The sequence below is a fragment of the Carcharhinus amblyrhynchos genome, chromosome 27, assembly GCF_965287045.1.
Source record: "Carcharhinus amblyrhynchos chromosome 27, sCarAmb.v2.hapA, whole genome shotgun sequence".
Lineage (NCBI taxonomy): Eukaryota > Metazoa > Chordata > Chondrichthyes > Carcharhiniformes > Carcharhinidae > Carcharhinus > Carcharhinus amblyrhynchos.
The window spans coordinates 16,278,238-16,422,416 of NC_137350.1; the positions used below are offsets into that span (position 1 = coordinate 16,278,238).

General features: G+C 41.5%; 3 protein-coding genes across 3 annotated transcripts; all 3 read right to left on the reverse strand.

Moving 5' to 3' along the window:
* Positions 1-576: 576 nt before the first annotated feature.
* Positions 577-18,218, reverse strand: LOC145359043 (transmembrane and ubiquitin-like domain-containing protein 2). Its single transcript, XM_080213399.1, has 4 exons — positions 18,089-18,218; positions 12,746-13,366; positions 3,283-3,580; positions 577-1,315 (listed from the first exon to the last, which is right to left on the reverse strand). Exons 2-4 carry the CDS (start codon positions 13,342-13,344, stop codon positions 1,205-1,207), a joined length of 1,008 nt encoding a protein of 335 aa, XP_080069525.1. The 5' UTR covers positions 13,345-13,366; positions 18,089-18,218; the 3' UTR covers positions 577-1,204.
* Positions 18,219-19,686: 1,468 nt separating this feature from the next.
* Positions 19,687-35,544, reverse strand: asb16 (ankyrin repeat and SOCS box containing 16). Its single transcript, XM_080213695.1, has 6 exons — positions 35,153-35,544; positions 29,991-30,258; positions 26,856-27,348; positions 24,833-24,946; positions 23,225-23,461; positions 19,687-22,577 (listed from the first exon to the last, which is right to left on the reverse strand). Exons 1-5 carry the CDS (start codon positions 35,451-35,453, stop codon positions 23,276-23,278), a joined length of 1,362 nt encoding a protein of 453 aa, XP_080069821.1. The 5' UTR covers positions 35,454-35,544; the 3' UTR covers positions 19,687-22,577; positions 23,225-23,275.
* A 25,092-nt stretch (positions 35,545-60,636) lies between these two features.
* On the reverse strand, positions 60,637-118,972 carry hrob (homologous recombination factor with OB-fold). Its single transcript, XM_080213366.1, has 10 exons — positions 118,820-118,972; positions 96,216-96,266; positions 91,343-92,629; positions 88,928-89,011; positions 81,401-81,541; positions 74,318-74,426; positions 70,838-70,923; positions 68,819-68,941; positions 65,844-66,060; positions 60,637-60,778 (listed from the first exon to the last, which is right to left on the reverse strand). Exons 1-10 carry the CDS (start codon positions 118,970-118,972, stop codon positions 60,723-60,725), a joined length of 2,307 nt encoding a protein of 768 aa, XP_080069492.1. The 3' UTR covers positions 60,637-60,722.
* Positions 118,973-144,179: the final 25,207 nt, after the last annotated feature.

Here is a 144,179-nt window from a genome sequence, read left to right on the forward strand (position 1 = left end):
GTGCAAAGTTGATAAGAACCTGTATCAAATAAGGAGAGTTGTTCATTACCATGGGAGCAATACTATAATGTATCATATTAACATTATCCAACTAATAAATTCAGAAAAACTTCTTTCCTTGGAATTGTTAGACTGGAACTCTCCTACCACTGTAGTTAAGGGAAATTAGATGAACAAATTACAGAGGATGAATAGAGTTGGGTCAGGCTTGTTCAACTTTTTTTTTGCAGGAGCTACATTTATATTCTCACTTGAGGGACAGCCAATGAGCAGATTTCATAAAAAGGTTTGTCACAATCAAAATGAATTCCAAGAAAACTGAGCAAAAAAATAAGCGTAACATTATTTGTTGCTCTTCTGTTTAAACTAAGCCACCCACTGACCTAGCCAAACTCCCATCACCCACCAAGTAGAAAGAATGGCTCGAAATTGTAACATCAAATCACAAAAGGATGTACAAAAGTTGGATATTTTTAAAGGAAACTGTATTCATGAATTGTTCAGAAAAGAAACAATAGAAGAAATATGATCCAGCTGTTTAATTGCAAAAAAAGCAAACTGATGTAATGTTTTAAAATATAAAAGTTGTAGAAATGAGTAAAACATCCAAAACTTCAAAAAAAGTCTTATATACCAGCAGGGTCAAAGATAAGAATTCCCTCCTCAGTCTTACTGAAATTAGCAGTGTCAATGAGCTCCTGTAAAATGTTGATAAATACAGCCATAAATGAACTAATATTTAATGGAACATTACATAATGGAACTGCAAGTTAAATATTGTAGGCATTATTCGCGTTTAGAAGAGAGGTGATGTTATTGAAATATACAAGCGGGTTCTTGGAAGGAGAATGACCACAGTTTAAGATGGAGACTGTTTTTCTCTTAATGGCTGTTTGTGTGGAATGCTCCAGAAGCAGTTTAGGCCGGGTCATTAAATACATTCAAAACCGAGTTGGAAAAATTTTTCGTTGATAAATGGTGCAGACAGCAAAGTGGAGTTGAGCCCATAATCAGATCAGCCATGAGCTTATAGAATAGTGCAGCAGGCTTGATAGGCCAAATATTCAACTTATGTTCTCATACGTGTACCATCACTGACAAAACACAGGCGTACTTCTACTCAGTCAGTACCAGTTTCCATATCATATATGTAAATAAATAAATGAACCACCGTAACTCAGAACTAGTATATGTTTAATTACATTCAATGAGCTGTTATTGCGAAACAAAGGGAGAACATCTCAGAAATGTTACAGATTTTAACCCCAATATCCCAATGCCCTCTTTCAGCACAACACAGGTCTGTTCTACAGATCTGAAAAATAAACAGCAATGTTTTAAAATCACAAAGGCACAAACTATTTTTAAAAAGTTATAAAAGCAGCAGAGATATTAACAATCCCTTTGGGCACCAACTACATGGAGTCTCTCTTTATGTAGCCAATGTGCTCCCTTGTGCCCTGGTCACAACCTTCCCTTCCTCCTTGGGTTCACTAAACTCCCACCCACTCTTTCTAGGCACCAGCTAGCACCAAGATCTCCTGACCTGATAGGGCACATTCCCCTTCCTTCAGGTGCTGTTTCCCCCTTCACCTCAGGGCATACCATGGTATTTTTCCTTTTCCAAGTGCTCATTAACATTACTTTTTCCACCTGTGCTTTGGGACTATACCAATTATTTTTCTTTTGAAAGTAACTTCAAATTAAGCAGTTTTCTCTTCAGAAAGTTGTTTGAAAATAGTGAGGTCAGTGAAGTACTGACCTAAACACATCATTTGAGCCAATCTTTGCTGCAACTCCTATGGAATTTTAGATTCGGTGAAAGGGGCTACTAACCTCATACAACCCATCTTTCAGACAACACGTTTAGGTGAAAAACACTTTTATAACACTGAACTTTGGGTTTAAAATAGGCGATAGACATTCCAGCGGAATCTCTGCTGCTTTGTATTCTCCTTAAAGTAATATGCCACATTTCTCAGTTCGTAACCAGTTTTGTAAAACTCTGATTATGAAACAACTTCTTCCATCTTCTACTGGTCCACTTTTTAAATATTTGCTGCCTTTTCTGGTTGTAGAACTTCCCTTCTCTATAAAGCTGTCTAATTTGTACACTGGCTAGCTTTGCTGTCCTCTCTCTCTCAAACTCTGCTCTTTAACTGCAAGTAGTACTATGTAATCTTAGGATAACATGATACGATATCAGGAAAGCCATTGTGGAACAAACCAGAGATTGGACACGTCTTAATAGTTATGTAAATACAATGGTTGCTGCACTGTAACATAATCAAGCAATTATAAAAAAAATCATGTAAATATTACATAGCCTGACATTCAAAAAATCAGGGGGTAAAACTCGTAGAATTGATCATCTGTTGAGCTCCTTTGCTAACGGCTGTGAATAAAGGCATTGAGCAGTTATGGACAGTGAAGGATATATCTTTTAATAAAGTCTCCATCTCCCCAGGTTTCAGAGACCACTGTAACATCATAAAATAATACCTTCTTTGTCCACCGAACAAGGCTTTGTCTCTTGGTTCAATGACGGCTAGCTTTTATATATCATGCTTTAAAGTAATACGGAAACACTTGTCTCCTAAAATCAATCTTTAGGGCTTACAAACTGACTACTGTAAAGATAGTGGAGCTCAGAGAAATGCATGCCTTACGCATGGCAAATTTCCATTTCCATTCACTGGCACTACAGAAAATCCAATCTCACACACCTTCAATGCCACAAGGGTGAGGATGTTTCTGATAGTCAAGGGCAATGATCAGTGAGTTTAGAACTTGAATTTTTATATAGGCCATTAAATCTTCATCGAAAACAAAACCTGAACTTCTATCTTCATGATTCCTTAAAGTCTTTTGGGGTGGCGGGGAAGGTGATTTGTTTTGCATTCATCAGGATTTGACTGTGTGAAACATTAACTGGCTCAATGTAATCTTACCCTTTTATAAATCAACAGGAAAAGTCCCCATTCCAGACTCTGCTTAATTGAAAATGATCATTTTCCTAGCTAGGCTTTTAAAAATTTTATATCATTAAATGCTAGTAAGTTGCCAACAGCATGGTACTCAAAAATAAGTGCCAAGCTGGATCCCCATTTTATGTTTTAAATACACTGGTTCCACATCACATCTTATTTCAACATTGACCAGTAACACCACATTCAGTTGGGGTGGATAAGCAATGATCAAGATGAATGAGAAAACATCACTGTGCCTTTATCGACCATAAATGCCGAACACAAGAAAACTAAAGAAAACGGTAACACCAACCAGGGAAACAGTGGCTGGTGCAGTGAAGAATTGGCGGTAATTAATGCGATAGTACCAGACTACAGCAAGCATAATGACAAAAACTGGGATCATCAGATTGCCAACGTTAAGGGCAGCTTGGTTCTGTTCCACCACGGAGGAAACAGCAGGACCAGGGGAGGATGAAGTCTGCGAAATGTGACAGTGGATGACACAGTTATCTGTGATGTTGAGGGAGCCAAGGGTGCGGGACTGGTCCTGCAGAAGCTGGCCCTGGTAAATGAACTTCATTTGCTGCTCTTGCCCTGGGAAGTATTTGCTGAGAAAAGGGAAAAAGGGGACACAGAAACAAGGAGAGAAAATGGGAAGATGCAAGTCAGAAAATTAGAACAATTTTCATAAACTCTAAATAGAGAAATAATGCTGAGGTCAGACAATATATTAACATTAACAGCAACAAAAAGAAAGTCTACACCTGACTATACACAATACTTCCTGGTTCCATAATTCTGTTTTGTCAATTTTTCTCCTCTTCACCTGAAGTTTCTGACTGCTTGCTAAGGTATGGTTCCACAGATATCAGATACTCTTTTGCACTTTGTCAAAATGCCCAGTATTTGTGTTAAGAACACGTATAGTAAGCAACACATCTGGCACTTGTAGCAGGGTTTGCAATATGGCAACCAGTGGGAAACACTCCTTAGCTCAGTACAGAAGACAACCGCAGATTGGGGTGGCACAGTAGTTAGCACTGCTGCCTCTCAGCACCAGGGGGTCAGGTTCAATTCCTGGCTTGGATCACTGTCTGTGTGGAGTCTGCATGTTCTCCCCATTTCTAAGTGGGTTTCCTCCGGTTTCCTCCCACAGTTCGAAAGATGTGCTGGTTAGGTACGTTAGCCATGCTAAATTCTCCCTCAGGGTACCCAAACAGGCGCCGGAGGGTGGTGGCTAACGGATTTTCACATAACTTCCTTGCAGTAAGCCTACTAACTTGTGACTAATAAAATGAACTTTATCCCAGTTGTGATCAATTAGCTCAGCGTAACTGAAGATCAATTTTGGTACCTTCCTAGTCTCTATGGTTTAGTTACCAGATGTGACAGCAGACTTAGAACTGATATAACTCTTGCTCCTAAATGAACAGCTGAGGAGCAGGTTTCAGATATACTGTATCATTAGACCCCACAACTCAGAATGAGCTATCTTCATTTATGATTTATTAAAATTTCAGGTATTGAAAAAACTGCGCAGAGTAGGTTGAGGAGAATTTAAACTGGAAAGTTTTGTAGCCATATGTTTTAACTTCACATTTTCTGTTGTACGGCCACTTTTCACCTTCACTGAACCTCAAGTCCCATACTAGCTGGTCCGGATGAAGTTATAATCATTGTCTGTCCTTCACTCCACGTGCATTCATTCATTCAGGAATCTGAAAGCGTAGCAATCTATTTCCAGAATACTTGAAATAATATGTCATAGCTTTCAATATTTCAGTTAAAAACTCCTGTATTTCTTAAAATGTCCAACAAGTTGATATGCTGGCTTGGCCCATGTTATCCATTTGGACAGATCACTCACTTGTTTATGGTGATTACTAGGTCAAAAAGTTCACAACTTTTTTTCAGTGTTCTGATGTTGCTAATAATGAAAATTGTTAGCAAAATGACAAGTGTTGTTTGGATTAAACACGTTAAGCTAGAAATTACTAACAATAATGTTACTGCACTTTTGTCTGTCCTTGTAAAGATAACATTAACCTACTGTAATGTACATACACTAATGGATGAAGAGTTTCATCAATAACAAGTGATTGAATGGAACACCATTAATTGCCTTTAGGCTTTTCAATTGATAAAAATACAACATATAGTTTTACAAAATTCCAAAGTGAAGCCACTGGCCCAAATGCTAACAATGAGTAATTACTTCAAACAAACAATAGTTATGATGTTGCCCCCTCCCTCTTTCTCCGTAGGTTCTTCCATTGATCAGTACATGATTTACGGCTAACCTTCACTGTTACCTATCCATCACTACAAATGTGAAATTTTTTTCTCAGATGATTGTCTGTGGAATTCTCTTCTCCAGAGAGCACTGGACACTGGGTCACCGGATATATTCAGGGCCAAGTTAGCCAGAGTTTTGATCGACAAGCAAGTCAAGGGTTACGGGGTGGGGGCAGGAGGGGACAGGAAAGTGGAATTGAGGTCACAATCAGATCAACTGTAATCATATCAAATGGTGGAGTAGGCTCAAGGGCCCAAATGGCTTACTCCTGCTCTTAATTATTGTGTTCTTGTGTGTTAGGGCAGCATAGTGGCACAGTGGCTGGCACTGCTGCCTCACAGCTCCAGGGATCTGGGTTCAATTCCCGGCTTGCATCACTGTCTGTGTGGAGATTGCATGTTCTCCCCATGTCTTCCTCCAGATGCTCCAGTTGCCTCCCACAGCCCAAAAATGTGCAGGTTAAGTTGACTGACCATGCTAAATTGCCCCATGGAGTCCTGGGATGCACAGGCTAGAGGGATTAGCGAGATAAATATATGGGGTTATGGGGATAGAGCCCTGTTGGGATTGTTGTCGATACAGACTCAATGAACTGAATGGCCTCCTTCTGAACTGTAGGATTTCTATGGTTTCTATATAAATGTACTGTAATCAAGAATATGATTGATTAAAAACAAGGAGGGCAGAGAGACCACTGACTCCGGGTCACAGAGTTTAATTAAGAGAATTACATATTATATGGGTTCCTAACCTAGTAAGCAACAATAATGTAGAATACAATAACCATCACTTTGTCAGTCTCTTTCAGAATAGGGACATACACACCCCATAACATACCAAGATCTGCATGTACTAGCAGAAAGGGCCATTCCATCTAAATCCAAATTGAAACCCTTCTAACAATACACATATTACATTCTTTGCTCCGTGATCTGATTAGAGACATTTGAAATGTAGAGATCTTAGATTAGCAAATGGCACCTTGATTAGTTGGCAGTTATCTTGACTTAAAAAGTTTATTTTAAAGTTTTTTTTTTAGTGTCACAAATTGGCTTACATTAACACTGCAATGAAGTTACTGTGAAAATCCCCTAGTTGCCACACTCTGTGCCTGTTCGGGTACACAGAGAGAAATTAGCATGGCCAATGCACCCAATCAGCACACCTTTCGGACTGTGGGAGGAAATCCATGCAGACACAGGGAGAATGTGCAGACTCTACACAGACAGTGACCCGAGGCCAGAATTAAACCTGGGTCCCTGGCACTATGAGGCAACTGCGCCACATTGCTGCCCAAAGAGGGATTTCTACCGTTACTCAAGGATGTGAATGCATAGTCCAAACCAATACTTCAGAGCAATAGAGTCCCTACAATGCAGAAGAGACCATTCAGTCCATTGAGTCTGCACCAACTCTGACAGAGTATTTTACCTTCGCCCTCTCCCCGTAATCCACACATTTCCCACAGTTATTCCATTTAACCTACACACCTTGGGACCCTATGGGGCAATTTAGCATGGCCAAACCATCTAACCTACAAGTCTTTGGACTGCGAGAAGAAACCGAAGCATCCGGAGAAAATCTACGCAGGCTGGGGGAGAATGTGCAAACTCCACGTGGACAGTCACCCAAGGCCAAAATTGAACCAAGTCTTTGGAGCTGTGAGGCACCAGTGCTAACCAATGTGTTTCCCATAATGAGAGAGCACTGCATTGCTGGACATGCAATCTCTGGATGAGATGCTAAAAGCTCCCTCTGCTTTACTGGTGGTTCAAGTGGAAACTAACACCATTAAAACCAAATCAACTGGTCATTTATTGTATTGCTGTTTGAGAGGCAAATATTCATATATTTTACACATAATGACTCTGTGATTCACCTCCATAGCAATATATTGTACATATAGCAACTTCAGATGATTGAGAGATGTGATAAGCTGCATTATAAAAGTCAATTCTTGCTTTGTAAAGTTCCTGTATGCCTTGGACCTCAGCCTGTTCATATAATGTTTGAATTCCACACCATGCAAAGGTTTTTACTCCAGCTGCCCTATAATCAACACAAGTGCTGCTAGATAAGCTGAATACTGATATTGGTCTGAGAGTTAAGGTGCCAAGAAAAGAAGTTTCAAACTGGTGAATGATAACAAGGGCACTGGGCAAGGCTTAGGCTCAGGAACTTGCATGTAACATTAAAAATCTTTCAGACCAGCAATCTGTAAGTTGTATTTTGCAAACAGCTGCAGTCCTTGGTGTAAGGAAGACACCATGCTTTGAAATAAATTGAGGTCGAAGAATTTCTGGAGTTGTTCAAAAAAGACAAGATCTTGAATTAGTATCTTTAATTAGGATCGGTGCAGCAGGTGGTCAGGAAAGCGAATGGGATGCTGGCCGTCATAGCGAGGGGGATTGAATATAAAAGTAGGGAGGTCTTGCTGCAGCTGTATAGGGCGTTGGTGAGGCCGCAGCTTGAGTACTGTGTGCAGTTTTGGGCGCCGCACCTGCGCAAAGATATTTTGGCCTTGGAGGGAGTGCAGAGGAGGTTTACTAGGCTGATACCGGAGTTGAGGGGGTTGAACTATCAGGAGAGGCTGAATAAACTAGGCTTGTACTCGTTGGAGTTTAGAAGAATGAGGGGAGATCTCATTGAGACATATAAGATGATGAATGGGATGGATAGGATAGAGGTGGAGAGACTCTTCCCGCTCAAAAAAGACAGTAGGACTAGGGGGCACAGCCTCAAGATAAAGGGGGGGGGGGGCGGTTTAGAACGGAGTTGAGGAGGAACTTCTTCACTCAAAGGGTGGTGAATCTCTGGAATTCTCTGCCCGTTGAAGTGGTGGAGGCTGCCTCGCTAAATATTTTTAAGACGCGGGTTGATGGGTTTTTGATAAGAGAGGGGATTAAGGGTTATGGGGAGAGGGCGGGAATATGGAACTGTGCCACGACAGATCAGCCATGATCTTACTGAATGGCGGGGCAGGCTCGAAGGGCTAGATGGCCTACTCCTGCTCCTATTTCTTATGTTCTTATGGATCCAAAAGGAATCGTTTTTAGTTGGCAAAACACAGAGCAAAGTTTTGTAATTTTCACCCTTGCAGGCTTCTCAATAAAGTGATCCAAACAAGCCAATGATGTAATAAGAATGGGTGTGTGTTGCAGCTGTACCTGGGCTGCAACAATATAACTGCCTTTCATAAACATTAGGGTAGATTTACATCTCACTGGGACAGCTGGTAACTACTGTCTGGGGAATGAAACCTTTAAGCATGCCACAATTAAACAAGCACGTGAAAAGGAAGTATTTTCGCAGTCCAGTGCAGTCAGTGAATCCCCTGAGCTAACTATCTGAATCCATTCAGGATCTATCCTTAGAAAGAACGAAAAGACTTGCATTTATGTCTCACCACTCATGCCCTCAGCTAACACATTATTTTTGAAGGCTATCAATGCAACCAATTAGCACACTGATACATTTTCAGATATTAATGGGTACAGGACCCCATTTACTTGCAAAGCTCACAAACACTGTAACTTTATTACCCCCCCACCCCCATCAAATCTCTTACCCATTTCTATTGAAGCACATATTCAGGTCAGCTACTAGGATGCTTCCAGGTTCAAACACAAGTACCGAATACACATGTAAAAATCCAGCGCGTTTAAAATTTGACCCAAAAATTCTGACCTAATAAAAGTTCCTTTTTAAATAAATACCTCACGTAAAAGTTGACCTTATCCTTTCTGTAATCAAAGTCCAAAAATTTTAGAATGAGAGTACAATCTCTACAATCACATCAAAAACCTCAATTAATTAAAAAAGTTAAATTTTCCTCCAGTTTGCTATTAAGGCAGGAAGAATGTAGATCTATTTGGACTTTTTTGTGGGGAGAGGAATTGGTAGATCCGAGAATCAGCTTGTTAAAGCACAGGAGGCGGCTTCTGGGCCCATCATGTCTACATCTGAATGAGCAGTTGACTAACTGCCATTTTCCCACCATGTCCCTGTAACTGTGCACATTCTTCCTTTTCAGATAATAGTCTAATTCCCTTTTGAATGCTTCAATTGAAACTGCCTCCATCACAGTCTCAGGCAGTGCATTCCCTGCCTTAACCAATCACTGCATGTGATGTTATTTTCTCATGTGCCTTTTGCTTCTTATGCAATTACTTTAACACTATGCTCTTTTGTTCTCAATTCCTTCATGAGTGGGAATAGTATCTCCCGATCTATTCTGTCCAGATACTTCAAGATTTTTAATACCTCTATTAAATCTCCTCTTGGTTTTTTTCTCCAAGGAAAACAGTCCCACCTTCTCCAATCTATATCCCTGGAGCCATCCTCATGAATCTTTTCTGCACTCTCTCCAATACCTTTGAATATTTCCCAAGTACAGCGCCCTGAGCTGGAAGCAATACTCCAGGTTGCACTAGGGTTCTATACAAGTTCAACATAACCTTCTTGCTCTTGTACACTATGCCCGATTAATAAGGTTTATTAAAATAATAATAAACTTGGAAACAGGATTTGAGAGAATTTCCAGAGCGATCTTTAAATAAATGCCCAGGACTTGTGTCCTCAATGCTCCTGAGGAGGGCAGAGGAGGCCAAACAGGCCCTTAAAAATGCCAAGTCACTGCAAATCCCTGCACCAAGGTCTAGGTGCTGTCAGCATGACATTTTCCAGTTGCATGGCCCTTCCCTTCCCTAGCCCCAAAACAGCATGGAAACTGCAAGCCTAGTCGATGCCTCCATTTCCTCTTAACGAGTGGTGGTGGTGGTGATTAGGAAGGTTCCTTAATAGAGAGAGAGAGAGAGAGACAGGGTTCGTCCACTACCCTGAAGATCCCTTTGAGACTCATATTATCCACGTTAGGTGTGCTGGTCAGGGGTGTTTTAGTGAAAGTAAGCCCCGCATTGTCAATGTAAAAGTCAACCCTTTTAACATTTTGCCCAGAACATTGGTCTCAAAAATTCAACTTTAAACAGGCATATACCACAATTCTGATTCCCAAATGTAGGGATTAGCTCAGCTCTTTGTTCATTTGATTTATGCATTTGCAACAATGTACCTCTGCTGGGAAATGACAGGTAACAGAGATTTCCCAAGCTGGGTTTCCAGAGGTTGCCCAACAAAATCACCCGCTGGGTGGTTAGGGACAAAGAACTAGGAGGCTTGGGCTTCTTGTGCACATCCGGCTGGTGTGCTGGGACAAATGCTTATAAACAATACTTCAAGAACTCCAGATTTCAGTGCAGCGGCACTTACCTTGGCATATGCGTGTCAGATTTGCCAGAGATCGATCCTGGGCATCACATTAAGGTCTTGATGGCAGCACCTTTTGTTTATTTGTTCACAGGATGTGAGCCTCACCAGTTGAACCAGCATTATTAACCACCCCTAATATCTCTGAGAAGGTGATGGTGCTGGAGAGCCACATTCTTGAATCGTTGCAAACCACAGGGCAAGTACCGCACCCACAGTGCAGTTGGAAAGGGTGATGCAGGACTTTTAACCCAGCCATGCTGAAGTAGTGGCGATATAATTCTAAGTCAAGATGATATGTGGCTTGGATGTAAATTTGCAGGTGGTAGAAGTCAGATTTGAAAAGGTGCTGTTGAAGGAGCCTTGGTGAGTTGCTGCAGTGCATCTTGTAGATGGTGAACATTGCTGCCACTGTGCATTGCTGTTGGACAAAGTGAATGTTTAAGTTGTGGATTGGGTACCAATCAAGTGGGTTGCTTCTATCTTTTTCAGTTCTGTAGAAGGGTCACATGGGCTCAAAACGTTAACCCTGTTCCTCTCTCCACAGATGCTGCCAGGCTTGTCAAGTTTGTCCACCATTTTCTGTTTTTGCTTTACAAATGGGTTGCTTTGCCTGGATGGTGTCAAAATTCTTGAGTGTTGATGGAACTGCATTCATCCAGACAAATGGACAGCATTCCATCACACTTCTGACTTGTGGCTGGTAGATGTTGGACAGGATTTAGGGGGCAAGGAGGCAGATTCCCAGCCCTGATCTGTTCTTTTAGCCACAGTAGTTATATGGCTGGTCCAGTAATGCCTCTAATCAATGGTCCCGTTTTCCCCGTCACCCCACAAGGATGTTGATGATGGGGCATTCGGCAATGATAATACCCTTGAACGTAAAGATGGCAAGTTAGATTGTCTCTTGTCGCAGATGGTCATTGGTGAGCACTTGAGTGGCATAAATGCTACCTAGCACTCATCAGCCTAAGCTTGAATGTTACTCACGGAAACAGACGGCTTCAGTATCTGAGGAACTGTGAATTGTAATGAACATTATGCATTCAACAGCAAACATCATCACTCTGTCACTGTGACCGTATGAAGGAAGGAAAGTCATTGATTAAGCAGTTGATGATTGGGCCTAGGACACTACCCTGAAGAATTCCTGCTGTAATGCCCTATGGCTGAGATGGCTGACTTCCAACAACCACATCAACTTCCTTTCAGTGAGCTATACAACTCCAACCAGACAAAACTGTCCCCCTGCTGATTTTCATTGACCTAATTTACTATTTGTTTAATAAAAACATTAACCTGGTCAAAGTCATCTTCAAAGTCTTAATACGTTTACAAGACAATTCCAAATCCTCTGCTCATGATAACTTGAGTGAGCAGGTCACTGGAGTTGGCTCTAAAAAGGAACTGACAACCCAACAAATCCAGCTGCTTGAATTCCTTGTCTGAGGAAATAGAGTTCTTGCCTTGAGGAATTTGAGCATGAATCTGACAGATTACAACTGTCACCTGCAGGTGAAGTGCATAAGAGTTATACCTGTTTGAACGCATCTAGAGAATGTGACTGCTAAAGGCAGCTGATGGACTATGTTCCCCAAACACCTCGGGGCATTTTCCACAAGACCGGAAGGGCAGATTTTATTAAAGATAAAATGATTGGCTTTTCTGGAGGGGGGACATAAATCCTTGGAAGAACTCTGAAAACTTATCTATCTTATTAGTGGCTCACAAGAGAATGCAGAGCTCTCCAACAGATAATTTAGAGTCACCAAGTTCGTGTACTGACTTTGAGATCTCATCAGTGTCTCAGCAGGAATGCTTTGTCTGGCTTTAAAAACAAGTGTGGTGAAATGTAGTCATTCGTCAAAAGATTCCTCTGGCAGGTCATACCTGCTCAGCTTGTAGCCAGCAGAGACCAAACAAACTCCTGGGTCTGTGTCAACCCAGGTATTGTTTGGACATTTACATTCTTTCAGCTGTTATGACAGTCAACAGATTATTTCATAAAAGCTAGTAATGTTTTGCACATAAGGTTTGTTTCTTTTCAAATATCAGAAATTAAAGTTTTGAAAATATATTTTTACAACTGATATTTTATTAGCATCTTAAAAATAATTTTAATTTGCCATTCCAAAGAGTCTGACAGCAAAACACTCTGCGATAAAAGGTGAGGTTAAATCTTCTGAATAATCTTAACTTACAAATATCTTACCTCTTCAGAAACCCAATGGTATCATCTGGTTTCACTCGTGCAACCTCTTCAGTGTCATTTAAAAACTTCAGCCGTACTTTAATTTGCCCTTCGCCCTCTTCACCACTATCCACTGTGTGAGGGTGAATGTTACAGTTCTCAGGCAGTGTCCGGTCCAGTCCCTCTCTGGTGCTAATCGCACTGGTTGATGCTCTCTTGCGTAAACCCTGTATGTTCAAAAGGGGATCAAGGCTTGAATCGGTTAAATTGGAAGCTCCTTCAGTTGGCACCTGCTCACTTGTGGGTCCATTATTTCCAGGTGATGCTCCTGTCCCAGAATCCCCTTCTTCCTCTGGTTTCTGCTCAACAGGTGCAGTGGCTGACTGTGCTTCATCTGCTTCAGGTGTTGCTGCATTCGCTACATACCTCTCTACACTGCTTAGACTCACTAATGATGAGTTCCCGGTTGTAACAATGGTTCCAAATATTTGATCACTACGATCAGCAACATGTGTGGAGAGCCAGGCGAGAACAAGTGCCAGTACCAGGAGAATGATTCCACACAGAACTGTAACTTCATCACCAACTCCTTCAATAAATGACATGGCGGTGGTGTCCATTTATAGAAAATTCTCAAAAGTACTAAGAGAAAATAAAAACATTGTTAGAACAGATTCTGACAGATTACTGACAATGTTTTGCCATCCTCAACACAAGCAAACATCTTTAATATTCAAATAAGTGTTGCTGTTCAACTTACTGAATTAGGTGAAATTATGCATTAAAAATTCTGAGCCTGCACGAATTTTTCACCAATATAAGCAAAATAGCAAAGTGGAAATTAAAAAATGTTAGACCATTAAATAATTGGACTTCAAAAGAAAATTCAGAAAAGTTTGTGACAATGTGTGAAAGCCCAGTTAAAACATGAGCAGAATAAGATCCCTGCACTGTCACACATTAATTTGCCCCAGCCAGTTCTCCCAATTCAAAGGGCACATTCGGACAAAATTACTCAAAAATCAGAGAGAAAAGCTAAAGAAACTAATTATTACACTGTCTCATTTGCTGCTTCTTTAAAACGGGTCATGAGGGGAGGATTCAATGCTTGCAAAATACTTCACTTTTCAATTACATAGCTGTTGCGACATGTTGAAAAAAACCTAAACAAAGAAAAATGATATCAAAAGGCAAGAGGTCAAGGTCACACTCGATGCGGCAGACTAGCAATAATGCAATAACAAACTTAATTAAAAGACTTTAACAGCCAAACACCTGAGGCAAGACTAAGCAAATCAGCAGTGGTATGGAATGATGTTACAAATAAGGTGCAAGATATCACGTGGCTGGTGATCTTGATAAGGACTAAGCCAGGGAGAACCATTTACCCTAACTAATAATGGTAGAGATAATTGGGGCCGGATGAATTTGCACTGTAAAAGATCTTAGGAATGACTTCCAGCCACAGTTCAATTAATATCTGCAGTCATGCAGATATTAATGCAGAGTGATAAAAAAAACAAGAGAAAAATGGATGAACGGGTACAATGAGGAGAAAGACAAGTGACTTTGCTTTCTTTTTCCAGGAAATTTTGGACAATAACATTGCGAACAGCATAGGCAATTGTCCCATTCCTTAAAAAATTAGATAAAATGCTATCGATATTGTACTGCAACTTGCAATAGGCTTAACTCATTACAGTGTAATTTCAAATTGATGGATTACAATGAAGATACAGGATTTTTGGGAGTGGAGATCATCTCCTCAACTTAATTTCAGTTACCCAACAGTGGGTACACTGGCATGAAGCATTTTCAGAGTGGAAACAAATGTCAAACAATCTCCTTCAGGATTTCCTTATTTTATTGTGCCACTGCAGCCACCTTGCGCAATCTGAAATATAACCACACACACCCAACTATCAACTGTCTCAATTTTGAGACTTTCAGGTGACGCAGTCTCAATGGTTTTCTTTGAGGGAGTGAACTCCAGATTTCCAGAACTGTTTGTGAAGATGTGCTCACTGACATGCTTTCTGACATCACCCCTGAACTGCTTAGCTCTAATTTTAAAGTTCTGCCAGCTTATTCTGGACTCTGTCACCAGTGAAAATACGCCTTTTCTATTTATCCTACCAAATTCTTTAATCATCCTGAACACTTCAATCAGAATACCCCAAAATCTTTTATATTTTCAAGGGAATACAAGTCCAGTTTATGTAACATATTACAATTTTACACTTTTAGGCAAAATATTGCAGATGCTGAAATCTGAAACCAAAACAGAAAATGCTGGTGAAACTCAGCAGGTCTGACAGCATCTGTGGAGAGAGAATAGAGTAAGAAGTCTCACAATTCTTGGTTAAAGAGCAACAAGTTTACTTGAAAAAAGCCACAAGCTTTTGGAACGCTGTTCCTTCATCAGGTGAGTGGAAATGAAGGAACAGCACTCCGAAAGCCTGTGGCGTTTACTATCAAATAAACCTGTTGGACTTCAACCTGGTCTTGAGAGACTTCTTACTGTGTTTACCCCAGTCCAATGCCAGCATCTCTACATCGAGAGAAATTAGAGCCAACGTTTTGAGTCTGGATGACCCTTTACCAGGGCCCTGACAAGGGGTCATCCAGACTCAAAATGTTGTCTCTATTCTCTCTCAACAGTTGCTATCAGACCTGCAGAGCTTCTCCAGCATTTTCTTTTCTATTAACACTTTTAGGCCCTGTATTATTCTGGTGAATCAGCTATGTATCCTCTCCAAAGCCAATTCAATATTACTGTATGAAGTATCCCAGATAGACTCAAACCAGAGCACTGTATAGCTGCAGCACAACTTCCATCCCTTTCTACTCCAGTCCTCTTCAGACAACAGTCAACATTCTACATTCTAGTAACCTCAGTAGGTACAGTAGAAAGAGCTTTCTTTAACTCCTAATTCATGCTATGCTGGACTTGGAAATGTTCAATGTTGATACTGTCTGCAAAACTGGCAGAATATATTCTACTGCCAACATCAATATTTCTTACCTCATTACTGTTCAATCTGTGGCTCTAAGACAGCATCTTCTACCAACACCCCGAGATGGTAATCCAAGTCCTCGAAGCCTATACCTATTTATTAATCTCCATGCTTTTAAAGCCTTCATGTCTAAGTATAAAAAGCTTACCGGTTTCTTCAACTTAGACTGGGACCAATTGCCTTCGTCTCTTCCCCCTCCCCATAACAGCTTGCTCCAAGCCTTAACAAAGCACACACAGCCAATTTTTCTTGGCCCAATGCTTCCGTACTCTTGCTGCAATCTTACCTCGCCCATCTTTAAGAGGCCTGTCTTCATCATGTTCTTAACAAACACCTTTTGTCCTTCTGTCCTCTTTAGTTACTGTCTTTTTTTTAAAGGCACCTCTTCCCTCTCTAAAGACTTTGAATTTGTTATTACAACCCATTTCTTTATGTGCTCCTCCCACCATTCTCTTCTCCAATCTGTTAAATTCAGTTTCTGCCCTGACATTAGCGTTCCCTGCTAAAAACCACCAATGACATTCTTCGTAAATTTGTTCACAGTGAGTTAGTTATCCTTAGTCACATTTAAACTTTCATCCTGACAGGTGAAGCTAATTTAGTCTAAGAATTACTGTTGGTATTAACACATTTGTTTGACATTGTTTGAATATTATTTTAATGAAGCAATACCATTTTTAAAATAAAACAGTTACGGGCCTCTGTTAAAATACTGGGCAGAAAGCAGCCATACAAATGCGTCAACTGTTTATTAACTGATATCACCAATAATCAACATTCCATCTATCTCCCACCCCAAAGTGGGCCACAGAACATACTGGTCCTTAAATCAGAAGACTCTTTAGCAGGGCACTGCTGTGGTCCACATTCATAAAGTGAAGATAACAGTACCATTCCTAATTCTCTCTATTAATAATAAAAGCAGCAGCATTTCTATCACTGAAATTGGAAATCAGCTGTTTAAAACACTTGCACTTTATTTCTATTTCAACAAGACTTTAAAATCTTCATAGTAACAATGATAATCTGAAGAAATATAATAACTTGCCTTTTCTTAATATAATTTCTTGAGTCAAAACAATTAAAACAATACATATTTAAGTCCTTGCCTCACAGTGACACAAACGAAGGAAAGGCTCCAAGGTGTATGCTTTCTTTGAAACAAATAAATCCATGCAGCATCGCTGAAGCATCAACCAGTAAGTCATCTTTTGCATTAATATTTCCTTTAGAGCTCTGAGGTTTATCATGAGTTATATGGGAGCAAGGATAATTGCATTCCCTTCTTGAGTTAATAAGAGATAGATGAATGTGGAAAATACATGATGAGGAGCTGAGGGATGCAATTCATTTCCTAGATGTGGACTCAACCAAAAGCCATGACTGAGAATAAATTATGCTCAGTACAAGTGGGATGTGGATGACATTCCATAGTTCAATACTTATTCTGTTAGCTAAGTAATTAAAATACAAATTCAATACTGGTTTTACACAGTAGCTGAACTAATAAAAGGTTTGCTGACTGACTTTTATTCTAACCTGGTCATAAATGTATATTGTCATAGAAACTAGAAAGTACACCATAAAAGTCAGACCATTTAAAATAACCTTTGCATGAACAGGCAGGAGATAACTTGAAACACAGCAAAGGGATTTTGATACCTGGCGGATCAAGTGCCAGGTACAACACAGTGGTTGTAGCCAATCTACCCGATTCAGATTTTATGGGTTCTTTGCAGTAGGGAATAAACTTTTCCACATTTCTGAGTGGACTGATTTCAACAGTCCAGAATTTTATGACCACCTCCATTAGATATTGCAATACCTTATAACTAAACTTGAACGATCTCAGTTGATTTCTGTAACAATTTTAGAATTCTTGCTGCACACTATTTCCACAGCATTTTTCCACAATTATTTATTTCAGTTTAATGATTCTGTGATTTTGCACCACTCGAATTTAAGACGTTGGGTTGCGGGTGGGTTTCATGCCCACAGTGGCCTCCAGAATGACCGTGGCTTTGCCCACAAGAGTATTCCCCTGGGCAAGCTGCAAATCCCACTACCGATGGCTCTGTCAAATCAAACACGGCTGCCTTCCTTCCGCTATCTGAAGGGCTGGGCCGGGAGCGGCTTCTCCAGTTCTCAACTTCACCCAAAGGGGATGCGATGCTGGCTGAGGACTAGACGGGCTACCCCCGTATTGGCAGAGGAAGGCTCGGCCTCAGTACTGCCCAGCCCTGGCTGAAGCTGTCACACTGGCCCGGCCCAGTTGCTCGAGTAACTGCACCCATAGAATACACCTCTCTCTCTCTCTCTCTCGCCCGCCGCGTCCTCGCCACCTCACCTGTCCCCTAACACCATTTTACCGGGCCGCTGGGAGTCGAATCCCTGCGAAATGTCGGCTCAGCAGATTCCTCCCAACATCCACCGCCACCATCAACACACACATACACACAAAGCGACGTCACCGCAACCTGCGCTCCTCTCGCTCAGCCGTGCGCCGTGACGTCACCGAAACCCGGTGACTTGCGTCATGACGTCACTGCACCCGGCGCTCCCCGCCTCGCCGTGCGCCGTGATGTCACCGCAACCTGCCCTCCTCTCGCTCAGCCGTGCGCCGTGATGTCACCGCATCCTGCGCTCCTCTCGCCCGGCCATCCGCCGCGACGTCACCGAAACCTGCGCTCTTCTGGTCTCGCCGTGTGCCACCGCCAGTTGCGTTTCTGTCCTCCCGCTGTACGTCACCACATCCTGCGCTCCTGACGCCTCGCCGCGCGCTCTAACGGCAGCAGGTTGCGTCGTGACGTCACCGAACTCTGCCGGGACGTGACCGCAACTTGCTGTCGATGCCAGGGAAAGCCTGCAGCCCACAGTGGTGCTGGGGCTCTTGGCAATAAGACCGACTTAAAAATCAAACAGAGACCTTTAGTGAATTCCAACAAGTTTGCTTTCAGGTTGCAACTGACTGTGATTCATGAGGCCCATGTATTTTACCATATAGAGGAGGTTTCTGTACCTACATTGTTCATGTATTTAATTAACCCAAACTACTCAGCTCTCTGCCTTAGCATATTTCTGTAGGATTCTTGTTATTCTGAGTTGAAGTTAAGTTTATTTATTAGTGGCATAAGTAGGCTTCCATTAACACTGCAATGAAGTTATTGTGAAATTCCCCTAGTCGCCACACTCCGGCGCCTCTTCAGGTACACAGAGGGAGAATTTAGCACGGCCAAATCCTGGTTAGGTTGAGTCACATGCCTTTCAGACTGAGAGGGGAAACTGGAGCACCTGGAGGAATCCCAGGCAGATATGGAGAGAAAGTGCAGACTCCACACGGTGACCCAATACAAACACAATGTTTGAAATACACAATTCAGCCAATATCTGTAAAGAGACATAGAATCCCTACAGTGCAGCAGGGAGCCATTTGGCTAATAGAGTCTGCACTAACCACTATCTCGCCCAGGCCTTATTCCCATGACCCCACGTTTACCCTATTAATCCCCCTGTCAATTTAGCATGGCTAATCAACAGAACCCGCACATCTTTGGATGTGGAGGAAACTAGAGCACCCGGAGGACACCTACACAGACACACAAGACAGTGATCTAAGGCTGGAATTGAACCAAGGCCAGAATTGAACCCAGGTCTTGGCCTGTGAGGCAGCAGTGCTAACCACTGTGCCACCCCATTATTCATTTATTAAACAGGTTAACCTGCTTAATAAGACTTCCTAACTTCTGTTTATACTTAGGAGTATTAAATTCGTGATTCTCTATTTTACTTGGTTCAACTTAAGTCAATGTTATCTATTTTTCTATGTCTTTATTCTAACTCTCCATGTCACTTTGTGTCTACTATTCTGTATTTTATAGTATTTAACTATCATCACACAATTCAATATGTCACAGCTCCTTTATTAAAAAAGGTTACAAATAACAGAAGTCCATAAATTGATTTACATATCAATGTTACAGCTCTAAAAAGGATATTAAAACTGAGACAATAGCGTGTATTTTCCTTTTATAGATATTGGCTGAATTGTTTATTTGAAGCAGTGTTTTTATTCCATATTATGCTCAAGGTCTGAAACACAGTCCAATATTACATTGCTGGGTAGTAGAGTTTCCTGGAATATTTAATTATGACAGTGTTGATTGTATGCTTTATATGAATCTCTAATTTTGTGTCATTTAGAGTAATTTTTTGATCTTTATGCTTCTCCATACAGAAAATAAATTCCACAAAATTACACAGTAGCATTGATCACATTCTATTTTATTGAAAATATTGTTGACCTTGCTGTTCAGTTATTAACCATTTATTGACATACTTAACATGGATAACAATTCCCCATAGAAAAAATGAATCTGGGAGCAAGATAGAGTCTAAAATATGAAGGCATCAGGAGATTAGAAAAACATTTGTAGAACTATACTGCAAGGTTTCTTGAACAATAAAGCCAAAGTTTCTAAATCTAGCAATGGGAAGAGCTAATCACATTAAAACTTCAAGGCAAGTGTTAGGATAGACTCTCTGCAGAAGTAAAACACATGAACCAAACTGGATGGCTGGCTGCACATTGGAAAACAGAATTATAGAATCCCTAACCTGCAGGAGGCCATTTGGCCCATCGAGTCTGCACCGCAACAAACCCCCCTTGGTCTTTTCCCCATAACCCCACGTATTTACCTTGCTATTCCCCCAACACTAAGTGGCAATTTACCATCATCAATCAACCTAACCTGCACATTTTAGGACTGTGGGAGGAAACCCATGCAGACAGTCACCCAAGGCTAGAATTGAGCCCTGGTCCCTGTCGCTGTGAGGCAGCAGTGCTATCAATTGTGTCAACCTGCCATCAACAGTTCTGAAAGCCAGTAGTTCTGAAAAGGCTCATGCTCTCCCAGAAAAGCAAACAAAAACAACCATCAGCCTAATTTATTCTTGTAGCTAAAGATGTTGTGCCTTTTGAGTTGGTACTCCTCATTTAAGTCATACCCATGCTATGGGAAGGTCCAATAAGATTTCCATTCTCCTGTACCTGAGTTGTTAGAACTTTAAAAAAAAATGAAATGGCAAAAGGAAATCTTAAACAATAAACAACAAAAATCACTGACCAAAGGAAATCTTCCATAAAGTCTTTAAAGTTTATTAGTATCACACTGCAGTGAAGTTACTGTGAAAATCCCCCAGTCGATACACTCTGGTGCCTATTTGGGGACACAGAGAAATAAGCATGGCCAATGCCCCTAACCAGCACATCGTTTGGACTGTGAGAGGAAACCGGAGCACCCGAAGGAAACTCACGCAGACGCGGGGAGAACATGCAGACTCTACACACACACAATGACCTTAGCCAGGAATCAAACCCAGGTCCCTGGCATTGTGAGGCAACAGTGCTAACCACTGTGCCATCATGCCATCCATATTGAATCAAACAAGCTATACATAAAAACAGAAAATAGTGGCAATATGCAGTTGATCTGGCAGCATCCACAGAGCGAAAAAGAGGGCTAACATTTCAGGTCCACAAACTTTCTTCAGAACAGCAGACTAGCCTCAGGAAACACTGAAGCAGGCCATATCCTGTCTTATGCCAATTTTAATTGGGCCAACGGCAATTTGGAAGTAGATCCTCACCATAATGTGTGAAATTCAGCGTGTGTAACGAGTGTAAGGTCGTGTGGGCCATCCCTTCTGCTGTAAATTATCTTTATTCTTATAAGTTGTGAATTGAGCATGCAAAGGTTGGGGACTGAATGTTGAAACCCTCACCCAATCGCTGTGAAGTTTCTAATCATGGTTAAGACGTCCAATTTGTCATAAATTCTATTTCTGCTAGAAATACAAAAAATTATTCAAACAAGGTAAATTGTATACGATTACAACCTATACAGCTCAATACCTATTTTCAAATGTTTTTTTTTGTTTTCTGGCCTAATATCACATCGATGCCAGTAGGGAATGGCAACAATGGTTTTGTTACTGGACTAATGATCTGGAGACAGAAGGTCAAATCCCGACATGAAAGCTTGGGAATTTAAATCCAATTAAATAAATCTGGAATAATAAAGCTAACGATGACCAGGAAACTACAAGATTGTTGTTAAAAAAAAGCATTCAGTTCATTCATGTCCAATGGGAAAGGAAATCTGGCATCCTTATCAGTCTGGCCTGCATGTGACTTCAGACCCATAGCAATGTGGTTAGTAGCACTGCTCTGCAAAATGGCCGAGAAAGCCACTTGTTGCATCAAACAGCACTAGAAAAGTCTAGTCAGCCAGGTGCATGGAAACATAGCATCTGACTCCAAGTCATAAATCATCCCGGCTTAGTGATATATTCACTGTCACAGGCTGAAACATCATGGAACTCCCTCACTAACAGCACTGTAGGTGCACTTATAGCAGCGGTTGAAGGGTCACACCAGTACCTTCTCAAAGGCATTTAGAGAGGGGCAATATATGCTGGCCTTGCCAATGACACCCACATCACATGAATGACTAAAAAATGTAAGTGAGGTAGCAGATGATGACTGGCACACATGATATGGAAACACAGCAAGGGAAATGGCCAATGCCTTCAGCAGAGGAGAAATGTTAGCTGGCTACTTATTTTTAAAACTATAAATAGGAAGCAGCTGTCACTCTTACATGGCATGCCAAGGGAAAGAGGGTAGGTATTACGGGCTCTTGCCAGACAGTTGACTAATGTGTTTTTTCCCATGTTGGTTAAATGGTCAAATAAATAGGCCAAATAAATTCACAAATTGTGAAATGTAATGCAAAGTAAATCACTGCAACTCATTTTGTTGCTGCATTTAACCTAGAGTACTCGCAGGTGGAGGAGGTGGTCAAGAAGGCGTATGGTGTACTGGCCTTCATTAATCGAGGGATTGAGTTTAGGAGTCGGGAGGTAATGCTGCAACTTTATAAGACCCTTGTCAGGCCTCATTTAGAGTATTGTGCGCAGTTCTGGTCGCCTCACTATAGGAAAGATGTAGAAGCTATTGAGAGGGTACAGAGGAGATTTACAAGGATGTTGCCTGGACTGGGAGGCATGCCTTATGAAGTTACGTTGAGGGAGCTGGGACTCTTTTCCCTGGAGAGACGAAGGTTGAGAGGCGACCTGATAGAAGTTTACAAAATGTTGAGAGGAATAGATAGGGTGGACTCTCAGAGGCTATTTCCCCAGGTTGAAATGGTTGCTACGAGAGGACACAGATTTAAGGTGCGGGGAGGGAGGTTCAGAAGTGATGTTAGGGGTAAGTTTTTCACTCAGAGGGTGGTGAGTGAATGGAATCGGCTGCTGTCAGTGGTGGTGGAGGCGAACTCGCTGGGGTCTTTTAAAAGACTTCTGGATGAGTATATGGGGTTTAATGAGATTGAGGGTTATAGATAGGTTGGTAGGTGTTGATGTGATCGGCACAACTCGTGGGCCGAAGGGCCTGTTTGTGCTGTAGTGTTCTATGTTCTATGTACTCTATCAATAAAGATTAAGAAAATGTAACTAAGGCTTCGAAGCTCTTTCACTTGATGTAGCCTTCAAATTTCAACAGTAAAAACTCCGTAAAACTATTTGGAAGTTGTAGCTGTGGTATGACTGAATGGCATCTAGTTCCAAAATAGTTCCTTAAGGTACAGCGTGCAAGATGCTGAAGTGAACGAGGTTTGTTGGTCAAACGTATAATGGAGTCAAAGAAAATTTGATGTTCCTGTAAAAAATCAAAAAAGATCTCATATAAAGCTGATCCTGTGAACATAGAGAGTATCACAAAGCAATTAGTTAGGAAATATTAGAAACATTACAGAATCGTAAAATTTACAGGACAGTGGGAGACCATTTGGTCCATTGTTCTATATTGTGCTAGTTGTTACGGTCTGGCTGCCCAAATCCCAAACAGAAACTTGAAACAAACAGCCATAATTCACAAATTGGTTTGCAATTTCTGAATTATGAGGAGGTATCTGAAACTAACTCTCAGACCACTTTTGATGATTTTAAATATTAAATATTTATTAAAATAAGGAGAAAAAATATGGAACAGTTAAAGACACATGAACAACCTTACATAGATAACAGTATATTGACAAACATTTACTGAAAGATATTGGCTTAAATAAACTCAGAGCTAAAACCCCCTCTTGATGGCAACATGCCTCAGAATTTTAATCTCCAAAAACATTACAGTAATACTACCACACAATGCCCTGCTATGCTAGGGGAAAACTGACATGGACTGCGCCTCTCTGAGGGTGGCAGCATATTGCCATTCGCAGGTCTGGTTTCTCTGTCTCATTCAAGATCACTCAGTCTCAGTCAATAACCTTCAATCCCATTTTAAATTTTTTTTCCCTTTAATCTTCCACTCTGTAATTCTTTAGAAGTTACTCTTTCCAGAATTGATCAACCTATTTTCAATTACTTTGCTGCTATTGTGATGATACTGTGCCTTTAAGAAATATATTTGGGTCATGTTTCTTGTGCAGGATCTGCTTTAGCACATTGTCTTATTATCAGTGCTGTTTTGTCTGCATCCAACCTCTTGTTACTGCAACAGCATAATTGATCTTAATTGCTACAATATCTATTTTAATCTGGACTAATGCAGTATTGTTATTTTAGGGTTTTCCCCACAGTGGGGCTCAATTAGGTTGATTGACAGTAAAATCACAGATGATTACATTGAGCTAGGCTTACACAGAGAAATCAAGCTCAGTTTGCTGCTTGGGATCTTTCGAAGGCAGTCACTTTCCTTTTTACTCTCTGAATTTTGCGACTGGATTGCAATAGTTACTGTCACACAAACTTTTTACCCTTAATTAATTGTGCAATCTGTTTTTAATATTCAATTTATGTTCTGCTGTCTTTAGATTTAAAGTTTGCATATGTTGTAGTAACAGGAAACTGAATTGGTATAAGAAGTGCTAGTCTTCCAGTTAGTCTTTTACAAGTTTATCATTCATATTATTAGTTATATTTAGTGATTGATTCTAAATTAAAAATAAGTTTCTTTAGCCACACTCCAGTATAATTGTAGTATATATAGGAATTGTTAAATAATGTCTTATTTGACTGTACGTACCTGCCATACATCCAAGGGAACTGCTTCAATCCAAGAATCACACAGTGGAATGCTCTCATAGGTATTTAACAGAGCCTCCATTGTCCAGGGAGACATTGCACATTGTTTAAGTATCTGAAAGATAAACAAACTCTGCATCATTACACTTGTCCTGATCTGTCGAGCATTCACAACAAGATTTGTTGGTTAGCATGTAGACATCAGATTCAATGGAATAAGACAATTGCTGGAGTTGCGAGTATTATGACATTAGGGCAAACTGTATATTTATGTGGTCAATGAGCTCTTCAGTTTCATTTTGTATACTATGATGACTTGATTCAAAAGATAAAAATCTCCTGACAGTTAAGTAAAGAGCTGAGCCATTCAAACCTAAGAGCCACTGGGATCTGCACACAACCAGGGAGCTAGCAGGAGTGTAACAATTAATCTGTCAGTGTCCTGGGTAGAGGGGGAAACATATCAGCCTGAGTTCTACCATACACTAGGAATGTACATATACAACCCAGGTGAGGACTGGACTGGATTACAAAATATGTTATTATGCAGATACAGAAAGTGATTTGGAAGACAAATGGAATGTTGTTTATTGCAAGGGGAATGGAATACCAAAGTAGGGAAGTTTTGCTACAGTTGTCCAAGGCATTGGTGAGACCATGGGTGGAATCTTTCAGTCGTGCATGCCCCAAGATTAGAAAATCGCATGCGAGGTCGAGTGACCTTTAGGTGATCCACTGAATTTTCTGTCCCACCCGCTATGATTCCCGTGGCGGGCAGGACTGGAAAACTTTCCTCCATGTCTAGAGTACTGCGAACAGATTTTGTCTCCTTATTTAAGAAAGTACGTCATTTGTCTTGAAAGTCGTGCAGAGACGTTTTAAGTTTATGTGGAGTTTGCACATTCTCCCAGTGTCTGCGTGGGTTTCCTCTGGGTGCTCAGGTTTCCTCCCACAGTGCAAAGATGTACGGGTTTTGGCCATGCTGAACTGACCCTTAGTATCATGGGGGCTAGCTAGGGTAAATGCATGGGATTATGGGGATAGCGCCTGGGTGGGATTGTGGTCAGTGCAGATTCAATGGGCCAAATGGCCTCCTTCTGCACCGCAGGATTCTATGATGAGGTCCAGTCCAGTGATTCATGGATGAAGAGGTTGTCTTATGAAAAGGAGTTAGCAGGTCGGACCTGTATGCATTGCAGTTCCGAAGAATAAGAGGTGATTCTATTGAAACGTACAAGATCCTGAGGGGACAACAAAATCGATGCTGAAGGAATTTTTCCCCTAGTAGGACAGACAAGAACTAGCAGCTCAATTTTAAAGTAAGTATTCTCCCATTTAAGTCAGAGATGAGAAGAAATGTTTTTGAGGGTCATTACTTTTGTGGAATTCTGTTCCCCAGGGAGCACTGGAGGCAATGTCATTGAATATTTTTAAAGCTGATTTAGATAGCTTCTTGATTGACAATGGGTATGGGGTGGCAGGAGAGGTGGGGAAGAGAAACAGTAGAGGCCAGACTCAGATTAGCCACGGTTTTATCAAATGGCAGAGCAGGCTCAAGGGGCAAAATAGCCTTCCAGTTTATATGTTCATCTGCACTTGTGACTTGGTTGGGAGCTCTTATGTAATTTAACATTCTGTTAGCACTAATGAGGTTTAGACATGGGATAAGAGGAATGTGAGATGATGCAGAAGTGCAATTAGTAACAAGAGCTAGCAAGGATCCTTTGGGAAAACAGGGGACGGGAAAAAATATCTTAAAAGGAAAAACTGCATTTTAATACATGACTAACAATCACATTATTACTTCAGCACTAGTCAGACTCCATGGGGCTAATTATAAAACTTAACTTACAAGACACAAAACCTACGGGATTGGGAATAATGCCAGTCTTGTTGGTTTGATGAGGATAAGTTAAAATCCATACCACACCCCACAGGCTTGTTTCTCAGCCAAACAGTTAGTTTAACAGCTCCCTGACTCATGTCAGTGTTCACATCACATATTCATTGAAAAGAATGAATACCTTAGGATCAACTGGAGCTGCTCCATGGTTCAGTAGAGCTATGACAATTTGCTCCGGATGATGTTCCAAATGATCTTCAACAGCCTGTAAAATGCAGTCCATCGGGGTGTAGCCAGCACAGTTCTTGGCATTTACAGAGGCACCATGCAGCAGCAACAGATCCACAATTCCAGGGTGCCCATTCCCACAGGCATTGTGGAGTGGCGTGTGATTCTTTTTCCCGGCAGTTTTCACATCAGCTCCACTATCGACCAGCATTTTACAGACTCTGTAATATTTGCCGAAATCCTCAGGTTTCTCCGCATACGAGCAGGCAGCATTGAGTGCAGTTTCTCCTTCTCGGTTCTTCTTGTGACTATAGGCGCAATAGCTCAGGTAAAGCTCCACATGCTCATCTAAACCATGTTTTGCTGCAATGTGAAGTGGAGTATTCTCCCTGTCTTTGGTCTGCAAATTAACTCTGGCACCATGTTCCAACAGGAGCTTAGCACACCTGCAACAAATGAGAATTTGATGATCCTCTATCATCTCCCTAATTTCTGCCTTGTTCTCGTACTGATACTAATATTACATATTGATGTTTATGTAAATAACATGAGGACAGTTTAAAAAATCTCCTGGCCATGTTACTTTTGGTATCTGCAGTATTTTTGTACTCATTCACAAAATGCAAGAATCACATTTATTGCCAACTTCAACTCCCCCTTTATACAACTGGATGGCTTGGTAGGCCATGTCAAAGGGCAGTTAAGAGTGAGCCTCTTTTTATCTAAAGTCAAAGACCAGGTAGGAACAGAGGCTTCCTTTTCTAAAGGGCATCAGTGAACTAGTTAGAATTAATCTCATGATCACCATTACTAATACTAATAGTGATTTAATCAACTGAGTTAAAATTCCTCTGCTGCGGTGATGGGATTTGAACTCGTGTCTCTGGATCATTAGTTCAGGCCTCTACATTACTAGCCCTGTTATAATGCCACTATGTTACCACACCCATGCGAATTGTACGCATGTGCCATTTCATAGTGTGAAAATTTGGTGTTCTTATCTGAGGAAGGATATCCTTGCTATAAGGGGAGTACAGCAAAGGTTTATCAGGCTAATTCCTGGAATGGCAGGTCTGTCACGTAAGGAGAGACTAAATCTGTTAGGATTATATTCACTGGAGTTTAAAGAGTGAAAGGGGATCCTATTGAAACTTATAAAACTCTAACAGAGTTATTCAGGGTAGATTCAGAAAGCATGTTCCCAAAGGTGGGGAGTCCAGAACTAGGGGTCATATTTTGAAGATCGGGGTAAACCTTTTAGAACAGAGGTGAGGAGAAATTTCTTCATGCAGGGAATGATGCATGTTGGAATTCATACCCACAGAAAAGTTGCCTGATTTCAAGAAGAAATTAGATACAGCTTTTGGGGCTAAAGGGATCAAGGGATATGGGGTAGGTGAGGGGGTTTGGGGACGGGAATCGGGATATTGAATTCAATGATCAGCCATGATCAAAATGAATGGTGGAGCAGACTTGAAAGTTCGAACGGTCTACTCCTGCTTCTAGTTTCTATGTGTCTATTCTACAACTATCAACTTAAATAATGTCCAATCTAAAATCAAAATGTTTGACAAAGACAACTTAACTGAAAATATAAGTTTAGACGTTACCAAAGCTTCAGATGGGGCACATTATAGTTCATTAAGTCAGGATTATACTTGACTTGTAATAGTCAAGATTATTGATTAGAATAATCAATTATATTATTGATATAATAATATCGTATCATTATATGATAGATAAAATAGATGCAGTGATTAGGGACTGACAGACATAATATGGAGCATTACAGGACTAGATCATTTCATCTGTGGCAATAGTATCACTCATTGATCGCACTTGGTTTCTGATTTATTTTGCATATGTTCTTATCTCCATGAACCAGTCATGGTGAGAGATGAAAGATGGGCAGTTAAGGGATGCTTGTGTCAACTTTACTCAGTGGTATCCTTGCTTCTGTGGTGCAGGTCTTGAACACACGCTCTAGGTTAGCACTTCAGTGAAGCACTGAAGGAGCACTTCATTGCCATAAGTGCCACATATTGAACAGAGTCAGGCTATTCTAATTACATAAAGATTCGTCTAGCAAACTTTAATGAAAGGAAATTCCCCTAGTGACACAACAAACATTTTTGCCTCAATCACTAGAATAAACTGATTGATTATTCATCACAGCAGAGAATCCCTACAGTGCAGGAGGCAGCCATTCAGCCCATCAAATCTGCATCGACCACAGTCCCTTCCAGACCCTATTCCCGTAACTCCACATTTTAACCCTGCTAATCCCTTGACCCTAGGGTCAATTTAACATGGCCAATCAACCTAACCTCCACATCTTTGGGCTGTGGGAGGAAATTGGAGGACCAGAGGCAACCCACACAGACACAGGGAGAATGTGCAAACTCCACACAAACAGTGACCCAAGACCAGAACTGAACCTGGGTTTCCGGCACTGTGAGGTAGCAGCGCTAACCACCGTGCCACCATACCACCCATTCGCAAGACCTTGAGCGATGATAACTGGCTCCATATTTGGCCACTTGACAACAATGACTTTACTTCAAAAATAATTCATTAGCTGTGAACCACCTTGAGACATCTTGACAACATGAGGTAATCTTACAAGAATGAATTGTTGTTCGTGCTACTTGTCTGACTTTAAACAAAATAATGTTCAGTAGCAGCCCAGATGACTTGCATCCCCTTCCTTAACTTTCTAAGGAATCACGTCATCCCATTTTGTCCTGTACACAAGCTGCTTTGGTTGAGCTTGGGAAACTGTGTGTGAGGAAGCATTGAGAAATGCACAAGTAACTGCTCAATGGGGCATCTTTATTTATTTGTTTTACTCATAAAAACTTGGACCTACGTTTATATTGTCAAAGCACCAATAAGAACATAGTAATTAAAGGGTTAATATAATCTCCATTGCTTGCTTTCTCAACATTGGGATATATTTGTGTACAAACATAATACACTGTGCATTTCCCCAGTGTCTTGAGTCCTAAATCCAAGCACTCAGGAAAAGAATTCACTGTGCTAGGGATCAGCTGCAACATAACCATGTATAACCAAGAAATAAACTTACTGGAGGGTCTGGGGACTGGTGCACAGGTGCAAAGGAGAATACCCTTCTTCAGAGATTGCATTGGGATTAGCACCAATACGAAGCAGAAGCTGGACACATCCAACGTGTCCATTGGCGCAGGCAGCATGCAAGGCAGTTGCTCCTCCAGGGGCAACATTTACATCAGCACCATGTCCCAGCAGGTGTTCCACACAAGCTGTGTGCCCTCGCTCTGCAGTAATATGGAGTGCAGACGTCTGCTTCGGTTTGGAGATTAGTGACCAAAGACCTGCAATATAAAAATAGATCATACATCCATTAACGTGCATTGCGCAGCATTTCTTATGCAGCCTCAGACAATCACATAACACTTCAATTCTATTTAATTGCCCACAATAAAACACAAACTCCTGTACGCGTTTGACTAAAAAGCCTGCTGAATGTACCGATCAAATTTAAGCCGATGCCAATCAGTAAAACTTCACCTTGAAAAGGCACTCTAGTGATATGTGGTTTTAAAAAGTGCTATTAATGTAATTACAATAACATGCAGCAAGGTCACTGCATCAGAACGTTTCAGAAACTCAAACAGCAATGTTCTCAGAAGTCCAAATATAATGGAAATCAGTTAATTTATTGACTCATTCTCTTGTCTCAGAAGGTGTCAGTCAAAAAGCCTAACTTCCTGCTCCCCATTGTTCTTTTCCATTTTAATAATAAACTCATGCTCCATCTGCACTCCGTAAGAAGAGCTTTCTGAGGAAAGTGATGTAAAATCACTTACCAGCAAACTTATCATTTGGAATATTGAGAGAAATTTTGGGCCCTGTATCCAAGGAAGGATGCGCTGGCGTTGGAGAGGAGGTTCATGAGAATGATCCCAGGAATGAAAAGCTTAATGTATGAGGAGCGTTTGAGGACTCTGGGTCTGTGCTCGATGGAGTTTAGAAGGATGAGGGAGGATCTCATTGAAGCTTACAGGATATAGAAAGGTCTGGATACAGTTGACATGAGGAAGATGTTTCCATTAGTAGGCGAGACTAGAATCCAAGGGCACAGCCTCAGAATAAAAGGACGACTCTTTAGAACCGAGACGAGAAGGAATTCCTTCAACTAGAGGGTGTGAATCTATGGAATTTGTTGCCACAGAGGACTGAGGATGTCAGGTCATTGAGTGTATTTAAGACAGAAATCAATAGGTTCCTGATTGGTATGGGAATCAAAGGTTAAGATTAGGGTTAGGGTTAATGGATTAGGAGAATGGGTGTGAAAAATTTATCAGCCATGATTGAATGTCGGAGCACACTCGATGGACCGAATAGCTAATTCTTCTCCTATATCTCATGGTCTTAAAAAAATAACCTGGGGGCAATTCTCCCATTTCGATCTGCTAATTTTTTGGCGGGTCGGGCTAGAAGATTTGCATGTGTTCCTGACGCGCACACATCTCCCAGCGATGGAAAGTCGGTACCATGCAGCAAACTGGCAGGAACAGCCGCTAAGTAATTTTAATGTCATTTAAATGTGATTATCGGGCCCAGGACTGAAGCCTCCCACCTGATAGCAGCTTCCATCTCTCCAGCACAATACAGGGTTTAGAGTAGCTCCCCAATTTCGGGGAACTAGCGGGATATCTCACTGGAGTGAAGGGGGACAATTGGGGCCTTCCAGGGGGTCGGACAATGGGGGTGGTGCTCCCTGGACATGTGCACCCTGGCAGTGCCAGTCTGTGCCCCCACTGCCCAAGGGACAAAGCACCCATGTCCAGGGGCACCTTGGCACTGTCCACCACGCATGGGGCAGTGCCAAAGGGGTGATCGGTGGGGGTGGGGGGAGGTCCCGCCACCACGTCTGCCAACAGGATTGGTTGGGACTGGAGGGAGATCAGTGATGGGGGCCGGGCTGGGGCATGATATGGTCTACCTCCCATGGGATGGGGATGCTGGGCGCTAAAGTCCTTTAGGGAAGGAAATCTGCCGTCCTTGGCTTGTCTGGCCTACATGTGACTCCAGAACCTCAGCAATGTGATTGCCTTTCAACTGACCTCGGAACAAGGGCAACTAGGGATGGCAATAAATGCTGACCAGCCAGCGACACCCATGTCCCATGTAATAAAGAAAAGTCACCTTTATTACAAAATACATCTATTAATTACAACTGTAACAGAAAGATGCTTCCTGGAGTTTTGGAAGGTGAGATGGGAGATATTGGTAATGAGAAAATAGGCCAGAAGGTTCCAGATTTGTTTCCAGCTCTGTACTGTTAGTTGATCTTTTCAAGGACAGCATCTATAATTGGCTTCAGTACCTCTGGGATAGAGGTAGGGAGAAATCAGTTAAGATTGCTCCTTTGTGTTGTTATTTTGTCCTGCAAAGTGGATCACTGGGTAAGAACAGGATCAGGCTCAGCTGTGACACACTTCATAGTTAAATAAGCTGCAACACTGAACAATGATGACTGGGGAAATACTGGAAGTTAGTAACAGCTGTGAAACTAGACCCAGAAAAAGTCAAATCCAGTAGCATTGTAGGAGAGACAAACAATGAAGTTGACTTTTTTTAAAAAACGGATGTGAGATTCACTGGTGAGGCCAGCATTTATTGTTCATCCCTACTTGCCCTCAAGGTGATGGAGAGCTGCTTCCTTGAACTGCTATAGTTCCTTTGGTGTAGGTATATCCACAGTACTGTTAGGGAGGGAGTTGCAGGATTTTGACCCAGTGAAAGAACGGCAATATATTTTCAAGTTAAGACGGTGAGCGACTTGGTGGGGAAATTCTAGTTGGTGGTGTTCCCATAAGTCTGCCACCCTTGTCCTTCTAGATGGTAATGGTTGAGGTTTGGAAGCTGCTGACCAAGGAGCTTTGGTAAGTTCCTGCAGTGTATCTTGGAGATGGTATACATTGCTGGCATTGTTTGTCAGTGGTGGAGAGAGTGAACGTTTGTCACAGTAGTACCAATGGAGTGGCCTGCTTTGTCCTGGGTGTCAAGCTTCTTGAGTTTTGCTGAAGCTGCACCCATCTAGGCAACTGGAGGGTATTCCATCTGCTGACTTGTGCCTTGCAGATGGTGGCAGGCTTTGGGGAGTCAGGAGGCAACTTACTCACTGAAGGATTCCTAGTGTCTGACCTGTTCTTATAGCTGCTGCATTTATATGGCTAATTCAGTTCAATTTCTGGTCAGTGGTAACCCCAGGATATTGATAATGGAGAATTCAATAATGTTAATGCCATTGAATTTCATGGGGCTGTGGTTAGATTTTGTCTTGTTCGAGATGGTCATTGTCTGACATTTGTTTAGCATGACTGTTACTTACGACTTGTCAGCCAAAGCTTGGATATTGTCCAGTCCTGTTGCATTTGGACATGGACTGCTTCTCAGTATCTGAGTTGCCAATGATGCTGAATATTATGCAGGTAACAGTGAATATCCTTATCATAGGACCATAAGACATAGGAGCAGAATTAGGCCACTCGGCCCATCAAGTCTTCTCCGCCTATCAATCACGGCTGATATTTTTCTCATCCCCATTCTCCTGTCTTTTCCCCATGACCCCTGATCGCCTTATTAATCAAGAACCTATCTATCTCTATCTCAAAAAACACTCAATGACCTGGCCTCCAGAGTCTTGTGTGACAAAGAGTTCCACAGATTCAACACTCTCACTTCTAATCTGAGGCACTCCTGCAATGATATCCTGGAACTCAGACAACTGACCCCCAAAGGCAGATGATTAGTTTCTCTCTTGTTGGAGAGATGGTTAGATTGATTCACGTTGAATAGATTTGTAATATAGGGAAACACAGCAGCAAAACTGCTCCCAGCAAGTTCCTGCAATGAGATCAACAACCAGATAACACATCCTTAGTGTTGTTGGTTGCTGAACACTTGTTACAGAACATTACAGCATAGAAGGAGCCATTTTAGCCCATTGAATCTGTGGCAGTTCTTTCAAAAGTGCAATCCAGTTAGTTCTATTCTCCCACTCTTCCCAGTTATCTCTTCAATTTTGTCTCTTTCAAGTATTTAACTGGTGATCCAGGTGGGAAGTCTTCCATTCCTTTTTTCAAGTAATGCCAGGGGATTGGTTACATCTAGCAGTGAGGGCAGCCAGAGCCCAAAAGGCAGAATCCCTGCTACATTACACTGACCTGTCAGTCTGGATTATTTGTTCACATCTTACCCTGTTATGCAGAGGGCCAAAGATACCAATTAATATTCAATCATCACAGACAGTCAATTCAACCTCAGTCAGTTTGGGACAACGGCTTATATATTCAAAGTAGTATAGAATCCCTCCAGCCTGGGAGGCTATTCAGCCCATTGAACCTGCACCAATAATCCCACCCAGGCCCTATCCTTGCAGCCATACATATTTACTCTGCTAATGCCCCGACATTAAGAGGCAATTTAACATGGCCAATTCACCTAACGTGCACATGTCTAGAGTGTGGGAGTAAATCAGAGCACCCGGACGAAATCCATGTGAACACAGGGAAAATGTGCAAACTCCACAGAGACATTAACCGAGGCTAGAATTGGTGCTGTGAGGCAGCAGTGCTAACAACTGTGCCACCGTGCCACCTACATTGGGATGACTAGAAAAAAAAGGTGTTATCTGACTAATCAAGAGGGGGGAAGCGAGGAAAGAGAGTGGGAAATGCAAACAAGATTCTGAAGCAACAAGCAGCAGCACTGGGCACATACATGGAGAAAAGGTGGAGGGCACACTGTCCCAATCAATGGCGGCACAGTGGCACAATGGTTAGCACTGCTACCTCATAACACCGCTACCTCATAACACCTGGGATCTGGGTTCAATTCCCAGCTTGGGTCATTGTCTGTGTGGAGTCTGCACATTCTTCCTGTGTGGGTTTCCTCCGTTTCCTTCCACGGTCCGAAGGTGTACAGGTTAGGTGCATTGACCAAGCTAGATTCCCCCTCAGTGTATCCGAACAGGCGGCGGAGTGTGGCAACTAGGGGATTTTCATTAACTTCACTGCAGTGTTAATGAAAGCCGACTTGTGACCAATAAATAAACTTTAACATACTGTAAACAAGTCCTTTATTCCACTTAACTCTGGCGTAACCATTAGCGAGAAAACATACAATATAAGCTTTGCCATAGCGACAGAAGTTACCTTACACGTTGGGAATTTTAGAATAATGGAGAAGTAGTCATACCTAGCTCTGCAGACCAGCTTAGTTCATGACTGACCGTCTCTATGACCACGTTGACCGAGTCCTTGCTGTTGAAGATGCTTCTGATCTTGTCCAAATCTCCGCTGCACAGAGCGTCCTGGACATTAGCATCGTTGGAGAGCAGCGGACGTGTCCTCGACTCCCTGAATACAGTTTGATTGACAGCGGTGGTTTGCCTGTTTCTGGGAAATCTGTACAAAGCTCTCCTTTCATCCTCCGGGTCTCTCCGTGACCTCAACGACCGGAGTGTGGAAGGGGTGAAGGTGTACGTGTCCCTGAACATGGTGGAAACGGAGTTGCTGTTTTAAAAAACCAAGGTCTTACAACTTGTCTGTTCAGCTGCTCCGTGTCCTCTGGGTGGGCTGAAGCCAATATTGAGTCATGACAACAAATGATCACAAGATCCGAAGGGCCACTGAGCTGATAAATTTGGGAGTGCGTGTAAGTGGGATGTAAACAGATATAGCAGCGTAGCTGGAAACACTGGCGTCACATCATACATTCAGCATAGTACAACATCGAATTGAGTGAGGCGAAAGTAAGTGGTCCTAAAGGAATTCCCATGAAATCCAAAACATTTACAGTGTCAGCTTGAAACATTATTTACTCCGGGTTTGAATAATTAAAAGTTTACTTGAAACTGGAAAATTATCTTTATTCGTGTAATAGCAATTCTAGTCATTTTCTGGTTTACCGAACGCTAAATGAAATGCTGGTTTCCAGCCGTGTGTGAATCAATAACAGAGACAAATACAAAAGTACCAATGAATGTCGTGTGTACATCTCCCTGCCCCTTTTCCGCGTGTTAAATGGCACCAGGGCTCGCTTATGTACTGACTTGAACATAATTTACTGTTAAGTTGTTAAATCTTCTTTCTTAATGTATTTGCGTTGTTTTGGGAAGTTTGTGGAAAGTGCAAGAAGACATTATAAAAATCCAAATTCATTCTTCGATACAATCCAACGAAAAAGAGCCCAGAAAGGAGGTTATTCGCAGCATGATGTCCACGTGACAGATAGCTGACCAGTTCTAATACACAGATGCAAACAATCTATATAAACTTTCATACATAATATATTTTATATAGATATTATATATAAAATTCTGTCCACGTGCATAACCCTGTAAAAGTCAGTTCTCTTATTTTCTACTTCTGTGAAGAATAGCTCTATTTTTATAGCAGGCAACCAGTGCTGTCCTAAGTGGCAAATAACCTTTGCCACACAAGTACCATGCAATGACATCTCCAACTAAAGAGCATCTAACCATTTCCAATTGATGTTAAATGGTATTACTGAATCTCTCACTATCAATTGGGGGTTACCATTAAACTGATCTGGATCTGCCATATAAATAATTTGGCTACAAGTGTAAGTCAGAGACTGGGAGTTCTGTGGACACTAACTCACCTTCTGACTTCCCAAGCTTTCCAACACTGCTGCAAAAGTTTGACACGACTCAGGGCAAAGCAGTCTGGTTGACTGGTACCCTATTCACCACCTTCAACATTCACTCCCTAAGCCACTGACACACACTGCATACCATCTCTAAGATGCACTGTAGCAACTCACTAACAGCACTTGCCAAATCTGCAACCTCTACCACCCAGAAGGATAAGGGCAGCAGATGCATGGGAACATCACCACCAACTTCCCATCAATTGTTGGTAGGGTGCTGGGGAGAGTTACAGAAGAGAGATCCAGGGGTACATGTTCATAGTCCCTTGAAAGTGGAATTACATATGGACAGAGTAATGAAGAAGGCATTCAGCATGCTTGGTTTCATTGATCAGAACATTGAATACAGGCGTTGGGACGACTTGTTGAAGTTGTGCAAGACACTGGTAAGGCCACATTTGGAATACTGTGTTCTGGTCATCCTATTATAGAAAGGATATCATTAAACTAGAAAGAGTGCAGAAAAGATTTACTAGGATGCTATCGGGACTTGATGGTTTGAGTTATAAAGGACAGGCTGGATAGATTGGGACTTTTTTATCTGCAGTGTAGAAGGTGATCTTTTTGTGGTCTATATAATAATGAGGGGCATCGTTCAGCTCGACAGTCAATATCTTTCCCAAAGATTCGGGAGTCTAAAACTAGAGGGCATAGGTTTAAGGTGAGAGGGAAGAGATACAAAAGTGTCCAGAAGGGCAATTTTTTCACACAAAGGGTGGTAAATGTCTGGAACAAGCCGTCAGAGGTAGTAACAGAGGCAGGTACAACTTTGTCTTTTAGAAAGCATTTTCATGGGTAAGATGGGTATACAGGAATATGGGCCAAATGCGGGCTATTGGGACTAGCTTAGGTGCTTAAAAAAAGGGCATGGACAAGTTGGGCCGAAGGGCCTGTTTCCATGCTGTAAACCTCTATGACTCTGTGACCTTTAAGTCCCCTTCGAAGCCCCACACCACGCTGACATGAAACTACATACCATTCCCTCACTATCAACAGGTCAAAACACTGGAATCCCCTCCCTGATGGCATTGTGAGAGGGTCTACACAACACAAACTGTTGCGGTTCCAGAAGCCTGATCATCATGTTCTCAAGGCAATTAGGCTTGGGCAATAAATTGCTGGCTTAATCAAAGATGCGCAACCCCACGACAGAATAATAAAACATGTTTACGCGAGTCTTGCCTTTCACTAGATAAGAAAGGCTGAAATATCTTGGGGTCAAACATTCTTTTAAAAGCCTACTATGAACAAGAGGGGGTTAATTCAAACTGCACTAATTTCTCCTTACACCACCTGTCCATAAAAAGGTTAATGGAACTAACCACTGCCGAGTTGCTCACTGTCAACATGGAGTCACCAGAAACTTCACTGGATGAGCCATATTAATGCGACAGTTGCAGCAACAGGGCAAAAACTGGATACGCTGCATTCAGTGGTAACTCACATCACCCCTCAAAGCCTCTCCACTAGCTACTTTAGGAGTATAAACTACTCACCAATTATCTGGATTGCTCCAACTGCAAAAATATTCAAAAAGTTCACCATTGCCCAGGACAGATCAGCTTCATAAGTGGTAGGAGCTGGAATAGGGCAATAATGCCCATCATGCCAGTCATTCAATATGATCATGGCTGATAACTTACTTAAATGGCTTTTTCCCCCCCACACTATCCCTATATGGGCAGTATGGTTAGCACTGCTGCCTTACAGCACCAGGCACCCGGGTTCAATTCCTGCTTGGGTCACCGTGCGGAGTCTGCATGTTCTCTCCTTGGCTGTGTGGATTTCCTCCGGGTGCTCCGGTTTCCTCCCACAGTCATAGAATCCTTATGGTGCAGAAGGAGGCCATTCAGCTTACCAAGCCTGCACCGACAACAATCCCACCCATGCCCTATCCCTGTAACCTCACGTATTTACCCTGTAATCCCCTGACACTAAGGGGCAATTTATCATGGCTAATTCACTTAACATGTACATCCCTGGAATGAGAATGTCCAAAAGATGTGCTGGTTAGGTGCATTGGCCATGCGAAATTCTCCCTCCGTGTACCTAAAAAGGCATCGGAGTGTGATGATGAGGGGATTTTCACAGCAACTTCATTGCAGTGTTAATATAAGCCTACTTGTGACACTAATAAATAAATACTATTCCTTCATGTCATTGACAAATTTCTAAATACCAATCTCTGGCTTTAAACGTTCTCAATGGCTGAGCTTCGACAGGGTTAGAGATTTCCAAAGATTCACAACCGAGTCAAAATATTTCTACTCAAGACTCTGCTAAATGATAAGATTATGAAGGGAATAGATAAGATAGGAGGAGGGAAGTTGTTTCCACTGGCAGGTAAAACTAGAACTAGGGGGCATGGCCTCAAAATAAGGGGGACCAAATTTAGGATTCAGTTGAGGAGAAACTTCTTCACACAAAGGATTGTGAATCTATGGAATTCCCTACCCAGTGAAGCAGTTGAGGCTACCTCATTGAATGTTTTTAAGGCAAGGATAAATACATTTTTGAACAGTAAAGGAATTAAAGATTATGGTGAGCAGGTGGGTAGGTAGAGTTGAGTTCATGAAAAGATCAGCCATGATCTTATTGAATGGCAGAGGCTTTATTTTGAAATTGTGTTTCTGGTTCTAGACTCCGCAACCAGGGCGAACATTTTACTTACATCTTTAAGTATTTTGTAGGTTTAATTGAGATAAGAACGTAAGAACTAGGAGCAGAAGTAGGCCAACTGGCCCCTCGAGCCTGCTCTGCCATTCAATAAGATGCCCCCGAGTTCTAGTTTCACCCGCCAGTGGAAACAACTTCCCTGCTTCTATCTTATCCATTCCCTTCATAATGTTATATGTTTTTATAAGATCTCCCCTCATTCTTCTGAATTCCAATGAGTATAGATCCAGTTTACTCAGTCTCTTCTCATAAGCCAATGCTTTCAACCGCAGAATAAACAAGTGAATCTCCTCTGCACCCCCTTCAGTGCCAGTATATCCTTTCTCAAGTAAGGAGACCAGAACGGTACGCAGTACTCTGGGTGTGGCCTCACCAGCACCTTGTACAGCTGCAACATAATCTCACTGTTTTAAATTCCATTCCTCTAGCAATGAAGGACAAAATTCCATTTGCCTTTTTAATTATCTGCTGCACTTGCAAACCAACTCCTTGTGATTCTTGCACAAGATCACCTCTCACTCTTTGAAACTCTAAAACAGAGCTTTCTAAAACACCAATTGAGGCTGACTGGTTGATCGGGAGCCAGTTTCCAGTCAACCATGCACTTTTTGTGCGCTGCACAGATTGGGCACATGCGTAGTGTGCACTCTCTCTGTAGAAAAGGCAAGAAACTTTAAACGATGATACAATAGAAACTAAATTATTTATTTACTGTTGTGCAAATCCTGATGAGGTGTGTGTTATGTATTGAAAGCAGAATGCAGTTAACAGATATTTAGAATACTTTCACCTGTTAATTGGGTTGGTCGCAGGTTAGACTTTTGCCTTGCAGCATTGAACTCAGATTTTGCCCAAGCTGATGAAATGTAACTCCCACCGACACCGGTTGACTGCAAAAGTCTTATGCAATACAAGTACGCTTTACTGCATTATTGTAAGATTTTATCCTTGGGTCTTAACCCAATTCCTAATGGGCAAGAATCTACAGTGCAGAGCTGTCCTTGTTTGTTTACACTAATGTTAAAAATAAAAGAGATCCTGGATCCTTAGAATAAAGGCCAACTGAATATTACAGAATATTAAACGTTTGCTACTTAGGGTAAAGCAGCAAGTTATATGAACAGATAACAGAAGATCTTTGGTCCCTTGAGCCTGCTCTGCCATTCAATAAGATTATAGTTGATCTGTGTGTTGAGTTCCATATTCCCCAACTACCCCCCGATAACCTTTGATTTCCTTGCCTAATAAGAATCCATCTATCTCTTCCTTAAGAAATTTAGTGACCCCTGTTGGGGAAATTCATAGTTGGCTAGAAAAATTTCAAATTATCAGAGGTTAAAATCACTAATACAATACTAGCAAAAAATGAAATGACCTCAGATCAGACTCTTTGAATAACAGGGGAACTGTCTACATGAAAACAATGTGAACACAGTGAGAGATTTAACTAAGTATGAGATTTGAACACATATTTCTGATTTATACACACCTATTTTGGTATTTTAATAGATATTACCTGTATTTTTAAAAGTAACTACACTTTAGCCAAAGGCAGTCTGCTGTGAGGGACAATGGGATGAAGCCTGAGCAGACAGAACAGATTCTTTGGAACAATGAAACTACAGAATGCGCAAGTTCTTAGCAGTGAAAATTACTAACAGTAAGGTTCTCAGAGCCCCTTTATGAATAGGGTTATTCACACTGTCAAGATATGGAAGGTCTTCTCAAATGTGAGAATGTACATCTGTCTGGTTCGGCCATTGACGTAAGCAAGAGTTGGTGGGAACATTAACTTTGACCTTTGCAGCTAGGCATCAGGTGTTGCTAGACAATAGAGGAAGAAGCATCAGCAAGAAGGAGAAGAAGCATTCGGATTCTATGGACCAACGAAATGCCACGATGTCAGAGGGTAAAATGTATTTGGGTAAAGTGTGCAATAGGTATTAACAATGATTGAGTTGAACTGAAAATGACTGGTTCATTACAAACAGAAGGTAGGAAAAGGTAAACTTGAGAAATGTATAATTGATCTGTCCGAAGCATTACAACCTCAGAGCGGTATTGGAAACTTCAAGGTCTTCTTTTCTAGAGAACCATTGGACTGCCCAATGCTCATTCTCCCATCTATCATTGGCCAAATAAAGATACGTCTTTAACCAAGACGCTGGCTTTCATGAATCTTTGTATTGACTGAAGTCTTTGGCGATACCCAGCCTCCAGAGAACCCCACAACAACATCCCTTTCCACTACCTTCCTGAGGCAGAGAGTTTCAAAATCCCTCAGAAAAAAATTATCTTCATCTCTATCCTATCAGGGAAACCTCTAATTTTAAAACAGTGCTCTCGAACTCTTTAACATCCACTTGTCAATGCCATTCAGGATTTTGTATAAGCCCAGTTTTCCAACCTATCCTCATGAGACAACTCATTCACTCCAGGTATCAATCCAGTAAAGCTCCTCTGAACGGTATTGTAATGCTTTTATATCCTTCCATAAATAAGAGACCAATACTACAGTATTCAAGATGTGGTCTCACCATTGCCCTGTACAGCTGAAACATAACATCCTTACTTTTATGTTATTCTTGTAATAAAGGATAACATTCCATCAGTCTTCATTATATGCTGCACTTGCACATTAACTTTTATGACTCATGCATGAAGAAAAGGAGATCCCTCAGCACTTTGGCATTCTGCAGTAGTTCTCCATTTAGGTAATATTCTGCTTTCTTATTCTTCTTACCAAGTGAACAACTTCACACATTATACTCCACATGCCAGATTTTTGCCCATTCACTCAACCTATCTTTATCCATCAGCAAATTCCTTATTTCTTCTTCACAACATAGTTTCCTGCCCATCTTTGTGTTGTCTGCAACTTTAGCAATCATGCTGTTGCTGCTCTCATCCATGTCTTTGATAAATTGTAAAATTTGAGGCCCCAGCACAGACCCCTGCAAGACTCCATTCATCACATCCTGCCAACCAGGCAAAAACCTATTTATGCATACTCTGTTTTCTGCTAACCAGTCAATCTTCAATCCAGGCTAATGTTACCTCAACACCATGAGATTTTACTTTTTATGATAACCTTTGAGTGGCAGCTTAATAAATGTTTCCTGGAAACCCAAGAACAGTATGCCTATTGGTTCCCCTCTATCCACAGCGCATATTACTCCCTTTTCATAAAACTATCGTAATTCTTCCCAAGTGCCTTCAGCTTGTCAAGTAAGCAGCTATAACTTCTTTACTGATCGATTCTAACATCGTCCCCATGACAGATATTAAGTTAACTGGTCTATAATTTCCTGTTTACTGCCTCCATCCCTTCTTGAATAGGTGGTGGGGGGGCAGGTTATATTTGCTACTTTCCAACAAACTTTGGAAAATTAACACCAATACATCTATTTCACTAGCCACTCTTAAGATCCTATGTCACAGGATACGTAAACCAGAGGCCTGGCTTAATGATCTGGAGGACAATAGTTTAAATTCCATTTTCCAATAGGAAAATTTAAATTTTGGAACCGGTGACCACAAAGTGCTGGATTGTTGTAAAAACCCATCTTCTTTAGGGGAGAAAAATCCATGCCCTTTAGGGGAGAAAATCTTTGCAAGAATGTTCCTGATGCATTTATCTTACTTTTATCAATAAATAGGCAGTATAAGGCCTATATTGTGCAATATGTTAGGCTCCCCTTGTGGGGAGGATGGGAAGACCACACTGGTAGGTCATGTTAGGGTGACTGTCAAAGTAGATCTCAAGTCTCTAAAGTCTGGCACTCCTGTTCTAGCAAATATAGGCACAGTTTCCCCAGTCTCTCTTCATAGGATAGTTCCACCATCCTGGGAAGAACGCGAGTGAACCCTTTGTTGCATTCCCTTTATTGTAATTATATTCTTCCAAAGATAAGATGATTAAAAATTGCATAAAGTACTCTAGATCTATCCAAGGTTCTACATAATTGATACAAGACTTCGCCACTCCTGTACTCCAATCCTTTTGCAAAAGGCTAACATACCATTAACTTTCGTAATTGCTTGTTGTACCAATATGTTAGATTTCAGTGACTTTTTAAACAAGGACACCTAGGATCCTTTGTACATTCTAATCTGTCAACATTTAGAAGCACACTGGACATCTATTTCTCCTACCAATGTGAATAATCTCACATTTTTCCACATTATTATTCCACCAGCCATGTTCTTGCCCATTTGTTAAGCCACTATGCATCCTTCTCACTTAGCTTTGCGTCATCTGCAAATTTGGAAGTTGCACCCCACTTGTCACAGCCTGCCAATGTGTGAATAACATTTATTCATAGCCTTGGTTTTCTGCTCATCACCCAACTGATACAATCCCATTTAAAGGTTACTACGAGACAATAAGGTCCCAGAACTGAATTCTGGCTCAGTAGACTGTCACTTTATTTCTTTGTTTAGAGATGTGGATGAATGAGTCACAGATCTGCCAATTAACACAATAAAGCATTTATTAAACATGAAAGGATTAACTATTATACAATACTCCTTCACCCCACCTGTATCTTCACAGATGTACACAAACGTTTAAGGATAACACAAGTTACAGAATGTATCTTATACTATAAAGTTCACAGTAAGTACACGATCCATGCAACTCAGACTAATTATGGTCAGAAACATTACACTCTGAACCCAAGTTACAAATGTCACCCAATATAACCTCAATGGATTTCTCATCAAATCCCCCCCAAGTGCTTGTCACATGAAACCCATTCATCTCTTGGTGATTAGCAGACAAGTGTTTCCAAAGTCCACTATCTAAAGAGGATGCCTTGAAATTTTCTCCCAAACAACGCTTTCACTTGGATTTCTTTACCAAGGATCCACTTCCAGGATTTCAATTTTTCCTTTTAGTATTCTTGTGTCTTGGATTGCCACATGCATTTAAGTTCCACACACTCTCACGTAACCAGCCATGCTAACAGGACACAACTGCTTTGCAGACTCTATTAAGATGTCACCAAACTTTTGATTTAGCTCTGTTGTTTCGCCTCTTACCTAGCTGACTTAAAACCTGGTCTTGAGCTGTTTCTTTAACTCAGAGCACTTTTGTTGCCTTTTACTTGGCTTTGCCTGAATAGGACCTTGTTCAACTTCTCGATCTTTATTCCTTTAACTTAACTATCTTCCTGTGACATACTTCTTGTCCCACCTCCTGGGTTTCTGGACTTTCTTGGATTCTTTTGGGATGCCTCCTTTTTGAAACTCACTGGCCCTGTCCAGCTGCTTTGAGTCCACCTTAAAACTAAATTCAAAAGTTCTGTCTCCTAGGTGGCCCCCAGTTGTTAAACAACAGCTTAGTCTTTCTTTAAACCCTTTCATGTCAACCATTTAATTATAATTCAGGTACTGTTTGAAATGAAACCAAAACCCACAAACATGCAAGCATCTTTGTTTCATATGAGCTAATTGAAGTTTCGATTCTTTCTTACACAGAAATAAACTCACTTGAAGCTAAACCTTGTCTCTAATACCCACAAATACAAATATACATCACTTAAAACTACCTCGTTTCTTAATTACATCTTTAGTCCATGCCAGTATATTGCCTCCTATACCATATGCTTTTATTTTGCCAACCAACCTCACATGGTGGACTTTGTCAAAACCTTCTGAAAATCTATATGGATTATTTTCAAAAACTCTCCTTCATTAATTCTGTCAGTAACATTCCCAAAAAACTGCAACAAGTTTGTCAAACATGATTTTCCATTCATTAATCCACATTGACTATGCCAATGAGGTCATTATTATCCATTTGTCGCACCCGATATAACAGATCCTAGCACTTTCCTCCTACTAATGTTAAGCTAACATATCTGTAATTGTCCATTTTCTCTCTCTCTTCCTTCTTAAATAGTAGAGTGACATTTGCGATCTTTCAGTCTGCAGCAACTTTCCCAGAATCTGTGGAATTTTAGAAGATAATCACCAATGCATCCACTAGCTCCTTAGCCAACTTTTTGAACACTCTGGGATGTAGAAATTCAGGTGCCAGGGCCTTATCAACCTTTAGTCCCATCAATTTCTTGAATGCAACCTTTTTACCAATGTTAATTGCCTTCAATTCTTCATTCTTCCCAGTTCCGTGGATCTCTACTTCTTGGAGATTTTTTGTATCTTCTTCAGTGAAGACAGCTACGAAGTAATCAGTTAGCTTCTCTGCTATTTTTCAATTTGTCATTATAAATTCTCATTTGCCCAGAAGCTTTTCCAGTCCATTTTAACGTATGTTTGCTAGTTTACATTCATATTCCATTCTGTCTTTCCTTTATCAGTTTCTCAGTTCTCCTTTGTGTTCTGAAATGCTCCCAATTCTCAGGTTTACTATGTAGAATAGAATCTCAACACTGTAGAAGGAGGCCATTCAGCCTATCAAGCCTGCACTGACTACAGTCCAACCTAGACCTATTCCCATAACCCCACATATTTACCCTGCTAATCTCCTGACACTCAATCAACCTGACCTGCACATTTTTGGACCGGCAACTTTCGAGGCCTTTTCTTTTATTATATAATTATCAACTTAATTTATTGGTCATAGATGACAAACTTTTTTTTTGCCTTGTAGGAATGTATAATTGCTATGAACTATGTAATAATTATTTGAAGACTATCCATTCACACATTTCATTCTGCACTTGATTACATTGGCAGCACCAGCATCGCAAAGACTAAATTGGTTAAACAGAGAAGATAATGTAAGGTGCTTGCTGTAAATAGAAAATAATCATACAATAAAATTTAAGTTACCCTTTAAAATGGACTGGAAAAGCTTCTGGGCAAACATGGGTCCATTGCAGGCGGAATGAGGAGAATTTATAATGACAAATTGAGAAATAGTAGAGAAACTAAATGATTACTTTTTAGCTGTCTTCATTGAAGAGGACACAAGAAATCTCTAATGGCCAGTTCTTATCTGCATGATGCGAGAAAAACCATACAAAGAAATGATCCACCTACATCTGAAATAGACAAATATGGCAGCTCTAAACCAAATGCCAGCCTTCACAAACTAGTCAATCTAAATTGTATTTTTGCTCTTAAAAATAAGTTATAGTTTGCTTTGGGTTATGATTATAAGAAAATTTTGTTGCAGTACAAAGTGTTCAGAGGGAAAGATTACACTTAGATGTGTCAAATCAAAATGGGAGTCAAATTGAACTTGCTTTTACTGGAAGAAGGAGTGAAAAATTTAATAGTGATGCACTTCAAACAGACTTATATTACAGCTTTCACGAGACACCCCAAAGTGCTGTAAAGCTGAGATACTACTGTAAAGTTAGAAATGCAAGAGTCAATTTATATACAACATGGCTCTCACAAGCAACGTTTTTGATTGATGAGCAGACAATCTAGCTTAGTGATGAATATTAACCAAAACACTGGGGAAACTCCCTTCTTCAAATAGTTACATAGCTTTTTCACATCAAGCTGGGAAGGCAGATGCAGCCTCAGTTTAATGCCTAAGGCAGCACATCCATCAGTGCTGTATCACCTCAGCATTCACTGAGATTAATTGCTCACATTTAGAGTGGATTTGGATCCCATAGGTTTCTTATTCAAGAGAAAGTCCTACCACTGTGGCAAGGCTGACATTTCAATAATTGTCATCTTCTTCTTCTGCTGAGACATGTAGGTTGACTTGCTTCCATTCAGTTAGATGGGTTCTGAGATAACTGATAAGTCAATGTGTAATCTGCTGATTCGGGTACATGTAGGGCAAGCGGTGCTTGAAGGATTGGGTAGTTGAGTTGTTCGGTGGCAAGTGCATTCTTTTGAATGTCTCACTTCAAAGCTGCGTGTTCCCAACAAAGTATCTTGATGCACTTGGTACCTTCCCAAATAAGCCTCCACCATTTTGGCCAGTCACAAACTGAGACAGAGAGGATGTTTGGCCTGACGTACAAATTAAGATTAGATTATTTAGCCCCTCAGATCTGTTCCACTATTCAATAAGAATTGGGTCCATCTGATTGTGGTCTCAATTCCACTTTCCTTCCTTCCCCCATACCATTAGATTGTTGATTGACAAATGAGCCAATTTTTAATTCAGATTTTAAAATACTCAGTGAATCTGCCTTCATTACTCTCTGCAGAAGACAGTTCCATACACTGACAGCCCTCTGAGAAAATATTTCCAGCTCCATCTTAAATGGACGAGCCCTTCATTTTAAACTGCACCCTCAAGCTCAAATCTTTCTCATTTGGGAAAACATCTGTTCAGCATCCATCCTGCAAAGTCCCTTCAGGATCATGTGTTTCAGTAAGATCTTCCCACATTCTTCTAAACTCCAACAGATACAGGCCCAATCTTCGCTCATAAGATAACACCTTTGTACCCAGAATCAGTTGAGTGAACCTTCTCTGAACTGCTCGAAAGTAATTATGTCCTTTCCTAAAGGAGATGATCAAAACTGCATGCGGTCCTCTAAATGTGGTCTCACCACATCCTGTACAACTATAATGAAACACTCCTATCTTTATATTCTGTTTCCCTTGTAAGAAATAACATTCCATTTGCATTCTGAATTATTGCTGTACAAGCAAACTAACTTTGTGATTCAACAAAACATAGAAAATAGGAGCAGTAGTAGGCCATTTGGCTTTTCAAGCCTGTTCCACCATTCATTATCATGGCTGATCATGCGTCTCAATAGTCTAATCCTGCCTTGTCTCCCATATACTTTCATCCCTTTTGCCCAAGAGCTGGATCTAACCCCTTCTTGAGAATAATGTTTTGGCCTCAGCTGCTTTCTGTGGTAGCACATTCCACAGGCTTATCTCAGTCAGGGTGAAGAAATTTCTACTCATATCAGTCGTACAAGGCTCACCCTGTATCCTTAGACGATGGCTCCCTCATTCTGGATTCTACAATGGAAACATCCTTCCTGCGTTTAAGCTATCTGGTCCATGAGATTTCCCCCCCCCATTCTTCTGAACTCCAGTGAATGTAATCCTAACTGCACTCCCTCTATAGCAATAACATTTTTTCTCAGATAAGGAGGCCAAAACTGCATACAATATTTCAGGTGTGACATCACCAAGGCTCTCTTTATTTGGAACAAGTCATCCTTGCTCTTGTACTCAAATCCTCAGGCTATGAAGGTCAACAAAACAATTGGCTTTCTTTACTCTCCTTGTTGCACTCACAAGCTTACCTTCAGTGACTGGTGTACAAGGGCACCCAGGTCTTGATGCACTTCCCCCTCTCCCAATTTATAGTCATTCATAAAATAATCTGCCTTCCTTTTTCTGCTACCAAAGTGGATAACCTCACATTTGTCCACATTATACTGCATCTGCCATGTATTTGCCCACTCACTCAGCTTGTTCAAATTACACTGGAACGTCTCTGCATCTTCCTCACAGCTCACTCTCCTGCCCTTTGTGTCACCTGCAAATTTAGAGATATTGCCTTTAGTTCCTTCAGATAAATGATATATTGTAAATACCTGGGGCCCTGGCACTGATCCCTGCAGTACCTCATTAATCACTGTTGACCCTCTTATGCTACTTACATGATGGACAAAAGACAGATACTCAAACTAAAGTCTAATATAATTTACTCGTTATTAGTAATCCTAATATCTTTAATAAGCACTCAATTAACACAATACTCTAACATGGTTTCCATTACATTGTAACCTCATGACTAGAATCTAGATACTACCCGCACATGATGAACTGGCCAGGTTCACTCGGATAAGTGGAAGTCTTCTCAGAGTTCCAAACTCAGGGTCTTCTCTTTACGATGGTGGGTCTCAAGTCTTCACTGCTGATGTCTTCAGTTTCCTGCGATTTCTCCAACTTTCCAGGATTTTTTTGCACAAAAGGCAGCTACCTTTACAGCACTGCTTGTGGGCCAGGAGTAGCTCCTCTCAGTCCATAATACTTGCCTTCTCTATCCACCACAGGACTCCAAACCTCCAAATCTCAAGTGATCAGATTCCCTGGAATTGGTAATTGGAATTCTGACCCCACATTTAACCATTAGAGCATTCTGTCACTCAGATTAGTTTACAGGCAGGGTACCAGCTGGAATAAGAATACCCATGTTGTGGATTTCTGGGCTTCCCAAACTACAATCTTCTCTGCTCTCAGAACCCATCCCAGTCAATATCTGGTTCATTGTAATTTACAAAGCTAGAATCAAGAACAATTGGCAATTACCTGGCTGGGTAGTTTGACTTTGTAATAAAATTGCAGGAAAATCATCACTTAACGTTTTCATGAATGTACTTTAAAATATTTTTAATTGACCAGAAACCAACAGCAAGTTTAGATCTCATTCTAGCTGCGCCATAACTATATCGAGGACAAAGATTCACGTGTTTCTCTAAACAGAGTTTGCAGATGCATGTTCTGAGTAATTCTATACGTGTGACAGCCAAAATAGCAGAAGCATGGACACCGGTATATTCTGGGCTGATACTGTTACATGGCGGCACAGTGGTTGGCACTGCTGGCTCAGCAGCGGTGGGGACCTGGGTTCGGTACCCGTCTTGGGTCACTGTTGGTGCAGCGTCTGCACGTTCTCCTTGTGGATTTCCTCAGGGTGCTCTGGTTTTCTCCCACAGTCTGAGGGACGTGCTGGTTGGGTGCATTGACCCGAACAGACTTGGGGAGTTTCACAGTGGCTTCATTGCAGTGTTAATGTAAACTTTATTTATGACTAATAAATAAACTTTAAAAACTTTAAAGATGTTAGATGATGTATCCCGTGTTCAAGATCCTCAATTCCGAGCTCATTTGTCCAACAGCAATGTAAACAGGAGACATCTGTGCCCATTGTAATCAGTTTTGTTTCATGACCACTGCAGCTACCAAGGTAACCAAGGTTGAGTGATCTTTTTACTTCTTCCTTTCATAGCAAACTATCTTGGTGTGTGTTTTGTCGTGAAGTTAGCAGAATCTCCCATCATGCTCATCAAGCTTCTACTGTCAGCCATGGGGCTACAGTTACTAACAAGGCTACATCACTGCCTAACACCTGGTAAAAGATCTGTTTATTCCTACCCTTTGTTTCCTGTCTGTCATCAAATTTTCTAACCATCTCGATACACTACCCCCAATCCCATGCACTTCAATTTTACACGCAATCTCCTATTCAGGACTTTGCCAAAAGCCTTCTGAAAGTCAAAATAAATTACATCCACTGCCCCCCCTCCCTCATCAAATCTACTAGTTACATCAAAGAATTCCAGTAGATTTGTCAAGCATAATTTCCCTTTTGTAAATCCATGTTGATTCTGTCCAATTCTGCCACTATTTTCCAGGTGCTCTGTTATAAAATCCTTATTAATGGACTCTAGAATGTCCCCCACTAATGACATCAGTCTGACTGGTCTATAATTCCCTGTTTTCTTTCTACCGCCCTTTTTAAATAATGAGGCTAAATTAGTTATCCTCCAAACTGTAGGAACGGTTCCAGAGTCTATTGAATCTTGGAAGATGACCAATAATGCATTCACAATTTCTTGGGTCACTTCCTTAAGTACTCTGGATGTAGATGATCAAGTTCTGGAGATTTATCAGCCTTTAATTCCATCAAGTTCCCCAACACCATTTCTCTACTAATACTGATTTCCCACAGTACCTACATCTCGCTAAACTGTATTTCCCAACATTTCTGGTACGTTATGTCCTCTTTTGAGGAGATGGAACCAAAGTATGCATTTGGTTGGTCAGCCATTTTTTTGTTCCCCATTATAAATTACCCTGTTTCTGACTGTAAGGGATCTATATTTGGCTTCAATCTTTTTCTCTTTGTCTACCTGTAAAAAATTTTTATGTTCCCCACAAGTTTACTCTCATATTCTATTTTCCCCTTCTTAATGAATCCTCCGTCCTCCTTTGTTGAATCTAAAGTGCTCACGTTCCGCAGGTTGTTACTTTTTTGGCCAATTTGAATGTCTTTTCTTTGGATGTAATATTACCTCTAATTTTCCTTGTAAACCATGGTTTGGTCACCTTTCCCATTTTATTTTTGTGTCAGACAGAAATAAACAATTATTGCGATCTTGCACTCTTTGAATGTTTGCCATTGCTTGTCCACATTATCCCTTTAAGTAATGTTCCCCAATCCATCAGAACTATGTATCAGGATGCTTGGATCCCTTTATACCTCAAGAGTTCTGAAATTTCTTATTTAGATAACATGCTGTTTTTAATTCTTCTTGTCAAATTCAACAAGTTCACATTTGCTCATATTATATTCCACCTGTCAAACTTCTGCCTGTCACTTAATCTTTCCATAACCTTTTGGAGACTTGTGTTTGCTTGATAACTTCACTTCCTGCCTTTGTGTCATCAGAGAATTTGGCAACCATACAGTCAATTCAGTCATCCAAAATGATTAATGTAGATAATAAATAGTTGAGGCCCCAGCACTAATGCTTGTGCCAGCTTGTTAAATCTTACCAAGCACAAAATGACTCATTAGGTCGACCGTTTCCTGTTAGCTAACCAGTTCTCTAAGATAATATGTTACTCCCTACACCATGAACTCTTAAAAGTTTCTGCTGTCTCCAACTAACATTGAATTTTGGGCAAAGGATTTAGTCGGGAGTCTGGTGTCGGGCATATAAAATATCATGTATCATCCTGTAGAACTAGTTAAAATGATTAGCGCCTCAGTGTTGAGCAATTTGATTTGGAAGGCAATGTTGCTGTTGCATCGCGTTTCTAGCCACCAGATTTGGAGGAACTTCGCTGTGCTTCTCCAATGACTGTTGTGGGTTGCCTAAGTCTCCGAAATGTACAGGGGTGCAGGGATCACTGCTGCCCAGTGATCATGACCATAGTCTCAGGTTTGAGATCCTGGTTCTCAAATACTTTTGCCTCAGTCAGCTTAAAGCTGAGCTGGCACATTGGAGACAATGGCGAATTTCATTGTTCAAGTCTCCCTTTGTTGAAAGGAGTCTCCCCCTAAGTAGAAAATAGTCCATATATTCCAGGATTTTGTTGTTGATCTTAAATCAGCAAGGATGGGAGGAGTTGCAGATGTTGTGCTGCACAATTTGGTCGGAGGAGTACCTTTGCTTTTTGTGTTTTTAGGATAGGACCATTTTCCCACATGCTTTGCAGGGGGAATTGACAATGACTTGGTGCTCAGTTGTTGAGTGAACATGCAAACAAGTGACATCTACATACTAAACATGAATGACTGAGGTTAGAATGGTTTTGCATTGAAGGTGGCATCGGTTGAACATTTTCTGTCTATTCTGCAGATTATCTCCATGTCTGTGATAATTTGTCGGAAGAAATTGAAGAAAGAAAAAGAGAGTTGATGCAGTTAACACAACATTGTTTGACCTCAGACTTCATCGAGATAAGTGTGGACAGTAAGAAGATGAACAGAACCAGTAAACAGGCCAGAAACAGGAATACAGATATCTTCTGCTCTATGGGCAGAAGTTGTGTGGTATACCTCAATCCACACCTCCACCCTCACCCAAAAAGTTAATAGCACAAAAAATATCTGTTTATCAAGCTGGTTGAAGATTAGGAATGCGCACAGATGATCAAAAATTGCATTTTTGATTGTGATTCTTCCTATCCTGTTTCAATTATGGATAACATTTCTGTGGAATGCATTTGGAACTGAACAATGTCAATTTTAATATTCTAGAGTTTGGCTGAATTATATTTAGGAGATAACGCATAAATTTCCAAAGAACATGTTTCTCCTGGAATCTTTTCTGTAGTTTGTCATTTTCATCAAGACTCTGATTGGATTAGAGTAAATCTGCAAGTTGCTCAAAAAAAAAGTTGGCGGGGGAGGCTTTCACAATCCATGCTTTCGTCCATTGAAAAATTTCATTAAAAAGCAAAAAAGTAAGTTGCCTTTGCAGCTTGGAGGCAAAGAAACAGAAAATTGAAAAAGGTAATAATTTTGCATGATGCCCATCTTAGATATCTGAGGCAGGCATCCAAGGAGGGCTTCCAGAGAGGATGTCTGTTTGATCAAGCATCAACCATAAGCAGAAACCAATATCAGATAGTAATCAACAGCACATCACAGCTAAAACCAACGACCTTAAAGAGCATTGCAAATTCCAGGAAAAAAAATCCAATTGCACATTAACCTATTATTTTGTGAAAGTCGAGCGAAAACATTGACTGACACGTTTCAGTTCCCGAAGGTGTGACTGTATGTTGATTGCCTAAATGAATGCTGACCCCTGCCATTTCACCACCATGGATCGGGTTACCTCTGCTGACGTTATTCATAAATCCAGGCCAAACAATCCTAAAAATAGATTAGACACTTCACTCCTAAAACAACTTAGAGGCCTGCATTCAATACATAATAATCTAGGGATAAGGTGAACTCAATTTTTTTAGTCTATGTTATCAGTACTTTCTTTATGTTTGATCAACATCCCAAACTCAAACTGATCCAAAACTACATAAAAGATTGTGGATAAATATTAGTGTATTAAAATCAGAGAAGTTAGAAGAAAAAGATCTCGAAAAACTAAGGATCAGCAGCCATCCCTTAGGACAAGGGAAGAAAAATAGAAAATGCAGGAAAATCTCAGCAAGTTTGATAGCATTTGTGGAGGGAGAACAAAGCTAACGTTTCAAGTCTGGATGACTCCTCACCATCCAAACTTGAAACATTAATTCGGTTATCTCTCCACCAATGCTGTCAGACCTGCTGAGATTTTCCATTCTCTGCTTTTGTTTGATTCCAGCATCTGGTGTAATTTGTTCCCAGTACAGTCAGGGAAAGGGGCTTCCTCTGCAACATAAACACAGTGTAAAATCAGTCTTGTTTTGAAGCCATCATGACACCTTGTTACAGAGAGTTTCTGTCCACTGTGTCAATCTGAGTCGAAACATTGAATAGTCTATTCTTTAAGACAGATTTGCATTTGACTCCATTGACACTTGCCGCTGCCTTGGAAGAGCAGCCAGCATATCAAGGACCCCATGCACCCCAGACATACTTTCTCCCACCTCCTTCCATCGGGAAAAAGATACAAAACTCTGAGATCACGCACCAGCCAACTCAAGAATTTCTCTGCTGTCATCAAACTTTTGAATGGACCTACCTTATACTAAGTTGATCTTTCTTTACACCTGAGATATGACTGTAACACTACATTCCGAATCTTCTCTTCTCCTTTTCCCCCATGTACTCTATGAACAGTATGCTTTGTGTATAGTGCACAAGAAACAATATTTTTCACTGTATACTAATACATGTGGCAATAATAAATCAAATTTTGCATGCCTAAAGGATGCCTGAAAGCACTTTACAGATTATTAAGCATCTTTCAAATTTAACACAAAAAATATACATGGCAAACTTCTCTGAACAACAATGTAGCCAGAAAACCTGTTTGCTAAGTGATGTTAATTGCAAGTTAAATATTTGCCGCTCCTGAACTTTTTCATGGTACTATTTCGAAATAGTTTACACTCACCTGAGGGGATTTACAAGGCCTCCATTTAAACATTACATCCAAAAGACAGCACCTCTGATAGTGCAGCATTTCTTCCATAGCACTGGAATAACAACCTTAGTTTCAGTTCTGAAGTCTCTGGTTTGAATCCATATTGCTGTGACTCAAGAGGTTAGAATGTTACCAACAATCCCACAGCTGACATACACCATTTAATCAAAAAAACGTATTTATGCTTCAGAAATGAATGAGCCAGGACTACTACCTAAAGCAAACTTTGTTCGGCTCAATTACTTCCCCCATCAGAGAGAGAAGGCACAATTCTCTCTAGACCTTGTGAAAATAACCAGCAGCTTGGTTATAGTTGAAAGCTTAAAATGAAGAGAAGAAAGCAAACAGTCTTCACCTCTCAAAGCAGGTGCATAGGGTTAGATCAACTAAGTTGCTGTACAAAAATCAATTGGTATGTTTGTGTCCTATAATTGATTTATCTGTGTCTATGCAGTGAACTAGATAGATGAAGCTATCAACATGGTTTTGTTTTGGGAGAATCCTGGCCTAAGTGCCCAATGGAAGGGAAAACAGGAGTATTTCCCACCTGTTTTTTGCGCGCACTTACCAGGCCGAATCTCCGACACCAAGAAATACAGAGTGCTGCAGCGGGATTTCCTCTGGTAATTGGGTGTGGGGTCTCGTTCAGCCCAAGGGGCCAGCAGCATAGTGTTGAGCGGCCACTGTGCATGCTCTGATTCATCAGTGCGGAGATCAGCACAAGTGCACTTGTCTCCTATCACTTGCCTCCTGCTAATCTCCAAGGGAACCTTACACAACTAGATTTCTGGCCTGCCCCACAACGCCCTGGACCAGCCCTGGCCGCCTCACCCTGATGGCCAACCCCGGTGCGCTCCCCCCTCCCCTGTTGGCTAGTCCCAATCGCTGTCTTCCCTCCCCCACTGATCCTGCTTGCAGACTGTTAGTGGGTGTCATCTCCCCCCTCCCCTGCCCAGTATGCCCTGTCCGCCTCTGGCCCACCCCCTTGGTACTGCCCAAGGGGAGTGGGGGGTGGGGGATGATTGCTAGCAGGAAATGGAGATGTCTATATGATAATTAGTTTCGTGCTGACCTTCGGCACTTGGGAGACTTGTGACCAGCACTATTCTAGTCGCCAACCTCGCTAAAGGCCCCCTACTGTTTTCTTCTGGCTTGCTGTGCTGTTCGAGACAAGAACTACAGCTTCCAACAGTGATTTAACTATTCTTTTTGAGTATCCAGTGTGCTTTGACTATGCGCTGCCACCAATTCTTCAGTGCTAGAATCGCCATCTTGTTTGCAGCAACTGCCTTCCTGAACTTACATGGTGTCCTAATTGCTGGGGCCCTTAGGGTTCCATTCGCAGCCTGGCGATGTAAAAAGTGACCACTGTGTACTGCTCCCTTGTAAATATGCCTTTTCAGGTTGTGAGATAACACTGCCACATATAGAGGAAGCTGACCATGAGGAACTCGAGCAGTGCAGCAAGCCAAGAGAATCCCAGCCACAATCTTTTTAAAATCAGCCATGATCAAAATGAATTGCGAAGCAGACTCAAAGGACCAAATGGCCCACTCCTGCTCCAAGTTTCTATGTTTTTAATAGAATGTTATCATTTATTATGAGAGGAATGGAATACAGAAGTAGGGAAGTTATGCTTCACTTGTAGAGGGCATTTGTGAGACATCTGAAGGACTGTGTACAGTAAGCCAACACAGTGCTTAGCACTTGCTGCCTCATAGCACCAGGGTCCTGGGTTTGTTTCTTAGCTTGGTCACTGTCTGTGCAGAGGCTGCATGTTCTTTCCAGATCCACGTGGGTTTCTTCCCACAGTCCAAAAGATGCGCTGGTTAGGTGCATTGGCCATGGTAAATTCTCCCTCAGTGTACTTAAACAGGAACCAGAGTATGGTGTTTAGGTGATTTTCACAGTGAATTTATTGCAGTGTTAATGTAAGCCTACTTGTGACACTAATAAATAAACCTAAACTTAGTTGTGGTTCCCTTATTTAAATAAGGATATAAATGCATTAGCAGTTCAAAGTTTACCAGACTAATACCAGGAAGGAGCAAGTTATAATGTCCTATGAGAAGAGGTCAGAAATGGAGACTTGTTTTCCTCAAAGGGTAGTGCGTCTTTGGAACTCTCTCCACAAAAAGTGGTGGAAGTTGAATTTTTAAATATCTTTAAGGCAGAAGCAAATAGATTCTTGATAAGAAAGGGATGAAATGTTATCAGTTGTAGGCAGGAGGTTACAATTAGACTAGCCATGATCTTATTTAATGGCAGAGCAGGCTTGAGGCCTGTAAATGGAAGATGTTATACACGCTTCAGCAGGTCTTTTGCAATGACCTGCTGGACTCCCTCATCGTTGAGGAGGTTTGTTGATCCTCCTCTCGTGGTTAGTTAACTTCCCACCACTATTCATGACTGGCTGTGACAGAACTTATCTTTGACCTCACAGGAGTGGCCTGGTTGGCCCTGGGAGCACGGGCATATAAACTTCGCCAGGCCCTTTGTGGGCTCCACGCACTTAATTATGGTTGATGCACATCTCCAAATTGGAGACACACTGCATAGTATCCACTTCTCATGCCGCCACTGAGAAACTACAAAGTTTCTGCACACACAGGATACCTAACGTCTCTGACAATGGCACTGCCTTGACTAGCACCGATTTTCAGACCTTTGTGCTTTCCAATGGAATCAAATGCATTAGGACAGCGCCCTGTCACCCGTCATCGAATGGGTTGTCAGAACAAATGGTGCAGACATTTAAGCCTGGCATGAAGAAACAACCTGCAGCGTTCATAAGAAACCAGACTGGCACAATTTTTATTCGACTAAAGGACAACCTCTCACAATGACAGGAATTGTCCATGGGATGGAGGCATCGGACAAGATCATGCTTACTGTTCCCAAATCTGATGGGGAGAGTGGAGTCCCAACAAAAGAACCAGAAGAAGAAAAATGATTCTGCAAGCACAAAAACAATGTTCAAAACCTGCGACCCGGCCACATGTGAACTTCAGGGATGGCCTCAGTCGGGTCCCTGGGATCATAACAGAAAACAGGGCCCATGTCTTATAAAGTCCAAATGCAGGGCAAAATTGTCAGGAAATTGTCACTTAGGCCATTTCAGGAGTAGGGAGCCCAAGCCAATGCAGGCCTCATCACCAGCCATGAGGACAACCACAGCCAACATCAAACCACAAATGGAAGTCAGCCTACATTAGCCCCTTTGGGTGATGAGGACATGGATTCCAAGATGGAAGTGGAAGAGACTGGTTTCCCCCACTGAAGCAAGACCTCAAGGAGAAGCAGTATCGGTGGCTTTACAGCAGTGGTAATATAATCAGCATCTAGTTTTAATGCTGATTAAATTGGAAATCCTAAATTAAAGAATTGGGCATATTAAAATCAAACACTGTCAAACCTCAGGCAGGCCAATTGTACAAATACACAAACACGTCTGGGCCTGATCCATCAATCACCCTTCAAAGGTCATTGCACTCTACTGATAATTAGCAGATCATTGTACCCCATTGAAATGCACTGGCCTACTGTTAGAAGCCCAGATTGGGCCAGACTTTCTGTCACCGTGACTGCCTGCAGTTACTTTATTTGATAACAAGTTACATGTAAGCAACAGCATGGAGATGGACACCTGGAGGTGGACTCTGGTGGCCTGTCAGGTAGACATCAACAAACCCATTGGGTATTGGAACCCCCTCCTGGGACCTTATTGGCCAGAAGCCAGAAGTTTCTGGAAAGGCAAGCAGGCAGGGGAATAAAGGTACACATCTCAGAAACACTAGTAGTGAAGATTGGAGGCAACCTTGACGATACAGAAGACTGACAGAAGGAGGAGGGAAGGAAGAAGCTGCCATTGAGATTCACCTTCGTGAGGAGGGACCAAAGGGACTCAAGAGAATTGAGCCTGCAGTTTAACCAGACCATCTTTGCAGGTAGTATACTTGAATCTGGGGTATCCTCTTGTTTTATGTGGGTAATTTAAGGGTTAATAAACTTGTTGAACCTTTACTTGTGATTGTCCTTTGTCCATCTTGCAAATAAGTGCAGCAGGGTAAAACCTTGGGGCAAGCTGGTCTAACCAAACTGGTCGAAAGTATCTAAGAATTAACAGGTACAACACAGCGCTCCCTTTATAAGTGAAAATGTCCAATCTGCTTCACGCCCCCTCATCTGGTCTTGATTCCAATTAATCCCAGGCTGACCACTAAGTGATGGAAAAGCCCCCTTCCCTATGGTGGGCATGCAGGGGAAGAAACTGACTTATTTTTTGGGGGGGGGGGGGTGGGATGGTGATGTTATGATGGCCACAGGGGATTGTCAACAGATCACCCTGTGGCTCTTGCTGAATAGAAACTCCCCTATTGTGTGTGTGGAGGCTCGCCCAATTGGGAAAATGCAGCAGGAGGTTTAAAATCAGCTGGCTCCATTCCTGCTGGCAGTTGGAAGACTAGGGGCTGACCCTCACTCTAGCTGCTGAACAGCATTTCGAACGCACTGTAAATAAAGGGTGATGGGTGACGGAAGACTGGCCTCAGTAAGATTGTTGCAGTGGTGATGATCAGACCATGGGAGTTAACAGCAAAACAACTGGTGTCAATCAAGGTTTGCAGGATCGATGTGAATGTGGTTTGCATAAATAGAGCAAGGACAAAAATCAAATTTCTCACTGGGTGTATAATCTGGATCTACCACTTGGTGTAAAAAGTTGATCACCCCTGACGACCTGACAGCTTGCTCATTATTCATTCAGCACGTTTTCCTCTTAATAGCACATTCGTAAACTGGAAATTCACAAGTTGCAGAGTACAGTTTGTACATTGTTCATTTTAGTACCTTGGCTCGCCTGACAAGCACTAGAGGCAAGGTGGGTCCTGGGTCCAAGCCCAGGTATTGAAAACCAGAATGGCTGGAAGTTGCAATGACATGCATTCACCCTGACCACTAGCTGGTGCTGTTACCCCGAATGTCAGCCTGTGAGTAGTGCAAACTCTTTGCAGCTGTACAAGTGCTCTTAAAATCACTGCGTGGTTTCAAGTTTCAAGACCAAGCCAGACAAAAAAAATTAAATTAGGAGCTGACAGAACATAGCACATTATTCTCAAAACTGATGTGAACAGGCCAAGTTAACATTTATTGTTTGTCATTACGTGCACTCCTATTAATCTCAAAAACATAGAACAGCTGAAGTAACAAACAGACGAGACAGTCCATATCCCAGCTGCTAAGTGGAATATCCAAAAGTATATTTTAGTTAAGAAACCTCCTGTTCACCTTGCCTAATGGGTCTCCAGCTCAATGGATGCAGCAAGGCACTGGAATCCATAACAATACCTCTCACAGGAGCAGAAATTACAGAATGAGCAAGAGGTACAGAACAGCAGAATTTGCAATGAGATCAACTAAAGTCAATTTACTGTTAATTTAACAGCTACTCCAAGTATTTCTTCCAAAGTAAAAGGAACAAAAATATCTCTAGCAAAATTTATATTTTAATAATTGTCCAAAATCAGCACTCATTTCTCATTTAGTGTACAGCAAAATTTAGCAAAAACCCTCAGGCTTCAAACAATTAAAAATTCTAAAGTAGATTAACAAATTAGTTCACTTTACATACACCAAATGTATTTTACAGTAATGTAGGAAGACTGTTGCACTATATCTGAACAGTGGCCTCACCTTCAAGTCTGATTCCTAATCCAGCAGAAAACTTAATGGAGGTCATTTACAGTCCTAATAGAAGTGATTGCGAAGTCCCGTATGAATCCAATTCTCAGTGGACATGGAAACAGACTTGCAGCTCACAATTATCGGCTTAAGCAGGAACAAAACAAATAAATAATAAACCACCTGGATTCAATTCCATGTTTCTCACAGGGAGATCTAATGAGGCTCTAAAGCGGGGTGAAGAATTCCTCTGGCAGTTCGGCCATCAGGCAATCAAGACCATCTGCAAAAGACAGAAATGAAATTGCAGGCAAATAAACTATTTTAACTATAAGTTAAAAACCCATTCATAGGAAATAAGCAAGGTTACAAATCATAGATTTCTGCAACTGATATCAGAAAATATATATTTGCCCAATGGCATAATTAGGCAAAGAAAAGTGACATTTTTAGGCATGTACAGATGAAAATTGTGTGTTAAATATTTTACTGTTGCATTGTATTCAAATTCCTTTTTTAAAAAACCTCATACCAGCAAACATCCTTGGGCCTTTGAGTGAGAATGACAAACAGATGTGGAGGGGCATGTTGCCATGTAAATTAAAAGTGAAAAGCATAGATAAGATGCTAATTACCTCGAGTATAGTACCTTAGGCAATGAGAAAGTTGCAATTAGAAATGAACAACCACCAATTATCTGCTTGGCAGAATAAAAATATAAGGAGAGTGTGCCTAGACCACATACAGTTACATCATTCATGGATTCTACAAGAACTATTTATAGTAGCTATCTGAAGTGACTCTCACCAAGTTTACAGATGCACCATAGAAAGCATTCTTTCTGGTCGTATTACAGCTTGGTACGGCTCTTGCTCTGCCCAAGACTGCAAGAAACTACTAAAGGTCATGAATGTAGTCCAATCCATCACGCAAACCAGCCTCCCATCCACTGACTCTGTCTACACTTCTCACTATCTTGGCAAAGCAACCAGCATAATTAAGGACCCCACACACCTCGGACATACTCTCTTCCACCTTTTTCATCAGGAAAAAGATACAAAGTCTGAGGTCACGTACCAACTGACTCAAGAAAAGCTTCTTCCCTGCTGCTGTCATGACTTTTGAATAGACATATCTTTTAAGTTGATCTTTCTCTACACCCTAGCTATGACTGTAACACAACATTCTGCATGTTCTTGTTTCCTACTCTATGTACAGTATGCTTTGTATAGCGCGCAAGAAATAATACTTTTCACTTTATGCTAATACATGTGACAATAATAAATCATATCAAAGAGTTTCTGAAGATCAACAGCCTTGAAGTTACCAAAAAAGGTCAATAAAAATCTACAACTGAATAAGCATCTATTTCATATTTGTGTAAGGTTTTTGTAGTAAGGATACCAAAGAATCTCTGCGCTGGAGCTCATTGAGCTGTCTGTGCTGATGCTCATTTCTCCCACTGGAGTTAATGGCCTTGTTGTTATGAAAGTTTGGGTCATGAAAAATGGCTGGTATGTTCCATTCTAACCCTTTACAACAATTCACACTTGTATAGTCTGTTTAACATCTAAAGGCACATTAAAGTAACATTAGGGTCTGAATTAAGAGATATTAGAAGGGATGCCAGTAGCTCAACCAATGACAATTTATTTGTTGGGGGGCGGGGGGGCACTGCTGAGGAGAAGAGGTAGGGTCTAAGGAAGGAATTCTAGAGCCAGCATTTAGATGACTGAAGTAATGACCACAGATAATGAAAATCAGTTAAGGGGGAAAATCTTAAGATTTTGGGAGAGGCTATGCTGGACAGATACTTGGTTGCAGAGAAAATAAACCAGGCGTTATTTTTGCTATCTGGGACAATCCTGGACTAATGGGAAGTTTTTGACAGGGGTATGTGGCCTGATAATGGATAACTAAAACAACAGAGGGAGGAAAGACAAGCCATATCAAGGGATTGATCAAGATGATAGTAGTAAAAGGTTTTGCTGGAGATATGGACATTAAAAAAAAAATGAGAATGAGCTGCTGAGGGATTATTGGCTGCAGAGGAACTGTGGCAAAAGAAATGCCAAAAGGATCAGCCCTATTTTTTGACTCTTAATAAAATTATGTTCAGAACTGTAACTTTGCATTCAGGTAACAGCCCAGCAAATTCTACGTACACAAATTCATAACTGTGTACCTATAGCCTGCCTAACGGCTTTTATAAATTGAACATTGTTTCTTTTCTTTGATGTTCGATAACTCCAGAATCTCAACTGCATTCAATCTTTGTTTTACATCAGCACTCGCACTTCAAAGATCAATAACTCAGCATCTCCAGAAACCTGTTCCCCCATTTTGCCAAACATCTTAATTTAATATATGGACATATTCACTATTCTTTTCTCAACTGCATCAATCACGATTCTCTGCTTTGAACAGTATCTGTCACATACCCGTCTTCCAGCTAATTACCTCCTACATTGTTCCTTGGTTTGCTTTGCTCAGAAAACACCATGTCTTGTACCCACAATCTAAATTATTTATATAAAAATGGAAAACAAAAGTTCCAGCGCAAACCTCTGGTGCACACCATTACCCACATCCCTCCTACCTGAATAGAATCCATCAACATCTTTTTGCTTTGCACTTGTAAGCTGTCTGTTTATATAGCTATATCCTCTTGCAATACCATCTGCTTACAATTTCTTCTGCACAAGTATAAATGTGGCTCCATGTCAAACATTGCGCTCAATAATGATCCAGATCAATGGTAGGTGGGCAATGCATTTTTCTTCAATTTTACAAAAGCAGCATAGACTGAAGCCAAACCACATCGACTTACTGTCAGTTTGCATAGGAACGCAGTGTTGTACATGGCATTTTTGCAAAACAAAAACCTGCACCAACTGGAAATTTAATGAGAAAGACCAGCAAGTTGGCTCTCAAAAGGGAGTGGAATTCTTTAGGGTTCCGAGAAGGCAGGGTTAAAAGAAAACAGGTAATAGCATTATGGTGACATTCACAAGAAAATCTTCCTGTTCCCGTATGGCTAGTTTGGCCCTATGTGCAGCTGGTAAAGGATTTTAAACAGACTAGAACCACATGGCAAGTAGGCAATTGATTTCCAAAGCTATTATTTTCATTGCCAAATGTTCTGAAATACCAGAAAAGAAAATGAGAGCACTTACAACCAAACGACAGCCTATGTTTTCATTCTGAAATTATTTCTCTTATTACAAGATTATATGCACGTGGGGAACTGAATTTTCAGCAAGGTTATTACCTAAAATAGGCAGGATCAACACATCTTTTCAAGCAAAGAACCCAGTCCGACCTACTTGCCACTGACAGCAGGGGATGCTGTTTCTCCATTACATTTATACAGGGGGGAAGAAAAGCATCTCTGTCATGCTTAGTTGTTTTCTCTTTGATCCAATAAACAAATTAATTATACTTTATCAGTGCCTTTAATTTAAAAATACATTCAGGATAACAACACTCAGCCAACATTTTCTTCTAATATTTATAGCCAAATATCACATATTGGTGATCCCTTCACATATAAACATAGTAACATGAATGAAAATATGAATATAATATTCATAGAACACAATAATGTTGATGGAAAATGCTAAAACACTCTAGATAATGTGCCAACTGAGAGTAACCCCTGTCTGTTCACTCTTGAACGTGACAAAATTATGTACATTTTTAAAGACAATAAATTATGCAAAGGTTTTTGTGGAAAGTGCAGATGCAGACAATGCCGGCATAACATCATGGTTCTAAATAAGGAAATGCACACAGCACCACAGTCACTGAAAATATTCCAGCATTTGCTCCAACCTACTAATAAGCTAGATCCTCTATTATGCTGGCTCCGAAACAGACTTGAGCACAGAAAAAAGCAGCTCCATCTGGTGAAGGGATACATTTTTCATTCAGCGGGAAGCTATTAATAATATATTTTATCAGTATCTTATTGAAGGCTTTAGATGTTGTTTAATTCTTAATGAGAGTACTTTAAACAATGGCCAGAGCTTAGCAATGAAGAGCTAATAAATTAATATAAAATTGGTGATGAATGTTCATGTCAAGGAAATAAATAAGTAACTAGCAATTGACCAGAATGTGCAGCGAGGCATTACTAATCCAGACTCAAACTATTTATCTAAAGAAACAGCTTTAACTGGTAATATTTCATAGAAGTTGTCACATTGACTGCAGACTGAGATCGATTATGATGTACTTATGAAAATACTGCATTCGATTTCAGATTGTTCTCAACTCTGCATTTATGCTTTGAAAGATGGATTTAAAAAATTACAACATATATAACCTATTAATTGCCCCTTTTTCAGAACGCCTTTGCTCAGGATGATTACTCGTTTTAAGAACTTCATCTAAACATTCGTACCACGTAAATCTTTCCAAATTAGTTGTTCGAAATAACTTACGATTGAAGGGTGGGTGAATGGAAATGAGCGAGGGACAGACAACATCATTAGCTTTAACATACACACAAGATCTTTCTCTAACTCTTATCTTCAAATCCAACCAAAGGGGAGTGCAGATTACATTCTTGCAATTTTTTTTTAAACCTAAACAGTTCTGGCAGCACAAGCCATGACAAAATATCATGTCACTCATACACCAAAGTAGGAAATGATTGGGGGAGTGAAAGAAACTTGTATTTTATGTTTACAAAGAAATGTACATTTGACCCTTATGATTTGAAAAGTGTATCTGTAGGTTTGGGGTGAGTAGCCACTGATTTAAAGACATAGCAATACACACAATCTATAAATTAGATACAATGGGCGGAGTTCCCCAGCCGTTCATGCCGGGAGGATTTTCTGGGCATGCCGTGATGAATGGGGATTTGGCTGAGCACCAGATTCTCCTTCCTTGTTTGCAGCAGCGGCGGGGCACAAACAGTTCAAAAATTCCAGCCCATATATTTTCCATAACAAGTTAGTGTGGATATAATGTGATTAAAAACTGCACGAGTTCCAATAACTTTTCAAGTTGATAATCACTTTTGCCTACAGTAGTGCAATGCTGCTTACACTATAATCATCACATCGCCCAATAAGACAGAAAACTGCTGGATTACAAACATACATAGATTAATACGAAAAAAATTCATAAACCTAATGGTTTATTAGGAATCAAAGCAAGTTATTTGGTGTTTAATTTTATGGATTTTTAGGAGATATATTGTGGAGCTTGTTCTTATGCAAACACTTAGTTCAAGATCATCATAGGACAATGCACAATTCTGAAAGTTGCCCTCAACCAATAATGAATATTTATATTACCCATATGATTTAAACATATTCCAGGAACATCAGACCTACCTGCTTCCCAGTCTTCATCACAACTTTCCTTTAATGCTGTGGCTTCACATCCAGATATTTCCATGCTTTCCTTCCTCGTACTAGAAGGAAATGTCTGAGAATCCCACAATGTAGTGTCTGTGCAGAAACTTCTGTTTGTGACTGAAGAATCATATCTAGGTTCAGGAGGAGACTTGGCCAGCAAGTCAAAAGTGGATTGTGGAAGCGCATTGTGGTTCTGAAAACAAGCAAAATATTTTAAAATCAAGTTGCTCTCAGATGAAATTTCGTTTGGGAAAAAAAACTTCACTCACCTGAGCACCAAGATGAGATAGCAACACTAGCTGTTGGGAAAATATCTGAATCACTCACTACCTCTACACAGAGGTATCATGGAAGCAGCTTCAAGGGTTCAGGTTTTTGACATGGTAAATTCAAACAAAATTGAAAAATATTCTTTGAAAGGGCTTCTTAGCTAATTTATATTCACTAGTCTAGCTTGTTAGGTTTTTTTTCCCCTGCTGCCACTTGATACACTAAGAACATGACAATGGTATTTAGGACATCATATGATTGGACAAAGTCAACACATGAAAGAAATAATGTTTGACAAAATCACTAACTCAGCTGCTTTGAAGTTGGAACCAGCAGAGTAGGAGAGAGAGAATAATTGGATGCAACATGTTTGGATTTTTAAAATACAGTCAATACTGTACTGTAAAATACAGCCCCACAAGACACTATCACAGAAAATTAGGAGTCATGGGTTTGGAGGAAATTAGGGTGCACTGAGGATTAGTTAACCAACGGAACAGACAGTAGAAATAAACAGGTCATTTTGCATGGACTAGATTTATCTCGTGGGGCACTCTGGTTACTTTGTCTACGTCAGTGACTTAGATGAGAGGACCAATTATAAGGTATCCAGGTTTTCTGACGATACAGAGCTAGGTAGAAAAGAAAGCTGTGAGGAGGATGCAAAAGTTAATATGCAAGATAATAGTTCATGCAGTTCAAGTTGTGGCTAACATCTTAGCATAAATGGCATTGGTTAATGGACTAGTAGCAGCAAGTAGGAATATGTAAGGACATTTTCAAGTTGGCAGGTAGTAACTAGTGGAGGGCCACAGGAATCAGCAGTGGGGTCTCAACTTTACAATCCACATTAATGACCTAGATGAAGAGACTAATGTGTCCAATTTTGCTTATGATTCAAAGTTAGTTGGGAATGTAACCTCTGAGGACACACTAAGGCTGTGAAAGAGAAGTGAGTACGCAACAAGGATGCAGGTGGAGTATAATGTGAAGAAATGAGAGGTTTTTTTGGCACAAAGAACGGAAAAGTAGAGCTTTCTTTCAAAAAAACTTTTAAAATTTGATATTCAGAGAGACTTGGTATTAAGTTAGCAAGCAAGGTACGCCAAGCAATTCAGAAGGTCAAATCAAATTACTGCAGATGCAGAAATCTGAAACAAGAGATGCTGGAAAATCTCAGCATCTGTGATGAGAGAACAGATCTAGCTGGATGGCTCACCCAGACTTGAAATGTTGGCTCGATTCTCTCTTCACAGCCGCTTTCAGGCCTGCTAAGATTTTCCAATATTTTCTCTTTTTTCCATGAGGCAAATAGCAAGTTGCAAAGGGACAGAAATACTAATTGCAATTTTGATCTCCTTATCCAACAAAGGAAAGACTTGACCTGAAGCTAGTTTAGCTAAAATTCATTAGATTGGTTCCTGGGATGAAGTGTTGAAAAACGGGACCTAGTCTCTCTGGAATTTAGAAAATTGAAAGATCATCTCATTGAATCATACAAGCTTGTGAAAGAGCTTGACAGGATGGGCACAAGAAGTTGGATTCCTTTGCTCAGAAATTTAGAACATGAAAGCATTGCAGGATAAGGGGTCAATCATTTAGGATTGTGAAGAGGAGAAATTTCTTCACTCAGAGCACTGCAAATCTTCCTAATTCTTTATCCTGGAGACTTGTGGATGCTCCATCATTGAGTACATTCAAAATGGGGATAGAACGATCCTTTGATTCTCTCAAATCAAAAAAATAAAGAAACCGACTGGAAAGCAGAGAGAGGTAGACCATCAGCCATAATCATATTCGGCAGACCAGGTTCAAGGGGCCATGTGATGTCCTCCTGCACCTATTTATAATATTATGTTTTGCCAGCAAAGGGAAATATGCAGATTAAATGAAAGGGCAAGAACGCAGCAGATTGATTAGAATGAAAAGTGTGACTTGACAGAAAAATAGAAAAGCAGAACTTTTGTTTCAAATTGGAGAGAGACTGGGACATATTAGTATGAGGGATCTGGGTGCCCTTGTACACAAATTGCAACGTTAACATGTGGATGCAGCAAACAAGAAAACAAGCAAATTACGTATTGATATTATTACAAAGAATTGGAATAAAAGAACAATAAAGTTTTATTGCAATTATACAAGCCTTTAAAAAGAACACACCTGCAGTACTATGGACACTCTTATTGTCTTACTAAAGAACATACTTGCCTCAGATAGTGTGCAAAGGTTCAGTAAACAGATTCCTGGAATGAGGGGAGATTGAACAGACTAGGCCTATTTTTGAAAGTGAATGACCTTGGAGAGGAAATGATGCAAGCACACTACTTTCAATATGTTGTCATGTTGAGTACAAATTACTGTTTCTTGTTTTACTGGAATGCCCAATTCAGCATCATTGTGCTGAACACTGTTAAAACTGGGAGAGACAAGGTGAATCACAAAGTAGCGCTTAGTTAACAACATGGATTTTAAATGCTTTAAAAGTACAAGAGAAAGGAGAAACTCGGCAGGGTTTTACAACAAAGGTCCTGAAAAAAAAACCTAAGTGGCCTGTGACAGGTTTGCTACCAATATCAATGCAGATTCAGTCATAGGCATTGTGCTACCATGGACCAGTCACCTCTTACAGATAATACTACAGCATCTACTCAATTGTATGAAGTACATCCTAATATTCTTACCTGGGGACTCTGAACCAGCTGGTTACGAATGCCTTCGCTGGCACCTTGTGGATAAATTCTTATCACGTTGCTCGACGTAATATTCAAATAATGATTTCTAAGTGATGGAGAAAATACACCAACCTAAAGGCAGAAGTAAAAATTGCATGTTACTGTTGAGGAAATTAACTTTTCAAGTTCAGAAATTACATTGCTGCAACAAGTCCACAGTAGACGCCATCTTCCTGGTCCAAAACACAACTCTGGAACACCTAGGTAAAAAATACACCTACGTCAGACTCCTATTTTATTGACTACAGGTCAACCTTCAACACCTTTATTCCTCCAAACTCTGTGGCCTGGGGCTCGGCTCCACCCTCTGCGACTGGATCCTAAAATTTTGAACCCACAGACCTTAATCAGCAAGGCTAGGCAACAACACCTCCTCCACGATGTTCCACAACACTGATTCCCCCACGAGGCTGTGTCCTCACCCCTTTCTATACTCCGTATACACCGATGACTGTGTGGCCAAATTCCCTTCCAACTCGATTTTCAAGTTTGCTGATGATGCGACCATAGTGGCTGGGATCTCAAACAACAATGAGATGGAGTACAGGAAAGAGACAAAGAATCTGGTGAACTGATGCAATGACAATAATCTCTCCCTCAACGTCAACGAAATGAAGGAGATAGTCATCGACTTCAGGAATCAAAGTGGAGGACATGTTCCTGTTCACATTAACTGGGGACAAAGTGGAAATGGTCGAGAGCTTCAGGTTTCTCTGTGTCCACATCACCAAGAACCTGTCCTGGTCCCTCCATGCTGACGCTATAGTTAAGAAAGCCCACCAATGCCTCCACTTTCTCAGGAGGCTAAGGAAATTTGTCCATTACATCCTCTACGACTCTCACCAACTTTAATAGATGCACCATAGAAAGCATTCTTTCTGGTTGTATCACAGCTTGGTCTGGCTCCTGCTCTGTCCAAGATCACAAAATACTACAAAGGGTTGTGAATGATGGCCAGTCCATCATGCAAACTAGCTTCCCATCCACTCACTCTGTCTACACTTCCAACGGCCTGGGAAAAGCAGCCAGCATAATCAAGGACTCCATGCACCCCAGACATACTCTCTTCCACCTTCTTCCGTTGGGAAAAAGATACAAAAGTCTGCAGTCACGTACCAACCGACTCAAGAACAGCTTCTTCCCTCTACCATCAGATTTGTGAATGGAACTACCTCGCATTAAGTTGATTTTTCTCTAGACTCTAGCTATGACTGTAACATTACATTCTGCACTCTGTCCTTTCCTCTTTATGAATGGTATGCTTTGTCTGTATAGCATGCAAGAAACAATACTTTTTAACTGTATACTAACACAATTCAATAATAAATCAAATCAAAAATGTTTAAGTGGCATCATTCTGGAATATAACATTTTGCATCATTCAGAAATGTAACTACTTTGAGAGATACATGTGCAAAAATGTATTATATTTTACTCAGTTGACAGCCTAAAGCATTTGTGATAAGGTAGACATTGTGTAGGTACAGACACCATATCAACAGCTAACATTAGCATCCACACTGGTGGCAGCATATTGTAGTGTACTGCTAGTGCATAAGCAGTGTTAAATGTTTTATAATGGGAAAGACTCTATGGCCAGTCTACACTTCCAGCCTCAAAGCTCTGTCTGCCAATCAGCAATGTTTCCAATGTAACAGCACAAGCTAGCCATTCATCCAAGCAAAGTGACCCTAATTAGTTGACAGGCAGTATCAACTCATGATTTATTATCTCCTATTGGAAGGGCCAAACATATGGACTAAAGGGAAATTGAAAGGCAATGAGAACTCCTCCACTATTTTTGCTCACTAATGTCAATATTAAATTCTCATCGGACACAATTGGCATTATCTGCACCAGCCCCAATACATTCCAGTATTATTCTATAGTTGGTGTTAAATGAGTAGTAAAATTAATAATCCAAAAGTTCTACCCATAATTCTCAGATTTAAGCACAGAGCTAATAACCTGTTTCAAGAGAAGCACTGTTCCAGCCTTTAGATTGTTCAATTGTTCAACTAGAAGTTGTCTGTGAATGGTGCCTTGCATCTCTCCTGAAAGTAAACAGAAATAATTAGTTTTCAAAGAAATTTCCAGCAGCCACCACTGGCAAATAAGGGACATTATAACCTCCATCATTTACAATGCTCCAACTGTATAGATGCCTTTGGACGGACTTTAAACTGGCTTTTTCCTTAATTTTCTTGAAATAGGGGACAGAAAGTACATCTGGGGAGGGGATGGTAAGAAAGCAAGCAGATAATTCTCAGTACACTGAAAAAAAATTAAAATCATATTTTCATTATTAATTTCAGGGAAGATATCACGAAATGAAAGATTTCCATGGTTGATGAACTTGACAGATCCAGTGCAGCTGCCTTGTATTAATTTGATCAAGAATCAGATTGCTTTCCTGTTCTCGATGCTAATCTTGCTGCTGAAATGCAAATGCAAAATTCAGGATCAGCTCAGAAATGAACTTTCAGTTTTGGTCGAAGCACATTCTGAAATTGTTTATTTTGGATGCTTTAATTCCTCCACAAATGGATTTACAGATAATTATTTTGAATTTTAAAACTTGAGAACACACTTTGCTGAGAGAAAACCATCCAGGCAAGGGATGGCCAATCTGTGGACTGACAGACATCCCCTTTCCTAAGGCAAAACACTAACCAATTAATTTGCTCATCTTGATAATCTGTAAATCGCTCATCCATAATAGAGTTTTCTTGGTCATAATCAGGATTTTATGACTATTCTTCCAGGAAAGTGATTTAAAAATGAGTTACTTTAAGTATTGCCTTTAAACAGTTGACTGGCATAGGTGTAGCTTATAGTGTTACAGTAAGTAGCTTCTTATTTGAAAGTAAATGCTGATGTCTTTAGCAGGTATGAGGGATGCTATCAGTAGTGTGGTCTTTCGAAGGTTTAGTCTTACCATGAGGCGCCTGTGTAACTAGCTGCAACAAGTTCTGAATCCATACAGTACTGTAATTTGATATTTTTATAAGATTGAGTATTACAATGCATTGAACTACCTACTGTGGCCAAGTTACCACAGTTCAAAAAGGAAATCACACATATTGAGAAAACATGTATTGAAACCAGATACTGATGCTATTTCGGATAGCAGGGGAGTTTATATTCTCAGAAGTTCGCACCAATCATTTACATTGCAAGTGGATGAAAAACTCCCTTTCAAATGAAGCTTGTTTCAGCAGTGAAAAGCAACAGATTTTTATTAGGAGAGTGGCCAACCTTCATACAGTGACAAGAGTCAGGAACCAAGGCCCAGTCTGCAGGGCAGAAAAACTTTAAAAAAAAAATAGCAGTCAGGATTTGCTAAAGAAAACTGCAAAGATTTTCAATGAGGCAAAGTGGTTAGAAGTGCTCAAGGATAGGTGAAAGACATTTGATTAAGTCCAAGTGCAACAAACCACAGATGTGGGGGAAGGTTGGCAGTGGTACTGATTGTATTAAGTGAAATCTGACCGTAATTGTTATACTTTGTACGATCCCTTCCTGTGAAATGAAATAACTTAACAATTCACATCAAGCCTCATTTCACCTTGCAAAGATTGAAGTACATACGTGAGACACAAGTTCAGGTTACAAAAGTCATGATGTGGTGTTGTGAGACCTCTTACTGCAGGTTACAAAGGAACATTACTGTTTTATATCCTTGAGTGATGCTATGATACAAGCTGGGAGAGTCAACTCAGAAATTCACAGATTCCTGACAGGAGTGACGAATGCCACTGAACCCAAGAATGTTTCAAAAGTACCAGCCAATTTGTGTCAAGCTAAGCATCCCAAACAGCAAAATGATAAATGTTCAAAATCTCTGTTTAGAATGTTGATTGGAGAAATGTTAGACAGAACATGGGAAGAACTTGTGTCCTTTTTTGTTTGAAAAGTGTCTAAGGGTCTTTCATATTGTTAAACAGAAATCCAGTGGGAAATCATCCAGAAGACATAGCTGATAGAACAAAACAGTAACATTCTAAAAAGGTATCTTTCTGTAACAGTGAATTATCTCCTGAAAGAGGGGCATTTTTCTAGCCTTTGCATATTAATTCAACTATTTTGTACAACAAAACAAGTATCTTTACATTTGGCAATATTGAGATCATTACTGAAAAGATGCATGTTGGATAACAACCAGATCAGGTTTGCTTACAGTTATTGTATTCAAATAGCCTTCTGACAAAGTTTGCACATCGGACTGGTTATTTGAGGGCTCCCTTGATGGCTTTGCGTTTACCCAATAGCTATCTGCCTATCTCATGAGGCAAGTTTCAGCTTTGGTCAGTGCAGAGTTACCCAATTTTGGGAGGCAGTAAGGATATTACAACTGATCTTCATGCATATTGTACGGAGATGGAATTAGTGAAACTTCTTAATCACCATCCAGTGATTCCTGGTGGAAGACGTACACTTTCAACATCAGTTGTGATGCTCCTTATGGCCAAAATAGTGTACAAACTTGGTTGAGCCTAATGCATTAATCACTGCCAATCAGCAAGGTGTAGAGGGTGAAGGTCTCAGGCAATCAACACCCTTAGAAGAGAAAAGAATTGGACAGGAAGTATGTAAAAAATGAACAACGACCAAGAATCAAGATCTTCAAAAGAAGGTAAGAAACAGAAAGAGGAAGAAAGGTTATGCATCTGTTGGGCCAATAATTTCTCACAAAGCTAGTTTCTTATCATAGTTGGGTGAAGCATCATTCATATCTTACTTGGGGTGGGGGGAAACAACAATTCAGTTGTGGAATAGTGCCTAGCATAAGTCTTTAAAAAAAAAACCAGACCGAGCAGGACCACACTGGATTACACTTCAGTCACCAACTAAGATCATCACAACAAAATATCCATAATGGGCATCAGTAATTTAGGAAAGTAACATATGCATTGAGATCTTCCAGTGTTCCCATTGATGGGATCTATCGGTCCTGCTGACAGCAATCCCCACTATGGATTCTGCTGTAGTGGTGGGTGTGAAGAATGGGAGACCTCGTTGACAATGACAGCAGTCCATATGCAGTGGACACACGTGGAAAACCTCACCCATGGTCTAACCAAACTAAAAAGAACACAAAATAAACAATAAACTCTCAATAAAACCAAAAGAAACATTTCTAACTAAACCCTATAAAATAGTCTATGTCCTATGGCGCCCATTAGTTACAGAAAACATCAAGCATATTGGCCAATACTTAACACGGGAGTCCAGTTGGTTATGGGAAGTGATCAAAGAACTGCATTAAGAGTTCCCAATGAACCTACAATAAACCCAATGAGATCACTTAAATTACATACAATTCATAAAACCATGTGTATTTACAAGTGTGGCCTGATCCAAATCAGTCACTTGCATTGGTTTAGCTTGCTCTAGTTTTTGTAGCAGTTTCAATTATTAAACTCTGAAAGCTTAAGGAAACTCTACCTGATGGATCCTTAAAAACAGCACTAGCATCCATGTTTGTACGTGTCAATGACTTGACAAGTACTGCCATTTTGGGGACCTTGCCTTTGGGGAGCTGCTTCAAGGCTGCCTATAGAAACAGTGAAGAGTTAGTTAAAACATTTGAAAATCTTCATCCATTTCTATAAATTAGAGCAAATAAGTTCAATGAAACAAAAAGTATTACACAAAACTAAAAGTGCACTCATTAAAAGCAGCAAAATACTTGCTACATTTAGTTTAAAAGATAATTTATACAACACTTATGACCTCAAGTGTTTTACAAATGAAGTACATTTCCCAAGTGCAGCCACAGTTGCACAACAGAAAATACAGCAATCAATTTTCATACAGCAAGGTCTCTCAAACAACCACAAGATAATGAATCTGCCTTAGTAATGCTGGCTGGGCCACAGAGAACTTCAAAGCTCTTCAAGTATCATGGCACCTTTTATATCTGCTTGTGGGGGCTCATGTGACCTCAGCTTAACATCACATCTGAGACACAACTCCTCTGGCATTGCAGGACTCCCCAAGTTTAACTAATGCGCTCAAGTCCAGGAATTAGGCTTGAACCTTGACCAGCTGACTCGGATAAGTGAGTGATATCGACAAGCCACAACTGGAACGGAACTAAAATGAAAATAATCATGCATTTCAAAATAAAGGTGAGGAGGCAAATTATCCATGGGAACCCGTCAGTGTTGATTAATTTAGAAATTAACAAGGATTATTGGCTATCTTTTAGATGCAAATTACATTGTACATAGTGGAAGTATTAAATAACACGCAAACTTGAGAATGTGCTCATTAGCATTCTTAACTTTTTTTTGCATCTTTTCAGTGAACAACCATTAAAATCATTCATCCTCGCACTGATACCAGTGCGAGAGTCAAAGAATTTTTCAACTGAAAAATTTCAAATCAACGGATATCAGTTCCACCCAGTGTAAATTTGCACACAACTTAAACTGAGATCTTGTGGGATTAATTTTTATAACGATCTAACTTTCTCCTCTTTGGCCCAGATCATCCAGTCTCCAGATGGTCAGAGAGTGGGCTTGCTCCAGAGGATGCAGTATGGGACCCCTCACAAGTCCCAATGTCAGGACTCCACAGGGACGACTGGCAGGTTTCAACTCCTGATGGGCAATTCCCCAACTCCCTATGACCCTCCAAGAAAGTATCCAAATCTGAGGCACTTACTTGAAAAGTTGAGCAGGAAATTAGGCAGGAAAATAGCCATATTTAACTCTTGGGTAACTCTGCCAAGGACTCCCTATTTCCACCCATCCACTTGAAATCTCCCCCCAACGCTACCACTTAACTCACTCACACTCATTCATTAATACATTGACTGGAAAGTTATTTACATATCCCTAAGCTGTTCAGTGTTAGTGAATGAACAATTACCAAAATATGGCAAACAATGGCTTGGCTTTCCCAAAGATCTTGGCTTGTCAAGAAGTCATAAGAGATGTGCTCTGCATTTTAGATGAGACCTGGCTCAGATGGCTGGGCCAGAAATGCAGAGCTCCAGTCTACTGAAAATTAATAGGAGTGGAGTGGCAAACTGATCGTGATTGTGGCTTTTGCCTCAGAAGATTTGACCCCTTGTTTCAATGATGTGGATATGCCGGCGTTGGACTGGGGTAAACACAGTAGAAAGTCTGACAACACCAGATTTCAGTCCAACCGATTTATTTGATAGTAAACTCACTAGCTTTCGGGTTCGCCCCTTCGTCAATTTCTTGGGAATTATGCAGGCATTGCAATTTCACACGTGTGACAAAACTCAAACTATTTTCAAAAGAATTATGAAGTTTTAGCAAGGCTTCAATGACAATGGCCATCTGATATTTAGCAGTTCTCCCAATTAAAACAAAAGGTATGACTACTGGTATCAAAAGTGCAAGATACATGAATGCAAGGATTCAATAAAAAAAATGAGCTAATCAAAAACTGTTCAGAAGTCCAACCTTCTCCATTGATTCAATTGGTAAAGAGTGTGTGCAAATCTGTAGCACCGACTGGAAGTCACCAGATTAGATCCTCGCCATGTACAAGTCCCATAGGACGGCAGTAGCAGTGCTGCAATTGGAACATGCCAAAACTCTGGGCTCACAAGAATAGGCACTTGGACGAAATACAGGACAGCAGTCAGCATCAGAGAAGCTAAATTCCAATAATAATCAATGTATTTTGGAAGGGAGGAGAGAATGTGTTCCAAAGACTGAGTAACAGAACTGAATTATACCAGCTCCAGCAGGGAGCAATGGATCTAATAATCATATCCTATTGGGAAATGCTGGACTTCCTTGGATACTGATTTCTTTTCCAAAAATGATGCAAGGTGCAAGTACAGTGAATGTTTGTTGGCAGATGACAGCAAGATTGCTAACTAGAACAAAGGAAAAATAAATTGGGCTAAGAAGCATCACAATCGACAATGCAACGATCCGTCCCCATGCCATTGTACCACCACAAATACAGTACTGAAAAACTGGGAGCTCCAGGATTTTGACACAGCATATATATTTCCAAGTCAGATTGAAAGAGACTTGGAGAACTTGGTGGTGATGTTCTTATGTGTCTAGCTCTTGCCCTTCCAGGTGGTAGAGATTATGGATTTGTGAGGTGCTGTCAAAGATGATTTGGTGAGCTGCTGCAATGCATCTTTTAGATGGGACACACAGTAAGTTCAATGTGGCAGTGAAATCAGTAGAAAATGTTTATGGTTCTGAATAGAGTACTGATCAAGTATGCTTTATCCTGAATGATGCTGTGGATCTGCACTCATCCAGGCAAGTGAAGAGTGCTCCATCACATTATTGACTTGTGGGTGATGGAAAGACAGGTGGTGCAGAATCATCAGTTTCTCACCTTTTACTCAACTACAATTTGTGCAATGGTCATTGCAACCAATATTGTCATGGTCAGCTACACTGGGACAAGTAGATTGGTGAGAATGAGGTCAAGTAGGTTTCTCTTCCTTGCTGGCATTTTCATACTCTGCTGTAAGCTGATCTGGCAGTTATGTCCTTTGTGACTCAGCTGCCCAATTAGTAGTGCCGCCATCAAGCCACTCTTCGTGATGAACATGAAAGTACATGCAAAGGTACAGTTTGTTCTCTTGCTACTTTCACAAGGTGCTCAGCATTATTCAAGAACTGGAAGGAGGTAGGAACCAATAGGAGGCTTTTCCAAGTGATGCTTAAAAACAAAATTCATCAGTTGCAGCAACCTCAGGTGGTTTCCTCAATTCTACAAGATTTCCTGAGCCAATGCTGAGAACTCCCAAGGAAGTTTCTTCCCAATTCTATCACAGTGCCACTATCTCACTGTCCTCCTGGAGGGTCAGATCATACGTGGAGATGATGGTAAAGCCTAGAACATTAGCTGAAAGGTACAATTGTACAATATTACTGTCAAGCTGCTGGATGATTAGTTTGAGGAACTGATTTTGGTACAAACTCCAAGATGTCAGTGAAGAGGACTTGAGGGTCAAATATCTTGATTGTGCAGTCAGGTCCGGCACCTGATGCTGGGTGGTCCATTTGCCAATCAGACTTCTGTCAAGTGCACAGAGAAACTTGTTTAAACAACATGTCTCCAGTCCAGCATGGAAGGAAACACTTCTGGATTTGGTTCTGAAAAATGGAGTACAGCAAATGGAGTTTGTTAAAGGAGGCAATCATCTAGCTAACAGTGACCACGATGTACTCAGTTTGAAGCAATTATGCAGAGACCAGAAAACATCAAAGGTAAAATTTCTCAACTGGGGTACAGTAATTTAAGAGGAGACCTAGATCAGATAGTTTGGAAAAAGTAATAGCAGGGTAAAGCTGTATCACAGTAATGGAGAGCACTCAAATAAAAGATAGTTCAGGTACAAACTGGGCAAAATCCTTTTGTAATATATGCTGGATGACAAAGGAAAAATAAAAACAGCTCCATAACACTATGAAACATCCCAAGGCTCTTCACAGGAGCTGTTTAAAATAAAGTATGAAACTGAGCCATGTAAAGTAATATTAGGTTAGATCACCAAAAGATTGGACAAAGAGTTAAGTTTAAAGAGTGTCTTAAAGGAGGAAAGCAGGGTAGAGAGGAGGTGGTGTAGGGAATGTATTCAAGAACTTGGGGCAAAAGCAATAGAAGGCACAGCCATCAGTGGTGGAGCAATCAAATTTGGGAGAAAAAAGGGAAGAATCAGAGGTCTGCAGATATTTTGGAGGTTTGTGGGACTACCACACGTGTATGAAGACATGGAGCGATTTGAAAACAAGGATGTGAATTTTAAAACCAACTCAAAAGGTGTCAATGTACGTCAGCAAGCAAAGGGGTCTTAGGAGAACTGGATTTGCTGCAAATTAGGATATGTGCAAGAAGAAAAGGAGATTGATGACAAACGTCAGGAGGAAGATTTAGTTAACATCCAGGAAGATTATGCAAAGTATGAGGAAGAAACTGGAAAAGAAGTTAATATTGAGACAAAAACAGGATTCAAAGGAAAAATTAGCAAGCAACATAACATTAAAAGCAAAAACATAAAAGTGTAAATAGTTTGCTAAGACAGGAGTACTTTGCATTTGTTTTCACAAAGGAAGCAGTTGATGTGAAGGTTACATTAAAAATAAGCTACTAAGAAGTCAATAATAGACAGAGATGGACTAAAGGAAATATTGAAAAAGTGTAAGTCACCTGGTCCAAATAGGACGCACCCTAGATTGTTGAAAACAGCAAAAAGCTAGAAATAAGACATGCATAGGTCACATTCTTTCAATCCTTGTTTACTGCAGGAATTGTGCCAGAAGACTAGAGGTTGCTAACGTGTTACCACTGTTCAAGAAAGTGATAAACCAGGAAACAAAAGGTCAGTCAGACTTACAATGGTAAGTTCTTACCACATATCAGGATAAAAATAAACTTTTATTTGGAGATGCAACGTCAACCTAGGAGAGCCAGATGGATTTCTATAAGGTAAACATGTCTGATTAATTTGATGAATTGAGGTAACAGAAGGTTGATCAAGGTAGTACAGATATTTCACACTTTTGGAAAGCATTTGACAAACTGCTATAGAGGAGGCTTAATAAGATGGAAACCGATACTATTGGAAGAACTGGTGATATGTATACAAAATTGGCTCAGTAACAGAAGCAAAGAGAGATGGATGGATGGATATTTCTCAGTGCTGTTTCCCAAGGGTCAATTGTGGTTCTTGTGCGCTTAAAATTTGATAAAAAAGTCTTGAGTTAGGTACAGGAAACAGCATTACAAATGCCACCAATGAAATGAAACTTGGCAAGGTCGTGGATTAGAGCGAGGATAGTTATAGGCTTCAGGAACATGACAGGAGGGTGAAATGTTCAGAAACATGGCAGATTGAGTTCAGTGTGTGTGAGATGATGCACTTAGAGCTGATGAGTACTTAGAAAGACAGTACACCATAAATGGCATCAGTTTGAAAAGTGTAAGTGAACAGACACCTTGATGTTTGTGTTTACAAACCCTTAAAGTGGCTAAAAGAGCAATGGAATATTTGGGGTTATAAATCAGAGATATAGTATATTAAAAACAAAGAAATCACGATAGAATGATATAACCCATTGCTCAACTGGAGCAAAGTAGACAATTCTGGGCATCAACTTCAGGAAAAATGCGAAGGTATTAGAAACAGGATATTATCAAGAATGAGGAACTGCAGTGATGAGGAAAGATTGGGAAAGTTAGAACTGTTCTCTTTGCAATTGAGAACATTATGTTTAAGATGAAGAACTTTGGCAAAGTAAATTGGGAAAATACTTCTCTCGGGTAGTGGATCAATAACTAGACGGTCATAGATTTAAAACCATTTGAAACAATCTAGAGGAGAGATGAGGAAAATTTTTTCTGCAGAACCTCACTATCTGGAATGATAGTGGGAGTTTGTGCAATGACAATTCCAGATCCTCTCTTGTTGAAGATCTTGATAATGGAGGGAAGGTCATTAATGTACCAACTGAAGATGGTTGGGCACAACACTCTATCCAAAGGAATTCCTGCAGTGATGTCCCAGGACTGAGAAGATTTACCTCCAATAACCATTTTCTTTTATACCAGTTATGACTCCAGCTGGTGGTGAGTTTTCCCATACCAACCAACTGACTTCAGTGCTGATGTCAAGGACAGTCACTCTCATCTCTGAGTTCCATGTTTGGACCAAGGGTACAATGAGGTCAAGAGCTGAGTGGTTCTGGAGGAACCCAAACTGAATAACAGACAGCAATTGGTTAATATGTGGCATCTGGTAGCAGCATCAATGGCCCCTTCCATCATTTTGCTGATGATCGAAGGTAGACTGATGTGGTAATCCGTCTTGTTTTTGTGGATAGGACCTACCTGGACAATTTTTCACATTGCCACATTGATGCCAATGTTGTAGCTGCTCTGGAACAACTTGGCTAGGGGCGTGGCTGGTTATGGAGCACAAGTTTTCATTATTATTGGCAGAATTCCACACTGGCTTATAGCCTTTGGGATCATACCTAGGCTTTGGGATATCCAGTGCCTTCAACTGTTGACAAATAAAAAGCAGAAATATGCATCTAAACACGACTACTCTTCAGAGGGATGCAGGAAAAATGGGCTGAATGGCCTCCACCTGTGTTGTAGGTCTCTGCCATTCTAAATTTTTAGGCAGCAGTTTGATAAAACTGAGTGGCTTGCTAAGCCACTTCAAAGGGCAATTAGAAGGCAGCTACATTGCTGTTGGTCTGGAGTCACATATGGACAAAACTGGCTAAAAACGGACAAGATTCCTTCTTGCAATGACATTTGTGAACCATTACAGCTGTTAGGTTTTTATTCCAGATCTACTTAATAAATTGAATTCAAATTTATGAACCTCCATAGTGGATTTGATTCTCAGGATTCTTCGTTCAGCCCTCTTCATTACCAGATTGGGAACATAGCTCACTCTACTACTGTACCTAACAACGAGGATACCAAGGAGAACAAGCTGTGAAAAAGGTGAAAGGCTAGATAGAATGCCAAGACTGCAACTATTATCGTAAAGCATACCTTTCGTAGAACCATGACAATGCTATAGCTTCGAAGGAAACAGTTAGCGTCTTCCTCATCCAGTCTTAGCTCTGCTTTCATGGCGGCCCACGAGCCTTTCCCAAAGTCATCTTCAACAGATTGTTGCGAACTAGGAACCTCCTCAATGCAAAAAATCAAAGAATTATGCTCAGGTGAAACAACATTGCCAAATACAAAATAGCAATTTTCACATTCAATAAATTAGATGAGACAACAGAAAAATCTGAACTAAATTCTAATCCCTGTTTGTGCTTCCAGTAGTCCCGCTCAGTGTTTTCTTTGAACTCCCTTGCCAGCTCATCAATCTTTAATATTACAGCAAGAATTCACACACTGAACTTGTAGAATATATATTCACCTCAAGGGAAGAATATAGTTAAGAGAAAGAAGGATGAATGAAAATAAATCAAGAATAAAAATGCAATTTCTCAACCGATACAGAAATATCAGTAGCAGTCACACAATGTAATGGATGCAGCTTTGAAAGCAAAATCATAACACTAAGTATGACTTGCAGTAAAGCGTTCATACTTTTCCTGGTAAACAATTTTCAGGAATTACGAAGGTCAAATACTTACAATTAATTCATCACCTACTCCTGCCTAACTTACATTCAAGGCTACTGCCAGTGAAGCAAAAATATAGCTCGGCACCACTCATCTCTCTCCTGTGCATTCTGCAGCCTCAAGAGTTTTGCATATTTTGTTTCACAGATAGGATCAATCTACCATTTGCGCTGCAAACTGCACCTTATGCTAGCACCGATATGGGTGTTTGCTCAATGCAAGAGCAATATGAAGCCACTCAATAAAAGAATTGTTGCTGATTACCTAAAGTGTTAAAAGTCAATCCCACATTGGTCAGTTATCCAGTCCTTGATGCACTGTAGCCTACTTATACAAAAAGCACCTTTCGCAAGAGAAGATTTCAAAATTAGGAAACTATGACCGTCAACATTTAACTCACATAGTCTGTTGCTGTCAAGGATGTTGGAAAGGGAGGGGGTGTGGAAGTGAGAGAAAGAGAGGGTTATATGATAAGGCACATAAAACTCGACCTTGGTTGCATGATCATTGTTTGAATGTATCCAAGGACACAGTTTGGGAGCTGGAGCAGACCTAGGAATGCTGGAATGTGAAAACGAGAGAGCAAAAAAATCAAACCGTCATGGGAAGGCTGTGAGATGATTGGTCGGTGAGTATTATTGCTTTGTTTCCCTTTCTATAAAGTGGAGTTAGTCAGAGAACTGGGCAATTAAAATTTTCAATTAAAAAAGGAGGCAAGGTGAACAGCCAACAGTTGTGGTCCACACCAGTGCCAAAAATATAGGTAGAAAGAGGGATGCAGCACTGAAGTTGGAATTTAGGAGGCTATGCTGGCAATTAGCAAGCAAAGGATTTCAATAGTCATCTCCATATTACTTATATCACTACATAGAGGTTAAAGCAGATGAATGCAGAGCTGGAAAGATGGTGGAAAGGCTTGAGGTTCACGGGATAGAGACCATCTCGAGGATGATGGGACCTTAATGGGTCCTCTCAGAGCCGTGACCAATTTCCCTATGGGGCAATTCTCTAGTACTACCTGTGGCAGGTTTAACATTGATTGTGTGGAAACTAGACGATAATACTAGACTGGAATACCAAGTGCACAAAATACTCAAAACAGATAGCACTAGAGTAGGAAATAATCAAGTTGTAATAACTAGTTAAGTTCTATTAGGCAAGTCCAGAATGGGGGGAAAGCAATAAAGTCTAAATTGGAGCCATCATGGGTGTATGCAGCATGATGAATAAAATTGGAAGAGCAGATATAATCACGTGGAAATATAACACTGTGGCAATAAGGGAGACCTGGCTGATACAGGGTCGTGCAAGGCATTAAATATTCCAAGATACAAGGTGTTGAAGAAAAAGGAGAAGAAACGGAGGGGGGTGGAGGATACACTATTGATTAAGGTGAATATTGCAGTGCAATAGTGAGAGAGAGAGAGAGAGAGAGAGAGAGTGTAAGCAAGTATATCCCAGAGGCATCAGGGACAGAATCTATTTGGCTAGACTCATGGAACAAAAATGTGGAATTATATTACTTGCTGTATAGTCTACAGACCACCAACTAGTGGAAAAGCTGTTGGGGAACAGGTTTGCAAGGATTTTTTAAAGTGAGGTGCAAGAATTGTAGAGTAGTTAAAATGGGAGAGTTCAATTATTTGAATATATATTGGAATAGTTTAAAGGGAAAATGGGTACAAGTTATCCCAGTGTGCATTCAGAATAATTTTCTACAGCAGTGTGCTTCCAGCCTAACGAGAAATAGGTATTGATTGACTTGGCTCTTGAAAATGAGATAGTCTAAGTATCAAAAGTCAGGAGGGGGAACATTTAGGGGAGGGACAATGATCATTGCGGCACAAGATTTAAGTTGACTGCGGAAAAGGGCAAGGAACATTGCAGAGTAAGAATAATAGACTGGAGGAAAGCCAAATTCAACGGGTTAAGAATGCATCTGATCCAGATACTGGAACCAAAAACTGGCAGGCAAAACTGAAGCTGACAACAGGCCAACTTTCAATACTTAGTTCAGACATAGTTGAGGTATATTCCCATGAAATGGAAAGGTAGAGAAAACATTTCCAGATTTGCCAAGATGACAAAACTTTAGAAAAAAGCGTGCTTATGTTAGTTGTCAGGTAGATAATACAATGGAGAACCGGGCTGGCCACAAAAAGGAGAAGAATTGAGAAAGAAAGCAAATAAGGGAAACAAAGAGAGGGTATGAAAAGAGATTGACAATTAACAAAAGAAATCCAAAAATCTTCTCTCGGCATTTAATACCAAGAGATTTGGAGTCCTTCATAAAAGTTTCAAGAAGATTGGTAAAACAATAAAAGCAGTGGAGTTGATTAGGGGCCAAAAAAAAAAAGGAGATTCACACAAAGAAGGATAGAGGCATGGCTGAAGTATTAAACCTTTGCATCTGTCTTTAACAAGGAAGATGTTGTGCAGATCAAGATGAAAGAAGATAATTTATGACTTGAAAGGTTTAGAATTGATATGGAGAAGTTAGGGGATAGGCTGTTTGGATCCTAGACTGGATTCTTAAGTTTTTGGTAAGATCTGGTCAAAGGAACAATAACAGGCTAAAGAAAGAAAATTACCGCACAGGAACAGGCCCTTTAGCCCTCCAAGTCTGCATTGACCATGTTACCTGTCTGAAGCAAAAAAAAAATCTTTCTGCGGACCATATCCCTCTATTCCCATCCTATTCACATATTTATCTAGACGTCCCTTAAAAGTCAGTACCATATCTGCTTCCATTACCTCCCCCAGCAATGAGTTCCAGGCACCCACCACCCTATGTGAAAAAAAATTGCCTTGTACATCTCCTTGAAACCTTGCCCCTCATACCATAAACATATGCCCCCTAATAATTGACTCTTCCACCCTGGGAAAAAGGCTTCTGACTATCCACTCTGTCCACACCCCTCAATGTTGTAGACTTCGATCAGGTCGCCCCTCAACCTCTGTCGTTCCAGTGAGAACAAATCATGTTTCTCCAACCTCTCCTCATAGCTGATGCTCTCCATACCAGGCAACATCCTGATATATCTTTTCTGCACCCTCTCCAAAATCTTCACATCCTTCTCGTAGTGTGGCAACCAGAATTGAACACTATATTCCAAGTGCAACCTAACTAAGATTCTATAAAACTGCAATATGACTTGCCAATTTTTAAACTCAATGCTCAAGCCAACGAAAGTCAGCGTGCCATATGCCTTCTTGACTACCTTTTCCATCCGAGTTGCCACTTTCAGTGACCTGTGCACCCGTACAACCAGATCCCTCTGCCTATCAATACTCTTAAGGGTTTTGCCATTTACTGTACATTTCCCATCTGTATTAAACTTTCCAAAATGCATTACCACACAGTTGTCTGGATTAAACTCGATCTGCCATTTCTCCGCCCAAGTTTCCAACAGATCTATATTCTGCTGTATCATTCGACAGTGCTTATGGCTATCCGCAATTCCACCAACCTTTGTGACGGTTTCAAACTTACTAAGCAAACCAGTTACACTTTCTTCCAAATCATTTATATATATGACAAACAGCAAAGGTCCAAGTACTGATCCCTCAGAAGCGCCACTAGTCACAGCCCTCCATTCAGGAACACACCTTGTGGTTTGACAAGGTTTGAGATTCAAGACATTTGCTAAGGGAATAAAACCACAAGATTCCACAGGTTTTGAACGAACAACTAAATTTTACATCCGTGATGAAAAAGATAAAACAATTTACAATGTCTATCTTATATTCCAACATTCAGGGTTAATTTAAGGGTATGTGTGAATTGACAGGGAACCTGTTGTCAAATGCAGTGGACAATAAATAGCAATTGCAACCAGGGCAGATCCCATGGATTTCTCAGCAACCCAACCGGATATCAGTTAAACATGTGAATTCACCAATCTTCTTGAAACTCTCATGAGACACACCAAATTTTTCACTTCAAAAGATCAAACATCTGGATTTCCTCAGAGCCGTTCCTACTTAAACTATTCAACAAATGCACATCTCACAGGGTTTCAATTTCATCTCCAAAAACTCCAATCTCTTGGATTTGAGTCTGCACTCCAACCTCTACTTATTGGCACAATTTCAATGGCTGGCTAGTTTCACTAGCTGGCACGCCCCTGGATTTCAACCAGCTATGATCTCCCCAGCTGCAACAAAGAATAAATGTTTCCAGGGTTGTTTCTGAGTGTAAACACTTGCCATCATGGAGCAGCGATCTTTTGCCACTTTCATGGCTCCCCAGGATTTCTCTTCAGCCCCAATTACATGGAGCTATTCCTAGAACTATTCCTGATCCCCAACTGTACAGTGCCAGCTAACAACATTTTTGCTGTCTGGAGCCAGTTAACCGTAGTACCTTTTCAGTATGGTAATTCTCCTTCTGCAGATCATCAGGCCAATACACAGACAAATTGAAACTCTAAGTTTAAGCTCCATCCATCCCTATCATGATGTAGCCTTCCAGGGCTCTCAGTGCTTTAAAATAAATCCCAAAACAAAATTCTGCACTGCATTTCTTTGCAAGCAGTGTATACATCTTGGGTGGGATTTTATGACCTCGCTTGTGTGAGGCTTGTAAAATCTTGCCCAAGGCCAACAGACAATTCCATTCTGCCAGCCTCGCCCACCGATTCTAGCCCTCATCTCCGATTCTCCAGCTGTGTAAACCCACCTATTGTTTTATGATCTTACCTTCCTATTCATTAATTCCTTAAGTTAATATTGCGCCAATCTTAAGTGTGATGATCTCCAAGCTGTTTTCGTTGAATTTATCCCATTTTCTACAGTTAAGCCTTAATCTTCCCAGAATTAAAAGTTACCTACAAAATAGTACTATGAGCCATGAATAACACTGTTTGCATTTAAAAATTGCTAAGTGTTACGACTGCAGTTGATGTTATAACTGGACGGGAAGATCCCAGGGTGGAACGCTGGTTCAAACATGGAGGATCCGAGTCACAGGACAGTGATTGGCTGCGGTCAAATACACTCCGTTAAGTTAGTGTCTTTGGATTTTTCCTTAGATTCCCCTGACATGATTGTTACATGAGACTTTCCAAACTCCACTCCCAAAAACACGCTTTTAAATCTCTCACAATAGTGTTCTTCCTTGGTGGTTTGCATTCCAAAATCCAAACCAGGTTTTCCAAATGACATTACTGAATAAGGCTTCGACTCCACTTTTAACAATGAATCTGAAAACCACTTCAGATGTCTTTCTGGCATCTCGGCCTTTCTCTCAGTTCTCTCTTTTTATTGAGCAGTGCTTTGTTTTACCTCACACTTCTTGGGAACTTCTCTTCATTTCTCAAGTTTTCTTAACTAGCTGTTCTTTAGATAACCATCACTTTGTGGTATAGTAAAGCCCAGAGATATCCTCCCTCTAGCCTTCTAAATCAACTACTACTTCTCGCAGAACTGGTTCCAACTGCTCTGCTCTCATATAGAATCATGAAGGAAAGCTTTTTCCTCTGGGAAGTTGCTAAGCAGAGCCCCTGCTGTTACTATTTATTCTTCAAGTTGCCTCTGGAAGTACAACAGAAACAGCTGGAATTTAACCAATCTCCACACTTTTGTCCAGGATCAGCTGATAGGTTTTACCTTCAAGGCACAGAAACATTCAAATAAGCCCACTTAAAATTATACCTTATTTCTAATATTTATCAATACAAATATAAATCCCTTAAAAATAATTTGTTTCCTTAACAAAAGTTACTAGGACAGGATAAGACACATCCAAAGACACCAAGGGAAATGAGATTGGACATTGCGGGGTACAGGTCATATTAGTCTCAGTGGTGGCGTTAAGGGACTGGAGAATTGCAAACGTTACACACCTATTCAAAAAAATGGTGTAAACATAAGCCCAGAAACTGAGTGCAACATCAAGGGGCCTTGAAAAATTGAAACTGAAGTCAATGGAAATCAGGGGGAAAGCCCTCCATTGGCTCGAGTCATACTTAGCACAAAAGGATAACAGTAGTGGAAGGCCAATCATCTCAGTTCCATGGTTGCAAGACTGCCTCAGGGTAGTGCCCTCAGACCAACCAACTTCAGCTGTTTGATCCCTGACCTTCCCTCCATCATAAGGTGCAAAATGGGAATATTTGCTGATGATTGCACAATGTTGTGACTCCTCAGGTACTGAAGCAGCTACTGTCCACATGCAGCAAAAACCTAAACATTCAAACTTGAGCTGATAGGTAACATTTGCATCACAAAGGTGTCAGACAATGGCCGTTCACAACGCAAGAATCTGAGCATCTCCGCACGACATTCAATGGCAATACCATCATGAAATTTCCCACTAACACCACCCTGGCCAGAGGCTGGGAATTTGTAGCAAGTAACTCAACTCCTGACTCCTCAAAGCCTGACCATCGATTTGCCTGGGTGAGTTGCTCTAAAAACATGCAATAAGCTCAACACCATTTAGCACAAAGGAGCCACCTTCAACATTCACCCTTCTACTGCCAATACTCAGTGGCAGCCATGTGCATTTGATAGAAGATGCACTGCAACAACTCATCAGGCCTTCTTCGCTAGCACCTTCCACATTTGCAATTGCTACCATCCAAAAGAACAGGAACTGATGGGAATACACCCTTTACAAGTTTCCCCCAAGCCAAACCCATCCTGACTTGGAACTATATCTTGGTTTCATCACTGTGGCTGGGTCAAAATCCTGAAACACACTTCCGAATTGCCCATTCCACATGGAATGTTAATATTCAAGGTGGTGGTTCACCACCGTATTCTCAAGGTCAATTAGGGATGGGCAATAAATGCTGGCTGAGGCAGCTACATCCTCAACCCCTAAAAAGATAGAATGATTATTTTTTAGTAAGCAACAGAAAATTTAATTGTAAAATTTCTAAAAGATGAGAGCACATACTAAGCCATGCACACGCAAGTCTGCCTGCAGGTTTACCTGTGACCGTAGCTTTGGCACTGCACCATGTGTTGGCGTCTGTGGTGCTGAAATTAAGACATCGTCCAGGTTTTTACCAAGATGCTGGAACACAAGTATGTTGAATAATCAATAACAGGATAAGGACATGATGGTTGAGAGAGAGTTATATATCAATTCACAATTTGGACATCAGTTTAAAATGCAGCAGCTGTGGTGGTATCAGTGCATGAGCTAAACTGAGGCCTGGGGTTTCTACATTTTACTTTTGGAAATCCAATTACAATTACAAGAGCACATTCATGTATTAGAGGGAATTGATATGATTTCCCAAGGCAGGCAGACATATTAAGGATACACATTCAAGTACTTAAATATAGACCATGGAATGACATCTTAAGAATGTTCAATTTTGCTCATTATTTTGTTTAAAAGCACATAATTCCCATAATATGCGTTTTTCTTTCAGTATTGAAATCAATGACATTTTAATATCTGATTTGACATAGCAGAAGTGACTTCACAATCGCAGCATTATCACATACTAAAATCGCCTAAGCACATCAATGCCTCTCTGTCAAAGAGAGCTTTGGGCAAGGTGCAGGCATGCCATCAGCTTTTGAACATAGCAATCACCCTACCTAGTGTTTTTGACATTTTTCTTGCTATGTAATGCACTAGGATGAGCAGGATGTTAAATTATACAAGTTAGCCATTCCACTTCTTTTTTGCAGATATTTTTGAGATTTCTGTGAAGTGAATGGTGGCTTTGTGATATCACAGTTCGTTATACGACACCCAATATGTTTAAATTTTGCCTTTCCAAGTTGAGTCATAAGACACTAGGCTAAAGGATGGGTGCGGCAACCATTTGTGGTAATGCCTAAAGATGATTTAATACTAGATATAATTCTATGGTGCATCAGTACCAATACTAAATCACAGATGTGTTTCTACAGTTTGGCACAGTACTGCTGGATATGGAAAATTTACAAAGAATTAGCAATGCATCACCATGAAAGTAAACACACCAGATTAATGACACTGCTGAAAGAATTAATGAAGTTAAAAAAGACAAATGATTTCCACCTTGAAGCTCAAGAAGTAATCTTCCACCTGGATAGTCAGGGCAGAGGTCAAATGAAGGCAAAATACATGAGGTATAGTAGAAATTATCTTAATTTACAAGTGTGTAGTTTGCTAGTGTCATGAGAAGAAAAATGCAGAGATTATTGATAGAGTTCTATGAAAGTGAAAGGAGAATTAATTCATAACATAGGATGCCATTGTGCCCATCACACCATGGCAGCTCTCAGTACATTCCACTGTCTTTCAATTTTTGTTCAAATATTATCCACCTCACTTCAAAAATGTTCATGCTTTGCAATTTCTGGCAGAACATTCTATGTATTAAAAAAATCTCTAATCCTCCCATTATTTTTCTGATGGCTATGAATATACGTTCCCTAGTTATTCATTTACTGCTAACCATCTGCCACAGGCCCAGTCTGACAGATATGCCCTTCAGTAGTGGTGCTACAAAGTCACTCTTGTTCATGAACTTGGAAAGCCCCCACCCAGAAGACATTCTGCACCTTAGACTGCACAGTGGCACAGTGGTTAGCGCTGCTGCCTCACAGCACCAGGGGCTCGGGTCACTGTCTGTGTGGAGTTTGCATGTTCTCCCCATGTCTGCGTTGGGTTTCCTCCACAGTCCGAAACGTGTTACTTAGGTGCATAGGTCATGCTAAATTCTCCCTCAATGTTCCTGAACAGATGCTGGAGTGTGGCAATTAGGGATTTTCACAATAACTTCATTTCAGTGTGAATGTAAACCCACTTCTGACTAATTGATAAATAAATAGAGAAGCACTGATTCGTCAATTGAGGGAGAATGGTAATCAGCAGAAGGGGTTTCTTTGTCCATGTTTGACCTGATGCCATGCGATCTGGGTCAATGTTGAGGGCTCTGAAGGCTGCACCCTCATACCTGTCCTACCAATGGAATAGGATCTTCCCAGGGATAAAATGAGTACGACTATGTCAAGATTTTGCCTGACTTGGGTATTTTGTGTGCTGTCACATGCATACCACACTGGGTAACGGCAGCAGAATTCCTTCCCTGAAGGGCATTAATGAACCAGATGAATTTTTAATGACAATCTGATGGTACTGAGCTAGCTTGCCATGGTGAAATTTCATCTCATGTCATCAGAGTATTTGTATAGGCCTCTGGATTACCAACCCATTATGACAATTCTACGATCACTCTCTACAGCAACTACTGTGAAAGGATCAGCCAATATCATTTCATCATTTTCTTATTCAGATGGTATTCATCACTGTAGCGCAGCACAGGAATTTTGATTTGGGAGTGATGAGACATAACAAATCAAAAGAACTGAATAATTACTGAAACAGTATCTGCCATCATACCTGTTGTGGAAGAATTCCAGCAGGTCCAGGAAAGCGTCTTTTTGGTCGTGGCCTGTCCAATTTTACAGCTTCTGGTGTCCGATTAGCAGCTGATACCAACTGAATCAAGTGATTGGTAACAGGGGTTCCCAGACAACTCGAACTAGTTGCTGGTGAATACGGAGCTCCTTCAGCAGTTGATGGGCTTTCTATAGCACACATTAATGTTCGAGGTTCACTGGCAGGCCTAATTGGTCTTCTGGTGTCTCCATTAGAGGGTCTAGAGTTCTGAAGAGGTGTCCTTGGTCTCAGGAGCATTGGATTTGGACAGTTCCTCAAGGCAGTGGAGCTCGTTTGCTGGTGTGCGAATTGAGACTTCAGATTTGGAGACACAAACTTACACGGGCTTAAACCTACCATGCTTTTGCTTAAATTATTTTGTGACACTGGTGTTAATAATTCTTTTCTTGGTCTAATAACGTTGGTTGGAGTGGGACTACACGATTCTGCCCTCGGCACAGCATTTAACAGTGAAGGACTGTAACCACAGTTTTCAGCTATCTGACCAGGGAAATTCTTGGTTCCTTTCTTTGCAACACCATTAGCATTAGAAGTGCTCAAAGTTGTTGGACACTGGTTGAATCCAGATGATGATTGATTGAGTTTGAAAGATTTGCTTGCATCCTCAGAATCATTTATTCCACACGATGATCGAATGTTCTTACAAGTGACAGTCACTTTGGAATTTTCACACTTGCCATCATCTGCTTTCTCATGCCGTGGCAATTTTGCTGATATTATTCCATTATCAGCTCCAGGAGATATTGGAGAAGGAACAACTCTAGAAGTTAAAACTCTATTTTCACCAAAAATTGGACTCTTGGTCTCTGAATTATGTACATTTGCAGACTCATTCCACTCTTCACAACTAGACCATAATATATCATCAATTTCTTCACTTGAGCCAACTTCAGTGTTCTTCTGTTGGGCATTATTAACAAATTTGAAGTCAGGTATTGAGTTCTTCTTCTGACTTGGGTTGTTTAACCATGTTAATGATTTTAACGAGGCATCTATTGATGCTGCCAATGTTTTTCTTGTAGGGTTATTGTTGGTCAACACTTTCTTTGGATATTCTGATTGGGTCAGAGGTATTGCCAATGTGCTACGTGGCAAGCTTTTGGGTTCATAACATGAACTAGCCGGTGTCCTGAGAACTGAAGCAATGGGTCTTAATCCAACACTAGGATCTATTCCAGGTGAGCTGACAGTTGAGTTTTCAACATCCAATGCGGCCGATAATAAATCCTGTCCACAGTGGATTAAAAAAAAAGTTGCATATAATTGAGTTCAATATCGCAAATTTGATACTGCAAAATTTGAATACACAAGTTAATCTTCAAATAATTTAAATTGCAAATAATTAAACTATTCACTTTTCAAAAAAACTTAAAGGTCATTTTGAGACTTTTTATTCAAAATAATTTTGTTTTAATTAAGAGCCAACTATTGACTCCAACTATTTGGGCTACAGAAATTAAAATCCAACTGACAAAATAAAATTAAATGGGAAATTAAACTTGATAAATACTATCACTTACTTAGCATTTAAAGTCTTAAGCCTTCCAATCAAAAGAAGTTAACTATAAAAACAATGATCACATTACTTTATTCTCCCACCCACTTCAGGGCAAGGACCAGGGTTTAAGTCAGAACACTGGCCTTTCACTTCCTTCATGGACAATAGACAATATCACAGAATATCACCAAAATATCATTCAACGCAATAAATCCACGCTGATGTTTATGCTCCACATAAGTCTCCTCCCAACATTTTTTTTGCTTCCAATAACATACTCTATTCTTTCACACTCTTCTAGCTCTCCTTTTAAATGATCTAGGCTATTAATTTCAACTGCTTCTTGCAGTGGCAACTTCCACATTCCAACCAGGTTTGGGCAAAAGAAGTTTCTCCTGAATTCCCTATTGGATTTATATTTATGGTTCACAGGTTTGGTCTTCATCACAACTGGAAATACTTTCTCCACACCTCCCCTATCCAACCTTTTCATGAATCTTGAATACCTCTACAGGTCACCCCTTCATTTTCTATTTTCTAAGAATAGCCAATTCAGCCTGTTCAATCTCTTCTGATAATTTCCTTTCAAGAGTGATATAATTCCAATATATGATTTTTGTAGCTTCTCTAATGACTCTGTGTCCTTCCTATTAAACGAAGACCAGAATGGCACCAGAACTGTTCTTAAGTTTAACGTACTTTCCATGCTTTTCAATTCTATCCATTTAGAAATAAAGGGTACAACTTCACCTTTTATTAACCTAGATTATTACCATTAGTAATTTGTACATCTGTACTCTCAGTTCGCAATTCCATTACTCCATTTAAACACTATTTTTCAAGATGTGACCTTCTTCTTCCTAACAAAATATACTCCCTCACATGCGTAGTCCTTTTCAATGTTTATTTGCCACACACTCATTTTGCAAGTTTATTACTTCTCATATTCTGCAGCAGTTCTCCTTTGTGTTAACTGCAGATGAAATGTGGTGTGATTTGAATAGTTTCTCCCTATTCTTCTGAATATCAAAATTGAAAAATCTAATGAGTTTAGCAAATTATTTTCTTTTAGTTGCTGATAATTCTACTGTATTATAAATCAGAATGATGATTCAAAAGTATTTGAGAGTTTCTCTCTTTTTTTGTAACTTTTTGCTCATAAGACATAGGTGTAGGCCATTTGGTTCATAGAATGATGGAACAGACTCAGTCAGGGTCAGCTTTCTCCAAACTGAGAAATCCATAGTAAACGTGCAGGTTGATCCATTTTTCAGAAATGTTCATTTATTTTACCAGCAGAAAAACATTCTCTCTTTCTGGAATCCATGTCCAAATTTTGGTCTGCCGTCATCAGCAAGAACCAATTTTAAAGTATACTGATGTAAGATACTTCCAAAACGCCCAGACATTCAGGCACTGCAAAGTCCCAAACACAAAAAAAAACTAAGGTGGTCAGTGCAGAACCCAACATGGCTGCAAAACGACAGGACAACCGCATGGTTAAATAGATAACACATAGCACAAAGTTTGAAAATGTGCATCGGACAATTGGTATGGGTGGCCAAATTCCACTCCAACTCCATTTTCGACTTTGCTGATGACACCACCGTAGTGGGTCAGGTCTCAAACAACGATGAGATGGAACACAAGAAAAAGATAAGAAATCTGATGAAATTGTGTGATGACAATAATCTCTCCATCAATGTCAGTAAAACAAAGGAGGTAGTCATCAACTTCAGGAAACATAGTGGTGGTCACGCCCTTGTTTACATCAATGGTGATGAAATGGAAATGGTCAAGAGCTTCATGTTTCTAGATGTTCAGATCATCAACAACCTGTCCTGGTCCCTCCATGCCGATGCTATATTTAAGAAAGCCCACCAACATCTCCACTTTCTCAGGAGGTTAAGAAAATTTGGCATGTCCATAAGGCTCTTACAATTTTTACAGATGCACCATAGAAAGCATCCTTTCTGGATGTATCACAGCTTGGTATGGCTCCTCCTCTGACCAAGACCACAAGAAACTACAAAGGGTTGTGAACATAGCTCAGTCCATCACTCAAAACAGTCTCCCTTCCATTGACTCCATCTACATTTCCTGCTGCCTAGAAAAAGCAGCCAGCACAATCAGGGACTCATGCACCCCGAATGTACTCTCTACCACTTCGTTCCGTCAGAAAAAAAAGATACAATGTCTGAGATCGTGTACCAACTGACTCAAGAATAGCTTCTTCTCTGCTGCCGTCAGACATTTGAATGGACCTGCCAAATGTTAAGCTAATCTTGCTCTACACCCTATCTCTAACTGCAACACTATATTTTCCACCCTCTCCTTTGCTTCTCTCCTATGCATTCTGGTATGTTTTAACTGTATAGCACGCAACAAAATATTTTTCACTGTTTCCCAATACATAAGAACATAAGAAATAAGAGCAGGAGTAGGCCATCTAGCCCTTCGAGCCTGCCCCGCCATTCAATAAGATCATGGCTGATCTGTCGCTGCTCAGTTCCACATTCCCGCCCTCTCCCCATAACCCTTAATCCCCTCTCTTATCAAAAACCCATCAACCCGCACCTTAAAAATATTTAGCGAGGTAGCCTCCACCACTTCAACGGGCAGAGAATTCCAGAGATTCACCACCCTTTGAGTGCCGAAGTTCTTCCTCAACTCCATTCTAAACCGCCCCCCCTTTATCTTGAGGCTGTGCCCCCTAGTCCTACTGTCCTTTCTGAGCGGGAAGAGTCTCTCCACCTCTATCCTATCCGTCCCATTCATCATCATATACGTCTCAATGAGATCTCCCCTCATTCTTCTAAACTCTAACGAGTACAAGCCTAGTTTATTCAGCCTCTCCTCATAGCTCAACCCCCTCAACTCCGGCATCACCCTAGTAAACCTCCTCTGCACTCCCTCCAAGGCCAAAATATCCTTGCGTAAGTACAGCGCCCAAAACTGCACACGGTACTCCAGCTGCGGCCTCACCAATGCCCTATACAGCCGCAGCAAGACCTCCCTACTTTTATATTCAATCCCCCTTGCTTTGAAGGCCAGCATCCCATTTGCCTTCCTGACCACCTGCTGCACCTGCAAGCTGGGTTTTTGCATGTTACAATAATAAATCAAATCACAGGTTAAGTCTCATTTTCTGGCATAAAAGAAGCACATTCAGACTCTAACAGAAAAAGTTATTCTGAAAGTAGTGGAAGGCCAGTTTCTTTTAATGTGTCATAAAGAGAATGAATGTCAAAACAGAAATGGAATAGTTTCATAAATCAATATATTGCAACATCAATAACACGGAACAGCACTTACATCATCATCAAACTCTTCACCAACAGAAAACAGCTTCTGGAAACTGCAAGCCTTGAAGGAAAATAAAGGTAAATTCAAAAACTTCAATGCAATATTGTAGTCAAAAAAGAACCTGCATTAAAACTCAACCCTTTCTGCTCATCCATTTTGTACAATCCCTAAAAATTATGGTAAAAACAAACATTCAAATAAAAGTTGCTGAACATGTTTTAAAAAGGTTTTTAAAGCAATGAACAGAGTTTCAATTTTTATTTATAGGCCTCATGACTGTAAAAATTGGCCAAGAAACGAAGAAGGCCAAATTTAACAGATTATCTCAATGAAATAACCTCACTCCTTTCACCCAATTAGTGTTTCTATTCTAAAACAAGATTCAATCAATAATTCATTATTTACCATGTTCACATACAATCAAAAACTTAAATCAGATTATATCATTTTGCTGGTGCATAATGATAAGAGACAAAGGAAAATACATTCCTCATTCAACCTATCCAGATTTATGTGTAAAGAATGCTCACAATGGATGTTTGTGGATGAAGGCCACTGATTACCAACAGCAATATCAATTGACCACTAGAATGTTAAAATTGAGTTCAAAATTGGAGCTTTTAAAGATTCACCAAAGACTTAAGATAAAAATTAATGAAATTAATTAAATATTATTTGGCTGGTTGATGACTTGAGGGAAAAAAGGAAGGAAGGAATAAACTTTTATCTAAACAAGAAAATAATGACTAGCAATGTTCCAGAGATTTGTGTTGTGATGATGTAATACAAGGTCTCCTTTACAGCTGGGACTACGTGGTATTGTCTGTGGAATGCAACAAGGAACATTACAGCACAGAAACAGGACCTTCGGCCCTCCAAATCTGCACCGATCATGCTGCCCAACTGAACTAAAACCCCCTACCTTTCCAGGAAGAATATCCCTCTATTCCCAACCTATTCATGTATTTGTCAAGACATTCCTTAAAAGTCACTACCATATGTGCTTCCACTACCTCCCCGGCAACGAGTTCCAGGCACCCACTCTTCTGTAAAAAATCTGCCTCATACATCTCCTTTAAACCTTGCCCCTTGACCTTAAACTTGTGTCCCCTAGTAACTGACTCTTCCACCCTGGGAAAAAGCTCCTGACTATCCACTCTGTCCATGCCTCTCAATCTTGTGGACTTCTATCAGATCGCCCCTCAACCTCTGTCGTTCCAGTGAGAACAAACCAAGTTTCTCCAACCTCTCCTCATAGCTAATGCCCTCCATACCAGGCAACATCCTGGTAACTCTTTTCTGTACTCTTAGCATGGAGAGACCTTTAAGGTGAAACAAAAGATTGTGACATTAGACTGATGCCTCAAAGTTTTTGTTCAATTATCTTCAAGCACTGGAAAAGGTTTCACTTTTTTGAAAACGATGTGCCCATCAAGATGAGGAATATCAATTGCGCAGAATGGTGCACTTGCCACTTCAGGAATCCCAAGTCAAATATAGCAATCACATGCAAAGGTCTCTCCACGTTCCCTACCCCACCCCACCAAAATCAAGATATGCTCTTTCAAATGCCCAACACTCTCACCAACAGCCGACCTGTGATTTCTCTGACCAAAAGTACCTATTTGGACCCAACTGAGACAATTCCCTTCACACAGTACCCTTAAGGCCAACAGATTTCCTTTCTATGAGTAAGATTTGAACCCAGGTCCTAAAAGGAGCAACTAGTTCCCTCCCTCTTTGTTTGTTTGAATACAAACAATTTGATTTGGATACTCAGGCAACTGATCGATTCAGCATCTTCCCAACCCCATTTTTCTCTGTTCATTCAAGGGATGTGGACATTTCTGATTTGGGCAATAAATACTGACCCAATTTCTCTTGAACTGAATATAATGTAGAGAGCATAAAGATGCCAATCTCCAATTATTGCAATAATCCAATGCTGTGGACTTTCAGTCACACATAGGCCAGACGAGGTAAGGATGGCAGATTTGCTTCCCGAAAGGGTATTGGTGACCCAAATGGCTCTTAACAGCCCCTCCAAAAATTGCAGCATCTTTGGACAAAGTTAATAAATTCCACTGGCTTCAGTACTGAGATGCTTTCTCTTCCCCATCTTCAGATGGATACGTTCCTCTTTGGCCTTAGCTACACATTCAACTCACTTTGACAACTTCTGCAGTTGAAAAGCACACTCCTGTATTTACTCAGGGTAGCCCTGCTGATCAAGTCGATTGTATGAACCATCCCAATGTGGCAACAGAACAAGCATGTTCAAGTAAATGATAATCTTCCTTTGACTTTATTCACTTTTAGAGAGCCTTTAATTTCTAGTTGCTTTCCAAGCATCCACATCACTGAAACTACCCTTCAATCTTTTCCCTGGCTTGCATGAATGTTTAATATTCTAGATTCCTTACTTTAATATTTCATTAAAACTGTACATTTCTTGGGGCTATTATAAAAAATGAATTGCTGCATTCCAAGAATGTATGGGAAAAATCAATCAAATATCTGATCTGCCCTAACTCAATTACTAAAATGATTATATTTAGTCTGTATAATCATCTGTGCTCCAGAAAATGGATCAAATCAATAATTAGAGATTGGCATCTTAATATTAACAGCTCACTTGGCTAGGTAAAAATCACAGAACGGTAACTGAACCCAAATAGGATTCAAGTCCTCATCATGAAAGGTATCACAAATAAGTTAAACCATAATGTGGTCAAAATTCTATAGCAATAGGCACTATCCAACTTACAATTCAAACAAATTAAAATGTTTTAAGATCTAATTTAATATTTACATCTTCCTTTTAACACTGGATACATCTTTGAAGTAAAGTTGTCCCTTTTGAATTTAATATAACTTATAGAAAGCTGGTAAGCATTTCATTTGCACTTCAGTGATTGCATGTTATTGTAGATTGTACAATCTTTGGCACTAAAGATCCTAACATAATATTACATCTAAAATTCCCAAACGGATTATGTTTTGCTAAAAAAGGAAAATAACGAACGCAGCTTCAAATAATTTGTCAATCAATAATCTTCGTGCAAATTAAAAAAAGCATTTACGACTACAAAATAGGCCTTTAATGCTTATATTAGTTAATTGTCACATTTATCACAAAGGTAATTGGGCATAAAATTATTTCAAACTTCTCCCACTTCAAGGCAATCTACACCATGGCTTAGTGTAAAAGTAATGGAAACTAAAACTTCAAGATAGAAACCAGAGAACATTGCAGCTTTATTTGTTCAAAGGTTGAAAACAAAATTCTGATTTCACCCCCAGAGCCTATGACAAGTCGGTATGTTGTGGATTAAAATACTTGCAGACTGGTAGTCACCAGATCCATACAATTGCTGCTTTAACAGGTATGTTATGGACAGAGCGAGATACTAGGCATCAGGGTCTGATCGCATCATTGAGCGCCCAAGTGATTTTTAGTCTGTGTCGTACATCAGCATCTGGTGCCAACCTTAATAGATAATCAGGGGACAAGGAGCAACAGGTGCAGAGAACAAGTCTTTTTAATAACATAAGAATAAGAAGCAGAGAGTCGGCCACCAGGCCCCTCGAGGCTGTTCCATCATTCAATAAGATCATGACTCAGCTCCACTTACCCGGCTGCTCACCATAACTCTTAATTCCTTTACTATTCAAAAATTTATCTTTGCCTTAAACATGAGGTACCTTCAACTACATGAGAACATAAGAAATAGGGGGAGTCGGCCATCTAGCCCTTCGAGCCTGCCCCACCATTCAATAAGATCATGGCTGATCTGAAGTGGCTCAGTTCCACTTTCCCGCTTTCTCCCCATAACCCTTAATTCCCTTGCCGACCAAAAACCAATCTACCCGTGACTTAAATATATTTAGCGAGGTCGCCTCCACCACTTCAACGGGCAGAGAATTCCAGAGATTCACCACCCTTTGAGTGCAGAAGTTCCTCCTCAACTCCGTTCTAAACTGCTCCCCCCTTATCTTGAGGCTGTGCCCTCTAGTCCTGCTATCCTTTCTGAGCGGGAAGAGTTTCTCTACCTCTACCCTATCCATCCCCTTCATTATCTTATATGTCTCTATAAGATCTCCCCTCATCCTTCTAAACTCTCAGCCTCTCCTCATAGTCCAACCCCCTCATCTCCAGTATCAGCCTAGTGAACCTCCTCTGCACTCCCTCCAAGGCCAAAATATCCTTGCGCAAGTGCGGTGACCAAAACTGCACACAGTACTCCAGCTGCGGTCTCACTAGTGCCTTGCACAGTTGCAGCAAGACCTCCCTGCTTTTATATTCTATCCCCCTCACTATAAATGCCAGCATCCCATTCGCCTTCTTGATCACCTGCTGCACCTGCAGACTGGGTTTTTGCGACTCATGCACAAGGACCCCCAGGTCCCTCTGCACCGTAACATGCTGCAGCTTTTCGCCCTTTAAATAGTAATCCCTCCTACTATTATTCGTGCCAAAGTGGATAACCTCACACTTGCTAACATTGTACTCCATCTGCCAGGTCCTCGCCGACTCGCTCAGCCACTGGGCAGGGAATTCCGCAGATTTACAACCCTTTGGGTGAAGAAGTTCCTCCTCAACTCAGTCCGAAAGCTGCTCACCCTTATTTTGAGGCTATGCCCCCAGTTTCACCTGCCAGTGGGAACAACCTCCCTGCATCTATCTTCACTATTCCCTTCATAATCTTACATGTTTCTATAAGATTCCCCCTCATTCTTCTGAATTCCAATGAATATAGTCTCTGTCTACTAAATATCTTCTCATGAGCCAACCCTCAACTCCAGAATCAACCTAGTGAATTGTGTCCACACCCCCTCCAGTGTCAGTACATCCTGTCTCAAGTAAGGAGACCAAAACTGTACACAATGCTCGATGGGTGGCCTCACCAGCACCTTATGCAGTTGCAGCATAACCTTCCTGTTTTTAAACTCCATCCCTCTAGCAATGAAAGACAAAATTCCATTTGTCTTCTTAATTACCTGCAAACCAATTTTTTGTGATTCATGCACAAGGACACTCAGGTCACTCTGCACAGCAGCATGCTGCAATTTTTTTACCATTTAAATAATAGTCTATTTTGCTGTTAGGTCAACTACATCCACCAGTTCCCCATTGTCCACCGCGCTCGTAATGTCATCAAAGAATTCCAGTAAATGAGTTAAAGATGACCTGCCTATCATGAACCCATGTTGTATCTTCCCAAGAGGACAATTTCAATCCAGATGTCTTGCTATTTCTTCCTCGTGATAGATTCAAGCATTTTCCCCATTACAGAAGTCAAGCTAACCAGCCTATAGTTATCTGCCTTTTGTCTACCTCCTTTTTTAAACAGTGACATTATATTTGCTGTTTTCCAATCTGCCGGAACCACCCCAGAGTCCAGCGCATCTTGGTAAATTACTACGAATGCATTTGTTATTTCCTCCCTGCCATCTCTTTTAGTAACCTGGGATGCATTCCAACAAGGCCAGGAGACTTGTCTACCTTTAGCCCCATTAACTTGCCCAACAGTAACCCGTTAGTGAAAATGATTGTTCCTAGATCATCACCTGCCGTGGCCTCGTCATCAATTTGTGGCATATCATTTGTGTCTTCCACTGTGAAGACCGACACAAAATACCTGTTCAATACCTTGGCCATTTCCTAATTTCCCATTACTAAATCCTCCTTCTCATCCTCTAAAGGACCAATGTTTACTTTTGCCACTCTTTTTCGTTTTATATATTTGTAGAAACTTTTGCTATCTATTTTTAATTTTCTGAGCTAGTTTACCCTCATAATTCATCTTAGATTTCTATATAGCTTTTTTCGTGGTTTTCTGTTGATCTTTAAAGATTTTCCAATCCTCTAGTTTCCAATAATCTTTGCCACTTTGTATACGTGATCTTTCAATTTAATACATGCTTTTATTTCTTTAGATATCCATGCTGATTATCCCTTTTCCTGAACATTGTGAAAAATCACTTTGAAAGCCCTCCACTGTTCCTCAATTGTCCCACCATAAAGTGTTTGCTCCCAGTCTACCTTGGCCACTCTTCCGTCATCCCATTGTTGACTCCTTTGTTTAAGCACAGGACACAGGTATTAGAGTTTATCTTCTCACCCTCCATCCACATTTTAAATTCACCCATACTATGATCACTCCTTCCGAGAGGATCTGTAACTATGATATCATTAATTATTCCTGTTTCATTACACAGGATAGTTTGCTCCCTTGCAGGTTTCATTACATACTGTTCAGGGAAAGTATTGCGGATACGTTCTGTGAACTCCACCTCAAGGTTGCCTCGACCAACTTGGTTTGACGAATTGACATATAGATTAAAATTTTTAGGATGTTCTAAGTTTCCTGGACAGAAGCAGCTCAGTTGAAAATCGAGTTTCAAAAAATCTTTGACAAGATATCACACAATCGGGTACAAAAGAAAGAATTGAGGGAATAGCAAGCAGCTCTTACATAAGATATTGATTACAAGCTGCAATGCCAAAGACAGACAGGAAGTTCTGTCAGAAAGTCTGCATGGGGATTAGTTATTAGTTTTATGTGCCCAGGGATCGATGTCTTGGAGTATCACGAATCTGCCAAGTTCTGGTGCTAGATTAGCAATTCGGCCACGGAGGGTTGACTTGGCTTCAGCCTGATCTCAAAACCACCCAAATCGCATATCTGCTTTCTTCCCATCCCTCATGGTTGTCATTACCCATTAGTTAACTGACAAGCATAAGCGTGCTTCCTGTGACTTGGTGGGAAAAAGCGCATTCACCCGAGTCACAAGGTTTCAGATTCTTGTCTCCCTCCAGGCTTAAACACAAGTCTCAAGGCTAACACTTCACCGCAGTACTGGGTCAATGCTATGCTGACAAAGACTGCTGCCTGTTGGATCTTAAGAGAGGCCCCGTTTGTTGCTTGGGTAGATATAAAAGATCTCATGGCATTATTTCAAAGATGAGCAGGAGAGTTACTTTCAGCCTACTCCTCGTTTAGTTTCTTATGTTGTGTGTGTCCTGGTCAATATTTCATTGAACCCAACAGTGCAGAAGGAGGCCATTCATCCCATCAAGTCTGCACTGACCACAACTCAGCCAGGCCCTATTCCCATTACTACATACATTTACCCAGCTAGCCCCCTTGACATTAAGGGGCAATTTAGCATGGCTAATCCACCCAACCCACATGTCTTTTGACCTCTTTTAAGGTCAAACCAAATAAATAAACTCAAATTAAATTCTGCATGTCTTTTGGACTGTGTAGGGAACTGGTGCACTCAGAGGAAACCCACATTGACACAGAGAGAGCTTGCAAACTCCACACAGACAATGGCTAAGCACTGTGCCATCTTGCCGCCCATTTTATTCCTCAGCCAACATCATAAAATAAATCTGATCATTGTTACATTACAGTATAAAAAACAAAAGTGTAGATGCTAGGAATATGAAATAAAAAAAAAGTCTGGTAACATTGTGGAAAGAAATAGAGTTAACGTTTCAAGTCCAACAAAATCCTTCTTTGGAACTCTTGTTGGAGAAATGTGATTGGCTTTATGCTGATTAAAGATGGGGGGAGGAAAAACAGAAGGGAAAGTCAAGGATAGATGATTACAAAGATATCATGAAACAAAAGACAAAGGGAGTAATGATGTTTGTAACAAAATAATGGTCTAGAACAAATGTCAATAGTAGAATAATCAGTGCTGAGCATTTCCAACATTTTGTTATAAATCATATTGCAGTTTATGGGAGCTTGCTGTGCACATATTGGCTACAGTTTCCCCCATTACAACAGCAACTAAACTTCAACTCTGTTGGTTTTTGAAGTGCTTTGAGACATCCAGTGGTTATGAATAATGCAGTAAGTATAAACACAAGACATTCCTTCTCAGCAACAACTCAACTTATGAAAGAGAAAGTTTAAGGTCAGTACATTCCAGTGCAATTGCATAACCCCCACCCTTGTGTAAAGCCTTATCCAGACTCTTCATTCTCCCATGAAGTACATTCTTCATCATATGGGCAGCAGAATGGCACTGCTGCCTCACAGCACCAGGGAGAGACAGGTTGAAATCTAGCCTCAGGTGACTATGTGGAGTTTGTACATTCTCCCCATGTCTGCATGGGTTATTTGCCAGTGCTCTGGTTTCCTCCCACAGGTCTGAAAGATGTGCTGGTTAGGTGGATTGACCACAATAAATTGCCTCTTACTGCCCTTAGATGTGTAGGTTAGTTGGATTAGCCATGGTAAATGTGTGGGATTATGAGGTAAACCTGGTTTACCCCATAATCCCACACTAAGAGTGGGTGGTTGCTGAGCAGTCACTGCAGGAATTCTACGATCATCATCATCCCTTCCTCCAACTCTTTCCCATTCCCTGGAGTTTAACTCATTAAAAATCACATAGACCACTTGCACACAGGACCACAAAATCTCTATAGTGCCAAAAAAAGGCCATTCAGCCCTTCAAGTCTACACCAAACACCCAGGCCCTATCTCACACATTTACTCTGCTAATCTGCCTGACGCTGAGAGTCAATTTAGCATAACCAACCCACCGAACCCACATCTTTGGGACTGTGGGAGGAAACCAGAGCACCTGGATGTAACCCATATAGACACGGGGATAGGGTGCAAACCCCATACGGACAGCGACCCAAGGCTGGAATCGAACCCAGGTCCCTGGCACTATAAGGCAGCAGTGCTAAGGTGAAATAAGCTTCCCCTGCGACCTCACCCTCCTTCAGCCGGATCCCAAATACAATTCTACACCCCCTCTCCACGGCCGCAAGCCACACGGTTTCTCACCATTCCCCAGTCAGTCCCTCACTCTCTGGCCTGAGGCCGCCAATTCTCCAGCTTGAAAATTGCCGCCGCCGTGTGACGTCAACTCTTTCCCACAATACACCTCGCTCCAGACTCTGCTTAGCAACAAACCCACCCTTAGCAACCCAGCCGCTCCGACTCGCCCCCAACAACCCAGCCGTCCCGCCCCTAGCAACCCAGCCCGGCCCCTAACAACCCAGCCGTCCCGCCCCTAGCAACCCAGCAGCCCCGCCCGGCCCCTAACAACCCAGTCGTCCCGCCCCTAACAACCCAGCTGCCCCGCCCCCGACAACACAGCTGCCCCGCCCCTCGCTACTCGGCCGCCCTGCCCCACCAACCCAGCCTCTCGCCCCGCCCCTAGCAACCCAGCCGTCCCGCCCCGTCCTTAGCAACCAGACCTGATACTGAGACTTTGAAGTTGCCAGGAAAGCCCTTGTCAAATGTTCAATGTGGGATGAGGGAATCCCTTCAAACTCATTTCCAAGTAATTGAAAAACAAAGAGGAATTGTAGCTCTGTTATACAGTATCTCAACTCTTACACAATCCAGATCTTTATGCTTTTTCCACCTGGATGCCAATGCACTTGTTTGCCTATCTATGATGGATTTCTAAAGACACTATTACAGTGACCCTGGATTTCATGGAATCATAGGAATCCTCACAGTGCAGAAGGAGGCCATTTGGCCCATTGAGACTGTACCCACAACTATGCCACCTGGGCCCTCTCAATGTCACATTTGGACACTAAGGGCAACTTAGCATGGCCAATCAAAGTAACCTGCACATCTTTGGACCGTGAGACGAAATCGGAGCAGCCAGAGGAAACCCATGCAGACACAGGGAGAATGTGCAAACTCCATACAGTCACCCAATTCTGGAATTGAACACGGGTCCCTGGCGCTGTGAGGCAGCAGTGCTAACCACTGTGCCATTGTGCTGTCCCATGGCATAACAACACCAAACTGGCCTCTGTGGTGCTCTCTGATCAGTGATTTTATTGCAACTGTTTGAAGCTATTTCAAGAAACAGAGACCATATTTTTCTGTAGCTGTCCATTTTTTGATTCCCCCTGTGCAGGAGGCCAGAGTCAAAAGATTCATAAAAGTTTCATTACTCTTCTTTCAAAGTCTTGAAAAAAATTACATTCTTGAAATAAAATCTGTGTTTAAGCAAATACTGATGTTGATCAGGTCACACATACTCATGCTCATTCCATGTTATAACTTTTCATCACAATGCAATCATTGTGATGTAGCTGAGTCAATAACAACCACACCTTAACAGCATCAAAACATCCCCAGTGATACAGGAGCACCCTCAAACAAGATTGGCTTGGTCTCTACAGAAGGATAAGGAGGATTTTCTACCTGAAGATCATGGGATTCACAACACCGTACTGCTGATGGAAGGTAGGCCAGGTGGTCTATATTTTCACAATTCTAGCCAATGAGCTATGAATCTTTGCTGACTAGCAGTTGAAAATCCTAAATTATTTGAAGAAATAATGAAGGGTAGACAAGGGTAATGTAATGAATTTGATGTACATAGGCTTTCAGAAAGTCTTCGACAAGGTGGCACATGAGACTCTAGACTAGAGTGGGTATATATTTTTGGGGTGGCACGGTGGCACAGTTGTTAACACTGCTGCCTCACAGTGTCAGATATCCAGGTTTGATTCCAGGCTTGGGTCATGGTTTGTGCAAAGTTTGCATGTTCTCCCCGTGTCTGCGTGGGTTTCCTCTGGGTGTTGCGGTTTCCTCCCATAGTCTGAAAGACATGCTGGTTAGGTGCATTGGCCATGTTAAATTCTCCCTCAGTATACCCGAACAGACACCAGAGTGTGGGACCAGGGAATTTTCACAGTAACTTCATTGCAGTGTGAATGTAAACCTACTTGTGACACTAATAAATAAATTTTATTATGAAGTATTTGGGTTTATTTTGTTAGGAGGAATAGAAACAACTTATTCTTTGAAATTGAAAAAAACTACAAAGACTAGAGGAGCAATGTGAAGTGAAAAAGTTAAATTTTAAAAAAGTTTATTTGTTAGTCAAAGTAAAGCTTCCATTAACACTGCAATGAACTTACTGCAAAATTCCCCTTGTCACCACATTCTGGTACATTTTTGGGGTCAACGCACCTAACTTGCATGTCTTTCGGACTGTCAGAGGAACTCGGATCACCCGGAGGAAACCCATACAGACATGAGGAGAACATGCAAACTCCACACAGACAGTGACACAAGCCAGGAATCAAACCTGTGTGAGGCAGCAGTGATAACCATTATGCCACCATGCCGCCCTGTGAACTTGAATGATCGATAGAAAAATTGCTAAAATAGCAACATAAGTTGATAAAGCCATGCAGAGGTTGAGCAATGTATATTTTTTAGATGAATGAAGGATGTGGCTGGCAACTATTTTAAGTATCCACTGCCAGATTTGGTTGGACCACTTAAATCAGTACCAGGCTCTACATTTATCTGCGAAAGCTGATTGCTATTCCAGGATCATCCTGATATCCAAAGATAATCCTGGCTTCTTTCCTCTACTGCAGGCTATCTCCTTAAACCTCTCTGCCCTCTCTTCTCCACCCTTACCTCCAACAACAAGTGTGAGAAGTGCATGGAGTTCTTTGTCACTAAGGTTAAGACAATCCAATTGCTGCTTCTGTCACGTCACACTCTTTCATTAGCGCACGTGGCCAAACTTACTTTAATGCTCTGGTCTGCCTTGGACCTGAACCCACATCTTGTTTCTCCCCATCTCCCCTTCTGTCATTGAGACCCACCTCCTGCTCACTCCCTTCTGTGCCCATTAAACTGCTGGGTCATTCAACTCCCTGCCAACTCTCCTCTACCACTGACCCCACCCCCCCGCTCCCCCCACATTGCCCCAGCCCATGTTAACCAAAAATGTAAACAGTTCACTTTCTGAAGGTGTCCTTTTCTCCTTTAAATCTGATCTCATCATCACTCCTCTCAAAAAAAATCCTTGGCCCATCTGTCCTTGCAAATTACAATCTCACCTTCATCCTCCCTTTCTTCTCCAAATTCTTGGAACGTGTTGTTGCCTCTCAAATCCATTCCAATTTTTCCCTGAATCCCTGCAGATAGGTTTTTGCGCCTGCTTGAGTATCAAAACAGTTCTGCTCAAAGTCACAAATGACATCCACCCTTATGACCATGATAAAGGTAAATAAATGTCCCCTCATTGTCCTTCGTGACATATCTGCAGCATTTGACACAATTGACCACAATATCCTTCCTAATACCACCACTGTTGTCCAGCTGGGTGGGATGACTCTCACATTGCTCCAATGTCACTGACCTGATTGTAGCCAGACAATCACTTGCAATGATTTCTCTTCATGTTACATATCACGTCCTTCATGTATCTAAGCTTGGTCTATTTCTCATCTGCATGTTGCCATTTGGTGAGATCACCGGAAAGCACAGCGTTAGTTTACACACGTGTACTGATGACACTCAGCTCTACCTCACCACCACCTCTCTTGACTCTGCCAAATTAACTGACTGCTTATTCAACATTCAATACTGGATGAGCAGAAATTTCCTCCAATTGAATATTGGGAAGATTGAAGTTGTCGTTTTCAGGCGTGGTCCAAACTCCATCACCTAGCAACTACCTCCATCCAATTCCTTAGCAACGGTCTGAGATTAACTCACTCTGCTCACAACCACAGTGCCACAGATGAGCTTCCAACCTAATTTTCAAACCATCGCCATGTGATAGTCACATCATACCTGAAAAGTTAATTGGAAATGAACCCTTTATTCATATTTTAAAAATTGTCACTGACAGAATATATGTGTTGTCTTACTGCCCATAATCAGTATGCTGTGTTTGGAAAGACATGTGCTCTTTCTTACCCTTGGAGTGTATATTCCAATCAATAACTCTGAAGCAAGCTTTTGTGAGTTTAAAATAGAGTTATTTAGTCTCATACAAATTAACACAACATCATACACTTGGTCACACATGTACAGAGATTGGATACAATTAAAGATAGTGCATTTTTACAGACTACAGTTAATTCAGACTCTGAGTTATGATTTCCAGTCTTCCGTGCGGCAGGCCTGTGGATACTTGAATGAATTTGATGATTTAAAGATGAAGTGATGGTCTTATAAAGTGAAGGATTCACAGCAGGTTGCACAGCTTCTTGTAATTGAATATCTAGAAGGTTAAACTTTTAAGCTGGAATAAGTTAAGTACTAAAATAAAATGAACTGTTTCAGTATTTTGACTGCTTGATGACTTATAGCTAGATGACAACAGATGGTTCTGATGAATCTGTTGGACCCTGGTGTAATAAGGGAGCAGTCCCTGAAACCTGTATCAATCACATGGCTGCTGGGTTAATGCACTTGTCAGGCCCATTAAGTCAAAATTTAGATAAGGTGAAGTCAATGTGATGCAATGGGAAGTTGGTCATGGTCATTAAGTTTTGATCTTCCTTTTTGTCCAAGATGAAATATGGAAGCAGGCAGTCTGGAAACTCCTTTGTCTTCAGCTGTTAGGTGTACAAATTCCACAAATTATTGTAAGGTACCCATACCAATGTTCATGTTTAATTGAATAGTGGTCAGAGGCAGGTTCAGCATAAGTTCGGTCTCTAGGGTGTAGAGAAAAAGTGGGCCTTCTGAAAGGTCCATTTGAGAGGTAGGTTGTCAATGGTGAAGTCCCTGTTCTTCAGAGGAAACATCATTGCCTTGTCAGGTAGCTGTAAATAAAGGTAAAGTTGCCATAATCCCAGATGACCATAGTCTGCACTCCCCTTTGATTAATGCAGATTTAACCTGAGGATCACCACCCCTCAAGTGGAAGGAAAGTTGAGAAGGGCGCCATCATGAGGTGTAAATATTGTGCAACTGTGAGCTGACCCGAGAATAGACATCTAATCATAGGCTTTCCCTGAGGAAGAATTGTTATTGTCACTGCCAAATCAAAATGTACTCTACTGAATAACAGAAATCATGGAGTGGATTCTCTAAACACAGCCATGTAGATGGCATTGGCTTGCCACCACTACCTGTTACAGATGTTATACCATCATGTAGTTAGCTGCCAGGACTCAGTAGGTGACGAATGATGAATACTGCCACGCTCATTATCCCATCCTCTTGCACTTGTGCAACCCATCTATCAGGATTCGCCCACACTGTTGACCCTTGGCCAGGCCCCTTACAGCTACACATTGTCACAGCATAACAGCATGACTAAGAGGGAGGAAAGCAGTAGGCCTGTCAGTTGTCTTGAAGCACAATATGTTACTTTGAACTCACAGCTGCAACATACAAGGCACCAAGCATTTTCAGAGGACCAGTGTTTCCACCTCATCTTAACAGTAATCATTGACGATATGATGAAATATGTAAGCGCTCAAAACTGAATGACTCACAACCCTTTTTGCCTTAAATTTTTATTCGTAGAGGCAATGTGGGGAAGGGTGGGTCCAGCTGTCTCACACTTTTCTGACTATGGTCTTTATTTTTTGAGGAAAGAGATCCAGAAGAGAAGACCAGTCCTCTCCCCTCCTGGCTGCCATAATGCCCCTGTCACAACCAAGATGGTCTGGATTCAAATGGAGGCTGCAATGAGCACGATAAGTGACTATCAGTACTCATGGGCTCAGTGCAGGAAAAGTTTCAACAGCCTGAACACTCCAGCAAAGTGAGTAGCTTGGCTTACCCACACAGAGATCCAAGGGAAGGATCATATCTGCAAACTGCAACTGAGATGACAGACATGGCACATACTTCTGCTTGAGCATTGCAGCTTGTATATGTACACAGTTCATGTAGGTGCACACAGAATGCATGAATGAGCACTGTGATCCACAGATGCAGTGAAAAGAAATATCCCTCCATGCACTATATATCAGGCTAACATAAGCACATGTTGTCATTGCAGTTGGAAAATGATGGCACGGACTGGGGTTGGATCACCCTGGAACATATCTGTCTCATGGAACAAATAATCACTGAGATTGCTAAGATGCCCACACCTTTGAATCTTTTTGATGGTGAATCAGCATTTGTGGGTGATAAAAGAAAGGTAGGTCCGTGGTGATAATGATGGAATTCATGATGTCAATTCAATGAGCAAAAGGAGGCATTGGCCTAAGAGAGAGCACAATGATGGGGTTGCGTCACGAGGATTGTGGCAACTTTATCATAGGCAATGGAGTGCATCAGAGTGTGCCTTAATAATGAAAAGGGCTATACCTAAAGAACTCCTTTTATGTTTCACACAGGTCCCAACTCTGCTCCTTCAGATGATTTGTGATACTATGGAGGCCTTCTTCATTTGTTACAGTATCATTTCAGATTCCTGAGTTCAAAGGCTCAAGCACTGAGATGCATCTTGTATCATTCATTGTCCATTCAAGCTTGGCTTTAAGGGAGGCTCAGTGATCAGACTCCATTAACAGATACTTGGTAGCAGCTACATCTCAAGTGTGAGTGCAGGACATTTCCCTGCACTGCAGTGTTACGCACTAGCCTCGGTATAGGCATTGAACCTTGGAGGGCATTTTTCATGTAGTAAGATTGGCCGTTTGCTGTGCCTATTAATTTTGGCTGCATTTGCATTCCTGGTGTCACACAATGTGCTTTGTGTGGTCATCAAAGGTAAATAGAAGCCAGGAATGTTTGATGTGCTGCTCATGCCAGAAACTGAAATGGGTGGAGTGCAAATTTTTTCGAAGAGCTGTTGTTGAACTGTTATGGGCTCCTTGTGCTTGAGATGCCTTGATTGCATGCAGGCTATAAAACACAATTCTATCAGCATGTATAGATTTGAATTCTGATGTAGCACTTTCAACATTCTGAGCATGGTTTAATTATGGAACATTGGTGGTGTGGATCTCCCATTTAATAGTCATGGGCACTCATGAGGGGGGTCAGGTTTTGAATGATGTCATTACCATGTTTGTTTGCAATATGATGAGACCATGGTTGTGATGGTAAAGTTAGTGGAACAGAGGAAACTTCCATTGGAACAGTTAAAATGTAGTCTGAGGTGAAATTGGCTCGAGAAAAGCCAAAGATCAGAAGCCTCCATAAGTTTGATGTCCTTATTTCCAGCCTTTGGAGACAATAATATTTTGTTGGAGTTTGAGTACTTCAGTTATGGCAATTCAGGAAATCCTGAAAGGACAGTTGCAAAACCTGGAGGTGGATCCTTGCTAAAACAATGGAGAGGAAACCTTGTTTGAAAGGATGGTTGGAACACCTAGAGATGAATCCTAGTTGTAAACAGCTGCTGAAACACATTACTTGAAAGAAGATTTTAAGACATGAAGCTTGGAAACACTCATGTGACAATCACCTGGGGCATCTTTTCAGAATGATGTGTTACTTTGAAATCTGCATGTTTATGAAGATAAGTGGGAATGAAGCAGTTTCGTATTATAGTTAAACTTTTCATGTTTAATCATTTTTTCTAGTTGCAAAAAGATAATTGGTAGCTCTGTGATTCTGTTCCTCCATGTTTTCTAAACAAGAGTAAAAGTGAGCCAAGGTTCCATTCTGTGATCTTGCTGTTCAATTATAACATCAACTGGGATTGCAGAATTGATGCATAATTCTCCACTCCAAACATATTAATTTACCGAGTCTTAAATTATCCAATGGGATATTTGGTGTTACAGAAGTTAGAAAGGTCTCATGTTTTAAAATGAGACATTTGTTTAAAAGGACAATCAGTTTTAGCAATTCTGTAAGGAACAGGTAGAAAACTCCTTTGCGAATGTAAGGCAAGTTTCAGGAAGGATTTCCAAAAGGAAGTAGCTATTCTATTACTAGCTTATGTTAAAAAGCATAAATGCAGATTCAAAGGTTGATTGTGAATGGCTTGATGGCTCAAAATTATGAAAAAAAACAGCCCAAAGCAAAAAAAACGAATGGGGACAAATGTGGAGAAAAAACTGGATGGATGAAATCTCTGCTGAAGTCTAAGATTTTGGTAACTTATTTTCTTTCCTTGATATGATTAATTATATTTTTATTCCCTTTACATAAAAATATTAAGTTATGAAGCTATTGGTACAATATTCATAAACAGTCCTTTGGCATCTTACTGAAGTAGCTTTATCGATTTTCAACAGTAAGGTGGCTATTCAACTCTGGAAGTTGCGCATCACAGCTATTCCTGATCCTTTCTCTCCCAATAAAACTGCAATACTTGCCAGCAGAGGTTGCTGTTGTGCGATTCAGAGGAAGACCTGTAGTTAATAATTTCCTTCCTTAACTCCAAACTACTGAAGAGCATTTTAACATTCCACTCATTCACTGTGAACTTTTCACTCACAGAGAAAATAAGTTAACCAGTTAACAGTCACTTCTTGACTTACTAGGCTTTACTAGTTATAAAAATCCACTTTACCTGTGCAAAAATTATTGTGTCTTCACTCAACATAGGTTGATATGTCGTAAAATGCCATATGGTGTAATGGGAGGGCAAAAAGCCAGTTGTTCTAATGTCTCATTTAATTCTCAGTTTGTTAACAATAGGATCATTATGATAATTGATTTTATTACACCAAGCTCTTTGGACACATAAGCTTTAATTAGCCTAATGCCACCAAAGGTGACTGTGCTCTAATGATGTGAGCAGGTCAAACTTAACATCTGTTCTCCACTGGCTCAAATCAACAGTATTTGAATCAATTAGTACTCGGCCGTTCAGTGATCAGACTTTTACTGTGCAGGTCCTAGTTGTGGAATGAACAATAATGCACAGAGTTGTAACCATTCATGTTTGAAATTGTGTAAGAAAGTTAACAGGCTACCCAAATTTAGCAGAACACCATAACTCCATGACAGGTACATTGACAATTTATTGGGAATGCTGGAAGTCGGGGACATACTGCCCTGTTATTAAGGGTCTTGGACATGAGGAAATGTTAATGCTCACTGAACTGCTTTTCTGAAATTGCGGCTACACACAATTAAGAGCAAAGAGGCCAACAGAAAAAACGTTGGAAAATCTCAGCAGGTTAGGCAGCATCTATACGTGAAAAGAGCTGACTTTTTGAGTCCAGATGACCCTTTGTCAAAAACTTTGACAAAGGGTCATCTGAACTCGAAACGTCAGCTCTTTTCTCTCCTTACAAATGCTGCCAGACCTGCTGAGATTTTCCAGCATTTTCTCTATTGGTTCCAGATTCCAGTATCCGCATTAATTTGCTTTTATTAAGAGCAAAGAGAATTGCGCCAATGCAGTAAAAGACACCAGATTTGGGAATATTTTGGAACTTTTCTGTCATGAGGAATGAAAATCTGCACTCAACTTTTATTCATGTAGGTTCTCTGGGATGGTTCAGATACACAAAGTGGTTCTGCCTGAATTTTTTTTTTCTGTTTGATATGGGCTGTTTGAATAGAGCTGTTAATAACTGCAAGGTTCCAAAACCCTCACCAGGCACTTCACCAAGTTACTTTAATCATCTCTTGGAAATCTCTTCTGTTTCATTCCATTCCATATATATTGCTGTATGATCTTCACTTTCTCACTGTTGTCTTCTTCTGGGAAACAAAAGGCCTAATTTTACCATTTTCATTCTAAGTGCTGAATCTGGGGCAATTCAGATCTGACTTGGAAATCTGCTTTCAGACACTCCCATGCGCACTCAGCTTGCAAAAAAAATCAGTGGTCTGAATCGTGCTGTGGGCAGGGATTAGCACAGCCGAAATGATCGGAGCTCGGAACTGCACATGCCCTGTCAGAAAAAAATTTGAAAAAGCGTGCCAGTGTCAGATCGCTCCCAAGCTGCAGAAAATGGAAAAAGCGGCCTGGGAGCGAAAAATGGGAGCGATGGCCCCCAGAGACATCACTGTTCCCCTTATCTACCCAGCCCTTGCTAGCCTGACCAGTCGCGACCCCCTGCCCCCTTCACCCCACCAATCGTCCGCAGAATGGCAGTGGACCCCCTGCCCCTTCCACCAGAGATCCATCTTACCCGCCCCCCTCCCCGCCACTCCCCCCCCACAAAGAAAAAGATCTGGCTTCATTCCACCACCCCCGAGAATGATGTGGCTTCACTCCCCACCCCTCCCCCACCCCAGAGAACAATCTGGCCTCAGTCTCCACCCCACCCTGTTCTAAAGAATGATCAGGTCTCACTACCCCCTCCTCACTCCACTCCCCCCACTCCAAAGTATATCTGGCCCGTCTTCCTCCCCCCAACCAGACAATGATGGCCGCCCCCGTCCCCCACCACCGATCTGAGTTAGAGAGCTGCTGGAAGCTCTGAACTCGCCTCTTGTGCAGATTCAGACTTTTATTCAGCATGTCTATTTTGGCGCTGTTCTGGATTGGCGAATGCGATGGTAAAGGGGAGATGCTGATAAAGTTGGGCGGGCAGTTCATTCATTCAATTTAAATGCATTTAAATCGCCGTTGTGCCAGTTTTGGGCGTGAATTGGATTGCAGCTATTCCCAGGTCTCGGTAATGTGCCCATCTGTGCAGATGCAGGCGCAAATCACGTTAATGGCCTCACGCCCGACTTAACCATGTTTTTGCACTGGAAAACGAGCGTGACACAGTGGTAAAATCGGGCCCATTGTATGCTGATGTTCCAAGTCAGTTCCTGAGTGAAAATAGGCAATGAATACATGCTATTTTTTTCCTTGAAATCTTCAGAGACTCTGAACACTGCAGGATATTGATTGTTTCATTGATAACACTTGCCATATACATCTTTTGAACATTTTTAAAATTTGGACAGGTTATTGGAGGGTTGTGGATCTCAGAAATATTGACATGAGGAATTCCAAATGATAGTGTAGTGGTTTTCTATACACCAATGTGTAATACCAGTAAATGGGAGTGACAATGAGGGTACAGTAAGTGCTAATACTGCAGTTTCTCTAAAAAATATCAAAGCTATAATTTTTCGAGAGCACTGAATATTAGCAGGAGCATATGAATCTAAAGTCAACTTGATATAATAGTTGTTATAATTGCTGTGCAGTTTTGGTGATATCTTCTACATCTTTTAAGTCCATCACGATTGAAACTTGACAATATTCATTAAATTACAGCTGGCCAATGAATGTAGCACAATGGAATGTTTATGGGTTTTGTTTGTAGATTTGGACAGTCCTGAAACTGAAATTTATGGCCATTTCCTACCTTTTTCCGATAGTTCTGTTAATAGAGTCCAAGTGCTGTGACCACACACAACACTAAAAATCATCTGTAATATTTTCCTCGTGGTGATTGCATCACCAACTATGTTTCTGTACCAATTAATTTACAGCATCACTCTCAGGCTTTTGGTTAATTGTATTAGTCAAGGCACTAATGGTCATATTAGGTGTAGAGAGTACCTTAGAAGAAGGATATTATCCAAACTGCAATGTGGTCTTTAGCTGCCATATGTTCATGACATGGTGCATCATTTTTGAGGCTGAACATTCATCTGAACACTTCATACAAATTTTTACTGGGCATTTATTGACGACCTCATGTGTTCCTGTCAAATCATTCTGTATATTATTGCAACAGAAGTGTTTACCCATTTATTTTGAAGAGATGGTCTAAAGAGGTTGATGAAACCAGGATTGTTTTTACTGGAAAGATGGAGACTGAGGGGAGATCTGATTGAGGTCCACAAAATTATGAGAGGCATAGAAAGGAAGGGTAGTCAGAGGCTTTTTTTCCAAGGGCGGAAGTGCCAGTAACAAAGGGGGCACAAGTTCAAGATGAGAGGAGGAAAGTTTCAGAGAGATGTGCGGGGCAGTGTTTTTCATGCAGAGAGTACAGAGTGTCTGGAATGTACTGCCAGGGGAATTGGTGGAAGCAAGCATCTTAGCAACATTTAAGAGGCATCTGGATGGGTACATGAATCGGGAGGGAACAGGGGGATATAGACTGAGTGAGAGCAGGTTTTTTTTGGGGGGGTGCCTCCAGTATGACCCTGTGTGTGCTTCACGCATCATCATCATTTGCTACACTCTTCACAACACTGCCCAGCAGCGGGGAGACCAGCTGGAGCAGGAGGAGGAGGTGGAGGAGGAGTGACGAGGTGGTGAGGTGGACGTCCCGCCATATGAGGTGCCGGAAGAAAGGCAGCGATGGCAGCTGTCCAGCAGGAAAGTTCAGCAAGGGACGCCTTGGTTGCAGCCCTCTTCACCTAGATGGTGCTGTGCAACGAGAGGGCTGCAACCACCACACATCCACCACACCCCAGGAGCAAGTGCAGCTGCTATTCCCCCTCCAAACCAATGTGGGCCTCAAGCCACCACATTACCCTCCCCTGCTTCTGTCATCCAGCCACCCTATCCTCCAGAAACATCTGAACCTGTTAGTGTGCCTGGGCTGGCAATGATTGCGAGTCTTGGTTGAAGGCTGGAAGGTGATGACGACTTGCTGTGCACACTGGGACCCTGCCCCTGGTGCCACTCAAGCCTGACTCCTTCTGTTCTTCAAATGCACGTTGCCACCCTGGCCCACGTAGCTGTAAGGGTTGGGGACACACGATTTTTGGCCAATTGGGGTGGGAGGGCATTTGCACAAAGGGTCTGGTGGATATTGGGGAAGGTAGGGCAGGCACTCTGAAATGTGGCTGAGTCTGCAAGGCTCAGCAGACAGCACATCTATGTTTGGGAATCGGGACCACTCAGCTCAGTGAGGGGGATGGTGGAGGGTGGGTGGTGGGCAGAATCCCAATAGTCACAGCTGTGAGGTGCAATTACATGTTTGTTGTGTTCTTAACATTATTGATTAATAAACCCTGCTTGCTGGTGACCTTCACCTGTGCCCTCTTAGTGAACTGCAACTTTCTTACTTTATGCCGTACTGCTTCTTCTAGGTTCTACCCCAGGATGCACATCGGAGATAGAGGTGTCCAGCTGTGATGCACGTCCTGTTGCCTGTGATGCCCATGACAGATATCCCCTGGGTGGCCAGGACCTGGAGGGCTCCGGCTGATTTGCATATGACACTGTTTCGGTGCCAGCCTGTTCATCTCGCTGGTCCCTGAGATCCCCGGCGTGAGGAAGAGGGGAATCGGAAGGTCTTGGGACATCCTGGATTTCTTGGGTGGAAGGCCTCGGCATGGGCTCAAGCCTTTCTCCTCCTTTGGGGGTGCCCAGAGGCCCTTGGGACACTCCATGGGACACCAGAGTAGCTGGACTGACCTCCAGAAGCTCTGGCGTCACCTGGCTCTGCCAGTCCTGGAGGCCTAGATGTGTCTGCCCCATGGTCTGTGATCCCAGAGCCCTGGTCCTCTGGGATAGTGGGCCAAGCTCCAGAGCCCCTCTGCTACAGCATTCTGTGAGCGAGCCAGACTCTGGAGCCCCTCAGCAGTAGCCCTCTGAGCCTGGACTACGTTGTCGAGGCTCACAGTCAAGACCTGCTGTGTCTCCAGAATGCCAGTGAGAGTCTCAGCCATGGCCAGCAGTGTCTCCCACATGCCCTCAGCACCTATGGCCATTGAACACTGTACCTCCTGGATGCTGCAAACACACTCGTCTGTGGCCCATTGTGTCTCCAGGATGGTCTGGACCCTGACACCCATGAGGACAGATCCCTGAGCCAGACTTTCCACTGCGGTTGCCACCCTTGCAGTGTTGGCCTGGTTTGCACACTGTGTCGGCACCACATTCTGCAACAACGTTCTGTTGGACTCCCCTAAACAGCCTTGCAGTTGCAGCATGGTTGCTGACAGTCCTTCCACAATTTTCTGAGTTTGATGATACATCTCCACTACCCTTGGGAGGAACAAACCCCGAGGACTGACAACTGGCTTGTGGACAGCTGAATCCTGGCCTCTGGCAGACCTCTGTGTACCAAAGCCCTCGGTTATGCCCGCCTCCACCTGATATGCATCAGTGTCTGTGATGTGCTCACCAGTTCGTGACCCAGAAGCTTCAACATTAAAGGTGCCAACCATGGTGATAGTCTGGTGATAGTGTCTGTGTTGGTGTGTTGTGTGGTACATGCCAGTGCTACTTCAGTTGTACTATCCTCGGAGGATTCCTCAGTGCCTCCCACCAAGGTGTCATCCAGGGGTTGTGGGCAGTTTGCTCCAGAGCAGCAGGGGTGGCAGCAACACCCAAAGGGCTGGGTTCCTCTGGGTCCAGAGCTGCAATTAAGAACACACACTGAGGGAAGGGAGGCAAAACGTTCTATGCAGCATTGCACTTACTTTGAGGAGGACCTAGCTTGAGGGTACGCTTCCGCCCACTTGCATGCTGGACGCCGGTCTGGCTGTCAGTGACCAATCGGGATGGCCCATCACCCCATGCCAGCTCTTTGATGCTGGTCAGCTGCGACAGGTCAGGCACACCACAACCAGTCTGTGTTGTCTCATGTATGTTGTGAATGTTCTTTTCCTGTGGGAATGTAAGGTAGATAGCTAGCATTATATATTGCAGTGCATGGTGCGCAATGCGTCCTGTGTCTCGGGCGTTGTGCTGGTAGTTTTGGGGAAAGCGGTCACCACTGACGGGTACCTGTTGTGGGGTGAGGGGAAGGGGTTAGATTCTGTTCCTCAGGGAAGAGTAACTTGTTGCATGCCTTTCAGGTGTCTAAGCAGGGTGTGAGATCTGTGCCAAGCATGTACGGGGTTCCAAGTGGAATGCTTGCTTACCCTTGCTGCTCAAAGAAAGTCACACATGTTTTTCTGACACTGCTGGCTAGAGCGTGGTGTCAGGCTCCTGGCATTCACTGCTTCTGCCACCTCCTCCCACAATGCTGTGGCAGATGCATCCCTTGGGAAAGGGCCCTGACCAGGGAAGATCTGTTCATGTCTCTCCTTCACAACATCTAGCAGGTGCTCCTGGTTGGCTTCTGTGAATCTGGGTGCCGGTTTGCACGCAGACATTTTCCTGGTGTGACTGGCTGTGTGTCCATTCCTGCAGTTTATATATAGCTCTGGCTTATTAGGGGAGTGCAGGTGCAGTGAGTGTGGCCAGTCAAGGGCCCATTGGCAACAAAGACTTGTGAGAAATTTTGAAGGCTGCTTTCAGTTGAGTGTCATGCATCCCTCGGTTGCTGATTGGCTGCCATCCAATAGGCTGCTGTGTCCAAGGGGGTGCAATACTCAAGGCCCTCATTCAAGAGAGAGAATGCTCGCATGCTGGGCTTGTGCACGTCAGCACAAAGCAAGTTCTCTGAAGGGCAGCAGTGAAGACAGTATGTTCAAGGGATGGAGGGATGGGTTACCCGCATTATCCGGATCCATGGGGGCATGGGATGAGCGGGCAGTCATGTCTGTATGTGGGAGAAGGTGGGGGGCAGTGATGTCTATATGGGGGATGGGGGTCAGTGATGTCTGTGGGGGGGGGGTAGGTTATGCGGGCCAGCAATGAGGCCAGCAATATCTGTATGGGGGAAGGGGGCCAGTGATATCTGTGTGTGGGAGGGGGGCCAGTGATGTCTATGGGGGGTTGTGGGAGCCAGCGATGAGGCCAGTGATGTCTGTGGGGAGGTTTGTGAAGGCCAGCAACGAGGCCAGTGATGTTTGTAGGGGTTGGATAGCGGTGATCTGGATGCTGGGAAGTCTTTTCCGTGATGTGCGCATGCACGAGTTCCCGCTCATCCCGCCAATTTCATGCTCTTTGGTCCCCTGAGCTTTTAATGATATTAACAATTGTGACCCCTACATTGCACAGAATGGAGAAATTCAGGTCAGTAAGAATCCTTTGCCAATTCCCCTGCAGCAAGGTGTGAGCCTCTCTCCAAATTAGTTTAAAAAGTCAATCCATTTCTGTTCTGTGACAATAACTAGTTTCCTATCTGCCTATGTGCAGATTATCTTTCTTTTGGCACTGGAAATCCTCTACCCACTTCAGCAAGTTTCATTTACAGCAGTGTTTCTCAAACTTTTTTGCCGCCCTCCCCCCCTACTTTAACCAAATGGCCAGCCCTCGCAACCCAGTTATGTAATGCAATGCCTTGATAAAATGTTGGTCTTCTAATTACTGTTTCCTGAAACATGCACTGGAATGCAGATTTTTTTCATTCAGGGGACAAGGGCATTGCTGGCTGGGCCAGCATTTATTGCCCATTCCTAGTTGCCCTTGAACTGAGGGGCTTGTTAGGCCATTTTAGAGGGCAGTTGCGAGTCAACCACATTGCTCTGGAGTCACATGTAGGCCAGACTGGGTAAGGATGGCAGATTTCCTTCCCGAAATGACATTAGTGAAGCAGTTGGTCTTTTCCAGCAATTGATAACAGTTTCATGGTCATCAGTAGATTCTTAATTCCAGTTATTTTTATTGAATTCAAATTCCACCATCTGTCATGGCAGGATTCGAACTCATGTCCCCAGAACATTAGCTGAGTTTCTGGACTAATGGTCCAGCGATAATGCCAATAGGCTATTGCATCCTCCTATCTTCTGCATTCACAAATAGATGGGAACAGTTGTGCATGTTCAATTAGAATGTTGTACTGTGATGTTTTAATCAGCAATAAGAGTGAATGCAGGCTGGTTGGGAACATTGGAAATTCTCTTAGAATTGGAACATGATTGCAGTTGGCACGACTTCTTTTAGTTAAAAATAGTTCTCAGATCAGAATGAATAATTTCTTCTTGTTCAGTCCGTGGGGCATATGAAAATGGGTTAGACTGTAAGGGTCCAATTATCTACCATCTGTGCGAGAGGGTTCAAAATGGACCAGAGCATTCAATTCACAGCCTGGGCTGCTGGTCTTCAGTCACACTTGGAGTTGTTACTGAGAGGCCAGACCCTTGTCTCCTGCATGTCCCTGGGAGGGGTTGCATGAAATTGAATGGCCCCAAACCAGATGGATTCTTCAACAATAGAGGGGAGAGAGAGAGAGAGAGAGAGAGAGGAGCAACAAGCTAGCCAGAGTCCATTTACAAATCCATGAAACATGTTTCCATTTTGTTTGCCCACAATTTTGAAGAGCGAAAATGATCAATAAAATACAGAGTCTCCCTCGATGAGATTAAATTCTGCAAATTTAGCCACAGGGTGGGGACAGGCAAGGGAACTGCAGAGACACTCTAAGCCAATTGCCCTCCATTAATTAGCTGTGTTTTGCTTTCACAGCAAAGTATGAGGAAGGCGGAGCATTGGGCAGAATGTGACTTAGGTGTTTAATTGGAAGAGTTGTGACTGTGGTGACAGCGCTCAGGAAAGTTTTGGTTTGTGCAATATTTTATCAGTTAGGACCCGGGAAGTGGGGAAATATACATTGCAACCTTGGATATTCAGCTGGGTGTACTTAGGGATGGTTCTAAATAGTGGAGATTATTTTTGGCCACCCATTTTTCAACATCCTGTGACCCACCCGAGGCCCCGACACCCAACTTTGAAAAACACTGATATACAGCATAGAATTTTGTTGACCCCTCAAATGCTACATTGAATAGGATCCTTGAACGCCTGCCAGACTAATTGGTATTATTCTCAATGTCTCATAATTTTAGGATAGTTTTACAGTTGCATTGCTTTCTATGATACCTTTCAGCTATTTGAAGAATGGTGACCTTTGGTTAAGTCAACTGACAAAATCAACATTCTCCATTTGACATGAAGCATGCAGGGCTGATCCGCTTCCACTTTAAACCAGGAGAAATCCAGAATGGCATAATTATGAATATGCTGGTAACTTTCAAAATTTGTCCGTGACACACACACTACATCCTGAAATGTTTATCAAACTTATAAAGTGTCAAAAATCTTTTGAAAGAAAAGCAAAGAAAAATGGTTTAATGCAAAGACTAATGATTTTAAGGTTATTTAAGGGATAAAGTGCCAACCAATTCTTAGCAGTACCAAAGAAAAAGGATAAAAGCAAAATACTGTGGGTGCTGAATCTGAAACAAAAATAGGAAATGCCGGAAAACCTCAGCAGGTGGTCTGACAGCAGCTGTGGAGAGAAAATAGAGCCAACACTTCGCATCTGGATGACCCTTTTAGCTCTGACAAAGGATCTATCTTTGATAGACCTTGGAATATATTAGCAATCGCATCTATGTTTGGGCTTAAGACGTAAATATTCACTTTCCAGTAAAAGGAAAGATTGGCATTGGATTAGATCGTGATTTTGCAATACTGGGCTGCAATTGTGCAACCTGTTCTTTATCTCGCTAGATTTACATTGGAAGCAACGCAAAGCGGACTGCTGACCCACAATAACACCCATCTTATCGCAAGATGTATGTGCCTTGTATAATATAATGCTCCTATCTTTATCATAACCATTGAACAATATTAAAAGGTTTAAAGTATTAATGTACAGCTGCAACACACAAGTCCACAATTATAATTCCTTTGGAACATATTTGGATTAAGTTGGCTTTGTATCTTCTATGGCCTGAAATCTTGCTTGTTTGATAGATAGAATTTGTGCTTCACCAAGATCTCCCAGAATCGGACCATATCAAAGGTCTCACAAAAACATAGATTTATTTTCATATATAAAAACAGAAAATGCAGGAGATACTCAGCAGGTCTGCCTGTAATTGTAGAGAGTGAAACAGATGTTTAAAAGTTTATTTATTAATGTTACAAGTAGGCTCACGCTAATGTTGCAATGAAGTGATTGTGAAAATCCCCTAGTCGCCACACTCCAGTGCATGTTTGGGTACACTGAGGGAGAATTTAGCATGGCCAATCCACCTGGCCAACACATTTTTCGCATTGTGGGAGGAAACTGGAGCACTCGGAGGAAACCCATGCAGACATGGGGAGAATGTGCAAAGTCCACACAGACAGTGATCTGAGCCAGGTATTGAACCCAAGTCCTTGGCATCCTGACGCAGTAGTGCTAACCACTTTGCCACCGGTCTGTGACTGTTGGTCAGAACTGGGAAATGTTAGAAATGTGACAATGTTTTTGCGCAAATGAAAGGGGAGAGCGTGAGAAAAAGAACAAAGGGAATTTTTATAACGGTATTGGCCAGAAGAGATTGAATGATAAAAGCTGTTGGCTAGCCCAAAGGGAGTGATTATGGGAGGACAAGTAAAGAAACAAAAGTTGAATCCAAAGAAAACATGAATGATTGGTGTATTTCGAAAAGGAAAAAGAAAGCAACAAGAGAAAAATAACTACACTGGCAAGGAGAAAAGAAACTGAATTGGATCGGGGTGATCTAACATTATTTGATATGGAGTCCAGAGGGCTGTAAAGTTCTCAGCTGTAGAGCATAATTTCCCCGGCCTGCTTTGCTACTTGAGTAGTGCAGCAGACCAGGAAATGTCAGTGGGGGGCCTGTAGCAGTAGATGTGACTGGCGTCCAGACAATTGTGACTTTCCCAGGTCTTTTTTTTAATGTAATCAACCTCACACTGGAGCATCAGTACTTGGCTGATCACAATATGGACACCTGAATTTCTATGTCATTAGCGAGCCCGGTATGGTATTGTCCGGGCTTGCTGATGTTTCCCCCCACCCCCCCTGCAGGGAGAGATTCCCACGAGCGGGGATTAAAGCTGGTACCTATCAATGGGGATCAGGCATAATCACCTTGCTGGTGGAGACAGAGGCCATTGAGGCCATCCCTGGGAGGTTGAGGACAGAGGTGGTGCCCCTTGGGCACTGGCAGCCTGGCAGTCAGGCACTGCCGAATGGCATTGTCGGGGGGGGGCATACTGGGAAAGGGGCATAGTGGGGCAGGGTGATCGGTGAGGAGGGTACTGCTGTGCACTCTGCATTGGTGATTGGTGGGGGAGGGAGGCGGGGGGCAATTGGGGCATGCCATGGGAATGGGGAAGGGGGGTCAGCCTGGCCCTGGGGGCATGGGGTGGGGATTGGCGATTGGAGCTGATTTGGGGGATAGGTTGCAGGTTGGGGAAGCTGGCAATTGGGGGAGGGGATTTGGGTTCTGGACTGACCATTGGGGAAGGGGGAGTCACTGGGGTTGGCAATGGTAGGGCCAGGGAGCTTGGGAAGCAATTTGGGAAGCGATCATGGAGGGGTGTTTGGGAAGCAGCTGGTATCACTCAGCGTGCTGATGCCAGCCTCATGGGCAGGATTAGGCCCTCCCCTTCCCCCATTGGCATGAATCTCCCGCCAGACTCTGTGAAACACGGAGTTCTGCAAATTCATCCCACTAAGTATACCCAAAACAGGTGGGAAAATACCCAAAATATGAGGTACTGTTCCTTAAACATACAATAAATTGCAATGGAGTATTAAGGGAGACCAAGGACAGAGAACAAGATGGAGAATAAAAATAATAGGCGACCGAAGCATAGGACCACACTTGCCAAATGAATGGATGATGCTCTGGAAAGCGGTCAGCTGGTTTGCAATTGGTCTTGTCACTGTGGAGAAGGCTGCATTGTAAGCAGTGAATATGATATTGTAGCCTGAATGAATTACATGTAAATTGCTACTTCACCTGGAAGGAACGTTTGGGGTTTTGAACTGTGAGCAAAGAGGTAAAAAGGCAGATGTTTATCTCCCTTGCTTCAGGAAAAGGTGTAATGGAAAGAAAAGGCGGTGTTGGGGATGTCCCAGCAGGGATGGACCGGAATTTCACAGAGGGAATGGTCCCTTTAGAATACTGAAAGGGAAGAGAAGGGGTTGTTGTGTTTGGTATTTATCCATTTATCATAGTCACTAACCAAGAAACTCAGCTCCATCTCCCACAATCACTCTAACTCAGTTCTTGGATACCTTAAGAAAGTGACAAAACAATCCAATAATTTACAGTGAAACAGAAATGTATACTGTGAGTATCAAGCAGCCTGACCCTTAAGTAACACAAATCCTTAATAGCTTCTAGAGCAGAACAGAATGGCACTAATGTTTTACGTATTTTTTCCACTAAATTTTATTTGTGAATTCAAACACTTCCATTCAATGACAGATGAGAGAATCATTGAATCCCTACAGTGCAGAAAGAGGCCATTCAGCTCATCGAGTCTGCACTGACTCTCTGAAAACAATCCCACCCGATCTTTTTAATTCCTTATATTTAACCTGCTAATCCACCTAACCTGCACAGGTTAATCTTGAGATACTCAAGGGCAATTTAGCATGGCTAATCCACCTGACTGACACACCTTTGGAATTTGGGAGGAAACCAGAGCACCTGGATGGATCCCAAGCAAACACAGGGAGAACGTACAAACTCCATGCAGTCACCCGAGGCCAGAATTGAACCCGGACCCCTAGTGTTGTGAGACAACAGTGCTAACCACTGTGCCAACAAGCCACCCAACATGTGTAGTACAGCATTGATACAAGAAAAGGATGAGTGTGAAAGAACAACAGCTGTGCATCAGATAAGCAATGGTATATCAGGGTATGGCAAGCCCCAACTTGTGTCAGTCCATTGTCCATAGGATCACAGGAAATGTGAGAAAAACTGAGCAGCACAGTTATTTCTGCCTTTGTCTTAATACCAGTAAATTTCTCTTTCCTTTGTAGCCAATTTCTGGTTCAGACAACCTGAAGTTTCTACTTGTGTTATTGGTTGACAATTGCCTTCAACTGCAAATAAGGCCAACATCCTTCATGCATGACCTCCAGACCATCAATGTCAAGACTAGAAATATTGCTCACATGTCTCCACTGTTAACTGTAAAGTCAAGTTTACTGTTACCACAACTCCCCTTCAATGGTATATGATGGCTTCCTGATATTTTATTCTCAGCTGTATGTTACTGCAGTCTCAACTTTCTGGGCAGGCTTTTCATATGGACTTTTTGAAATATGGGAAAATTGAATCCTGCTTGTAAATTCAGTGCAGGCCACTCTTTGAACTGTCGGTATGGACAAGCGTTGATATGGTATGTGTCAAGGACAAACTCAACTTCACTTTTGACATATCAAAGTTTTGGATTGACCTGAAAGACAGTTACATCATATCCTGACTTGTCATCTGAGTAAATATGTTAATGTCCACAATTATCTGCATACAGGCATGTAAACAGGCAATGGCCAATTAGCATGAAAGAATGGCATTTTTTTCATCAAAGAACCAAGATCAAAAAGCATTACAGCACAGGAGCAGGCCCTTCGGCCCTCCAAACCTGCACCGACTTAACTTAACTAAAACCTCTTACCCTTCCGGGGACCATATCCTTCTATTCCCATCCTATGCATGTATTTGTCAAGATGGCCCTGAAAAGTCATGACAGTACCCCTGCAACGAGTTCTGGGCACCCAGTACTGTCTGTGTAAAACATCTGCTTCGTACATCTCCTTTAATTACACCTTGCCCCTCGCACCTTAAACCTGTGTTCCCTAGCAACTGACTTTTCCACCCTGGGAAAAAGCTTCTGACTATCCACTCTATCCATATCTCTCATAATCTTGTAGACTTCTATCAGGTCCCCCCTCAACTTCTGTCATTCCACTGAGAACAAATCAAGTTTCTCCAACCTCTCCTCATAGCCAATGCTCTCCATACCAGGCAACATCCTGGTAAATCTTTTCTGTACCGTCTCCAAAATCTCTACATCCTTCTGGTAGTGTGGTGACCAGAATTGAACACTATGTTCCAAGTGTGGCCTAACTAAAATTCTATAAAGCTGTAACATGAATTGCCAAATTTTAAACTCAGTGTCCTGGCCAATGAAGGCAAGCATGCCGTATGCCTTTTTGACAACTATCATCCTTTCAAATGATGTGTGGGCACTGGCTAGATCAATATTCATTGCCATCCCTACTTGCCCTTGAGGACAATCAGTACCAGCAGCACAGTGGTCAGCACTGCTGCCTCACAGTGCCATGGACCCAGGCACAATTCCTAGCTTGGGTAGTTGTCTGTGTGCACATTCTCCCTGTGTCTGCGTGGGTTCCCTCTAGGTGCTCCAGTTTCCTCCCACAGTCCGAAAGATGTACTGGTTAGATACTTTGGCCATGCTAAATTCTCCTCAGTGTCCCTGAACAGGTGCCAGTTTGTGGTGACTAGGGGATTTTCACAGTAACTTAATTGCAGTGTTAATGTAAGCCTACTTGTGACTAATAAATAAATTTTAAACTCCATGAAGTTAGAGCTGAAAAGTAATGGAAAACGGTGATGCATCCACACTGACATGCTTCATTGCTGTTGGAAGTGTGGGGGGAGGTTTGTTCTCAGTGATATCAGCAACCATAAATGCTGGGACGTCCATGACTGAAACACAAAGAAGGCAAAATGATTGCTTCCTGAAGCGGGAGTTTTCTTTCAGATGTGAAGTATTGAGCTGAAGAGCTAACTACAAAGACTCATGAAAGACAGAATTCTGGTTAAAGACGTTCTTTACGTGTTGGGAGAAGGGAAGCCGGACACACCAACTCCTTTCTGAAGTTTACAATGCAATGGCAAAGTGGTTATACCATTTCAAGACTTCAATTCTCTTGCCTACCCTGTCATCCTGACTGGATGCTCCAGTCACATTGGTACACATTATTTACCTTGGCCAATTGCATCCTCTCTATCAGTAGGAATTGGATACTTCATAAGCATTGTGAATACTTATATTTATTGCCTGAAGTATGAGAATTTGCACTCTCCTTGACTTTCTTTCGATAACATAACTGTATTCTGTGGCTCATTGTTCCCAAAGAATGTGGCCTATCTGATTTAACTCTCTTCCTATCATGCTCCAGGACAGTTTGCATTTTGGCCAAGGTGCACAATTCATTCAAAAATATTTGTTTAAATCTAAAATATATGTTTAATTTCTGTAGCAGTAGTCATGTGTGTGTATGTGCAAGTAGTACCTTTGTAGTATAAGTACAAGACACATTGTGGCCCTTATTCTAAGTTAACTTTCCCTGTTTAGTAACTTCATGGGTTTTTAAATCCCAAGATTTTCTGAATTTCTCTAACACTTTCCAAATAATGACATACGACATATATAATGTTATTGCTGTAGCCAGATGCTGTTTCAATATTAACTCAATGCAAACTCCTTTCGATCATGTAGTCCACGAGGTTCATGATAAGATACCTGATGTCCACACGGGTCAAATCCACAAAACCCTACCCTTGAGTGCATTAGGAGAGCTTTCAGCTACAATGCCCCTGAAGTTTTCCTTTTAATCTTTCTGTACACACCTTCAAATACACTTTCAGTACTGAGCTCATTAACTAAGCTTTCAGTCACCTTTCTAAACCTAATTTCTGTACATCTTGGTAGGGTGTCCACCTCGACCCTTTGTAAAGGGTTTTTGAGCATACGGGTGAACAGGAATACTTTTTGTTTCAACCTTTCCATAGTAGCTGCATTTTTTACTTCCCTTATTGCTGTCGATTGCTTCCAGAGGACTGACTCCCTGGCTGTTCAATGTACCCAATGCAGTATTCATGGAGAAAAGCAGCTGTAAAATTCCTGTGGCTTTATCTATCCTCTTTCATGTTACGCGGTTCAGTGTCCTTCATCATGCAGAGATGATCAGGGAAAATGTGTCTGAATTGAACTGAGCTCAGTCAACCAAATTGATCAGATTGTCCCATCACCATGGCAACAGGAATAAAGCTTAGATAATACACTTGCAGCTCTGGAAATCAAAATTCCGAGCACTAATCGGCATTTGGACCTGAGATACGAATATTATAGGTCCCTTGATGCCAGTCAGTTTCTGTAATTCCCTGAACATTAGGCAATATTCCTCTGTCTTATTATGCTGACATACTATATTGAGAAAAGTGTTTAATTTCAAAGTAAAAAAATGCTCAGTTGATTCCCGTTAAAAGTGCTCATTTATTAGTGAAAATGTAGACGTGTTTTGTTGCCTTTGTTGACCGTCCATCCTTCATGTGGGGGGAATGGTTGAGCAACGGTATGGCACTGGGCTAGTAAACCAGAGGCTAATGTCTTGGTGAAAGGGGTTCATATCCCACCATAGCAGCTGGAACTTTAAATTCAATTGATTTTTTTTAAGTCTGGAATTGATAGCTAGGCTTAGTTTTTTGGCACTATTGCTTTCATAGGTTATCATTTAAGGACCCGTCTAGTTCACCAATATCTGCGTGGGAAGGAAATCTGTTGTCCTAACCTAGACTGGCCTACATGTTACTCCAGACTCAAAATAATGTGGTTGACTCTTAACTGCCCTCTGAAATGGCCCAGCATGCCACTCTTCCCAGGTTCAATTCCGGCCTCGGGTGACTGTGTGGGGTTTGCACATTCTCACCGTGTCTGTGTGAGTTTCCTCCGGGTGCTCCGGTTTCCACCAAAGATGTGTGGGTTAGGTTGATTGGCCATGCTAAATTGACCCTGGTGTCAGAGGGAATAGCAGGGCAAATGCGTAGCTTTATGTGAATAGGGCCTGGGTGGGATTGTAGTCGGTGAAGACTTGATGGGTTGAATGGCCTCCTTCTGCGCTGTAGGGATTCTATGACATGATGGCCCAGCCAGAGATGCATACGTCACACAAAATCTCAAATTCAGTATCATTGAATTTTTTTTAAACTGGTCAATATTTTCAGAACTGACATCATTGTGGTGGAAATTACTCTCTGCTGTGTTTATTTGCTTTTGTTTTCTATTTTATTGATTAGAAATCTAATTACCTGAGGTCTCATTCATTTCTTATTTTGCTATGTATATTCCACTGGCTGTGTCCCAGTTGTCTGTAATTGAAAGCCACATCCCAACAAGTTAACGTTAACCATTGTGTACAATATCTAATTGTGCTGCTTATTCAATTCTTTCTTTTGATTCTGTTAGTCTTGGATTTTCACAAACTGCAGTATTGGTAAATTCATCAGTTCACAAGATATAGAAACAGAATTAGGCCATTTGGCCCATCAAGTCTGCTCCGCCATTCGATCATGGCTGATATGTTCCTCATTCCCATTTTCCTGCCCTCTCCCTAAGCTCTTCGACTCATTACCAATTAAAAATCTGTCTAACTCCTCCTTAAATTTACTCACTATCCCAACACCCACCATACTTTGGCAACTTCCACAGATTCACAACCTTTTGGAAGAATTAGTTTCTCCTCAACTCTGTTTTAAATTTGCTACCCCTTATCCGAAGACTATGAGAATGCCTCACAAGAGGAAGCATCTGCTGCACTTCTATTTTATCTATACCTTTTATCATCTTGCATACCTCAATACTATCGTATCATTGTGGCAATTATGTGAATATCTAAAAGTGTTTAAAGTTTTAAAAATTTATTTATTAGTGTCACAAGCAGGCTGACATTAACACTGCAATGACATTACTATGAAAATCCCCTTGTCGCCATACTCCGGTGCCTGTTCGTGTCCACTGAGCGACAACTTAGCATGGCCAATATACATAACCAGAACGGTATGTTTTAATTGGTAATGGGCTGACTGGAGAGTTAAACCTGTTGGCAAGAGACCTGTCCCATCCTGGGGTTGGAACACCTTTGCTTTGCCACTAATGAGACATGGACATTGAAGAAGCATTGTACTACACAGCTGGGTAATCTGACAATGTTGGTCAGTCAGGTGGTGGTGGGTGGTGAGGGAAGTGGCTGGTGGGATGGTGGTTTGAAGTAACAATGGCTCATCTTATCCTTGAGGAACCCAGAGGTGAACTTGCCCTCCTCCTAATACGGTACTTGTAATTTTTTACGACTCCTCTGGCCAGGCACAGTGGTTAGCACTGCTGCTTCACAGTGCCAGGGACCCAGATTTGATTTCCCATCTTGGGTCTGTGTGCAGTCTGCACGTTCACCCGATGCCTGCATTGGTTTCCTCCCATAGTCTGAAAGACGTGCTGATTAGGTGCATTGGCCATGCTAAATTCTCCCTCAGTCACCCAGACAGGTGCTGGGGTTTAGTAACTCAGGGGATTTCATGGTAACTTCATTGCCATGCTAATGTAAGCCTACTTGTGACACTAAAAGATAAACTAATAAAACTAGGCAGAGCAATGAACGCATAAGTTTTGTCCAGGTCTGTAATAATATTTAGAATTATGGTCTTTTGAGAATACAAATATGTATATTAAAATAGCAACTAGGCGGCATGATGGTTCAGTGGATACCATTGCTGCTTCACAGCATCAGGGACCCTGGTTCGATTCCCAACTTGGGTCACTGTCTGTGTGGAGCTTGAACATTCTCCACATGTCTGCCTGTGTTTTCTCCGGTTACTCCTATTTCCTCCAATGCAGTCCAAAGGTGCGCGAATTAGATGGATTGGCCATGCTAAATTCCCCCTTAGCGGGAGGACTAGCTAGGGTGAATGCATGGGGTTATGGAGATAGGCCCTGGGTGGAATTGTAGTCGGTGCAGACTCAATAGGCCAATTGGCCTTCTTTTGCATTGTAAGGATTCTTTGAATCTATAACTATTTAAAACTGGCAGATGGTCCTGCTGCCCAGTCAAAGAGACCTTTTAAGGGAAGCACTAGCACCAATTTTAGGCTTGACCATCAGTCAGACAAAGTTTAAAATCTGCCCCAAATTTCTTTAGTTCAGATCAAAATGTATTCTTAAAAACTGTTGCTAAATGTGTCATTCATCATATACTGTACTGAGTTATTAGATGCATTTTTACACTTCTCCCATAACTAGTTTTTATAATTCAACTTTTGAGGCTGGGTGAGAGGGTGGGGTGGAGATGATCAGACATGAATGATAGATAGTTCAAGGAGGAGTAATCCTTATTGCTGTTCAATGTGCAACCATCCAACTGTCAGTTATCATCATTTGCCTTGAAGTGCTACAGTGCACTGTGCCACTTCAGTCATTTTATATTAACTCGAGAACAAGCCAATATTTTGCTCAAACCACATTTGGAAAATATTTCTTTTCCTCAGCCTGCCAACTACATTTAAAATAAGCTTTGAACCATAATAAAACTTTAAAAATTGGACATGCCACATTACATAAAGCTATATTTTGTGACTGAATAATTTAACTGATCCATTTAAAGGCCTTAAAAACATGGGTGAAAAGGTAGAATCGTGTGTTTTGTGTAGAGCACATTTATGCTTTTTAGTAAAACCATTTTGGCGTGCAAATGGTGATCTTACATTTCCAAGGGAGTCTCGAGCTCTGAGTTTCCCAACCCAGCACCACCAGACTTCAAGATCCTTGCTGTCTCCGCAACTGGAATCCCATATCTCAAAATCCTGCTCCTCTGTAAACAGGGATCCAGTGGCACAGTGGTTAGCACTGCTGCCTCACAGCACCAGAGGCTCAGTTTTGGTCCCTAGCTTGGATCACTGTCTGTGCAGAGTCTGCATGTTCTCCCCATGTCTGTGAAGGTTTCCTCCTACAGTCTGAAAGACGTGCTGGTTCGGTGCATTGTCCATGCTAAATTCTCCCTCAGTGTACCTGAACAGGTGCTGGAGTGTGGCGACTAGGGGATTTTCACAGTAACTTCATTGCAATGTTAAAATAAGCCTACTAGTGACTTGCACTTTAATTCTGTAAACTGGGATCCCATATCTCAGAATTCCCCACTATACTTTTACCTGGAGAACTCACTCCAATGCTTTAAAGTCCAGAATACTTCTCCTTGGTAGCTTAAATCTTTGTGATCTCCAATTCTGCTAAACTCTATTATAGTAAGAAGTCTCACAACACCAGGTTAAAGTCCAACAGGTTTATTTGGTAGTAAACGCCATTAGCTTTCGGGGTTTGCCCTTCGTCAGGTGAATGGGAGTTCTGATCACAAACAGAGCATATAAAGGCACACACAGTTTACAGAATACTGATTAGAATGCGAGTCTTTACAGCTAATCAAGTCTTAAAGATGCAGACAACGTGAGTGGAGATAGCACCTGGTGTTGTGAGACTTCTTACTGTGTTTACCCCAGTCCAATGCTGGCATCTCCACATCAAAACACTACTATTACAGCTAATTTCCAGGTATCTCCAGAGATAGAGTTGGGGACATAAAGAAATATTATTATAATAATCAAGACTACTACTTAATAGTGTTTATGGAAAATAGACATAATTATGTAATTTGAAGATTTTTGATTATTGACAAAACTCTCACAGTTTTAAAAAAATCTTCATTATTCAGTTGGCAGAAGTCCCAGCTTTTATTCAGGATGGTGCCCCACGCCATGGGTAGACCTCTCCCATCTGGGACCAAGCCCAAGGGCAGGGACATGGACAGGGAGCGATTCCCACTGTGGAGGCCAATGGGAAGGGGCACACATAGAGGGAACTAGCAGACTTAACATACACGTATGAGCCTTCCCCATGCATGTGAATGTGCTCAGTGTCCAGAGGGAGCTAGTCCATAACATTTTTGCGCAATTCGGACCATAGAAGGGGGTTGGCTATCTTATGAAGGGAGAAATGAACCTAATTCCAGTGCTCCAGTTGGTGTGACATGCAACTCCTCTCGCGTGTTCTCTTTGTTAGGCAGGAGAAGCTTCGACACAATCATGCATAATTGATGAAGTCTGAAAATGAAGCATTTGAAATTGGCCTTCCAACTCATGTGGCATCATAGTCATAGAGCTTTACAACAGAGAAGGAGGCCCTTCGGCCCATTGTGTCTATACTGGTCATCAAACATCTATCTATTCAAATCCCATTTTCCAGCACTTGGCCCATGGCCTTGAATGTTACAGCATTTCAAATATTCTTCTAAATCCTTCTGAAATGTCATGGGTGTTTCCATCTCAGGCAGTGAGTTCCAAATTCCCACCAGCCTCTGGATGCAAAAGATTTTCCTCAAATCACCCCTCTCAATCTCCTGCCCCAGATCTTAAATATCTGCTTCTGATTATTGACCATCTACTAAGGGGAAAAGTTTCTTCCCATCTGTTATGATGACTATGAAAGGCAGAGGGATCATCAATAGACCTACCCGTAGGCTTTGTGGAGTATGAGCTGCCTTTATTGAGTGAGCGAAGTTCACCCAATTGGAAACAACCAGTGGGAAATTTAAACCTGTAATTTTATCCAAACTAGAGTGGAAGATCTCAAGGTGAAGACAACCTGACTATAAGCTGCAGAGGTGGTGTTTTTCCTCTGGGGCACAATGCAGGGTGTTGGTGATGGAAAACTGTTTTTCCCTCCACCTTTCCCTCTAGACAACATCATGAATTTCTCCTGTAAGAAAAAGCCATTATGCCTCTTTTTGGGAAACTCTGGTCCTATGACACCAGTGGGGAAGACTGGGCCCAATACACTGAGTGTATGTGTTACTTCTTCTGTATTAACAACATTGGAGGGGATAAAAAGCAAAAATTGATATTGCTAACAACATGCAGGGCCCCAACATTCAGTGTGATAAGAAGTCTTGAATTATCTGGATGCGTCTGACTCAAAAATGTTTGATAAGCTAGTAGACCAGGTAAAAAACCACTACAACCCAAAGCCCCTTGTAATTCTCCAGCGATATCACTTTAACATGGCTGGGAGAACCCCTGGAGAACATGTCACTGAGTTCTTGGCTGGGTTGCAGAAAGTAGCTAAACACTGAAATTTGGACCACCTCTTAATGAAATGCTGCGGGACCACTTGATAGATTACTGCAAGCACTGTCAAAGGATATAGTCACGTGATGCTTCAGGAACAGGCAAAATGTGTGCTGCATAGGAAAAAGGCAGAGGCTATACCCAAGAGTATAATACAGCTATAATTCCTTCCAGAGACAGGGGTATTACAACTGAATCATATTGTGACCATGAAGGTTGCCTTGATAATGGTAGAATTGCTAGTGAATACCCATTCCTTAAAAATGGAAGTGGACACGGGAGCCACAGTCTCCATTATACGGAAACAGACCTATAAGCATCGCCAATCGGGCAGTCAACTCCTGAAATTGGAAGATACAAAAGCCAGGCTAGCCACAGGGGAACCTTTACAAATAAAATCCACCACAGCGGCTCGGTGATGTATAGACGTTAATTAACTCATCTCCCACTTGTTGTATAGGGATATGGACCAAGTCTTGTGGGGACAGATTAGCTCCAGCAGATTCGGCTCAAGTGGTTGGAATAGGGGCCTGTATAAAGTTCTCAGAAGATACGCTGGAGTTTTTTAGGAGACATGTCGTGGAGATGCCGGTGTTGGACTGGGGTAAACACAATAAGAAGTCTGACAACACCAGGTCGTCAGAGGATCAGAGGAGGCACCTGATCCCAATGAACACTGTGGAGCTAATATCCTTTCTGGGGTTAGTCAATTCCTATGGAAAATTTATCCCAAATTTGGCTCCCATATTGGCCCTCTTACATGTCCTACAATGATAGTACCACTGCTGGTCCTGGGAAGTTCAGCAGGCAGAAGCTTTTTCCAAGGTTAAACATCAGTTACTGTCTTCCAACTTACTGGTGCCTATTTCACCCCTAAGAAAGAACTCATTTTAACCTGTGCGCTTCCCCATCTGGGGTTGATACAGTGCTGTCACATCGCTGGACGGACAAGCCTGTCGCATGTGCCTTCAGGACCTTTTTGGATGCAGAGTGAAGATATTCTCAAATTGAGAAAAAAGGATTGATGGTTATATTTAGCATGAAGAAGTTTGATCAATATGTTTATGGTCTACGATTTTTTATGGTTACCGGCCATAAACCCTAGCTGGGTCTCTTCAAAATGGACAAAGCAGATCCCCTAATCACCTCCTACTCGGATACAGTGCTGGGCCTTATTGGTGGCTACAAATGGATTCTGGAACACCATCTTGAGACCTGGATAACTAATGCTGATGCACTGAGTGGCCTCTCGTTGTCCATAAGCTGAGTGCCTTTACCAGCAGGCGAAGAGGTTGTGGTAACCCTGATATTTTGGAGACCTTGCCAGTGTCAGCAAGGCCGATCAAAGCCTGGAGCTAGAAAGGCCCAACCTTGTCCAGAGATAGGCACATGATCTTACATGGTGGATTCCAAGGACAACCCTTCTGTGATTGCCTCTTCAGATAGCGAATATATGTACAAGGAGATGAGAGGCTGAAGAAGCAGGACTCTGGGCTGAAGCAGAACCTGAGAAGGAACCTGTTTTAGTTACCCTGTGGCACTTCCTCTGAAAGAGAGGGTTCCCTGTTCAGTTTACACCATCTGACCCAATCCTGCCTTCTACGGACCACCACCCAAGTGCCAAAAAGGACCTCTCGCTGTGGGGATGCTGGGAGAGACTCGGACCTAATGGGGTGGGCGTGGGGGTGGTGGGGGGTGGGGGGGTGCATGGTTGAAGGGATGTCATGAGGATGATGAAGGTCATGTGGCTCATCAGTAGATCTACCCCTGGGCTTTGTGGATGGAGTTTGAGCTGCCTTATTGAACGAGTGAAAGCTTGCATAATGGGAAGCAGCTAATGAAAGGTTTTTAAACCTGTAACTTACCTGGACCATGGTTATAGCTCCTAAGGTGAAGACTACCTGACAGTAAGTCGCATGAGCAGCCTTTTTCTTTGGTGCACAATAAAGAGTGTTGGTGATGGGAAACTAGCATTTGGTTGAATTACTGTACTATCTGCCCTATTTATGTCCCTCATAATTCTGTGCACTTCAATCAAGTCCCCTCCCTCAGCCTTCCCTGCTCCAAGCAAAACAATCCCAGGCTTTCTTCAGAGCTGAAATGCTCCAACCCAAGCAATCTCCTCTACATGCTTTCTAGCGCAATCACATCTTTCTTGTAGTGTGGCGACCAGATTTGCATATACACTATTCCAGCTGTGGCCTCATGAGCATTTTATACAGCTCCACCATGTGGACGGAGAAAGAACGGCTAATTTAACAATAGTGGCTTTACTGGCTGAGAGTTAAGCATGCTGGAATTTTTGGTCAACTTATAATTAAAACCAGATGCAGGTCGTAAAGTTGCTCTGACCTGGGAGTTGTGATCTGAAGCTTTCTGTGTTGGCCAAATAAGGGAAATTGTTTATATTTGAACAGACATTGTAGCTTTGATTTATATGGTTGATATGTATGGTACATGTCAAATGAACTAAGCATAATGGCATCACTCGCAAGTAATTTCATTGGATGTTCGAGCCATGTGATTGGTTTCTGGTTACACAGTTGGCTGGATGACAGAGAATCTTCCAGAAGTGAGTGGAGGATTTTGGATAAAAAGACATGTAAGCTTTTGTTTTACAGTGATTAGTCAGAAGAGACCAACCATCATAAGAAGATCTGTACCCTGAATGATGCTTCAGAGAAGAAGAAGATAGATTCTACATTAAGGATATTTCTTGGCCGAGGTTTTCCTAAACTCGTAGTATCTATTTTCAGTTAAAGAGTTAAAGTCGATGTTCAGTTCAGATTAAAATTCAATAAAGAGTTAATGAGTTGCAACTATTTAAGTTTGAGTTGGTACCAGAAATATTAAGTAAGGCAATTGTTGAATTACCATCCTTGTTTGTCCCATTAAATTGGAATGCTTGAAGGTATGTAAATTAAAAGCTGAGTAACAATCAGAATCTCTCTCTCCTTATATTTTATGCCTCAGCTGATAAAGGTAAGTACCCCATCTGCTTTCCAAACCGTCTTATCTACCTGACATGCTGCCTTCAGGCATCTTTTGACTGCAGCCAAGCACCCTACTGGCCTCTGTACTTCCTAGAGTCCTGTATTCCCTTGCCTTGTTAATCCTCCCAAACTGTATCACCTCACACTTTTCGGAGTTAAATTCCACTCGCCACTGTTCTGTTTCATTCATGGCTCGGGTGACTGCCTGTGTGGAGTCTGCACATTCTCCCTGTGTCTGTGTGGTTTTCCTCCAGTTTCCTCCCACAGTCCGAAGATGTGTGGTTTGGGTTGATTCCCCATACTAAATTAACCCTTAGAGGCAGGGGGACTAGCAGGGTAAATACGGGGATGGGGCTTGGGTGGGATTGCTGTTGGTACAGACTCAATGGGCTGAATGGCCTCCAGCACATTAGGGATTCTATTACAAGTAATAAGATAAAAGTGAGCAATCACCTCAGCTCAGTAATTCTTATAAGATTTGATCAGATGCCCATTAGAGGCCCATTATATTAGTTCTGATTTAAAAGATGTGTCTGGCCCTTGAAACAGGATTTTTTTTTAATGTGGTAACCATTTCAAGTGTTTTTAGTCTTACGTAAATTAGGCAGGAAAGGTTAATTGGATGAACAAAAAGATCAATCTCAACACATTAATTTTTGGATTCAGCCAGGAGGCAGCCTTAAAAAGTTGCAGCTCTTCGGCACAGAGTTTGCAGAAGACGGACATTCAATTCTTTGTTCTTTCACTGCAGCTTTTGCACTGCTAACAGGCAGGGTATTAATAAAAACATGATATCTCTCCATAATTTATTAGATTTTTTCGTGATTCCTTTAGCTCAGAAAATATTTGCTGGACATGTAAGTGAACATAAAAACTAGGAATACAGCCGCAGGTATCGGCCATTCAATCCCTAGAGCCTATTGCACCATCCCGTCAGATGGTATGGTTAATCTGTAACTTAATCCATCCACTTGCCTTTGCTCATCTGTAAAGAAAACATCTACCAATGTCAAATTTAAATCCAGTGAGTTTGTCGGAAAGAATTCCACACTTCCACCCACAGTTTGGATAAAGAACTGTTTCCTAATTTCTCCAAAAAGGCCCGATTGATTTTGAGTTTATTTATTGTTGTCACAAGTAGGCTTACATTAACATTGTAATGAAGTTACTGTGAAAATCCCTTAGCCATCACACTCTGGTGCCTGAGGGAGAATTTAGCATGGCCAGTGCACCTAACCAGCATGTTTTTCAGACTGTGGAAGGAAACCAGAGCACCCAGAGGAAACCCATACAGACACGGGCGAATGTGCAGACTCCGCACAGACAGTGATCCAAGCTAGGAATTAAACCCTGGTCCCTCGCGCTGTGAGGCAGCAGTGCTGACCACTGTGCCTCCCTAATACTTCTACGATACAGATGAGATCACCAACATTCAGAGCTCACACATCCTCATAGATGAGTGATTTAAATTTAAAACAAAGTATGCAGCCACAATGCTCTATTGACACATGAGTGAGAGAACCTGTGGGGCACACACCAAGTCCAACAGGGCTGATATACATCAGAAATAAACTACAACTGTCAGAATTATGTCCACTTGTCCTAGACTCCCCTCAGTGGGGAAGACATTTTCTCTACCTTAACCATGTTATGTATCTTGGGATGTAGTCCCTTTAAAGGAATGGGTCTTGTGATCTGGAGTGTGGGTGATCGGCCTGGGACCGCCTTGGGAGGGCAATTGTCATTTTGAGTGTGGAGCAAGTAAAAAAAGGCAATAAAGATCTGTGTTCCCTGATGCCTAGCTTTGGAGTGAGTTCTTGAGGGTACACCTCGGCACGAAAAAATTTACCACAGGCAATGAAGGTTGGTGTGTTTGAAGGCTCATAAGATAAAGAATTGGGACCTTCAACATGGATTGTCTGTAGACCTGCAGTGCATTGTGCAAAGGAAACCCTTGGAGGATGAATAGGACCACAGGAGTACGACGGTATCGTGAGGAACAATGAAGTGGACAGACTCAGATGGCGTCAATAGTTATAAGTTGGTTCCCTAACCGTTACTGGCTTGGGCTGGGGATGACTGGAGGAAGACTCGGCCATCAGGTGACTGCAATAATGATCGCTCAGGGAGAAGTGAGTGCAGGAGCCAGTGCAGGAAAAATAGGCTTCGGGCCTAGTTCAGGAATGGGAAGATGGCCAAATTGCCCGAAATTGCAGAGCACCGGTGTCTCCGCAGAGTGCGAAGTTAAAGCGATCAGGGTTCAAGCCCAAGAGGAAGTGACAAGTGACCAATGCAGATGAGGACAAGAAGTCTGTGGAATGTGCTGATGGAACAGAGCAGACTGAGAAGGTGTAGTTGAAATTAAACATTCTGTCTGTGTGAGGTAAAGCGGACCGGTTTTGGGCAATGCTCAAAGTCAAAGGGAAACTTGTGAAGATGGAGGTGAACATGGGAGCAGCAGTGTCATTGATCCCAGAAGCAATATATAAGATAAAGCTAAGTCATCATCCCCTGTTGCCAAGACAGAGCCGTTGTCCTCTACAGTTAACAAGATAAGTTAGTTTGGTGCTGACATGCAGATCAACATCAAGTGGTGGGGATGCCACCTACAATTCTGGAGGCATTACGAATGATGCCAGTGGAGGTACCAGGAGAGGGAGACATGGAATCAATAGCTCCTTTGTCTACAGAAGGAATTGGGAGGCTGGCATTGGCGATATGCGGGAAATAGGGTCAACGTTGGTGGCTTTGGCAAGATTACAATCTCCAGAGAGGAACCCAAGGTCGGTTTCAGTTCCTAGGAAACAACATCCACACAATTGTCATCCCCTGACAGACTGACCATGTCAGTGTAGGATGGACATATGGCTGGAGAACAGATGGACTGTATCATATTGAAAATAGATGATGGGTTCTTCACAAAGTATTTGAAATGGTGTAAAAACAAGAAACATATAAATAGTTATCTAAATAGTATCTAAATAGTTTAAGTATGCTGTTGCTGTTATGAGGATTATTGTTTTGAGGGGAGAAGCATTATCTATGTTGGAGTGTAGCCCCTTTAAGGGAATGGGTCATGTGACACAGGGTGTGGGATGATAGGCTAGGGACCATCTTAATAGGGCAGTTGTTGGTTGGAGTGTTGAGCGAATATTACTGCAATAGAGATCTGTTTTCTCTCATGTCTGGCTGTGGAGTTGATTCTTGAAGATACCTCTTAGTACTGAAGAATTTAACAACCCTGATAATTCCTTACAAGACTCAAAGAACCTCAATCAATTCAAATTTACATATTCTAGGAATACAAATCTTATCTGTGGGATCTGTCTTCATAATGCCAACCAGGAACCCTGGTGAATCTGCACTATTCTTTGTATTCTATCTGTTACACAATGTCCAAAACCCTACTGGCCTAATCCTACTAGTCTAAAATCCTATCCTAAGGGCAGCGTGGATGGGCAGTGGTTAGCACTGCTGCCTCACAGTGCCAGGGATCCAGATTTGATTTCTGACTTGAATCATTGTCTGTGTGGAGTCTGCATGTTCTCCCTGTGTCTGTGTGGATTTTCTCCCACAGTCCAAAGATGTGCGGGTTAGGCAAATTGACCATACTAAATTCTCCCCCCATGTATCCGAACAAGCGCCAGAGTGTGATGACTAGGGGATTTTCACAGTAACTTAATTGCAGTGTTAATGTAAGCCAACTTATGATGAATAAATTAACTTTAACTTTGCTGAAGACATGGTCTAACCAAAGTTTTTTTTCAGCTGTGGTGAATTTCGTCCCCTTTGTATCCTAGTTATCTAGGTATAAAGGCTATCATTCCATTATCTTCTTGTATATTTTGTACCTGAAGGGAGAAAATACAGAACCGTGAGGAATGGATGTTCAGGGATTCTAGCTTGTTCTCATAGAGCCAGAATTGCATTTTGGGGTCAAATGGTTATCTTCTGTGCTGCAACCATTCTATGATTCTACCTGACTGCTGCATTTTAGTGATTTGTAAACATGGAGCCCTTAAATGTCTTTGAACTTCTGCTCTTGCTAACATTTTAGCTTCAACAGTTTTTTTTAATATTTAAGGAATGCTCAGATGTATCCTTTGTAGGACCATGGATGATCTTGCACCTAATTATGTTGAAATTTAACTGCCACAAAATCACTCCTCTTATTTTCTGGGCAGGACTTTCCAACCCCACCGAAACTGGAAAATCCTGCCAGAGGTAAACAGACCTTTGCATGGCCCACCCTGTGATGGGCTGGATGGGAAAATTCCCCCCTCTGTCTCTAATTTTTTTGCTTGACCACGCTGCTTACTGTAACAACAATTTTTGTGACATTGGAAAACATAGACTTATGAATCGTTTTTATCTTATTTAACTCATTCATAAGTATAATAAATAATTGAGGCCCTTGCATAGATCCTTGTTGGACACCTCCAGACACTGCCTTCCAAGTTGAGAACCTACCCCTTATCCCTAATCTGTGTCTTCTACTGATGAACTAGATCAATAGTCTTCCATGAGCTTTAATTTTAGGTCGTCTTACATGAGGAACCTGTTGAAATCGATATAGAATATCTACAGTACAGAAGGAGGCCATTCAGCCCATCAAGTCTGTTCTGACCACAATCCCACCCAGGCCCTATCCCTGTAACCCCATGTATTTGCCCTGCTAATCCCTAACACAAGGGTCAATTTAGCATGGTCATTCAACCTAACCCGCATGCCTTTGGAGTATGGGAGGAAACTGGAGTAAACCCATGCAAACACAGGGAGGAAGTGCAAACTCCACATCGACAGTGACCGAGCCTGGAATTGAACCCGGGTCTCTGGTGCTGTGCCACCATGACTAGATCCACACTTTTTGTATGATTTCAGTTACTTCAGTGAATAATTCAGTTAGGTTGATTGAATACAACTCAAATTTGTCATTCTCTTAATTTGTTAAAATTTCTCTTAAGTGTTCAGTTGCACTGTGTTATTATAGATTCCAATAACTGTCCCACATAAGATATTAGACCAACAGGTCTGTAATTCCCCAGTCTCACTCTCTTTCACGTACACATGCACCTTTCTTAAAATTTGCAATTTTCCAATCTAAAAGAACAATTCCTGAATCAATATAACTTAGGATGCATCTGCAGTTTCCACCTCTGCTTTCTTGAAAACCCCAGGGTGGGAAACTTTTAGACCTTGGGGCTTGATAATTCTTTAAAGTTGCTATTCCTGCAGCTCCCCCGCCACACACCTCACACCACCACCTGCCCCCCGCCCCACACACCTCACACCACCACCCCCCCAACCCCTGCACCCTCCCCTGTCCCCCCAATCCAATTTTCTTGCTTCTCTTAACCTTAAGTCATTCCAGTCTTTGATTCATTCCTGATTTCTCTGGAATGCCAGGTACATCATTTACTTCCTCTACTAATTGACACCAAGTAATTACTCGTCAAGTCTGCCATTTCCGTGTCTTCATTTGGACTCTATTATTAACTTATCAACTAAGAGGCCATTTTCACCTCAGTAAGCTTAGTCTTTTTTAAGCTTCGCCGTCACAGCACAGGTGCCGCAAAAAATACAGTCACGGAGGTAACATGTTTGGATTATGGGAATTGCAAAACAACATATCCTTACAGTGAAAAAGCCACAGGAGATCTGGCATATTAAATTTCTTGTGTGAATATATAGTACACACTTCTCGCAAGTGTCAGACTTGCCTTTTGAAGCATATTCCTGTCAAACGCTTGGCTTTCACACTTGGTTGATTTGATAGAACAGAATTTAGCTTGGTCATAATAAATCCATGGCCCTGG

Bases quoted from the DNA above. Each gene is read 5' to 3' on its own strand.
- LOC145359043 (XM_080213399.1), bottom strand. From the start codon at position 13,344: ATGGACACCACCGCCATGTCATTTATTGAAGGAGTTGGTGATGAAGTT. The intron at 3,581-12,745 runs GTAAGATATTTG...CCCTTTTCTCAG, and splicing joins ACCATTGGGTTTCTGAAGAG to CAAATACTTCCCAGGGCAAG. The intron at 1,316-3,282 runs GTTGGTGTTACC...TTTATTTTTCAG, and splicing joins CACCAGCCACTGTTTCCCTG to ATCTGTAGAACAGACCTGTG.
- asb16 (XM_080213695.1), bottom strand. From the start codon at position 35,453: ATGTTCAGGGACACGTACACCTTCACCCCTTCCACACTCCGGTCGTTG. The intron at 30,259-35,152 runs GTATGACTACTT...TTTATATTGCAG, and splicing joins AAGCTGGTCTGCAGAGCTAG to GTCTTTGGTCACTAATCTCC. The intron at 23,462-24,832 runs GTACGTACAGTC...GATTTTTTACAG, and splicing joins TTCCCTTGGATGTATGGCAG to GAACATCAAATTTTCTTTGA.
- hrob (XM_080213366.1), bottom strand. From the start codon at position 118,972: ATGGTTGGCACCTTTAATGTTGAAGCTTCTGGGTCACGAACTGGTGAG. The intron at 92,630-96,215 runs GTAAGTGCTGTT...CACTGTGGACAG, and splicing joins GTGAAGAGTTTGATGATGAT to GATTTATTATCGGCCGCATT. The intron at 60,779-65,843 runs GTAGGTCTGATG...TGTCTTTTGCAG, and splicing joins TGATGAAGACTGGGAAGCAG to ATGGTCTTGATTGCCTGATG.